Source organism: Leopardus geoffroyi, chromosome A1 (assembly GCF_018350155.1).
Source record: "Leopardus geoffroyi isolate Oge1 chromosome A1, O.geoffroyi_Oge1_pat1.0, whole genome shotgun sequence".
NCBI classification, from domain to species: domain Eukaryota; kingdom Metazoa; phylum Chordata; class Mammalia; order Carnivora; family Felidae; genus Leopardus; species Leopardus geoffroyi.
Genome location: NC_059326.1, coordinates 188,546,874 through 188,682,029, shown reverse-complemented (window position 1 = coordinate 188,682,029; position 135,156 = coordinate 188,546,874). Strand labels below are relative to the sequence as shown.

Sequence of the window (135,156 nt, the reverse complement as noted above, 5' to 3'; positions counted from 1 at the left end):
GACAGGAAGCTTTGATCTGACTCATCACCTATGTTCCCAAATTTATTGCCTGGGTTTTGAGATTCAAAAGCCAAAAGCCAATTACTTTGTTCTCTTCTCTTCTCTGAGTTATCCATTCCCTGAGGTAGTGAATGACTGACTGAGGAGTAGGACAGGGGGTGCAAAGAAATACACAGAAAAACATTGTTTAATAGTTCAAAACTATTAATCCACCACAAACAGCATGTTGCATCTGGAAGTTATGCAATAAATATCGATGTGTTCGAATCTGTTAAAAGACCAAACAACTTTAGGAGGGGCTTTCTTGATGTTTCCCAATCAGGCTGTTAGATGTCTTCCTGGGAAAACATGATTTATGACTGGCAATCTCTGGTAAGCAAAGTTTGCTTTGCGGAAGTTTGCTCTATACTCACTTTCCTTGGATGCATCCATGTCATAAAGCAAGGATTACTTAAGCCTAAAATTAGTCTTAGGTACATGAATATTCATAGCAGTATTCATAATAGCCAATAAGCAGAAACAACCCACATGTCCCTCAACTAATGAATGGATAAATAAAATGTGGCATATGGATGCAATGGAATATGGTTCAGCAATAAAAAGAATGAAATACTGATACTAGCTGTCACCTGTTTAAGCCTTGGAAGCATTGTGCTAAGAAGGAGGTCACAAAGGGCTGCATATTGTGTAATTCTAGGTATATAAAATGTAAAAAATAGGCAGACCCACAGAGGCAGAAAGTAGACAGTGCTTGCCTAGGGCTTTCGGGGAGGAGAGGGATGCTGGGATTGAAGCCTGATGGCTGAGGAGTGCTGGGTTTCCTTTTGGAATATTGAAAATATTCTAAAATAGATTGTGGTGATGAATGCACAGCTTTGTAAATATAATAAAAGCCATTGAATTATATGCTTTAAATGGTCAATTGCATAATATATGAATTATACTCATTATAACTATTAAAAAAAACTTGGCATTCAAATTCTAGTAGCTAATGATGGCTTCAGTCTATAGAGTTAAAAAGTGAATCCAAAAATGAAAGTTTGTTTGTATATATTCAAATAACTTTGTCATTATTCCAAAGTTAAATTCTTCCCTTTTTTGACTGTAGGGCCAAATGTAAAGCACAAATTGCTTATTTGTATATACATACTTGTCTTTTGAGATTCAGTACTCAATAGTTCTCTTACCCAGTTAAGTTTTAAAATTCACAGAATTGAAATTACTCAGATTTAATTTTCTAAATGTGTTTGTGTAAAGAAGAGACAAATAACAAAATCACAAATCATTGAAAACAGATGGTGAATTTTTCTGAAAAGTGACATGAAATTTACAGTTTTTATGTGATCATTCAGTTAAATCCATTTGTTTTTTTTCCTCTGCTCCTTCTTCTCTTACTATCCATTCTTCTTCTGGTAGAAAGAGCTGGCCACCTAAGTACAAAGGGCTGGGTTGAGAGTCAGTGACAATAAAAAACTCAGTCACTGGACCAGCTGAGTATGTTCTGAATTCTGGCCTCTTGAAAACAATAGCATTTTTGCATGACTAAGTATGCACAGTTTGTTCCAAAACATTACCCAGGAAATCAGGTTGTCTGTACCTGGACAGCCATCCTAAGCTTGGTCCTCCTGGTCGGTGAAGAAGGATCTGAATACTGAAGGTTTGTACAGACCAGGGTTTGGATCAGCTACAAATGGCCACTCGAGGCATGCACATACAAAAAAGTGGGGCCAGTCACGCCTTGTTTCCTATGACAACAGCACATCACATTTAGCAGGTCCTACATCTAAGGACCTAGGGCTTGTAGGCCTGAGCGCATCAATGCATTTGCAAACTCTATAATCACCATTAGAATGTCATTTCCTCCAAAGCTTACAGGAAGCTGCCTATCCCTCACAGAGCACCTACAGACAGGGGATGGACTTCAGTTTTAGAATTATGACTGATTAGAAAATATTTTCACTTTCTGGAATTTTTGAGCAGGGCAATCTCTCTACCCCTAGGCTGTTAAACAGTCCCCCTACCTCCACTGACAAGAATTGCATGAAAGTACCTTTTTACTTTTAAATACATTTTCAAAATATACAGAGAAGCTGAAAGAAGGATATTTTTTTAAAACCCTAAGATATACCCATTGTTAATACCTTGGTATATTAGTGCTTTCCAACAGGAAGAGAAAGTGAACCACAAATATGAACTATATATGTAATTTAGAAATTTCTAGTACCCACCCTAACACAAGTTAAAAGAAACAGGTGAAATGAATTTTAAGAGTATTTTAACTTGATGTACACAAAAGATCATTTCAACATATAATCAACATAAAAATTATATATATATATATATATATATTTAAAGCTATTTTTAAAAAAATGTTTTGAGAGAGAGAGAGCACAAGGGGGAGAGAGAGACAGAGGGAAAGAGAGAGAGAGAGAGAGAGAGAGAGAGAGAGAGAGAGAGAATCCCAGGCAGGCTCCATGCTCAGTATGGAGCCCCATGCAGGGCTTGATCCCATGACCCTGGGATCATGACCTGAGCCAAAATCAAGAGTTGGATGCTAAACCGACTGAGCCACATAAAAGGTGGCTCATAAAAGTTATTAATGGAGTATTTTACATTCCTTCATACTATCTTTGAAACCCAGTGTGTATTTTACATATATTATACATCTCACCGCATTTCAAGTGCTCAGTAGCCACATGTAGCTAGTGTGTGTGTGTGTGTGTGTTGTGAATCTTCACAAAAAATTTGGTTCTGATGCTGTAGGGAGCACCCAGGCTTTCTTATCAGCTTGCCCTAATGTGGGTATGGGTCAGGAGGTAAGAGGGAGGGGTGAGGCTTAAATCTGTCAGCTGTCAATCACCAAAAAAAAAAAAAAAAAAAGGAGTTGGACACTCTCTGTATATGTATCCTTATTATCTATCTATCATCTATCTATCTATCTATCTATCTATCTATTTATAATATATACAATACTCTTCCAGATGATGAAAGATACTTGAAACTACATGTTAAATTAAATGGGGGTGAGGAATTTGGAAGACACTAAAAGCAAGCTTAAGCCTTCATAAAAGCAAGGCTGTGTGCATATAGCAAAAGTAGACCAGTTCGGGGAAGAACACACAAATATATATATATATATATATATATATATATATATATATATATATTTCTGTGAATACAGAACTTGGCACTTGCTACTCCTTTTCCTGGAATGTTCTCTGCCCAGCGCCCCGCCCCCACCCCCTCTCTACCCCAGCTTCGGGGATTCTCTCTCACATCTTTCAGTTCTCTGTCACATTTGAACTCATCTACGTTCATCAACGGGATGAACTCATCCCGTTCATAATACCTAAATTAAATTCAAGTTTCCCTTGCCCCTTATTCTCTCTTCTCTTACGCTGCTTCATGTTTCTTTGAGGCAGCCACCACTTTGGGGATTTGTTACTTTGTTTGTGGTTTATCTCCCTCCATGAATCTGGAAGCTCGATAGGGCAGGGGTTCAGGTCGGTTTTGTTCACTTAGACAAGAGGCTGGCGCACAGTAGGGTCTCTGGAAGTGGTTGTGGAACGAGTGCCTGATGGATTAGGAGAAGGAAATGAGGAGGTAGCTGGAAAAGAGGAGCAAGAAGGCCCTACTGTTACTGCAATAGTGTTTTCATAAAAGACAAAGTCAGGATTTTTCTTTTTTAAGAAAAGCAATTTTGTTTTCAAGTGCCTAAAATAACGTTAGGCTAACTAAGGATTTCTGGAATGCTTTGGGATTGTTTTAATGAATAAATGGAAATTATATCTAATTAGCATTAATTTTTATATGTAAATGGGTACATCCAAATTGTATAAAAGCACTTCTCTTGAATAATTTAAACATCCTCTTTATCCCGCAAAGCATTTAGTGCATGCTTCCCTCAAAGATTCTATTAATGGGAACTAAAACCATGAGGTTTAAATGCAAAATAAGGAAGATTTTTTTTTCATTTATGTAGGCATATAAGTAAATACCTCAGAGCTGTGTAGACCCAAGAATCAGATCCAAGAAGGATCCTGGGAGAGTCAATACAATGACCTCTGATAACCTCAGATTTAGGGATGTTTTATTAAAAAGAATATAAGAAGGGAAAGCTTTCATTATAGTAGAATCCAAATTAATAGATGTAGAAAGAATGATGAAAATAGAAAATCGCCATCAGGCAAAGCTATTGTTGTGGCAAGTATCATCAGTGTATGCTAAAGTTAGTGGGTAAAAGTATGACGGGGATATTAACATACTCTGAGTATCTCTCCACCAGATACATTAATTCTAAAGGAAAAAAATAGAAGATATCCTGTGCGAAAACCTGGTAGACATCACCTAAGCCAAGTGATCAAGGTTGACATCACCAGTCCTGAGATACTTTGACTCCATGCACCTCCTGATGGGACTCACTGAGAACAGGAAGATGTCACTTGTGGGGTTCTTGACAAACATGCGGAACCCAAGTTTAATCATGAGGAAACATTAAACAAATCCAAATTGAGGGACATTTTACAAAATAACTGATCACTGCTTTTCAAAAATGTCAAGATAACAAATGACTAAGAAAGACCCAAGAAACTATCTTCGATTTGAGGTGATTACAGGGACATGAAATTTAATGCAATGTTCATCCTGGATTGGATCCTGGGCCAAAAAAGGACATTGGTGGGACAATTGGCAAAAATGAGGTCTGTGCATTAGCTAATAGTATTGTATCAACATTAATTTTCTGATTTAGATACTACTAAGATTATGGATGATATTCATATTAGGGGAAGCTCAGTAATAGTTATAAGAGAGCTCTTGTACTATGTTTGTAATTTTTTCTATGTCTGAAATGAATTCAAAATAAAAACTTAAAAACAAAGATAGATGTATTTACTTGGTAAACTACGCTGAACTGAGCATAGGAGTGATGATAGTAGTAATAATACTGTATATTATTATTATTATTACATATTACATAATATTGTATATACACTGTATATATTATTATATAATACTGTATATTAACCTACTGGTATAGGTTGGACTGTGTCCCTCCCCCAGTTCACACGTTGAAGTTCTAACACCCTCAGAGTATCACCTTACTTAGAAATAGGGTCATTGTAGATGTAATTAAGATGGGGTCATACTGAAGGAGGGTGGCCTCTTAATCCAGTGTCTTTACAAAAAGGGGAAGTTGGGACCCAGGCTGGCACCCAGGGAGAATGCTAGGGGAAGATTAAGGCAGAGATTGGGGTAGTGCAGCAGAAGCCAAGGATCACCAAAGGCAGCCAGCATACCACAAGGAGACAGGAGAGAGGCATAGATTCACCCTCACAGCTTGCATGCTGACAGCTTGATCTTGGACTTCCAGTCTCTAGAACTGTGAGACAATAAATATCTGTTGTTTAAGCCGCCTGGCTTGTGGTACATTGTTAATTGGCCCTAGCAAACAAATACACTAGTTAACATGTATTGAGAATACACAATTTTCCAGGCTCTATTTTGAGCTCTTCACATGCATTATCTCATTTCATCTTCACTCTGCCCTTTGCAGGAACTGCTATCATTGCTTCCAATTGGTAGCCTGGAGAACTGATGCATATAGTGGTAAGGAACTACAGCTAGTACATGGCTGAGTAGGTGAAAACCTCTCCAGTGTGACGTGGGCATATTCCTAATGACTGCACATACTTCTTTTTTTTTTTTTTTTTTTTTACGTTTTTATTTATTTATTTTGAGAGAGAGAGAGAGCACAAGCTAGGGAGGGGCAGAGGGAGGGAGAGGCAGGATCCCAAGCAGGCTCTGCGCCATCAGCACAGAGCCTGATGTGAGGCTTGCACTCACAAACTGTGAGATCATGACCTGAGCCGACTGCGCCACTCAGGCACCCTTTGACTGCCCATACTTCTTACTGCTCCTGGTTTTCAATCCCAAAGGTTTCTTATGGGATGCAAAATGGTTGCCTTTGATTAGTTTCTTTTTATACCTCATATATAAATTCCAGAGATGAAAAATAGTAAAGTACACATGTGGATACCACCCGTTTTTCTACAATCACCCCAGCATGGTTAAATCAAATGCTTATTTGGAAACCCTGAACATCCAACATCTTAGTCCTCCCAAGAAAGTTGCATTAGTCATCCAAGGAGAGATTCCATTTTGGAAGTGAGCAAATAATTTAAGTGAATACTGGAATTAAACTCAGCCATTCAAATCATGGGGGACTGCATCCTAGGGCAGTGGAACTACTTAGGAAAAGGGGAGAGTAAACGTGTCTTCCATTTGATGGCAAATAACCAGAGAGAATTGCCCACTGGGGTTCATTTGTTTGCCTTCTTGAGTCATTCCTTACTCAATTAACCTCTATTGAACACCACTGGGCTTCCTGGTACCAGCTCAGCCAGCATGACTTGTAGAAGACAGTCCCAGATTTTATTCAGGGTTGTTCCCAAGGCAAAAAGGTGGAAGTGAAAGCTTTTGAAGGCACATTCCCATTTCCCAATTCTTAACCCCTCTCCTCAAAGGCATTGTCTTCTGAATGACTGAAGGGAATTTTCTTGCATATGACAGTGATCCCCAGCTCTCTATCTCTAGCTCAAATTTCACACATGGGCTCTGAACCCATATATCCAAGGCTTATTGGATATTACCATTGGTTGTCCCATGTATATGTCCACCGATATAAGGGGAGCTCATCGTCTTTAGTCCCTCATCTTTGTTCCTTCCCACTCAACCCTGCTTCTCTCTCAGTGAATAAGGTGATCAAATCAGAAATCTCGAAGTTCTATGTAAGTAGGGCTATGTCTCTTTTTGCCTGTTTTTTAGGCAACATCCTGTGACTCCCTCAGTCCTTGGACCATGTACTGTGGAAGGTTCTAACAAAGGTGTATTGAATGAATGAATAAATGAATGGGCTTTATTCTTGATTCTTTTCTCTTACCACTCATGTCCAATGAATAGGTCCAGTCAATTCTCTCCTTCATTTCTTTCAAAGTAATCCTCTAATCTTCATCCTTACTAGCATTTTTCCTGTCCAATCTGTTATAATCTCTCACCTGGACCACTACTGTGACCTTTACCTTGCCTACTTGCCTTCTCTCCTTGTCTATTCTTCACATAGCAACTTGAACAATCCAGAAAAAATGAAAATCTGACTCCATCACTTTTCTGCTTTCAACCCTTCGATGACTTTCTGTTGCCATCACGGTGAAGCCCAAGCTTGACACTTGAGGACCCTCTTACTTTGGTTTACTTTAGTAGGATTTAGTTCCTACTTATTCCCTTATTCCCCATTCTTATTTCTTTTTTTTTTTTAACTTTTTTTTTTTTAACGTTTATTTATTTTTTTGAGATAGAGCATGAACGGGGGAGGGTCAGAGAGAGGGAGACACAGAATCTGAAACAGGCTCCAGGCTCTGAGCTGTCAGCACAGAGCCCGACGCGGGGCTCAAACTCACGGACCGTGAGATCATGACCTGAGCTGAAGTTGGCCGCTTAACCGACTGAGCCACCCAGGCGCCCCCCCCACCATTCTTATTTCTTATCTTTTTATCTTACTCCTTTCCTTTTGTTCCTCACACTATGCTTCAGTTCAAAGGAGCTTTCTGGTTTCCAACATGTCTTTCTTTCAGATTTGTGCTCATGTTATTCCCTTTACCTGGTAATTCTTCTTAATTCGTAAAGTCACAGCATGTGATACATTCTAATTTGGGAACTGTTTTAGTTTTGACTGCTGCTGCAACAAATTACCATATATTTAGCTGCCTACAGCAATACCCATTTATTATCTTGCAGACCTAAAGGTCAGAGGTCCAGGTGGGCCTGGATGCGTTCTCTGCTTAGTGCTTCACCAAGGTAGGGCTGTGTTCCCTTCTGGAAACTCTGGGGAACAATCTGTTTCCAAACTCGTTCAGGTTCTTGCAGAATTCAGCTCTTTGTGGCTATAGGAATGAGGTCCACATTTCTCTGAAATGTTGCTCCTTCGTATTCAAGCCAGCAACAGCTTGAAGGTCAAATCCTTCCCATGCTTCATACATCTGTGACTTCTCCCTCTACCGTATTTTACTTTTAAGGGCTCATGTGATTACACTCGTTCCACCTGGATCATCTGGGATGATCTCATCATATTCACAAGTTCTGAGGACTAGGCATGGACATCTTGGGGGAGGGGTGTATAATTTTGCCTACAAAATATACAGATGCCCGCCTTCAAAGCTAGGTTCTGGGTCATCCTTTGCAGTCCTGCAGCATGCACTGTTAGTTGCCTAAACAGTAACCATTTCCCACTCAGCTCCTCCCTTGCTGTCAGGGCCTGCCTCCCACTTTAGAGAGAGAAATTGTGAGGTTCTTGCTTTCCCATCCTCCTGGTAGGTAAGGCATGAGCATATCTGCCAAGGGCTCTGGAAAGACTGTCTTCTCTGATTAAAAACAAACTTTAGGGGCGCCTGGGTGGCTCAGTTGTTTAAACGTCCAACTTTGGCTCAGGGATTCGAGCCCTGCATCAGGCTCTGCTGACAGTTCAGAGCCTGCTTCAGATTCTATGTCTCCCTCTCTCTCTGCTCTTCTCCTGCTTGCACTCTGTCTCTCTCTCTCTCTCTCTCTCTCTCTCAAAAATAAATAAACATTAAAAAAATTTTTTTAAAAACCCTCTAAATTTTAGAAGAGAACTGCCTTTCCAGTCCTCAGGCATGGTGACATGAGGATATGATGGCTGCAGCAGCCATCTTGAAGGGCAAATACCAGGACAAAAGCTTGCACACTGAAGCTAGTGGAGAAGAAAGTTGAAAAGAGTCTGAGTTCTTGATGATGTCATCAAATTGCCCAATTACATCCTGCCACACCTTACCTCCAGACTTCTTGTAGGTGCCCTCACAGCTCCTTATTGCTCAAGTCACTTGTTAATGGGGTCTCCCTTACCTGCAGCCTGAAGCATCCGTGAAGGCAAATCCCCATAGATAACTCCACAGTTTTCCTTACCTGTGCTAACACTCAACCACACTGTACTCTTATTGTCTGTGCTGTTGTCTTCAGCCCTCTTGAGGCTGTAAGATCTTGGAGGCACTAGACCTGCCCACCTTGCTCATGTATTCTTCTCTGCACTTGTGGGCCTGGCACAGTAAACACCGAGTCATTATTTGCTGAATGAATGAATGAATGAATGAAAGCCTTCCCTCCCCTTCAACTTCCTTTATTCCAAGCACCTACCACTCTCACCATGACCATCGTTGCCATGTGTGTTTGGGCAGGTTGTGTCCTGCACAAGGGTGCCTGGTTGAGGGGTCAAGAGGGAGCAGAAATCTAGCCTGCTCCCCACTCAGTAAGTCATGTACCCTGGTATGGAGCTGTGCCTGCCCAGAAGAAGAGATACCTTTTTCTTATTCGCATCAAGGTGCTCTAGGGCTGGTAGCAGTGCTGTGGCAGCCCAAATTATGACTTCCTTTGTCTTATAGGGTGCGTGTCCTTGCCGGTTCTTTTCTACTCTCCCTGGAGTAAAGCAGAGGATGCTTTAAAGTTTCAGACACCACATTCCAAGGAGCTGGGCAACTATTTTAAGAAGCTAATTAGTATGCAAGTGTTTGTGGGAACCCCTAGGTTTTCAGGTGCTGCTGCTCACTGGGGATAGGCTGGTCAGTTTAATAGCAATCTTCTGGGAATTATTACTTAACATGTCAGGAACAGCCAAAACGGGAGTCAGGAGACTCAGGTTCAAGTTTGAGCCTTGGCAAGAATCAGGCTCTGGGTGTTTGGACAAGGCACCAAACTTCTCTGGCCTTCAATTTCCTCATCTTATAAAATAAGAGGTTTTCAAACTGGGCTCTGAAGAGTTTGGGGGTGTCGAGGTGGGGTCCCAGGGCTATAGGGGCAAGTAGAGAGGGTGGCTGTGCTGAGTGGGTGGGAGGCTTCAGGCAGAGTAGTTCTGCTTTTGTCTGCTTTGCATATAGGACTTTATAAAAAATTAATTTTTAATCATGCAGGAAATATAATGCGTTCTTCTTGTAAAGAATTAGAGCATTGCTGATAAAACTAAAGTCCCTTTGGCCACCATCCTCCCAGGTGCCTGTGTATGGTGGGACTTCATTTAGGAATTCCACTTGAGCAAAGGGATTCTGGCTCAAACAAGTTGGGAGACCATTGGTCTGGTTAGCCTCTAAGGCACCCAAAAGTGCAAACAGAGGGATTTCAGAGAAAGGGGTCAACCATGGCTAGAGAATGTTTCGTAAGGCAGAGCAGGGACCCATGCAGTAGTTGCTGGCATGGAGTACCGCTCTGTATGCTGTGATCCGGGGGAGATGTCACTGCTGTGTGCTGGCAGGAGAGGGCTGGTGGGTGGGAGGACACAGATTTCTGAGTCAGGACTGAAAGCTTATGTACACGTCCCAAACCGGCCCTCATCTATATGGGGAGGGAAGAAGAGGAGGAATTAGGACTGCTTCCCCTTTTGGGCTTGACTTTATGAAAACAGAAACTGCAACTGGCCTTGGAGGTATACTTGCTAGGTGCTGGGTGCCGTGGAACTGGTTTCCTTAAATTCTCACAACATCCCCAGGAGGTGACGGCACAGCCAGCGTACTTGTTTTAGAGGTGAGGAAACTGAGGCACAGAGAGATTAAGGAATTGCCCCAAGGCACAAAGCTGGTAAGTGGGCAGCAGGGATTTGAACCCAGGTCTTCTTGCTTCAGAGCCAGGTGCACACACACTCGGTGCCTCGGATCCTCCCAGGCACCGGGGCCCCCACTCCACCAGTGTTTGGTGTGCGTGTGTTGGATGATGGTGCGGGAAGGAAGAAGCCCACTGGACACTATGATTTGTCCCCTAACTTTCCCTCTCCTCCAAAGTGACCCCCCAGGGTCACTGACACAACACTCAGCTCTCTGGAACCCCCCATGCTGGGGTTAGCAATGGTCCTTTTGCAAAGAGCCAGGGAAGACCCCTGGTCAGCTGGGGCGATGGGCAGGGGAGAGGCGGTTTGTGTTCCTTTCGAAAGGAGGCAGGGGAGATTAGCGAGCATCTGCAGAGCCCTGAAGCGGGTCACACACCGGCCTGCACTAGGCGGAGGGGCTGCGCACGACCGCGGAGGCCGGCTGCCAGGACGCCCCGCGCCTCGGAACCTAGGCCTGCGTGAAGGTAAATGCAAATCCGCTCCGCCAAGCGCGCTTCCTGCAGGTGGAGGGTGTTGAGTATGCGCGCCTGGTTTCCTCTGCCCTCAGCTAGAATGCTGATTTTATTTTTGCATTTTATGAGCTTGAGAGAGGGAATTCATTTCCTTGGTTATAATATGGCCCTCTGGAGAAAGTCTTGTCCAAATACAGTCTGCTCGCAAATGCTGTGTTAGAAGAGGGGCCATACTGAAATGAAAAGGAAAGAGATGATTAAAATCGGATTTATGGGTAAGGTGAATTGGCAGGTTTATGCCAAATTATTGCATCCAGGAAGGTTAAAGGGAATGAAAAGGATCTTCCCCGGAGCTGAAAACCTTTGTAAAAAGAAATATTTAGGGTGCGCATACCCTTAACCCAGCCTGGCTATATTTTAATATATGTATTCCCCATGTTTGCCCCTTTCAGACTGTCCAATCCCTAGAGGCAGGAATTGGGTTCGGTGCATCTTGGTACCCCCCAGATGGGGATGTTCTTACAATTGTATTTATAAGAAAGGGTTTCTGCCCTGAGGAGCTTGACTGATCTCTTCATTGGCTCATTAATGCATCCTTCATCCTGACCCACTTCTAAGAAACATCACGACCTCCTAACAACAATCTCTCCATTTCCCTACGCCCACAAAGATATAGCGGCCCGAATTATTCTTTTTTTAGGGTATAGGTAATATAATAAGAATATTAACAATCAGCTTTTATTGAGTACTTATTATGGATCTGGTATTTTTATAAGCACTTTCTAAGTGTTATTCCATTAATCCTAACAACCACTCTGTGAAGTGGGTACTCTTATTATCCCATTCTACAGATGAGAAAAGTGAGGCTTGAAAAGGTGAAGTAACTTGCCCAAGATCACAGAGCTATTGGGTAGAAATAGCTACCATTTATTGAGTGCTTACTGTGGGCCAGGCACTGTGCTAACCCCATTAAACTGATCATCTCATTTTATAGAGCTCTTAACCCTCAAGAGGTGACCTTCGGTGCTTAGAATTTCAAGCATTTCATCCTTTGGAGACTGGAAACAGTGAGAGAGCAAGGTCTTGTTTAGCCTTGTATCCAGAAAGTTGACGATGGTGCCAGAGACAGAGCAGTAACTGTTGAGTGAATGAAGGAACAGCAGAGGTGTCTCTCCCATGGAAGCTGCTTGCCAACCTCTCCCCACCCCCCACCCCCAGTTCGTCCTGCTCAGGCTCCAGCTGCCCTTGGAACAAGCTTCCTGACCCTGGTTATCTCTCTTCAGGCAGACAGGGCATCACCAGGACCCCACTTGGCATCATTGGATGTGGCTCCAGGGTGTCCCTAGGGGCATGCCAGCTGTGAGGGGCAGACCTGGTGTTCTGACCCATTTCCTCCCAGTAGTTGATGCCAGTGAATTGGACACCCAAAGATGGTTATAATGGTACATTTTATCTTATGTGTATTTTACCACGGTTAAAAAATACAGACACATATGGGTCTATCTTTCTAATACAAGAAGTCTGGGGTAAGTGGTTAGAGGGGTTGGTTCAGCTTTTTGATTTTGCTCGAGTCCCAAAGTCTATGTAGCTTTACAATCCCATCATGGTGGCTTCCATTCTGGCTGCAGGGTTTTCTCTGAGACTTTTTAAAAAAAAATTTTTTTTTAAATGTTGATTTACATTTGAGAGAGAGAGAGTGATTTACACTCACACAGAGCGCAAGTGGCGGAGGGACAGAGAGACAAGACAGAATCTGAAGCAGGCTCCAGGCTCTCAGCTGTCAGCACAGAGCCCGACGTGGGCCTGAACTCATGAGCCATGAGATCATGATCCGAGCCAAAGTCAGATGCTCAACTAACTGAGCCACCCAGGTACCCCATTCTCTGAAACTTCTTAAATGTCATCTGCTCAAGAGAAGAAGGAGGGCAAGAGTGATTGGCTATGGTTGTCTTTTCTCAGGAGAACACAGGCAGAATTTTCTCATATCTCATGAGCTGGAACAAGGTCTCATGGCTTTGCTGGGCAGCCAGGGTGACTAGAAAAGTGATTACTTAGCTTCCCAATCTTAGAGCTCAGGAAGGTCACTGGGAGGGAAAGAAGTTGAGAGTGACTACTGATGGGACAAGCAGCAGGTTGTGTCCAGTGTTCTGCTGAAGGTCACATGGTCATGTAGCAGGGCTGACCAGGCCCAGGGCCCAGTCTCCTGGTTCCCGGTCCTGAGCTCTTTAGGTAGAACATTTGATATGTTTGTAGCAGCTAGATTCCCCATAAAAAAGGATTGTCCTGGAGAATGTCCTTCCAAGATAAAAACTCTTCATTGAAATTCAACTTAATTGGATGCTAAGAGGTCATGTCAGGAAAGCACTGGGCATGCTGGGAGAGGGAACATCTGAGCTCTGCCCCAGGCTGGCCGGAAGTTTTGGGAAAGGTCTCCTGGTGTCTGTACTTATAAGTATGATTAATTATTTTTTCTTGGTTAGTGTTGTTCATTAAATGCCCATTAAGTGTTTTGGTATCTCTAGATGAAAGACCCTGTAGGAGGACAAATAGTTATTAACCAACCACGTGCTATCCAGTATGGGCTCGTAATTCAAGATGATAGGTTTCAAATGTTGGATGAGAATGATAGAATCTTTCCACCATTCCTCCAGGTCAGAAGCAGAGTGGAATAAGGGCTCCAGGAGACACTTAAAATAAGGACACTTACAGCATCCCTATTATAATTACCTTGCCATTGCAAGGAAGCCCAGATATGTACATTTGGCTATTGAAGGTAGTAGAGACTGTACTCCTTCTCTCTGATCCCACCACTTGCTCTTTCCATGGGAGGCACCAAAGAGAAACTGGTAGGCTCTGCCCTTTCTTTGACTTCCCCTTCTCTATTGAGCCTTCCTGGGTGACTCTAGGTTACACTGATTCTTCTCCTTTGTTCTTACCCCAGGGCACCATATATACTGAACATTTTAGCATTTAGTGCTATTGAAGTTAACTTTTCATCGCTGCCTTCTAAGCTGTGCCAGGAATGGGCACTGTTTGGGGAAGGCAACCCAAGGTTGTCTGGATCTCCTCAACCCAAGGTTTTAGCACACATCCAGACATGTGACAAATCCTCTGCAAACACCAGGTCTGGACCTATGGGCTGGGATGCTCATGACTCTACCAGGTCGGTGCTTTATTTCATGACAGTTTGAGAGCAGGTAGAGTTGATTCCAGGATAGAAGGCGAAAGAAGCAAGAACATCCAACCCCTGAAGAGGGCATAATGCAGTTCAGTGCCCTTGCAGAGTTCCCCGTGGTCAGACCGCAGGGACATTCCCTGAGCTCAGCAAGACACTGACTTTGGGAGTCCTATAAAGGGAAAGGGCAACTCTGCAAAACTGGAAGTGAAATTGCTTCAAAGAAGGGCAATTCTTAAATGGCAGGGGAAAAGTAATGCAATCCTGGTAAATGCGGGAACAGGATACTTGAGTCAGCTGAGAAAGCCCAAAATATTATTGCAAAGAAGAATTATATTTTTATTAGTTCACTGTCAGAAATAAGTAAACAGAATACAAATGAAATCACTTTACAGAAAGCACATTCATTACTTAAAAGTAGCACCTTAGTGATTGGCACTGTCCGGTCATATCCACCAGTCAGGTTCACTCATGCTGATGAGTAAGCAATTCTTGATTGTTTTCTTTGCAACTCTGTGTTTTCTTGCATGGCTATTAAAAAGCGGCTGGCAATTTTGACAATTTTGTTTGCTTGGCCGTACTATACTTGTTCTCCCTCTTGGATCCTAAGACCTTTTTACTTTCCAGACACTTACAATGTCTCTGGGTCACTCTCCGATGTCTTACAGATAGATGGAGGTGGGGACTGCCAGGGTAGCTGAAGCTGAATTTCAATTTCAGTTATTTTTTTAGTCCTTTCTAAATTCAGGCATCCAACCGCCTCTCCCCCCAAAAAACCCACCACCAACAACAAAAATAAAACAACTGAACTTGCTTAGAAGTGCAGGTGGTCCTGAATTGCTTTAGCAACACCACCTCAAGGAAATCTTCACGGACACAGGAACTAACATCTCGGTCACCAGAACCTTTTCAAATGGATTCATGTCTCCGTGCTTCTGTTTAACTGTTTCTGTGTTCCCATCCATCACAAACATATTGGTGCTGGCATCAAAACACTGTGTTCTCACTGGTTGTCATAAAACTGATGCACTTGTAGTCTTGTTTGAAAAGTTGTCAGTATAAATAACACATAAATTCACATTTTGCACAATAGGGCCTATTCCTTACAGATCAGGTCCTGAGAGTATGAAACATACAATACATCTTGACACAGAAGTGTTCAATAACAATAAATTAATAAATACATAAATTACTTAAATATTTAAATAGCATTAAGGTCAGTGGCAACCTGCTAGCTAGAAAATCTATAAATAAAGTAGCTAATTGCTTCAGTGGGCATTTGGCATTTCAATGTAAAACTACTACAAAAACATTATAATGATCCTTTGCAAAAAGCAAATTAGGTAGAAAATAACTTTTGGGGCCTATTCCATTGTCTCTTTAAAAACTTCTGCATAATATCTTCCACTTTTCCTCCAAGGTTTCATCCTGGGATTGGAACCTGAAAAAGAATACCAACAGTCTATGTGAATTAGAAATGTGGCAGCAAACCCTTCTTATTTCGCACAACATATTGGGGGCAATGGGGTTTTAGGGATTCCATGTTAGAAGGGCCCAGCCTGCCCGTATGTGGTCTAGGATATGGCTGCTTTCAGTGTCCCCCCAGGGTGCCTAGGAGAAGGTTCTAAGTCCTGAAAAGAGCTTGCAAGCCCCCAGGGTGCCTAGGAGAAGGTTCTAAGTCCTGAAAACAGCTTGCAAGCCATTTTTGCTCTGACCCTTAGAGCAACAGGACCTATGTATGTTTTCTTTACTGCAGTATCTCTGTACCCAGCACAGTGTCTGGAATAATATGGGTATCAAATAAATATCTGTTAATGAACAAATGTATGTTTCTGACTCTAGTGACTATGTGTCGGGCACCCTGTCTCCCCTTTCTTCTCCTGCACTGCCCCCACCAAAGCCCTGCACCTGGGTCCACTGAGTGTTCAGGTATGGGCTGGGCTTTGTGGGCCTGCTCACCTAACTGCAGGACACGGATGCCCAGTTGCTCCAGGATGAGCTATAGTAGCGGTCTCTGGCTTGCACGCGGATCTTGGCATCCTTGTGACACACGACCTTGGCTGAGGTCTTGTCCACGGAGAGTCTGTCTTTCTGCAAAGGAGAGGGATGTCTTTGGCAATGCAGTCACAAGATGGGCTGGGCCTATTTTTGCAACGCTTGGTCTCTCAAAACAAGTACACCTGGGTTTAAGGGCTCCACAGTTGCAATACAGTGGAGTTGTATAGAACTTGCGCCACCTACTGATAGAAGCTCTAAACACATTTTCTACCTCAGCCCAGAGGGAGGAATGGTTCCGTCCAGCTCACATCTTTCTAGCACAGCTACCTTGCCTGAAGGCCCAATGCACATGCAGTCTGTACTGGGCGATGGTGGGACTAGGGCAGATTTGCTATAGCTTCCCCCTGGATATTCCTAAATACTATATCCTGATCCTTTTATCAGAAAACGTGCTGAAATCCAGGCATTGTTTACTTTTTTTGTGTAATCACAGGAAAATGCTTTAGGCTCTGTGTCTGAGTTCGTCATTTATAAAAGAGGGATAATAATCATTCCTACCTCAAGACGTGTAAAAGTTAAAGGTAATCATCATGTAAAACTCTTAGTGAAGTCTTTCATCAGGTAGAAAGTATTCAGTAGATATTATCTATTAACGATATAAATCTTATGTAGGGAAGATACATATGAAGTTTTTAAATAATATTTAGGTAAAATTCACCCAGAATAGCCCTTCCCTCCTACAAAACATAATGCTCAGGGAGTGACTAAATGACTGAATTCCTTCTAAATGCTAAATACTATCCTGAATAAGGCCTTTATCCAGTGATTTCTAAAACCAGGGTCGAAGCAGTGTTGGGCTTTATAAAAGTGCATCTTGGACCTGGGAATTATGATGCCAAGGCAAGAAGTTTGAAAGCCATTGTCATAGCCTGTGTGAACACTAACATTCTGTTCAATAAGATAATTTCACCATCTGTGGAACAGCTGGGAATTATCCATTTTGGGTGAGACATAGCATGAATGTTCTATCATTCATTACACTTGCTAAATTCAAGCAATAATTTTAGGCGCCTGGAGCCCAGATTTCCTATATGGGGATCAATTCTGAGTGCAAGAATTAACGACGAACCATACTGGAGGCAATAGTAGCGTGGTTCGGTGCAGGCCATTTGCGTCCCCTAGACTGAATTCCGTGGTTCTGATCCTTCCTCTTTCCTAGCTGAGTAACTTTGAGCAAGTCATTTAACCTCTCTGAGCTTCCATGACTCCACGAGTGAAGTGGTGATAATACTGCCTGGCTTTGCAGGGTTACCTTAAGGATTCAGTGAGATATGCATGTGAAACCCTCAGCGCAGTCTCAGGCACTTAGAAAGTGCTAGATAAATGTTAGTTACTGGTATCCTCATCCCCTGGATGTGCATAAAACTGAATACACGGAGCCTGGATCACATCTTACCTTTTCTCTGTTGTTCTTGCCCTGGACCTGTACGCCAAATGTTAAGGAGAAGTAGGAATGTGGGGTGCTCCAGGTGTCAGGGTATTCCCAGCTCACTTCCACATGCCGAGAATTTTTTAATGGCTTCAGTTGCAGGTTCTTGGGCGGGTCCGGTTTGACTGTGGAAGAATCCAAAGAAACACCCTTTATTTTCCTAATGGGGCTTTTTGGTGTATGGTGTATGGTGTTTGGCTTCTGAACCGACTTTCACCTTTGACCAGTTGTGAGTCCATAGGTAGTTACTTCACTTCTCTGGGCACCTGTTGGCAGACATGAGGCACCCCTGCTGCTGGTGCCTGTGGAAGGCGGCCACAGCCTCTGTGGCTGACCCCTAGAGAGGCTCAGAATCCTCACCACTGCACAATCAGATGAGCCATAGCAGTGGAACCACCTCTGCATAGTGCTCAGAAGAAATTTTGTAGAGACAAGACTTATATCTGGGCTACGTGGTGAAGGACCACCCTCTCTGTGGTCAATATGCCTCTTTGCACTGAACTTGGAGCTGAGTGGAGCCCCTTGCTGGGGATGAGATGAGAGAATTTCCACTTAGTGTTCTTTCTGTTGTCTTTTCATGGCAGCTGGCACTGACTCGTCTTGCAGCAGTTATCAAATTGTCTCTATGCTCATTCATTGATTCAACAAATGATGACTGAGCACCCATCACGTGCCAGTCACTAACTAGACTGTGCACAGAGGATATAGTAGCGAGTATCATGGAAGACTCTAGACCCTTGTCTAGACAAGGGCAGAGGAGACATTCTATGGGATGTCCAAATCCCAAAGACCATGGTTCCTGGTAGATGCTTTTCAAATATTCTTCTATTATTAAGATAACTGACATTTTTCTTTTTTCCTTTAGAACTCAGCTAAATGTCACCTCCGAGAGACCTTCCTTGACCATCCTCTGTAAATGCAAACCTTTCCCTACCCGCCAAGGGCAGTCTCTCCACAAATGCTAGAGCGAGTTCTGTGGTTTTATACATTTTACTTCATGATGAAAATTCAGTGGATAAATGGCAAAGGAAATGACAAATGGCAAAATCTCCATCTGCAAATTAAAAAAAATCGATGTCCATTTCGGAGGGTCTTATATTCCAATAAAGAAGACTCTTTTCCAATGCTGGAGAAAGATTGGTTGGGAATAACCACAATTAGTATGGAAGCCTGGTATGGTATGGTATGGTATGCTTGAGGGGCTCCTCCTAGGTTCCCTGTGGAAGCTTCCTGGACAGCAGAATAGCAGAATACAAGTATAGCCAAGAGTCTACTTATTCTTTCCTTTTTTTATGTATATTTATTTATTTTGTGTGTGTGTGTGTGTGTGTGTGTGAGAGAGAGAGAGAGAGAGAGAGAGAGGAGAGAGAAAGGAGAGAGAGAATCCCAAGCAGGCTCCACACTGTCAGCAGGGAGCCAGATGCAGGGCTCGAACTCATGAACTGTGAGATCATGACCTGAGCCGAAATCAATAGTCGGTTGCTTAACTGACTGAGCCACCCAGGTGCCCCAAGAGCCTACTGTTTTCTAGTGGGGAGGGACTGGGTCTGAATTGTTATCTGTGAGATCTGGGGCAACTTATTTAACCTGTGTAAGACTCAATTTTCTCTTCCTTAAAATGCAGACAATAGTATCTACATTGTACACTTTGGGGGGGTGGTTAGAATAAAAGAGATAATGCATGTAAATCCCTTACCTCAGTGCATGGGGCATTGTGCACATGTGACAAATGGCATTTATCCTTAGTAAGTACGTATAATCAAGCAAACTCACTGATGTCCCTGATGAAGAAGCTGCTGGTGTAGTTTTCGTACTTGAGCTTGTGAATAGCGTCCACCACGACTTCAATGGGTAGGCTCTCCTCGGCAGCCGGGCAGGCACTGCCCTCCTGACACTCCACTGTGTACTTCTTATAATCCCTGTTGTCCACTCTGACCTTCTCTGCTGAGAGTGTCGCTGCTCCACAAGTCACCCCTTGGGGGTCAGAGGAGCTGAAGTCAAAGACAGACATTACCCTGTGTCACACAATTGTGGGTGAGTTTCTAGGGGCTGGAGCCAGGCAGCTGTTTGAGGACACAATTTCTCCAATTGGTTTGATTTCTCCTAAGGGGGTAAGAATCTGCCCTCCCCATGAGAACAAGCTTTGCTTCAAGAGGTGGTACAAATATTTAGAGACAGCTCTGCATTTACATGCCTCTGGCCTAAATGAATCCAGAAATTTCTAGATCCAGAGCCCTGGGTTAAATCTCCTTATTAGAATTTTAAATTCGTTTTTCTCATTCTAATTACACAATCAACACATGCTAATGATAAAAAATTAAAAAGATAAAAATGTGTATAAATGAAACGTGTGTGCCTCTTTCAACCCTAATCTCACTCCCCAAATAGAAATACTATTCATAGCTTGTTGTGTCCCTCCAGACCTTAGTCTATGAATATTCAGACCAATCATATATCCACATGTATATATGCATTCACACATATTTTGTCTATATACACAGACAATGCTTTTATTTTCCATTAAATAGGATCCTACTATACATATATATATGGTTTGTAACCATCTCTTCCCCCTCGAAACATATGGAGAGCGCTCCATGACAGACCACACAGATTGGGTTATCCATTCTGATGAATGCACGTTAAGCTGGGGGATAATGTACCACGCTTTATTTAGCTTTTCCCCTGCTGATTACCAAAAACATTACAATGAACACTGGCTTCCATGCCTCTGTGCCCTTGTATAAGCATCCTTTTAGTATGGATTTTCATCTTAAAGACGGAAGAGGAAGACTCCAGAGGTTAATTTGCTCAGTTAATCACCTGGGGTTTGCTCTGTTACCCTGCCTTGTTCAGGAACCTAGATGGTGAGTGAGGGAAGTCACACAGACCGGCTAACATAGGTTCGGTATCCATGGAAACTGGTTTCTTAGGGGAAGTCCAAGTGTATTGGACAAACAACGAACTTCAGATTAGTGACGTCAGCAGAGGGAAAAGGAGTTGAAATGGCCCTGAGAAAATTTCTGGAGGCCTCAGAGTTTTGGAGTCGGCTTCAGGGCTTTCAAGATCTGTGTCCGAGAGCTTTTGTTTCTCTTTTCATCTCAGGGTGCAATTTTGGCAAGTCATTTTGTAGCTTCGATTTCCCCTTTTATGCCTCCCCATGGTGCCGTGAGCCTTAATGAAGCATTGCCAGGCAATCTGGATGAGTGGGTTCAAACACAGCAGAGGCTATTCTCAGGCCCCAATAATGTCCTGTTCTAACCTACACATTTGTTCAGGTGATTAGCTTAAATCTCCATGTACTTTTCCCAATTTAGGCAAGAGGGGGTGTTGAAAAAAATACAGGTTTGACGGTGTTTTCTCACTTATCATTAACTGATAGGTCATTGCTAGGTTGCCCTTATTTTCTTAATGAAATAGTTGTCACAAAATGCTAAGAGATCAGAGTGGTTTCACTTACCCTCTGCTGCTTTTGACAGTGAATTTCAAATCGGTACTGATTGCTGTCAGCCACCAGCAGGTGAAACGTCCAGAATAATTCTTTGCCTCACATTTTAGAAAGATCTTATTTTTGGATTCTGGATTTGAAAAGAACAAAAATTCAATATTAGAAGTTTTCTTTCAGGTAGATCTTAATTGTGATGAACCACAGGCCACCAAGTGGTACAAGAGTGAAGATCTTCCATTTATTTCCTTGGAAAATGATGCTGCTTCCCTGACAGCCAGTTCAGCGAGGACCGGGAATGTGTCAGTAGGATGCTGATTCTGCAGAGTATACTTTGCGCCTGATATATCAGAGGGAGGGATTAAATTTGGCAAGGCTGCCATCCCAGAGCTGAGTTATGAACTATACACATTGGTTAATTTCCATTAACCATTTAAAAAGAACTTCAGGGGGGCGCCTGGGTGGCGCAGTCGGTTAAGCGTCCGACTTCAGCCAGGTCACGATCTCGCGGTCCGTGAGTTCGAGCCCCGCGTCAGGCTCTGGGCTGATGGCTCAGAGCCTGGAGCCTGCTTCCGATTCTGTGTCTCCCTCTCTCTCTGCCCCTCCCCCGTTCATGCTCTGTCTCTCTCTGTCTCAAAAAAAAAAAAAAAAAAAGTTAAAAAAAAATAAAAAGAACTTCAGGAAAACCAACCAGATTCACCACAAAAATCTCTGAACATGAGATTTGGATGGTTGATTACTCAAAGTGTCTAAGAAAGCAAAGAAAAACAGGTGCTGGGTGGTTTCAGCAAGGGATTTACATTAAAATTTTTTTTTTAACTTTTTATGGGGCAAAAGAGAAAACACCATCTGAGGGAATGGGTTTACCTTTCTGTTCCCTTAAGATATCAGTGGACCAAATTCCATCTTCCTTTTTGTGTATCAGGAGGAACGAATGGCTCAGAACCTCGCCTCCTTTATGACAGGTATACTGGCCAGCATCTGCAAATTCTTTGACTTGGATGGTCAGAGTTTTACCAGAGCCTAGGACTTCACTGCTCTGGTCAGAGGTCCAGGTGATGTCATCTTCTTCAGGAGTATTGCAGGTGAGGACCACCATTTCTCCGGGGGCATCAGGGTGCCAGTCCAACTCTACAACATAAACTGGAGAGCACAGGGAGTGGAGAACAGGACTGTGAACAACGTGAACTTGGGACTGGGTTTTATGAACCACCTGTGCATTTGCACTGCAGAAAAGTACAGCCTTGCTTGTAACAGCAAATACTTGCTGAGATGATCTCAGGCCACTGGGCCCTACTTGGGCTCAAGGTCGTGAAGAGACAACAATGAGTAGTTTGTTTAATTTTTATTTATTTTGAGAGAGGGAGAGAGAGAGAGAGAGAATTAATGGGGGAGGGGCAGAGAGAGACAGAGAGAGACAGAGATTGAATCCCAAGCCTGCCACTGCAGAGCCCAACACGGGGCTTGAACTCACCAACTGTGAGATCATGACCTGAGTGAAATCAAGAGTCGGACCCTTAACCAACTGAGCCACCCAGGCGCCCTAAGACAAGCAAAGAGTTTTACAGCTGCCATCCACTCATTAACTGATGGGCTGTCTTCAATAATTAACTTCTGATTAGCTGGCAGATGGGGAAGGCCTTGATACACCAAAAATGCAAAGAGCACAAAACTCTTTACCAAAGACCTGGTGGAGATAAGAACTTTCCAGCACAACTTTCGTTTCATAGGGAATAAGGCAGGGCACAGAAATGTCAAGAAAGACTGACCAGCACTGAAATCCTGTCCCCACGAATTGGCTAAGGGATTTGGAACGAGGTACTTAATCACCATGAGCCTCAGTTTCCTCAACTGTGAAATGACAATAATAACATCTATGTCATAGGTTTGGCTATGAGGATTAAATAAAAAACAAACATATAAAGCGCTTAGCACTGTGCCTACCACAGTAAACTCAGTGTTGGTTATTGTTATTCAGAGACCAAAGGGTCAGATGACTGCACAGAGAAACTGTCCTACAATTTTCCAAGGGCATTTAAGGATTTAGTCCCTACTGTGCAAAACTCACCAACAGAGATTTTCATTCCACTTTTAAAAACAATTTTACACCCTTATGAAGCAGTTCAGTAGATCCTGGTCTTCCCATTTCATACCGAAACCAAGAGGCCAAGCAAGGTTACATCAAGTTAGAAACACAAGAGCTGTAGCTCAGGCCTTCTATCTCGTTGACTTTGCACTGGATCTCAAATACGAGTATCCAAACTCGCACCTGAGGAATGGCTTAGTAGAGTATTTCAATGAGTGTGCCACATCACAGCTTCATTCATTCATTCATGCATCACTTATTAATTAACTAGAATCATTCAATGCAGTGGTTCCCCAAACCTGATCATTCATCCACCATTATCAGCAGCAGCACCGAGGAAACTGATAGATATCCAAATTCAGAGTTACCAAACCAGCCACTTTGGGATGGGCCTGGTGGTCTGTTATTTTATGCTCTTCAGATGATTTTGATGCCCTCTCTAATTGGAGAGCCACACTGGTGAAGAGCCTGGATTTTGGAGTCACATAGGTCTGAGTTTAGATTCAGCTCTGTATCTTATACTTGCCTGTGGCCTCAGACGAGACATTTAATTACTCTAAGCTTGGGTGTCATCGTTTTTAAAATGAGCAAAATATTAGTGCTTGCTTCAGCAGGTTGAGACATGGATTATATAAGCCAATTCATACAACAGCTTAACGTAGTGCCCTTAAATGCTCTATAAATGGTGACTTTTATGGTTGGCGTCCAAATGTAAAGCATTGTGGGATATAAAGTTCTCACTTTAGATCCGAGGGATTTTTAACTACTGAATCGGTAACAAAACAAGAGGTAAAAAGTATTTGGGACCCAACTCTTTGGAAATGATTACCTATGCTGAAATAAAACCGTGTCTCACCTTCGGCTTTCTCTAGTTTTTCTTTGTTCTGCTGTAAATTGAACCACAGCAAGGCTATTTTTCTGTCACAGCTAAAACTCAGAAGGCCTAGAAGACCCTTACCCAAGAACAGGGGAAAACAACCACAAAGGGGAGCCTGATGAAGAGCATCTGGAACCTTGTGCCTGGCTTTATCATCTCATCTGGTCTCCAAAGTCCTATGCCCTCTGTTTCTCACATGGACTTCCTGGAATTTCTGTGGTTTACCAAATTAGAAGTAACTTAAGGGTTTACTATGCGAGGGCCAAGTTTCCTGAGCTCACTAACTATACGAGGATTGATAGGAATCTGACATAATCATCTAGCTCAGGCTTTTGCCTTTCCTCAAGGCAGGGTCTAAAACTCAAACCCTCCTCAGGCAGAGAGGAGATGACTGAATTCTTGTCTTCCCGAAAAGATTAAGAATAGAAGAATAGTCCCACATTCCTTTCGGGTACTCATTTTCCAGTGTGGTATTTTCCTGATTATCGAAAGATTATTTCTGGTCATCAGCGGAAATGTCTTCACTTGTAACTTACGCCTATTTCCTCCTGTTCTCCAAGCACATAGGAAACCATTGCTCTATGTCCTTCTTGTAAGACCTTCTTCAAATACTTAAATGCACAGGCTTTGAAGTGAGACAGAATTGGAATCAAGTCCCTGTACTATCCTTGCCAAGTATGTGAAATTGGGGAAGTTGCTTAATCTCTGTAGCCTCTATTTTCAACATCTCTAAAATGGGGTACAGACAGTCCCTATTTTATATGGATGTTGTGAGAATTAAACGAGAAACATTTGAGGTCTTTCAGGAACAACTAACAATCAGTTAATACATTACTTTGTGTGAGATAATAAAAGGATATAGTGAATTTCACTAACACCTATTCTATTATTCTAGTAATTTTTATTGGTCATCGGGATTATAAACAGGTTCTTTTGAATCATCAGTGCCATCACTTTAAACAACCAAAACAATAGCAGCTAACATTGACTGTCACTGGACATCTGTTGTGCTGTCCCCTGAATTCACTGACACATTTAATCATCTGCATAGTAGGCAACTCTTTGTGATCTCCAGGTCACAGTCGAGGAAACTCAGGCTTGGAGGTGACCCAGCTCAAGGTCACCTACCTGATAAGTGGCAGAGTCAGCCTTTGAGCCCAAGTCAATATGAGTCTAGTCAAGTGCATAGTCAGAGGTTAGTACTCTTGGTGCCAGCAGAGGGGGTGATATTGTGTGATGGAGCGGGGATGAGAGAACAGAGTTCTTATACTTTTCAAATCCTTCACTTTGGAATTTTAATTGAACGGTACAGCCAGTTTTTAGTAATACTGGCAAAATCCATATATCTTTTCCCATCAGAGTCCACATAAAGCTCCTACTGTGGCATTTAATGTGAAGGCCAAACAACACAGACACTCTCAAAGGTGAAGGAAGGACAGATGGCCCCACACTTTGCCAGGGATGGCACTCACTAGGAGGCCCCAAGGCTTGGTTGCCCCTTCTAGTCTGAGGTCCCCACACCGCCTGCCTGACAGTCCTGGCTTGGAATTCAGGGCCTCCCCAGAGAAGGAGAGGCTGGTTACCGTTTTTCTCCAGTTCCCATATGGCCATGAGGGGAGGTGCCAGCAAAACCAGGGAAAACCAGGCGATGACCAGCTGCTGAGGATGCATCTGCAGGAGGCGGAGAAACAGAGGAGAAGAAGGAGAAAGAGAGAGAAGAGGAGGGAAAAGAGAAGAGACAATGTCAGCAGTTACTCAGTCATTTTGGAAACCATATTCATTCAATGTACCTTGGTTTTAATCTTGATTTTTCTCGTCAGATTCATACCACGCGAATTGCAGGAACCCTGTGCCAGTCTCTGAGTAAGAACATCTCCAAAGAGAGAACCACAGACTATCTGGAGCTGAAGGAGAACTCAGGCCAGCCATCTGATAGAATACTCTTTTTTTTTTTTTTTTAATATTTATTATTTGAGAGAGAGAGAGAGAGAGAGAGAGAGAGAGAGAGAGAGGAAGCAGGGGAGGGGCAGAGAGAAGGGGAGACACAGAATTGGAGGCTCTGAGCTGCCAGCACAGAGCCCAACGCGGGGCTCGAATCCACAGACCACGAGATCGTGATCTGAGCTGAAGTTGGCTGCCCAACCAACTGAGCCACCCAGGTGTCCCAGAATCCTCTCATTTTTAAGCTGAGAAACCTAAGGTGCAGAGAAGGAACATGACTTGTCTGGATCAACATTCAACCATTATTTACTTACTATGTACTTACTATGTAAAGGGCATAGAGATAGAGTGGTTAGGAGAGAAAAAAAAAAAAAAAGGATTTTGGGCCTGGGTCCTGTCTTCTAGGAGCAAATACTTTCATTCAACAAATATTTATGATCCAAGTTATGGCAACCACCTGGCAGCCAGGTTTGGTTTCTCTCCTCGTTTAGATTGTAACTGCTCCAAACTCAAAGGTTACTTCCTCTCACATAATGAAACAAGTGATTCTCAAACTTGAGCACACATCAGAGTAACCTGGAAGCCTTGCTAAAACACAGATGGCTGAGTTCCACCTACAGAGTGTCTGATTCAGCAGGTAGGGGTGAAAGGGGATGGAAGGAGGAGAGGGACCTCAGAATCTGCATTTCTTAAAAGTTTCCTGGTGAAGCTGATGTTGCTGGTCCAGGGATCACACTTTGAGAACTACTGGGCTAACCCATGTTTAGCATCCACAGCTCTGAAAACCAAGATGTTCTTTGGAAGAAGGCCATGAAATATTGATATATCCACTCTGAAAAGTGAAATGTATAATTTTGTGCTAAATATCAGCTACCATCTTAGAGTAAAACTCAATCTAGATTGGGATCCAGGGTTTATGCAAATCTTCAGGACGTGAAGATTGTACCCTACTTCTGAATTAGGTAGAGATGGTGATTATTGAATTTCATTCTGAAACACCTCCATCCATCTCAGAGAGCACCAATGTTCTGCAGGAACATGTTTTCAGAAACCACTGAATAAATCATACAAATAATAAGACCCAAAATTTTTGGTCAGGGGGCACCTGGGTGGCTCAGTCGGTTAAGCGTCCGACTTTGGCTCAGGTCATGATCTCATGGTTCATGGGTTCCAGCCTTTTATCAGGCTCTGTGTTGACAGCTCAGAGCCTGGAGCCTGCTTCAGATTCTGTGTCTCCCTCTCTCTGCCCTTCCCCTGCTTGTGCTCTCTCTCTCTCTCAAAAATAAATAAAACATTAAAAAAATTTTCAGCCAGATACCTTAAAAATGAACATCTTTTGGCTGGGGTGACTGAATATTGACAAATCACGGCTTTGTTAGAATTGCTGCTAATCCTAGGAGAACCTTGCCATGTGCTTTATTCAATCAGATTACAAAGGTTGAGAGTGGCAGATATGGGACTAGAAGTCAGGCTTCCCTGTACTGTGAGCACTTTGTCACTGCAGCATGGAGCTTTCACAGACATGCCCATTAATCATGTCCAAGTTATACCTGTAACAATGTACTAGTTGCCACAGGGTATCAGTTAGTACATTCACAGGCTTGGAGTCCAGCAGACGGGCTTGAATTCTGCTTCCTCCACTTATAGTTGCGTGATGTTGCCCAAATTATCTCTGAGCCTCAGTCTCCTCGTCTATAAAATGGACATTATACCCATTTCAGAGGGTTGTTGACAGAATGCAATGAGATGACATATCATATTATAGAAGGCAACCAATAACATGTTAGCTTGTACTTAGGTGAAGAGATAAAGGAAAAATGCGATATGTCTGTTTTGTATACAACAGCGGACAAAACCTTCCTGCTGGTTGTAGGGAAATGCCCTAGAGGTATTGTAATTACATAGGCCTGTAAAGCCCAGATGCCAGCACTCTGGGCAGGGAAATAACAGAGATTCCTGGCATCTCCTGGTGATTCTTTTGCACTATCTTAATGCTGGGATTTTCCCTTTGGCTATATGCCTGGCACTTCCTCTTGGGGCCTTAGATGTGTTTGAGAATTTCAGGTGAACTGCACTTCACGATCAAGGGAGCCTTGGTGATGATTCTAAGAAACAGCTTGCATTTTAGTATCACCTACATTTTAAACCATGGAACACTGGCTGGATGGGGTTGGGGGGGGGGGGAAGTGGTGGTGGGTCACTCTCTTAATCCAACCCAGGGAAATCCCAAAAGGGGGCAGCATGTATTTGCCCTGTTGTTCTCCAGATCAGCTGATATCAGAGAGCTATATTCCACAGCCCACATTTCCTTGGCATGTTACATTTGAGAGTCTTGAGGATTAAACATTTTTTTCCATGTAATTTTGTAGGTTTCTAAATTCTTGAAATCTTTGTATAAGGAACACAGGGACCCCAGGTCCTGTGGTATGGTTATGCTCCCTAAAGCTGGTGCCAACATGGGCATGCCCAGGACACTTGGGTGGGCATCTCGTTTGCAAGCTTTGTTACTTTTTAATTTAGAAAGAATTATTATTGGGTGCCTGGGTGGCTCAGTCGGTTAAGCGTCTGACTTTGGCTTAGGTCATGATCTCACGGTTTGTGAGTTCGAGCCCACGTCAGGCTCTGTGCTGACAGCTCAGAGCCTGGAGCCTGCTTGGGACTCTGTGTGTCTCTCTCTCTGCCCCTCTGCTGCTAGCGTTCTGTCGTGCTCTCTCTCTCTCTCAAAAATAAACATTAAAGAAAATAAAAAATAAAAAGAATTAATATTTAAAAATAAAAAGGTAAAATCACACAAAGCATGGGTAGCACCCCCAATTCTAGAGCCAGGCAGACCTGCATTGGCATCCCAGCCCTGCCACTTATTAGTTGTGTGACTCTAGGAAAGTCACTTGACTTATTTAAGTCTCACATTCAACCTGTAAAATGGGCATCCTACTGTGGTGAGGAGTTAATGAAATAATTCATGAAGGTATCCAGCAGGGTGCCCCAAGGAAGTCAGGACTCCTGGCTGTTTGCTCTCCCTGAATCCCACTCATAAGCACTTTTTCCTGTGATTGCGGTAATACAGTTGTCGATGTTTGTCTTCTCTGCCACACTGAGCTCTCTGAGGGCAGGGATCATGTCTTTCTGACTCCACACTATACCTCCAGAGTCTAGCATAAACACTCTGGCCTCGAGGGATCTTATGAATTATTAGAGGAAAATGAATAAATGTACAGAAATCATCAGTTTTCAGATGCCAGTAAAAGGAACCCCAAGAGGTTGTCCAAATTCTTTCCAATATCTTGAAGTTCCTTATCTGACAGAAGTGGGCCATCAGCGGGGGTTTGGTAATCTCTTGGTTAAAATGATATTTTAACCTGATCGTTATTTTTTTTAACCTGAAAAACTGTTGTACACGATTTACCTGGGCAACCATAAGACACTAATAGAGTATAATCTTTTGTTTTCCTCCTCACAGATTTTAAAACCTTTTGGCAAATACTTTTAAACAATGTGGCTGCTTTTCATTTTTAAAGTAGCTTCGAGGGGCGCCTGGGTGGCGCAGTCGGTTAAGCGTCCGACTTCAGCCAGGTCACGATCTTGCGGTCTGTGAGTTCGAGCCCCGCGCCAGGCTCTGGGCTGATGGCTCAGAGCCTGGAGCCTGTTTCCGATTCTGTGTCTCCCTCTCTCTCTGCCCCTCCCCCGTTCATACTCTGTCTCTCTCTGTCCCAAAAATAAATAAACGTTGAAAAAAAAAAAAATTTTAAAGTAGCTTCGAAGTTAATCCAAAAAAATCTGGATAACCCGGACTCCAGTCTGCTTGACTGTTCCAACTATCTATTAAGCCCAACACAAAGTTTGCTCTGCAACTTTCAATTATGAGGTGTAAGTATGAATTCAATTGTTTATTGAATTCATTATGGCTTAATGAACGAACAGCTTTAAAAAAGTTTACAGTCCTAACAGAGGCACCACTCACTTGATACAATTTAACTGGTGGGCATTGAGGAACATTATTTTATGTACACACTACTCTCAGACAAGACAAAACAAGCCCTTCTATCAAATGTGCATTCATTTGCAGACTCTCGTGTACAATTATTATTAGTTGACTTTTAAAATTAAGACCTGATACATCAGTCCCCAAAATACTGACTTTCCACTAGTGTCCCGGCAGGTAAGTCACCAGGAATGCCTCCAGAAATCCACACACTCCTGGTAGCTTGCCAGGGGTAGGGGTACCACTCAAATGGTGCTACCCCAGACAGCCTGTGGGCCTGTGGAAAGCTAGAAGGGGCCAAGGAAGGGCTTACCTTGCTTCTGGGCAGGCTGCAGAGTTTTCTGGGTCTGAAACTTGTCTCTTCTTCTTCTGCTGCTGCTGCTGCTGTTGCTGCTGTTGTTGCTACTGGGGCTTATATACCCTACTCCTACCAAGCTTTCTGATGGAAACTTAAACTAGAAACTGACTTGTTCAAGTTGCAACACTGAAAACAACTCTCAAAACCTTCTGGGGGAATTTCAAGAAGTTCCTTTTTTTTTTTTTCCCCATGTGTATCAATATTGCTGAGGGAACACAAGCATCAAAATCCCAGGTAATGAACTAAGAGGAAGTGACTTTTGGGTGGGGAAAAAGGAAGGAGATGGGATGCTCACTTCTTTCTGTTGACATCAGGGTCAATGGGCTTAAAGCCTGCCTGCAGCAGGCAGCCTCCACAGACCGGAGAAGGAAGGCCAAGGAGAGTTCACACAGGAGGCCAGGTTCAGGTCAGAATCAAGCAATTGTAAGCCAGAGGGTCCAAAAGCAAACTCTATGGTTCTTCTGAAGTCAATGAGAATGAGATGAAGGGCAAAGGACTTAGTATATTTGAGGTTTCCCTCTTCCACATTATTCCTTCAACATCTGGATTTCAGAAACATCCCATTACTACCCATTGTGGCTTCATGCACCACACACGTGCCTGTACATTTATACAGGCACAGCCATGGGAAGATGGTAAAAATGTGTATCACTAGTAAGACTCAAATATGGAGGGATACAGTTCATGCTCATAGGTAATTGCTCACAGACAGGTGGGGACATAAAGTGAAATATCCACAGTCAGGGATATAGACAACCTATGCCACACTCAAGGCACACACCAGACTATAACCTCACATTCCTATGCACACAAAACCATAGAGCCCTAGGAGCTCTATACCGATGCACAGAATTAGCAGAATTAGCTAGAAATTCCTAGAGGAATTTAACATTGTTAAGAGGAGTGAAAGGTGAACACGGTGTTAGACACCCACAACCATTCTGCACAAGAGCAGCAACAGAAACACTAGCTGGAACACCAACACCAAGTACAAGCCCACAGATGCACGCCGATAGATACAGGCCGTACCCAGGGCCGCCGAGAGAGGGCGCTGCTGCGAGGCCGTGCCAGTCCCGCGCCGGCGACCCGAGAGTTCGCTCTCACCCGTGAGGTCTCCATTTCGGAGCACCGTCCCCAGTCCCCGCCGCCTGGGAAGTTCCTGGGCCCCGGCAGGGTTTCAGGTGGACGCAGCTTCCCATACTAACTTTCCTTGCAGTTTCTGCGCGGGGAAAACTGGAGACCGGGCGAGAGCAGCGGAGCTTCCCAACCGCACACTTCCTCCCTCCGTTTGACCCATCCGGGGAGGGCGGGGGCTGCTGAGCTGGCAGTCCCACTGTTTATCCGACCTGGTGCTCTGGCTTGGGCGGAGACAGTACCTTGAGCTCCGAGTGCCTTCTCCCACCTCCTCTGCCCTCTAGGCTTCAAGGGAAACAGAAGTTCTTCTCAAGTTAAACAACAAAGCGAAACGTCCTGTATCCAAGTCATATGTAGATATGAACAAAGTAAGTTGCATTGTGTTGGGTTGTATGATACCGTGTGTGTGTGTGTGTGTGTGCTCACGCGTGAGCTCTCCTGCTTGTTACCATGGGCATCTCTGAAGAATATAGCTGGACGGTGATACGGAAGGGAACTTTCCACAGTTTGATTTTTGTTGTTATATGAGGCACCTGTACACTCACACACACATACATACATTAAAATATGTACCAATGGGGGGGGGGGTTTCTTTCTGTAAAAATGTGTTTACTACTCCCAACAAGTCATCAAAGATTACTTCACAGAAAACTTAATATAAAGTTGGCAGAAATAGTTTCACCAGCTTGTTTACAGTGGCTGCATCACCACAGGGGAGCCCTTCTGTGGCCTTCCTTAAGTACATACTTACATAAAATAAGACAAGTAAGACAAAACCATTTTACCAATGTGTTCATAAAAGCAGCCTCAGAATTAAAAAAAAAAAAACTGATTTGAATATAAAATCTAAGTAAAAATAGCGTGCTAGTTTTGCAAAAGTAGGTTCAAGGTAAGCCTTGCTACCCCCCCACCCCTGCCCCGGCTCAGATTGCAGCCCCAGGACCAGTCCTGTGTGAAAGGTGTGTGGGACCACCTGCACCAAGGACAAGTAGACCTGAATTCCGGCACCTGCTGTGCACATTACTTAACTTCTCTAAGCCTCAGTTCTCACATCTGTAAAATGGGGTTAATAATAGTACCCGATCTTAAGTATGTTGTGAGGTTAAATGAGGTGAGATGCAATGCACTTAGCACAGCATCCTGGCTAAATGCTTAATAAGTGGCTGATCTATCTATCTATCTATCATCTGTCTATCTATCTATCTATCTATCTATCTATCTATCTATCTATCTATCCTGCCTGTCCCAGGAAGACTTTTGGTAGCTTGCTAGGGGACATTGAAGCTAGAAGATGAGTGACAGAATTAATGGGAGGAGCCTGAGATAGAGCTCCTAATAGCCCTCATGCCATGAAACCCTGTGGCTGCAGCTAGCCACTCATTTGGCCCTGAGCATCCAGATAACCAGGATGAGAAGGAAGAACCTGCACTTGCCCCATCTCTGCCACAGGCCCGACTATTTTGACAAGTCCAGTTTGCCTATGAAGAAAGTACTTCTCACACTTTATCTGCAGATAATAAAGAATTCAGGTTCTCAGGCGCTACCTTCAGAGATTGTTAATCAGTAGATCTGAGGTGGGGCTCAGGAACCTGCATTTTAATGAGCTTGCAGGTGACTCTGCTGTGGGGATCTTGGCCTGCACTTTGAGACACTCTGAATAACCCCAGTGCGGCAGTGTCCAGAGATAACATCTTTTGCCTTCCTTATTTCTGGACACTCGCAAGGCCGGACGGCACTCTGGTAATGTCAGCCAAATGCCCATCATCCTGATTTCATAGAAGATGTTTATCACCTTGCCCCACATCACAGTCCAGACTCTGTCCCAAGTAAACTGAACCACAGCCTGTGATCTCCCTCAGATTCTTCCTGTGGAAAAGTAAGGTCTGCGGGCAAACAGCAGGCAGGCTGAGCTGTAAGAAGGAGAGGATCCCCCTAGAAACTGAAAATAACTTGAAGAGTTTTCTGACCACAAAACTTTTTTTTAAATTTTTGTTTATGTCTATTTATTTTTGAGAGAGAGAGAGAGAGAGACAGATCATGAGCAGGGGAGGGGCAGAGAAAAAGGGAGACACAGAATCTGAAGCAGGCTCCAGGCTCTGAGCTGTCAGCACAGAGCCTGATGCGGGGCTCAAACCCATGAACCATGAGATCATGACCTGAACCGAAGTTGGAAGTTCAACTGACTGAGCCACCCAGGCGCCCCGAAACTTTTTTTTAAAAGATGAATGCTCTGAGCTTTCTAATACAAATTTCAAATTAAAGGGGAAGCCTTGCATACTCCTTAAAATTAAAATGCTAAAAAAATTACACAAGCAATACATGCAGGCATGCTACTGCAAAAACTTCAAACACTACAAATACATGCAGAATAAAAAGTTGAAGCCCTGATTCACATGGTGGTTAGAGGTCACCATTGCCAACATTTTCATGTATATTCCTCCAGAGTCTACTCCTGACTTTTTTCTATGCATTTATATCTATCTAGTTATATAAATAGGGTCATACTATACATATTCTTCTGTAAATTGCTGTTTTCTCACAATAGTCTGTTTTGTGTCTAGTGGTTACTTGTATCTTGCTGGAGGTCACCTAGAATATTCTGTCTGGATCAGTTAGGGCGCTTTGAGCTTTAATCTCCAGCTAGCTTCTCTCAGCCTCCCAAAATAGCTCTCTGGTTCTAGGCATTCATCCACACAGGACAGCATCTAGGATAATAAAGGACTGTTTTTTCCTTGTGTGTCTCTCTTAGGAGCAAAGAATTTGTCCTGGAAGTCCTCGTATTCTTCTCCTCATCTTCCTGGTCACCTATAAACTGATCATTGAGAAAGAGAATGGGCTCACAATGAAAGTCAGGTTTTACACTAGTCTGTTTTGCCCTGAGCTATGGAGAGGATCAAGATCCCAGAGGAATGGATACTCCAACTGGGTGGGAACCAGGTAGGTGACTGAGAGTCAAATATAAGTGGCTAGGGCTGTCAGTGAAGTAAAGAAATATGACAATTAATTTCACACAGGACCAAGTGTTATTCCCTCAAATGATTAGCTGCTTTGAGGGGACACTTCTAGTTTAGGGGCATGGGAAGTAGCTCCCACTTGCATGGGGGATGTGTGCCTTTTTTTCATCTTTATTATTATTTTTTTAATTTATTTTTAAAATGTACATCCAAGTTAGCATATAGTGCAACAATGACTTCAGGAGTAGATTCCTTAGTGCCCCTTACCCATTTAGCCCATCCCCCCTCCCACACCCCCTCCAGTAACGCTTTGTTTGTTCTCCATATTTAAGAGTCTCTTCTGTTTTGTCCCCCTCCCTGTTTTCATATTATTTTTGCTTCCCTTCCCTTATGTTCATCTGTTTTGTATCTTAAAGTCCTCATATGAATGAAGTCATATGATATTTGTCTGTCTCTGACTAATTTCACTTAGCATAATACCATCTAGTTCCATCCACGTAGTTGCAAATGGCAAGATTTCATTCTTTTTGATTGCCGAGTAATGTTCCATTGTATATATATACCACATCTTCTTTACCCATTCATCTGTCGATAGACATTTGGGCCCTTTCCATACTTTGGCTATTATTGATAGTGCTGCTATAAATATTGAGGTGCATGTGCCCGTTTGAAACAGCATACCTGTGGGATGTGTGCTTTTAAGGAAAAAGACTGGAGGTTCTATGGCCAAAAACTTAACAGTGAATAATCTGAGTGGTATGATTATAGATGATTTTTGTCTTCTTTTTGATTTCCTTAATTTTCCAAAATGCCTATAATGAACATGTATTACTTCTCTAGTCAGAAAAAATGTCATTGAAAAAAGACATGAATGAAGCACGCAAAAAAGGCAGAATACGTCGTGGTTAGGAATTTGCTTTCTAGAACCGGACAGTGCTAGGTTAGATATGGTCCATATTTATGTCATGTAATTGAATGTGCTCTTGGGATGAGAGTTGCTGTGTCACTGCTGAAGCGCTGGACTTTATGGGTGGCAGTGGAGACCCAGTGTCATGGGTGTGGTGTTTCCTGGAAGCAGAAGGCAGTCCAAAGTGATCTCATTCAAGTTTTCAAGTGTCATTCAGGTATGTTTTTTGTTTTAATGCTTTATAAGAGATCCCTAAAGTCAGCTTCTTTTTTAAAGGGGCTGAGGTGTCTTCACTTACCTCCTTCCTTTCAACAGTGAGTCTGGTCACATTTCTACAGTCACCCTTCCATCTGGGTCTGCTCTGAAGGCAGTGGGTGTCGGATGCCGTCACTGCAGAAGTCCGTTGCCCAAGTGGGCATCTCTGCCTGCTAGACTGGACGGACTGCACAGTAATACAAGTGTTCCACTTTGTCATTGATATCTTCATTTGCATATGGAAATCTTTTTCTCTTCCTTTCTAAGTGCAATTTTATGTTAATCCCAGTGAAAGGAATGGGTGTGCAGGCCGGAAGTGGGTGTGTCCTGGGCTGTAGGGTTGCAGAGGTATCTCAATGCTTATGTTAGAAAGCTGCGGGAACAGTTGGTCTGCTATTACTGTCACCTGAGACAGGTAGAACCAAGCAAGGTGGGACCAAGGTGGAGAGGGCAAACTTCTGGGGTGAAGTGCTACCGTCTACTGCGTCTTTCCACGTCAACTCAAACCAAAAGACAATTATTGCATATCAACTGGCCACCCCTGCATTTGTAGGGTAAATTGTTAAATCATCGTTCAATAAAGCATATCCCTACTGCTAGAATTTCTGGGAGCATAGAATTCTCTAGACACTACGTAGCTTGGACCAAAAATCAGGGCCTGAGTTTTGGAGCATCTTCCACTGTGACTGTTGGTCTAGGACTCATATTTGAGCCTACGTTAATTTCTCTCTTTATTAGGAGTTTATATTCATCTGGGCTTTTTTTTATTATATCTTGCTCTGGAAACCTGCCCTGGAAGGCAGCTATTGACCCTGGTCTCCTGCCCTGTCATTTTCTCTCCAATTTTTGGCTTTAAAAAATCCTTTCTACATATCGATCTATCTTTATTTATTTTTGATGATACTTTAAAAAATAACTCATGCCCCTGGTTAAAAAAAAAAAATCAAATAGTACAAAGGTTGTTAGATATGTCTGTCTTCTGTAGGTGCCTCCTGGATTCCCCAGTGTGAAAACTGTTTATACCACAGATCCAAGGCAGGCTGTTCAAACTTACCTGTCACATTTGGTAAAGACCTTCCAGTCATTTTATGTGAATATGTAACAACCTTTAGACCATGGGAGATAGAATGGTTTGATGTGGGCACTGCCGCCTACAGGATTTGCTCATGTTGGGGAGACCCGATGAGGCGTGAAAGTTAAATAACGCCAAGACAAATATGTGGCTTGGTACTGGGCGGTTAGTCACCAAACTGATTTATACCTAGGGCACTACCGTGTATGTGGCATAAGCACCAATGATGATGAAATGCCACTCTGGAGTATTTGAGAGGCCAGAGAAATTTAGCAAAAGGGAAAAGCAGCATCCTCACTTCTATCAAAAAGCAGCACAGCAAACAGACCTTGGAGTTGATCGGTGTTGAGTTTTGGTCTCTGCTCAGTTCTGCCACATGGATGACCTTGGACAAATCACTTCAACTTTCTGAGCCTCAGTGTCCTCATCTGAGTAAGATGGGACCTCTGATAGTGTACAGCTCTGAGAGTAGATACAAAAATCAAATTACAGTCTATGTACAAGGTGGATCAACGGGGGCATCTGGGTGGCTCAGTCGGTTAAGCGTCCGACAGTTAAGCGTCAGTCAGTTCGGGTCATGATCTCATCATTTGTGGGTTTGAGCCCTGCGTTAGGCTCTGTGCTGACATTTCAGAGCCTGGAGCCTGCTTCGGATTCTGTGTCTCTCTCTCTCCTTCTCTCTCTCTGCCCCTCCCCTGTTCACACTCTTGTCTCTCTCTGTCTCTCAAAAACTAATAAATGTTTAAAAAAATTAAAAAAAGAAAAAAAGATGGGTCAAAAGATGGTAACTCTTACTAAAATTAAATAATATAAAAAAGGAATGTGGTTCGTTGCCAGACAAGTTTCTGGTCTTATTATGGAGCAATTTATTAGGTCATGTAATAGCAAAATTTTAATAATGATTTTGTCTTTAGTAGTTTGTTTCTTTAATTACTTTTCATTGGACTACATGTTACTGAGCACTTACTTTATGCCAGATGCTATGGCAGTGTAGTAGAAATGCTGTCCCTGCAGTGATGCTCTCACACATCCTAGGGGGCAACCAAAGAGCCAAGAGGCAATGACACTGGGGTATGATACATCTTACGATGATGATCAGGGTAAGGTGCTTTACAAACATACTCGTCATTGGGGTGGTGGTCACAGAAGGCTTCCCAGGAGAGGTGATGTCTAAGCTGAGACTTGAAGAATGAGGAGTTGAGTTTGTATGAGAAACAATAAAAGCTAATATTTTTGAGTATGCTTCTGTCTGCCAGGTACCATGCTATGTTTCCTGTGTGTTTTCCCATCCAGGACTCAACAAAACTATGAGGCAGGTACTGTCTTGCCCACTTTGCAGACGAGAGAACTGAGGCTCATAGATGTGAAGTTAACTTGCCATAGAAAATGTAGCTAGTAAGTCAAGAGGCTGAAATTGAAACATCACGTGTTCAAGTCCATCATACCATCTGTCACGCAAGGCCACCCTATATTATGTTTGTGAAGTGAGGGCAACTCAGGTTAGCAGGAAAGGCATTATCCTCAGCCAAGCCATATATGGGAGGCCAAAGGAAGAATTGTTTTTCAGATACGTGGGCTATAGGAGGGGAGGAGAAGGATGTGATCCCCGTGGTTTTTGAAAATGATGCATCCAGATATGATTAGGTGAGGTGAGGAGAGACTGTGGGCAGAAGGCTCAGGAAAGAGAATGCAGCAGCAATCCGGTATGAATGGATGAAGATGGCACTCATGTGTCCTCCCCCTGCAAGGAGGGGAGCCACACGGCCGTGTGATTAGAAGCTCCCAGGTACCACTGGACAGAAGCCTAGAAGATGGTTAAAAGGAAGCAAGCAGAGGGGTGAGAGGATCAAGCAAATACACTCAGTGTTTGGAGCCCTAGGGCAGGCCACATCTAGACAAATTAGCTGTAATTCAGTGAACACTCTCCATTTCTGGCATCCAACTGGATAGTCAGAGTTCCATACAGATTATTTTTGGTTCCAATCATGAGTTGTGCAAGGGGAACCGATGGGTCTAGGTATTAACTGCCCATGTATCACTGTTTGCAGTGATCCATGTATTTTAAAATGAGCAAGAGTCATTTGGACCCATCAGTTTCTGAGGCAGGAACTTCCCCTAAGAATGATATGTGGGCATCAATGGGGAGTCCTTGAATGCTGTCCTCATAATGGCAGCTGACTTTTATTTAGAGCATTTGTTTCTTGCCAGGCACCAGTGACAGCACCAATGACAGGTTGTTAATTCTCATAACAACCCTGTTATAGGCAAAGACCCTGGAGGTAGAGACAGAATGAGTGTCAACCAGCAAGGAGGTGGCAGACCTGGGATTCATGATCTCAGATACCACCCTGGACCAGAGACCTGTGCCAGGGCTACTGATACAATTGGCCCATGTTTCTATGTGAAGGGCTGTTTTCCAGAAAAGCCTTTTGAATTCTTTGGGCTTGACAGGGCCAGAGTCAAAATGCGGGCATTGGTCTGCCTCACAGTTATTTATTGAATGACAATTATATCCTAGGCACTGTGCTAAGTTTTTCGGACACAGCAGTGAGCAAATAGAGACTCTTCCCCCATGGAGGTAAATACGTGTATGCAGAGGGACAAAATACCATGAAGGAAATGAAAGGTGGAAGAGATGGAATAACAGAGAGACCTGGCTGCAATAGGTCGGGGGAGGCCTTCCTGACGAGGTGGCATTTAAGATGAAAGTGAACAGGATAAAAGCAAGTAAGAAGACCCCATAATGAGAGAGCGCTGGATGTGTCTGAGGAGCGGAAAGAGGGCCAGTGTGAGTAGAGCAGAGGGCTGTGGGAAATGCCCCGCAAGGCTGGGCAGGCCCTGGGCTGCGTGCGCTAGTTAGGATGGCCTGTGTCGTGGGTACCTTTGGCACTGAAAGGTGGAAAAGTCACTGAGCTGAAGCAGCCACAATACCCAAACCAACACCTAAATATGCTTTGTAATCAGATCGGTACAAATGAGGTCCCTGGGAGCTGGAAAACATTACCGACCAGAGCAGAGGTTTCTAAACCTTCTCAGTTTACAGAATCCTGAGTGCCTCAGTGACTTTTTTCATGGCACCCTTAGGCCAAAAGAGATACCTAATGGTTTCATTTATTAAGTAGGTAGGTCCAGACAACTTGATAAGTCTTTATGTTCTGACAACTTTTTAGTAGTCATTTGAAAACAACAATACACATAGATTGAAAGAAGAAAATAATATTTTTATTGCTTCTTAAGTCACGCAGTTACTAATGGGCTGTGTGTGGAGTCAGATTGGACACTGCCACCTTCATTTCCTGTTCCACATGGATTTCCTTATGGTACAGTATGGTAACTGCTGAAAACATAGCTTTGCAAAGATATGCTGTCATTGAAAGGAATGTGGCATGCCCTAGTATTGACACACTGAGCAGTCCTGAGTCAGTGAAGTGCTCAATAGATGTTGCGTATCCCGTGTTTCCTTCGGGGATTTTCAAATACCTCACGGCACTTCTGTGAATTTACATGGTACCCTGGGGGGATTTGGTATACAGGTTGGGGACCACAGAACTAGATATTTCAGATTATAGAACCAATATCATCCTTTGCTGCTAAATCCAAAGCTGTATTTGAGTACATAGTAGTATTTTCTGTGAAAATTCCAGGAAGCAAACTTGCTACTCTTTCCGAAATCTGTATCCTATTTGTCCTTAAACCTGTAGCGATACCCCAGAGTGCTAACACAGTCTGACTACTTTTGATAGGGGAGAGGAGGGAAAGCAGGAGAAACACGTATGGATCTTCAGCAATAGCATGAAAGCATGTGCTGGTGAAGAAAGAGGAAATGAGTATGTGATACGCAATAGCGATTTTGGAGCCCTTGATGAAGAAATGAATGCTCAGATTCTGAAGGGTTGGTGGTTGTCAGAACCTGCAGTTAAGTTAGCTAAGCCTTGGGGCCTTGTGCTTTGCAATCAGGAACATCCTGCCAGAAGGCAGTTATAGAACATGCCAAGAAGAAATTTAACCCCCGGCTCCACCAGCACATTTCTTTGGTTGCTCTCATCTATTTCCTTAGCTGGATGCCATTCTTGGTGAGTGAGAGAAAGTGTGAAGATTAGTGAGCAGATGAGCAGACCTGTCTTTGGAATGCCCCAGAACCTTGCTGCAATATAAATACCATGTTGTCTCAAAGAATAGTAGTCAGTAGAACCAGTTGACTTTAAGGCAATTTAACTTTCTCTTTCTGCATGACACCACATATGTAAATTTTCCAGGTTGGTTGGGATAGTGATGAAACCAGTTCCCATGGGAACTGAGAGATATCCTTACATCATTTTTGTGATGTAAGGATAATCAGCCAGAGAACACACAGTATCACTCAGAGATAAGATGTGTTCTCATTGGTCAACACTTTAGGCATGAAAAAATACACTCTGAATGAAGAAGGGCTCCTAGGTTGACTTTAGGCTATCTTGTTCTATCTGGCAGTTGACCAGAGAGTCACTTCCTGGTGGGGAAATCCTAGCCTTGGAAATGTTGCATTTGTATCATCACCTTGAATGATCTGAGTTCTCTCTGCATGGTGTAGCCATGTGAGTTTCCTCCTGGATCCACTGACTTTTGTCATGGTATGCCACATGGAGAGTGGGGCCAGTGGTTAATTTATGCAGAAGAAGCATGACTTTATTGGGGGTTGAGATGGGAAGCAGTAATATATCCTTTTAAACTTGGATGACCTGAACTGGAGCCACCTTTTCTCTCCACATATTTCATTTAAAGTAAACTCATCCTACCTTTTGAGGTGGAGTATAAGACATAGTTAAATGTAACAGTCTCTAAGAGCCCAGATGCTTAAACACAGATTTATTTTCTATATGGCATTGGGAAAGGTACTCAATTTTTCTGTGCTGTACTTTTCTCATGTTAAAATGTGGATACCTTTCCTAGTGCTTACCACAAAGGGCTGTTGTGAAGATTGAGGTACATACTGTATATAGAGGACTCACAGGCTTTATGAACAGAACCTAGCTCACAGCAGGCACTCAGTACCTGGTAAGTTATTTTTATTATTTTAAGACTGTTATCCTCCAGGGCTATATACATAGATTATAAGGTTCTTCGTGTCAAGATGCCTCTTTCCCTTCTAAATCTTACAGTATTTAGAATACTATCAGGCAAAAATTGGTGCTGTTGATGAATAAATTATAAAAATATTTCCCAGTGGATACTCAGGCACTTCTGAAGGCAACAAGAACTCTCAGCGTCCTTGGTCATAAAACTAACACAGTCAAACGGTCCTTAATTACAGTTCCAGATGCTCATACCTCATTTTCTTCTATATCCACTCAGAATTATTGCATTTGAAATGAACATATCTTTATTCAGATTCTCTCATTGTTCTATTGGAAAGTTTTAGAGCCAAGGCTTGAAGTAAAGGCCCCTTATTATGCTACACTTGTGGGATGATAAACTCTGGGGCTTTTAGGAGCCAGGTACGAAAAGTAAACAAGGGAAGGGTACCACGTGTAGATGGCATTGGAGACATCAAAATACTAGGGTGGTCATGTACCATCTAAATGAGTTTAAATTCCATTTTTAAAGGTTAAGACCTGGGGCACCTGGGTGGCTCAGTCGGTTGAGTGTCTGACTTTGGCTCAGGTCTTGACCTCACAGCTCTTGAGTTCGAGCCCCACATCCAGCTTGCTGCTGTCAGCATGGAGCCTATTTCAGATCCCCTGCCCCCCCCCCATTTGCCCCTCCGTCCCTCACTTGCACTCTCTCAAAAATAAACATTAAAAAATATAAGGCCTTTATTTTTTAGAGCAGTTTAAGGTTCACAGCAATATGGACGGGAAGGTGCAAAGAATTCCCATATACCATCTGCCCTACCTTCACACGTACAGCCTCACCATTATCAACATCCCCACCAGAGTGGTAAGTTTGTTTCAGTTGATGAACTTACACTGACATGACATTATCACCCAAAGTCCATAGTTTACATTATGATTCACTTTTTGTGTTGTTGCATTCTGTGGGTTTGGACAAACGTATGATGACATACATCCATTATGATATATAGACTATTTTCAGTCTTAAAAATCCTCTGCACCCACCTATTCATCCTTCTTCTCTCCATTCCTGGTAACCTCTGATCTTTTGTGGTCTTCACAATTTTTCCTTTTCCAGAATGTCCTATGGTTGAAATTGTACAGTGTATAATCTTTTCAGATTGGCCTATTTCACTTAGTAATGTTCTTTTGTGCCTTCTCGTGACTTAATACTCATTTCTTTTCAGTGCTAAATAATATTCCACTGCCTGGATGTACTGTAGTTTATTTATTCATTCACCTACTGTAAGATATCTTTGTTTCTTCCAAGTTTTTCCAGTTACACATAAACCTGCTATAAACATCCATATGCAGACTTTTGTGTGCACATAAGTTTTAAATTCCTTTGGGTAAATACCAAGGGCAGTGATTGCTGGATTGGATGGTAAAAGTATGTTTAGTCTTCTAAAAGCTGTCAAGCTGTCTTTCAAAGTGACTATACCTCAAACTCAGTTCAAAAAACAATATTGTAATCACTACAACAAACATGTCTGTGGGTTGGATTTGACTGCACTGACTGATTGCAACTTCTGGAAAGGGTGCGTGTAAAACTTGCCAAGGTATAATAAAGCTCAGATTTCTGCACTAAGAATCAGAGCGAATATGACTTCTCTTGATATCTCTTTGGTCTAGGTGAAAAGTGATGAAATAACAGTTATCTTCTCTTCAAAGTGCTCAGGACAAAAGTGCTTTTAGTACAATGCAGGCACCAAACACATCTAGGAAGACAGAGCGTCTCCAAGGAAGCATTGAAACAAGTGCATTCAATCTTTCATGCTTTCATCCATTCACTCATCCATTGTACTTATTGAATGTGTAGTGTATCATTTAGTTGAGAGGGAATCCCTTTCCATGAGGAGTTTACAGTTTAGCAGGGGAAATAAGCCAAGTGCTCAGATGGCTGTTAAACAGGACAGGATGAGAGAAGTGCTCCAAGACCACTCGAAGTGCCAGGGGAACTTAAGAGGCAGAGAGAGCATGCCCACCCGGGAGGATGAAGGCAGATTACATGAAACAGGAGACAGTCACAATAGATTTGAAGGAAGGGGCTACGTTGTGATCAGGAGAAAAGGGATGGGGGAGGGGACAATGAGGTAAGAATATGCAGGGGCAAGTGTCCAAGAGATGCCAAATAGTTCCCTTGAGTTTAGTGTCCGCTGAAGAAAAAGTGGGCAAGGAAGCTGGAAATATGACAGCAGGCAGATACACAAATAATTGACAAGAGCGGTTGAGCACTGTGAGTAAAGCCCAGTTAATATCAGAGAGAAGAAAAATTCTGGCTCTTCACTGAACGGGGGCTGTTTACCCCAAACTCTCTGTGCTTTGGTTTCCTCTTCTGTAAAATGAGGATAATACTAATACATTAGTATTTACTTATTGTAAAGTTCTTAGAAGAAATACTACTACTTACCGAGCAAAAACCACGTGTCAGGTTCTGTGCCACATGCTGTATATGCATTAACTGATTTTATTCTTACAATAACCTTATGAAGAAGGTATTTTATAAACCCCTGTGATGTCTAAGGAAAATGAAGCACAGAGAGAAAAAGTAATTCAACTAATGTCATAGGGTTAGAAAATGGCAGGGCAGAGATAATGAGATCCTATGTAATGCATGATTTGCCTGAGGTCATGCTTGTGAGCTCTTAGCTTAGTGCCTGCCTATAGCAATCACTCAATAAATGCTAGATATTATTATTAATTCTATTACCATTGTCATTTGACTGGAGGAATAACCTTAGTTTCATGGAGGAGGAGATATTTGCAATCAGCCTTGAGGGTGGGTAGGCTTTGGACAGGTAGGGATGGGGCGGAAGGACTTTCTAGGCCAGGGGCACAGCAGTAGCTGCCCAGCTTTGCAATGGAGACGAGGAAGGAGACTCCAACACTGGATCCATGGCTCCAAGGGAAGCAGGGGAAAAGGATTCAGCTGACAAGGCAGTAAAATGGCCTGGCTGTCTGGCAGTAGACAGTGTGTCAGCATTGGAGGTTTTAAATATAGGAAGTGTGGAGTTCGGAACTGTGCTTAACTTTCTGTTTAGCGAGCTAAACTGTCTCTTCTTGGGGCCATGCTGTCTGTCCTCCAGGGCAGGTCTTCAAACTTGAGTCCAGGCTGGCAGGTGCCCAGTACTGATGGTGATGCTCCAGGCTGGGAAAGGAAACAATGTCTTGGAGATAGGAATCTCCATTCAGTAGTCTAGCTTTCATTTTAGACTCCTCTCTCAATCGGCTGTCTTTGGGGCTTGTGAGTGCTGAGAGGTGAGGGGAAAAAGAGAAACCCAGTAGCAGAAGCGCTCCTGAAAATCATGTGGCTTTCTGCACCATCTCTCCCATTTCTCTCTTCCCTGGTGATACTTCCTTTTAAGATCCAAAAGAGCAAAAGCTGACTTAAGCCATCTCTAGGGCCAAACATTCCTGGGTGAAAATGTGGGGCTTCTCAAGAGGAAATGAAAGGACACAGAGATGTGGTGGCTTTAAGATTTTCTGCTGTGATCCACTGGACATATTCATGTTGAAATAGAAAGATAGGTCTGAGAGTGTGATGTAAACTCAGGTGTTTGGAGTTTCTCCTGGAGACACACAGAGGGAAAGAACTCTCCAGAATCATCTTGGTGGAGTCTTTGGCTGGAAAGCAGACTGTTGGAGTAGAAAGGGCACAGAAATCGAAACCAGACCACCTGGGATCTTCTGGTTCAGTGTTTTCCAAAGGTCAAGTGCCCTGTGAGGTGATTCTAGACTGCAAGAGAACAACTCATTATATAGTTACAAATCCCAAATGAGCACTTTGTTCCCCCATTGCAAATTTAATTTTCCATCCCTTAGATGCCATCAATGAGGAAGATTCAGTTTTGGGCTAGTGTGTCTTTAAGACCTTTCCATCACTTGTTGATGTCTCTTTTGATCAAGGAGAAGGCCTCAGACACATAGGCACATAGGCAGGCAATACCATCCGTTCCAGAGGGTCTCATCCTTGGCTCACATTGCTATTTCCTGGGGAGAACTTTAGAAAACTACTTAGGGCCAGCATCCTTCATACCCTAAAGAGTTCTAGTTTAATAGGTCTGGGATAAAGCCTGGGCATTGGGACTTTTCAAAGCTCTTGAGGCAACAGTTTCTAATTAAAAACATTTTATATTGTATCTATTAGTCTATTCATGGCAAATTATATCGCTTTTATATTTAGGATAATGAAATAAAATTTCTTTTCAATATCAGTTGACTTAAGTAAAAATAGTAAGTGCTCGTTAAGAAAAAACAAAACAAAACAAAATGGAATGGAATAGTGCAGGTGGTATTTAGACGTGGCAAAAACAAAATATGCATTGAGTGAACTTTGTCAAACTCTCTTTGGATCTTTACTTAGCTCTACAAATTCTGACTTCCTGTGGGTCCAGTCTTCTCAACAATAAAATGGGAACAGTTATCCCATGGCACCTTTTACTCAGTGGGTTTACCTTGGGAATCAAATGATTGAACTTCAAGTTTAACTTGCTAGACAAATGTGATGAAGGAGATGAACCATGCTACAGGGAGGGGCTCATTGGCAGATTTATAGTGACCTGGGTCTGGGGCATCTTAGATGAGGATATTTGAAACTACCGACTTCCAGGTAACATCTTCTCTCTCTCTCCCTGCCAAGATGATCCACTGGTTCCCATGAAAGGTATCATAATTTCCATTGATGATTGATTTACTCCAGTGGTGGTAAACTAAAGAACAACTCAAAGTTCTACCAAGATCTCAAAGGGTTGCATATTTGAATGGAAGCCAGACGTTGAACGGAAGCAGAAAGAAGAAATAAAAAAGAGTTGAGTGGAAATAAATGAAATACAGACTAGAGAGACAATAGAAAAGATCAATGAATGGTTTTTTTTTTTACAAGATAAACAAAATAGACAAACCATTAGCTAGATTTACTAGGAAAAACAGCGAGAGGACTCAAATAAAATTAGAAATGAAAGAGGAGGCATTACAACTGATACCACAAGGAAAATATGATGAATGAACAATTATCTCCTCTTCAAAGTCTCACTTTATCTTCATTTCCTGAGACAATAATATGATATTTATTTTTATCCTTTTAATGTCATAATTAACAGGTATAGATTTCTAAATGTTAACTCAGTCTTAAATTCCTATAATATACTACTTGGTTATAATATATTGTCCTGTATATATTGCTGGCTTTAGTGCATCAGTGTTCATGTGTGATATTAGCCTGTAATTTTCCTTCCTCAGAATATTCTTGTCAATTTTTGATATCATGGTTATGGTGGCCCCCAAATCAGTTAGTGTTCTATTTTATTTATTGTAGAATCTGACATAATTTCTTCTTTAAATACTTGGTAAAACTCATCTGTAATGCTATCTGGGCCTGTGGTTTTCTTTGGGGAAATATTTTAAATTATGTATTCAATTTATTTAATGTTTACAGTATTGTTTCAATTTTCTATTTCTTCTTATGTCAGTTCTGGTAAGTTACATTGTTGTAGGAATTTGTCTATTTCCTCTAAAATTTGAAGTTTAGAAGTACAGTTTTTAATATTGTCCCTTGTGATATTTTCAGTGTTTAAAATATCTATAGTAATGCCCCTCTCCATTTCTGCTCTTATTGTTATTTGTTCCTTCCTTTTGAACTTGATTTGTCTCAGTAAGGATTAATTTTTTATTTAATTACTTTCTGCTGCTACTGTTTTCTTTCTTCCACTTTATTTAGGTTTAGTTTATTTCATGCCTAACTTCTTGAGATAGAAGCATAAATCATTGTTTTTTTCAGACTGTCCTCTTTTTTAATATATGAGTTTTAAGATTGTAGGTTTTTCTATACACATGATCTTAGCTTGAGATCCCAAATTAATTATCATTGGTTACCCATTGTTACATCACTAGCTCCTATCAGAGTGCTCAGTCTCTCCTATGCTCAAAGTGTTCTAAAGCCTTCTTATTTCATTTAGGATAAAGCCCAAATCCTTACATTGGTACACTTGTCCCTCCACGATCTGCCCCACCTCCCTCATTGGTTTCATCTGCTGCTGCTCACTCCCATATACAGCTTACTCCAGCCACATTTGCTCCCTTGCTGTTCCTTAGAAGCATCAGACAGACTCCTGTCTCTGGAAAGTTTATACTTCAGATAAACACATGACTTGCTCCCTCCCTTCATTCAGGTCTCTGTGAGATGTACCTTTCCATAAAGGCCTTCTATGACTACCCTACATAAAATAGCACTCTTAGCACACTCTATCCCCTTTGTCTTGATTTACTTTTCTTTATTATGTCTCTTTGCCAAGTGACACAAAATAAATTTAAATTTGTTGGTTCCTCCCTTCTTCCTTATCTCGAATGTAAACTCCATAAGAGCAAGATTTTTTAAATTAATTAATTAATTCTAGAACAGTGTCTGGCATATAGTAAATAATCTACAAATATTCACTGAATGAATGGACCCTGTGCTTGGAGTTAGGAGATCTAGAGTAAATATTCCTGAACCTATCATTGATCAGCTATGTGACCTTAGGCAATTTTAACTTTCTAATACCCAATTCCTTTATTTGTATAATAGGAATAAGAATTGTTGCCCATCAGATAATGAATAAAAAGTTCTTTATGAAGTATAAAAAATTATGAGACATTTTTCATATTATGGTAAGAAAATGTCTGACCATCTCATGTCCCAAATTTCTTTCTCTTTGGACTTCCGTGGTGTTAACACTCCTTTGGGATAAGATGCTTTGTTGTATTTGGCTCTAGTTAAAACATAGGTTTGTTTCCTGGAAAGAATAACATTTTCACACTTCTGTAGCCACTCGCAAGTCAGCATGAATTGATATAGAATTCGTTCACTGAAGGCATAGGATATAGGAGAGGTGTGTTTTGATGAAGAAAGCAGGAAGTAAAGATCTAGAGCACAGGGAAGAGGAAGTTCTGGAAGGGTAGTTTCAAGGGCACTGGGGAAAAAATTAAGAAATTCTTTATTACTCAGGTTAGGCTGTGTTATACTACAATAGAAAACTACCTCATATTTTCAGTAGCATAATCCAGGAAAGGTTAGTTTCTTACCCATTTAGAATCTGCTGTGGGTCCGTGCTACTCACCAGGGTCAGGGACGGGCGTAGTTGTGTTTTTATACATGTTTGTGTGTGGGATTTTGTAGGAAGTCTTAATTAAAAAATAGTAGCTTTAATAAAGTTTTATGGAAGTATTGCAGTCCTATGTGTTGACAGAAGATTTTACAGAGTTTATGTAGGAATATGCTTGAATATACTGTTGTGACTGTAGCCCTTTCCACATAGAATTTAGATATAATTGTTGCACTCTGCAACTGAAAGTTGTATCATGTGGTTTTATGAATACATGTGTTTATGGGGGAATTGGACATATTATTTGATTTAGAACTTTAACAAAATGCTACCATTTATTGAGTACTTCCTGTGTAACAGCTGCAAGGCTAAGGGCTTTAGACATCTTATTTAATCCTTGAAATAGCTCCCCAAAGTAGGTGCTACCCACTTTATAGTGAGGAAACTAATATTCATAGGTATGAAGAAATTTGACTTCAATCATGTAACTAGGTAGCAGAACTTAGACCAAATTCAGGTCTGCTCAACTCCAGAGTTCGTGGTCTTATCAATGCAATACTGCCCACCCTTCCCCACCTCCAAGTAATACATCCTAAATGCATAATTTCTGTAAGTCTGTCAACAGACCAGAACTGATGACGATGATGATGACAAATATAGTAATATAGTAGGGGTCACATTTGATTTCATAGCACTTGGACTCTGGTTTGGGCTGCCAGAGATGTCCTGCTGTACAGGTTTAACATTCCCAACCTTGCCATCACTTCTTTGGGCTAAGACCTTGCTGGTGGTAGACCCTAGTTAAAATGCAAATATGTTTCTTGGGAGCAGTAATAAATTAACACCAATCATTATGACCACATCAGCTGATTTCTATCATCAGGAAACAATCAAGGGGAGGAGACAAAATTTAAAATAGTTTTTTAGGAAGCAATTTAATGTAGTATATACTCAAATGAGGAATTAAATATAATTGAGTGGGAGGTATGTTTCACATAAACATAATGGGTAGCTTAGTGAGGGAAGGGTTTCATAATTGGCAACAATTATGAGTAAAGGCTTCCTGGAGTAGGTAGAACTTGATAAGAGTCTTGAAGTCTTGATTGATTTGAAGAACATTTATTTGCCTAATAATCCAGATTTCCTAAAATCGTCTATAGTAATTATCTAGTGTTTTTTTCTGCCATAACTGTTACCTTTCTCCATTTTCTCTTTTTCTGGGAAATGCTTCTTTCTCTACTACATGTGACTTGAGCGGGAGCTGCCATCTTTTTAAAGATGTCTCTCCCAGATTGTATTAATTGCCATGAAATAAGCACTTGATCTGATCTGAGCCAATGAAAATAGCCAAATTTATGGCCACGGTTGATGAGTTCAGTGATTGGTACCTGACCAAAGATTAGTTAATCAGTTCCATTTGTTGGATTTTTGAGTTTGGTACTAGAGAAAGCGAATCTTGGTTCCTCTGTGGGTTTGTGCTTTGTGAATTCTGAGATCCTGGAGCTATGGTGGTCATCTTCCTGGCTGGTCTTATTTTATTTTATTTTATTTTATTTTATTTTATTTTATTTATATTTATTTTTGAGAGAGAGAGCGCGCGCACATGTGCACACAAGTGGGCGAGGGGCAGAGAGAGAGACACAGAATGGGAAGCAGGCTCCAGGTTCTGACCTGTCAGCGCAGAGCCCGATGTGGGGCTTGAACTCAGGAACTATGAGATCATGACCTGTGCTGAAGTCAGACGCTTAACTGCCTGACCCACCCAGGCACCCCCTGGCTGGTCTATTTAAAAAAAGAATAAAGTAGACCTGTAAAATGAAACAGAAATGAGGGGTGCAAAGAGGGTCTTGGTGGCACTTAATTATCTGATTCCAGGGGTCTTTGAGATCCATCTTTATGCACTGCTTTGGTTATTCAATCTTCATATGAATAACTTCTAATAATCCCTGCTGCCACCACTAGCTATCTTTTGCCCTTAGCTAGTTTGAGTTGAATTTTTGTCAAATGCAGCAGAGTCCTGATGAATATTTCATTGTGACTTCATGTTGAAATAGATAGAATAGGGATTATCTTTATTTTACAGAGAACAAAATGAGGCTCAGAAAAAAAAAAATAATGTAACCAAGATTCTAAAAAAGATGAAGAGTTGACCTAAAATATACAGTCTTCTCTCCCTGGAGAAAACATTAGGTGGTTCAAAGAGATGTGGGCAGGAAAAGTCTGCTGTCTTGGGAGATTCATTATACTAACTATGAAGAGAATGGCTTTCTATTGCTGTGGTATTCTGAATGTTCTGACACCAAATTTTGGTATCATTTTAGCTTGGATTTTTTTCTTTCCTTTGTCAGCAAACCTTGGCTTTTGAGGAAACAAAGGAAGCCCAATTCCACCACAGCACCCACTTTCCATTTTACTTTAGGTCTGTGGGGTTACCCAGGTCTGAAATCAGTCATAACTATCTGTTTGTGTTGTAATGATGTAACACTGAAAAGAATGGCTTTTGACAAGGACTGATTCCAAAATGATATGAAATAATTGATTGTCTCACGCTTATCAAAGCACACTGAAATTCCTATTAACCTAGGGACTCAGAAAGATGCAGAAAGAACAAACCCTTGAGTTTAAGGACAAATTTTGCTTATGCTATCTTCAAAAAAAGGAAGACAAGAAGAGGAACTTAGTACATTTAAAAATTTATAACTTCCATTACTTAAAAAAAAAAGATTTAAGATGGCTTCAAAGGATATAAAAATATGGGAAGAGAGTAAGTTAAAAGTAGAAGAGATTAAAAATGACGATCAGGTAGAGCCATTATATAGAATTAGGAGTGAGGCCAGTAAAAAACAAATAGGACACAATCCTATATGTATTTGACAGCTGGTTCTCAAGTTGAGCTTTAAGCTTTCTTGCTGTCAGCGCAAGCCGGAAAACCCAATCAACTACACAGTTTGCAATTCCATGAGATAAAACAAACCAAATCCGTAGGATAAGTACAATTGCAGATCCTATGCAATCCTATGACCAGAAATAATGTGAGTTGGGTTCTTACAAAGAGAGCACTGTGTTGTATAATGTAAAGCCCTCAAGGGCCCCTGCCAAGAGACCCCAGGATGAGATTCACAGCCCTGGCTCTCATAGCTGAGAGTATTATTTCTCAAATTTTAATCATCTTTATGATTTCTACCATATCTACTTAATTACATTAAAAATTTATTAACCTAATATATTTTTGACGTAGTTTTTACTTGGACCCAATTTTAAACTTAATTTCATTTTAGCAAGGTAGATGGGCTAGTTCTATTTTTCTAATACCCTTTAAATTAAGTTTATAAGTATTGAAATTAAAAAGTCTATTATAGCCCAAAATTTTCTTATGTACCCCTAGTGATATGTGGGCTACACTTTGGGAAACAGTGGCTCAGGGAAAAAGAAGAACCCTGACATTTGAATAACCGTGACCTCATTGCATCTATCTCTCATGAAGTATTACCATCATCAGAGATGAGAAAACCAAGGTTAGGACTTGTGCAAGATCCCGCAAAAGCCAAGCTGGGATGAAACTCGAGTTTTCTGATGAAAGTCAAGGTCTAGCTTCTAGCTGAATATGTGGAGGGCCTTTTCCCAAACTGAAGTTCAAGCTCTTTATGACAGTTGGCCTTTTTGCTTCCTGCCAGAATGCCTCACCTACTGCTTGGTCTGTGGTGATGCCTACCTGTGGTTACTGGAACCCAGTCTGCTGGACCAAAGAAAGGAAGTCTGACAGGCAGATGTGGAATCCTAAAGAGGAACTTCATCCACTGCTATGGACAGCTCTACCTCTTCCTGCCCCCATGGATTTTTGGGGAAGTACTTTTGTGCCTTGCCAGTCTCTCATTAGGCAGGGCCACTTGTCCTGGATTGATCTAATCCACTGGTGGAAAGTACAGCTGGGAGATTTAGAATGGTTGCAGTTGACATTGATTCTTCGCAGCTCACTGTCACCGTGAGCTTTTTTGGTAAGATGTTGAACTAAAGTTTGTTGTTGAGGATCATAGGATTCCTCCTAATACTGGGGGACATTTGGAGTCATAACTGACAGTGGCTTTCTGATGACAACTTGTGCAAGCTCAGAGGAGAAGCCATCTCTCTCTCACAGGAATATGACTTTGGGTAAATCACCTTGAACACTGGACCCATAGGTGTGGTCTGTACTCCCACTGAGCCCTGATTTGTAGCATAAGCCTTTTTTCTCTTCCTCCTCCTCCTTCTACTACTTCTTTTATGAATAGAAGTAATGTTTCATGCTTCATCTTTCTCTTAAAGAGATTTTTAAAATCTCATAGTTAAAAAATATTATTTAAAACCTTTTTATTTTGAGGTAAGTATAGATTCACATGCATTTGGATAAAATGCTACGGTAAAATCCTGTGTACCTTTTACCCAGTTTTCCCTAATGGTAATTTTCTTAAAGAAATTTTAGAATTACTGAGATACAATTTGTCCATAATAAAACTCGTTCTTTTAAAGTATACAATTTGATGAGCTTTGACTAATATGTACAACTGAGTAACTCCCATCGCAATCAAAATACAGAACATCTCCATCATCCCCAAAAGTTCCTTCATGCCCCTTTGGAGTTAATCACTTCTCCCCATTCCTGGCCCCTAGAAACCGCTAATCTGTTCTCTGTCCCTATATTTTTGTCTTTCCTAGACTGTCTTTTAAATGGAATCATATGGTATGTAGTCTTTTGTGTCTTTTTTTTTTCACTTAGTGTAATGCTTTTGAGATTCATCCATGTTTCTGAATGTATCACTAGTTTGTCTTTTTTAAATTACTGAGTAGTTTTCTTTATATACCACAATTCATTTATACACTCACCAAGTGATGGAAATTTGCACCATTTACAGTTTTTGGCTACTAGGAATAAATATACTATAAACTTTCTTATATAAATCTTTGGGAGGACATTTCTCTTGTGTAAATTCTTAGAGTAGGATTTCTAGGTTTTATGGTAAAAGTATGTTTAACTTTATACGAAACTACCAAATTATTTTCCAAAGTGATTGTACAATTTTGCATTTCCAATAGCAATATATAAAAATTTCAGTTCCTGCATATCCTGCTCCACACTTGGTATTGTCAGTTATTTTGAAAATTTTAGCCATTCTAGTGGTATCTTACTTATGTACTTTTTTTCCTTTTTCTTCTTTCTTTCTTTCTTTCTTTCTTTCTTTCTTTCTTTCTTTCTTTCTTTCTTTCTTCTTTCTTTCTCTTTCTTTCTTTCTTTCTTTCTTTCTTTCTTTCTTTCTTTCTTTCTGCTTTTTCTTTCTTTCTTTCTCTTTCTTTCTCTCTTTCTGTTTTTTCTTTCTCTTTCTTTCTTTCTTTCTTTCTGCCATTTGAATATCTCCTTTGGTAGATGTCTGTTTGAATATTTTGCCTATTTTTTGATTGAGTCATTTGTCCTCAAATTAATGAATTGAAAGCAGTTTTCATATTTTCTAGATATAAGTCTTACACTAGATATGTGATTTAAAAATATTTTCTCCCAGAGCACCTGGGTGGCTCAGTTGCTTAAGCCTCTGACTTCAGTTTAGGTCATGATTTCACAGTTTGAGTTTGAGGTCTGCTTCAGGTAAGCCCCGCTTCTCTCTCTCTCTTCCTCTCTCTCTCTGCCCTTCACTCACTTGTGCCCTCTCTCTCTCTCTCTCAAAAAAAAAAAAGTTTTCTCCCAGTCTGTAATCTGTCTTTTCATTAAAAAAAAAAAAAACAACAGTGTATTTCAAAGACAATATATTTTTCATTTTATGAAGTCCAATTTTTCAATTTTTAAATTTCGTGGTTTGTGTTTTTATGTCTTAACACATTTTTTGCTTAATGCAGTCACAAAGATTTTCCTCATGTTTTCTTTTAGAAGTTTTTTAAAAAAATTATTAAATGTTTATTTTTGAGAGACAGAGAGTGCTAGCAGGGGAGGGGCAGAGAGAGAGGGAGACACAGAATCTGAAACAGGCTCCAGGGTCTGAGTTGTCAGCACAGAGCCTGACGGGGGACTCAAACTCACGGACTGTAAGATCATGACCTGAGCTGACGTCAGACGCTTAACCAACTGAACTACCCAGGTACCCCTAGAAGTTTTAATTTTAGTTATTATTTTTAGTTATTATTTTATTTATTTATTTATTTATTTAGTTAGTTAGTTAGTTTTAATTTTAGTTATTATTTTTATATCTGGAATCCATTTTGAATTAATTTTTGTATATGGTGTGAGATAAGAACTGTGGTTTGTAATTTGAGTACCCAATTATAATACTGCCATTTGGTGAAGAGATTATTTCTTCCCATTAAATTATTTTGGCACTTTTGTCTAAAATCAATTGATACAACATACATATGGATCTGTTTTTGAACTCTATTGTGATATGGTTTTTTTATCTTCCAATTTTGTTCAAATTCAAGTTAATTAACATAAAGTGTAGTACTGGTTTCAGGACTAGAATTTAGTGATACATCACTTACATATAACATCCAGTGGTCATCACAAGTGCCCTCCTTAATGCCCATCACCCATGTAGCCCATTGCCTCCCCTCTATCAGCCCCTCAGTTTGTTCTGTATAGTTAAGACTCTCTTATGGTTTGTCTCTCTCTGTTTTTATCTCATTTTATTTTTCCTTCCCTTCCCCTATTATTCGTTTGTTTTGTTTCTTAAATTCCACTCATATGATATTTGTCTTTCTCTGACTGACTTATTTCGCTTAGCATAATACACCCTAGTTCCACTGTGTGTGTGTGTGTGTGTGTGTGTGCGCGCACGCGCGCGCACGCACATGCGTGCATGTGGTTTGGGTTGGTGTATCTATATATCTCTATCTCTATCTCTCTCATCTTCTTTATCCATTCATCAGTGGATGGATATTTGGCCTCTTTCCTTAATTTGACTATTGTTAATAGTACTGCTATAAACATTGGGGTGCATGTGCCCCTTCAAATCAGTATTTTTGTATCCTTTGGGTGAATACCTAGTAGTGCAATTGCTGGGTCATAGGGTAGTTCTATTTTTAACTTTTGAGGAACCTCCATACTGTTTTCCAGAGTGGCTGCACCAGTTTGCATTTCTACAAGCAGTGTAAGAAGGTTCACTTTCTCCACATCCTTGCCAACATCTGTTATTTCTTGAGATGTCAATTTTAGTAATTCTGACAGATGTGAGGTGATATCTCATTGTGGTTTTGATTGTATTTCCCTGATGATGAGTGATGTCGAGCATCTTTTCACGTCTGTTTTTCTACATGTCTCTGTCCAGTTTTCCCAACACCATTTGTTGAAGAGACTTTTTTTCCATTGGATATTCTTCCCTACTTTGTAGAAGATTAGTTGACCATATAGTGATGGGTCCATTTTTGGGTTCTCCATTCTGTTCCATTGCTCCATGTGTCAGTTTTTATGCCACTACCATACTGTCTTGATGATTACAGCTTTGTAGTATAGCTTAAAATATGAAATTGTAATGCCTCCCACTTTGCTTTTCTTTTTCAACATTACTTTGGCTATTTGGGGTCTTTTTCTGGTTCCAGACAAATTTTAGGATTATTTGTTCTAGCTCTGTGAAGAATGCTGGTGTTATTTTGATACAGATTGCATTGAATGTGTAGATTGCTTTGGGTAGGATAGACATTTTAACAATATTTGTTCTTCCTATCCAGGAGCATGGAATCTTTTTCCATTTCTTTGTTTCTTCTTCAATTTCTTTCATAAGTGTTCTATAATTTTCAGAGTACAGATCTTTTGCCTCTTTGGTTAGCTTATTCCTAGGTATCTCATGGTTTTGGTGCAGTTGTAAATGGGATCGATCCCTTGGTATCTCGTTGTGTTGTTTCATTATTGGTGTATAGAAATGCAACAGATTTCTGAATATTGATTTTATATCAGCAGCTTTGCTGAATTCATGTATCAGTTCTAGCAATTTTTTGGTGGAGTCTTTTGGGTTTTCCACGTAGAGTGTCATGTCATCTGTGAAGAGTGAAAGGTTGACTCTTCCTTGACAATTTGGATACCTTTCATTTCTTTTTGGTGTCTGATTGCTGATTCTAGGACTTCCTCTACTATGCACTGTGTTGGACAGCAGTGGTGAGAGTTGACATTTCTGTCATGTTCCTGACCTTATGAAAAAAGCTCTCAGTTTTTCCCCACTGAGGATAATATTAGCTGTGGGTCTTTCATATATGGTCTTTATGATGTTGAGGTATGTTCCTACGATCCCTACTTTCTTGAGGGTTTTTATCAAGAAAGGATGCTGTATTTTGTCAAATGTTTTTTCTGTATCCATGATCTGAGAGGGTCATATAGTTCTTATCCTTTCTTTTATTAATGTGATGTATCACATTGATTGATCTATGGATATTGAAACACCCCTGCAGCCCAGGAATAAATCCCACTTGATCATGGTGCATAATTCTTTTAATGTACTGGTGGATTCAGTTTGCTAGTATCTTGTTCAGAATTTTTGCATCCATGTTCATCAAGGAAATTGGTCTGTAATTCTCCTTTTTAGTGAGGTCTTTATCTGGCTTTAGAATCAAGGTGATGCTTGTGTCATGGAATGAGTTTGGAAGTTTTCCTTCCATTTTTATTTTTTTGAAATATTTTCAGAAGAATAAGTATTAGTTCTTCTTTAAATGTTTGGTAGATTTCCCCAGGGAAGCCATCTGGCCTTGGACTCTTGTTTGTTGGGAGATTTTTGATTACTAATTCAATTTCTTTTCTGGTTATGGGTCTGTTCAAATTTTCTCTTTCTCCTCTTTCAGTTTTGGTAGTTTATATGTTTCTAGGAATTTATCCATTCTTCCATATTGCCCAATTTGTTGGTATATAATTCCTCATAATGTTCTCTTATAATTGTTTGTAGTTCTGTGTTTCGGGTTGTGATCTCTCTTCTTTCATTCATGATTTTATTTATTTGGATCATTTCTCTTTTCTTTTTGATAAGTCTGGCTAGGGGGTTATAAATTTTATTAATTCTTTCAAAGAACCAGCTCCTAGTTTTGATGATCTGTACTACTTTTTAAAAAATTTTCTATATCATTTATTTCTGTTCTAATCTTTATTATTTTCCTTCTTCTGCTGTTTTTGAGCTTTATTTGCTGCTCCTTTTCTAGTTCCCTTAGGTGTAAGGTTAGGTTGTATATTTGTATTTTCTTGCTTCTTGAGTAAGGCCTGGATTGCTATATATTTCTCTCTTATGACCACCTTTGCTGCATCCTAAAGGGTTTGGACTATTATGATTCATTTTAATTTGCTTTTAAATTTCTTCTTTAACTTCCTAATTAACCCATTCATTCTTTAGTAGGATGTTCTTTAACCTCCATGTATTTGTGGTCTTTACAGATTTTTTCTTGTGGTTGACTTCAAGTTTCATAGCGTTGTGGTCTGAAAATATGCGTGGTGTGATCTCAATCTTTTTGTGCTGGTTGAAGGCTGATTTGTGACCCAGTGTGTGATCTATTCTGGAGAATGTTCCATGTGCATGCGAAAAGAATGTGTATTCTTCTGTTTTAGGATAAAATGCTCTGAATATATCTGTTAAGTCTATCTGGTCCAGTGTGTCATTCAAAGCCATTGTTTCTTTGTTGATCTTCTGCTTAGATGATCTGTCTGTTCCTGTAAGTGGAGTGTTAAAGTCCCCTACTATTATTGTGTTATTATCAATGTGTTTCTTTAAGTTTGTTATTAATTGATTTATATATTTGGCTTTCTACAAGTTGGGGGCATAAATACTTAACAATTGTTAGATCTTGTTGGCTAGACCCCTTTATTATGATATAGTGCCCTTCTTCGCCTCTTATTACAGTATTTGCTTCAAAATCTAGTTTATCAGATATAAGTATAGCTGCTCCAGCTTTATTTTTATGTTCATTAACATGATATATGGTTCTCCACCCCCTCACTTTCAATTTGGAGGTGTTTTGGGGTCAAAAATGAGTCTCTTGTAAGCAGCATATCAATGGGTCTTGTTTTTTAACCCATTCTGATACCCTATGTCTTTTGTTTGGAACATTTAGTCCATTTACATTCAGAGTAATTACTGATAGATATGAATTTAGTGCCATTGTATTACCTGTAAAGTCGCTGTTCCTATAGATTGTCTCTGTTCCTTTCTAGTCTTTGTTGCTTCTGGTCTCTCTTTCCTGTTCAGAAGGCCCCCCTTAATAATGCTTGCAGAGTTGGTTTCGTGTTCATGAACTCCTTTAGTTTTTGTTTGTCTTGGAAACTCTTAATTAATCTCTCCTTCTATTCTGAATGACAGCCTTGCTGGGTAAAGTATTCTTGGCTGAATATTTTCCCCAGTTAGCACATTGAATATATCATGCCACTCCGTTCTGCCCTGCCAAGTTTCTGTGGACAGGTCTGCTTCTAACCTTATTTGTCTACTCTTGTAGGTTAAGGACCTCTTGTCCCCAGCTGCTTTCAGGTTTCTCTCTTTATCTTTATATTTTGCAAGTTTCACTATGCTATATCTTGGTGTTGACCTGTTTTGGTTGATTTTGAAGGGAGTTCTCTGTGCCTTTTGGATTTGAATGCCTGTTTCCTTCCCCAGATTAGGACATTTTCAGCTATAATTTTTTCAAATAAACCTTCTGCCCCTTTTTCCTGCTCTTCTTCTTGGACTCCTAGGATATGGATATTATTGTGCTTTGTGGAATTGCTAAGTTCTCTAAGTCTGTATTTGTGATCTAATAATTTTCTTCCCCTCTTTTCAGCTTCATTATTTTCCATAATTTTATCTTCTATATCATCTATTCATTCCTCTGCTTCTTGTATCCTCATTGTTATTACATCAGTTGTTTTTGCATCTCAGTTATATCATTTTTTTATTTTGACCTAATTTTTAGGTCTTTTATCTCTGCGGCAAAGGTTTCTCTGGGGATCTTCTAAGCTTTTTCCAAGCTCAGCTAGTATTGTTATAACTGTTGTTCTAAATTCTTGTTCAGATATATCGCTTATATTTGTTTTGAGCAAATCCCTGTCTGTGGCTTCTTTTTTTTTTTTTTTAAAGTTTATTTATTTATTTTGAGAGACAGAGTGAGTGGGGGAGGGGCAGAAAGAGAGGGAGAGAGATTCAGAATCCAAGCAGCCTTTGAGCATGAGCATGAAGCATGAAGTCCAATGTGGGGCTCAAACTCATGAACCATGAGATCATGACCTGAACCAAAATCAAGAGTCGAATGCTCAACCGACTGAGCCACCCAGGCACCCCCTGGCTGTGGTTTCTTGTTGATATTTCTTTTGGGGAGGGTTCCTCCATCTTGTCATTTTGTCTAGGTTTCTGTCTTTTGCATGTTATGAAAGCTTGTTATGTTTCCTGCTCCTGAGAATAGTGCCATATTAAGAAGGGGTCAGACACTGTCCAGAGCCTGGCACGGCAGGAAGTGTTTCTAGGTGTATGCTGTGTGCACTCTGCTGTTGTCATTTCACTGCTCTTTCCCCCAGGTCAGTCCTCTGCAGAGTTTCTTCTTGCTTGCAGTGGAGAGTGTTTCAACCTTTAACTAGGTGTGCTTTGATTTGTTTATTAAAGTAAGCCTGATTAGGAGCACCTGGGTGGCTCAGTCAGTTAAGCATCTCTTGATTTCGGCTCAGGTCATGGTCTCATGGTTTGTGGGATCAAACCTCGTGTTGGGCTCTGTGCTGACAGTGCAAGGCCTGCTTGGGATTCTCTCTCTTTTCCCTCTCCCTCTCTGCCCATCCCCTGCTCATGCTGTCTCTGCCTCTCTCTAAATAAATAAATAAACTTAAACAAACAAACAAAGCCTGATTAAAAAAACAAAAGTGGGAATGCAAGCTGGTGCAGCCACTCTGGAAAACAGTATGGAGGTTCCTCAAAAAACTAAAAATAGAACTACCCTACAACCCAGCAATTGCACTACTAGACATTTATCCATGAGATACAGGTGTGCTGTTTCGAAGGGACACATGCACCCCCATGTTTATAGCAGCACTCTCAACAATAACCAAAGTATGGAAAGAGCCCAAATGTCCATCAATGGATGAAGGGATAAAGAAGATGTGGTATATATATACAATGGAGTATTACTCGGCAATCAAAAAGAATGAAATCTTGCCATTTGCAACTACGTGGATGGAACTGGAGGGTATTATGCTAAGTGAAATTAGTCAGTCAGACAAACATAATATGACTTCACTCATATGAAGACTTTAAGAGACAAAACAGATGAACATAAGGGAAGGGAAACAGAAATAATATAAAAACAGGGAGGGGGACAAAACAGACGAGACTCATAAATAATGGAGAACAAACTGAGGGTTACTGGAGGGTTTGTGGGAGGGGGGATGGGCTAAATGGAATCTACTCCTGAAATCATTGTTGCACTATATGCTAACTAATTTGGATGTAAATTTTAAAAGATAAAAAAAAGAACAACAACAACAACAAAACCAACTCCACCCCTGCGTCCTGGCGTCCAGAAAAAGAGAAAAGGAAACAAAAAAACAAATGAACAAAAACCTCTAATCCTGATTCCAAAGGGAAAAAAAAAAAAAAAAAAAGAAAAGAAACCCTGGTCCTATTTCTATCAGAACCGAAGCTGATGCTTTGGAGCGCTCTATGATCAGTTGACTTGGTGCACGCGGCAGAGGCCTGTGTTAGTCCTCTGGGAGAGAGGCCAGCTCTGGTGCCTGACAGTCACATCCACCTAGTAAAGATGCCCCTGTAGGGCATGAAGGGGTAGGCTTTGATGTAAGTGGCTCCAGCCTCAACTGGGGGTGCTGTGTTGCTCACTGAAGTCCCACCATGCTGGTGGGTGTGGTGGGGGGGGGAGATGGTGTCACTGGTTACCCTGCTCTCTCATCCCCAAGGAGGGGAGCTCTCTCCTGCTCTTCAGGAAACTCTCAGAGCCGAAAGAATAATCTTCTCTCCTGTGGCACAGGCTTCTGTCAGATCCCTGCCCTCAACCCTTCTGTGCCCAAGGCCATCAGCTCTCCTGGTGCCACAGCTGTCTCATGTTTTATCTTTGGGGCGTGGCTGGGATTCAAGACTCCAAATCTTAAAGGATCCAGCAGGGGACGGAATGCTCCCTTCCTCTTAAAGAGAACCTCCCAGTACTGCACCTGGTACCATCCTGTCCCAGAAAAGCAGTTGCATGGCTGTGCAGATGCCTGGAGTTTATGGTGAAACACTGTGGAAAGCTGTGACCAGGTTATCTGCCCTCTGTGAGTGCCTCTGTCCCATGCTGTGGAATGGCCACTCACAGGTACCAGCTGGGTGTTTTGTCCTCGGAGAGGCAATTTACCCTCTTCCAAATGCACTCCAGGAAGGGGTATGTTCTTTCCCAGTGTGACTCAGGAGATCCCCACATCACGCTGTCCACTGCCTGCCTGCTCCTGGAACCTCTGCCCTCCTTTTCTACAGGAGCACCGCTGCCCCCCGCCCCAGTTTGTGCACCAGCCAATGGTGCACACTTCCAATACCTCAGAATTTGAGCCCCAATGTTTGCAAAAATTTTCAATAGTCAGTGCCTCCTGATTCCCCAGTCAGTGGTTTTGAGGGAGTGTGTTTTTTGTGTGAACCAGAGGCATTGCTCTTTCTCTCCCCTTCTCTCCTCCTTTCTGTGAAAAGGGCTCCCTCCCCTCTGATACTGTGCCTTTTGTCTCCCCCAGTTCACATCTCTGCACCTCATACCTGCCACATTTTCTCCCTCAAGTTATACAGATTGTTCTTTTAATCCCCCAATAAGTTTCCTAGGTGTTCAAGATGATTTGATGTTGATCTATCTGTGTTGGAGGAAGGAGGCAAGCCCGAGGTCCCCTTACTAGTCTGCCATCTTAACTCCTCCCTCTCTGTTTTGATATGTTGAACTATATGTCTATCCATCAGTACCACACTATCTTGATACCTGCAACTTTATAGTAAGTTTTAAAATCATTTATAAGTTCTCTTTGATATTTATATGAAATAATTATTTTAGCTATTTAAATTCCTTTGTACTTAATATAAAATTTAAAGATGTTATATCAATTTATACAAAAAATAAGCCCACTGGGATTTTGATTCAGGTTGTATTAGACCTATATGTTAATGTGGAATTTGGGGAGAATTGACTTCTTAATAACATCGAATCTTCTGATCCATGAATATGGTTTGTCTCTCTATTTAGCTAAGTTTCTAAGCAGTATTTTGTAGTTTTCTGTATAAAAATCTTGCACATATTTTGTAATATTTATTAATTTGTATCTTGGTCCTGTACCTTGCAATCATGCTAAGCTTATTTAGAAGTTCTGACAGTCTTTGTTTTAGGTGTTATGTATGTATGTATGTATGTATGTATTTATTTATGTATGTAGATTCCTTAGGCTTTTGTTTGTAGACCATCATATCATCAGCAAATAATAGCAGTTCTTCCTTTGAATGTTGGTGTCTTTGTTTGTTTTATTTCTCTTAATACAGGAAATACTGGCTAAGACCTGTAATACAGTAGAGAATAGAAGTGGTGAAAGCAGATACCATTGCCTCGTTACCAACTTTAGGAGAAAAGTGTTTAATCTTTTATCATTGAGTATGATGTTAGCTGTAGGACTTTTGTAGATACCCTTTATCAGATTGGGGAAGTTCTTTTGTCAACTGTATCCTTTAATCAGCTGTGATTTTTTATCATGAATGGATGTTGACTTTGGTCAAATCTTTTTTCTGCATCTATTTTGACTTTCTTATGGCTTTTGTTTTTCAGTCTGTTGACATGATGAATTACACTGATCTATTTTCCAATGTTGAGCCAACATTGCATTCCTAGCATAAACCCTACTTGGGCGTAATGTAGTTTCTATTTTTCTGGACTCATTTTATTAATATTTTGTCAAGGATTTTTGAGTTTAGTTTCATGAGACATTTTGGTGTGGAGTATTTTTATCTTGCATTTCTTTTTTAATTTGGTCTTAATGTTAGGGTAATGTTGATATCATAAAATTAGTTGGGAAGTGTTTTTTCCTCTTTTATGTTCTGGAAGAGTTCATGTAGAATTGATATTATACTGTTGGGGGGGGGCAAGAATTCCTCTCTTCTTCAAGATCCTTCTATGACTCACATTGACATGAGACACATTAACAGGAGAAAGTCAAATTTAATAATGTATGTATGAGGAGTCCATATAGACATGGAAATTTCAAAGACAATTAAGCAAAATGAGACACATATGTCATCCTTAACCAAGGAAATGGGGTTAGGGGTCTGTGATTTCAAAAGAAAGGAATACAATTCACAGGGTAATAAGGAGAAGAACAACTGTTTGGTAATTAGATGTTTGTCCTGCCATATAGATTGGTTACTCAGATAAACATGTATCTCTGGTAATAACCCTTATTCTGGCAAGACCCTCCAATTAAGATTCTTCTTCTTTTTTAAAATTTATTTTATTTTATTATTTTATTTTTTTTAAGTTTATTTATTTATTTTGAGAGAGAGGGAGAAAGGGAGAGAATAGAAGCAAGGGAGGGCCAGAAAGAGAGAGAGGGAGAGAGAATTCCAAGCAGGCTCCGTACTGACAACGTGGAGCCTGATGTGGGGCTCAAAATCACAAACCATGAGATCGTGACCTGAGCTGAAACCAAGAGTCAGACTCTTAACTGACTGGGTCACCCAGGCACCTCTTCTTCTTCTTCTTCTTCTTCTTCTTCTTCTTCTTCTTCTTCTTCTTCTTCTTCTCCCTCTCCTTCTCCTTCTCCTTCTCCTCCTCCTACTCCTTCTCCTCCTCCTACTCCTTCTCCTCCTCCTCCTCCTCCTCCTCCTCCTCCTCCTCCTTCTCCTTCTTCAATACTTTATTTTTAAGTAATCCCTACACTGATGTGGGGCTGGAACTCATGATGCTGAGATCAACAGTCTCACTCTCCACTGACTGAGCCAGCCAGGCACCCCTTAATTGGGATTATTATATGTAGTTAAGGTGGCGGGGGGTGAGGGGGAGAGGTAAAAGTTTGTCTTGAGCCTTCAGGGTCTTCAGTGCCTTCAGCTCAAAATAATCCACATACCAAAGCAGTAGCATATTCTGGGGGTCCTGTTCTGAACCCCTTCAATATCTTCTTTAAATGTTTGGTATAATTCCCTAGGAAAGTCATTTGGACCTATAGTTTCTTTGTGGGAAGGATTTTAACTATGAATATAATTTCTCTAATAGATTAAAAAATTTTAATGTTTATTTTTATTTTTTAAATTTACATTTATTTATTTTTGAGAGACAGAGAGAGATAGAGTACAAGCGGGGGAGGGGCAGAGAAAGAAGGAGACACAGAATCCAAAACAGGCTGCAGGCTCGGAGCTGTCAGCACAGAGCCCGACGTGGGGCTCAAATTCACAAGATGTGAGATCATGACCTGAGCCAAAGTTGGATGCTCAACAGACTGAGCCACCCAGGCACCGTTTATTTATTTTTGAGAGACAGAGAGAGACAGCACAAGCAGAAGACGGGCAGAGAGAGAGGGAAACACAGAATCGGAAGCAGGCTCCAGGCTCTGAGCTGTCAGCACAGAGCCTAACGTGGGGCTCAAACTCACGAGCCATGAGATCATGATCTGAGCTGAAGTCAGATGCTTAACCGACTGAGCCACCCAGGCTCCCCGTTTTAATAGATTTAAGACCATCCAAGTTTTCCCTTTCCTGAGTGAGTGTTAGCAAGGAATTTGTCTATTTCATCTAAGTTGTCAAATATATTGTCAGAAAGTTGTTCTTAATATTACATTATTCCTTTTAATGGCTGATAGATCTGCAGTGATAATCCCTCTTTCATTCATAACGTTGGTAATTTGGGTCTTCATCGTTTTTCTTGGTTAGTATGCCTAACCAATTTCATTGGTCTTTCCAAAGCACCAGCTTTTGGTCTTGTTGATTTTGCTTAGTATATTTGTTTTCCCTTTTAATTTTTTTTTTGCCTTTATCTTTATTATTTCCTTCCTTTTATTTACTTTGGGTTTCATTTGCATTTAATTTTCTAATATTATGAAGTGGAAACTTAAATATTCGATTTTAGACCTTTCTTTTCTAATATTGGTATTTAATACTGTCAGTTTCCCTTTAAGTGCTTAAAGATCCCTTTAACTGGATCCTACAAATTTCTAAAGTTTCTTATCACTTTAATTTAGTTTAAAATATTTTCTAATTCCCCTTGTTATTTCTTCTTTGACCTGTGGGTTATTTACAAATGTGCTGTTTATTACCCAAATATTTGAGGATTTTCTTGGTGTCATTGTATTGCTATTGTCATTCATATTTCTTGCTTCCTGGACCTTTTATTTGAGGCATCTGTGTGCTGCGTATGATGCATTGGTGCCCTGGGAGAATTCACTTGCTGTTGCCCCAAGCCCTCAGGATGCTATGCTACATTTATTCATTAATTCAGAAAATACTTATTGAGGGCCCTCTATTGCCAAGTTCTATTCCAGGCACTGGAGAATTATCAACTGTGAACACAGTAGAGAAGGGCCTTTCATTATAGTGCACAAGCCTGACAGCAATCATGAAAACAAATACAGGAGCCAAACATTCCCAAATGCTTACTACAGGTGAAGAAAAAGAAAATGGTGATGTGGTAGAGAATGAATAGATGGGTACTTAAGATTGGGTGTACAAGAAAGGCCACTCTGAGAGGGTGTCATTTGACCTGAGGTTTGAATGACAAAAAAAAGTATCTTCTCATTGAAAAATCTGGGGGAAGATTGTTTCAAGCTAAGGGAACAGAGAGCGCAAAGGCACTGAAGCAGGTGTGAGTTTGGCTTAACCGGGAACCAAGCAAAAGATCAGAGTGGGTGGAGTACAGAGAATAAGGGAATAAGAGAAGGAATGTGGTCACTGGAGTTAGAGATGACACCCCATAGACTTGGAAAACCAAGGCAAAGATTTTGGTTATAGTTTAAGTCCTACCTAGATGGGGGGTTTGAATAGGGGAGTGACAAGACCTGATTTATGTTTTAAATGGATCACTTTTGCTGCGGCGTGGAGCATGGACTGGAGGGAAACAGGAGGGAAAGCAGAAAGGCCATCAGCCCCACTGTGGACTACTGTGGAATAGGTAGGGGAGGCAGGGAGAATGGCTCTCTCCCCAACTCTCTATTCACTCATTCATTCAGTAGCTCTTTCCTGAGTATCTGTTGGGTGTCAGCAATATGTTAGGCACTGGGTCTACACTGATATATTGTCTTGAGCTGTGCTGCTGCTAAACTTTTAGTCAAATGTCCCTTTCGGTTTCCTGGGTCCTCAAGCAGCACTGGCTGTGCACGTTGTCTTTCGTGAACATTAATCCTATAGGGGCTCACCTGAACCCCACGCAGTTTCGTGTGGGCTCACCACTGGGACAAGAAACCATGTAGGATATCTCCTCCCGAGGCACCTTCCTTGGAGCTTCTTACCTCCCTCAGCAAAACACAAGGAATACAAACATGGGGTGCAAAATGGATACAAGGGGAGAAGGAGGCCTTTGACTTTACCTGCCACTAGCCTGGAACCTCACTGAAGGCTGTACCTATATTTGTGAGTAACGGGTTCCAGAGGCCTTTCCCACCAGGGGATCACTGAAGGAATTAAAGGTTATAAAGATGACCTTTGTTCCTGGTCTGTTTTCAATAAGGTCAGGCTTTTTATTTTTTAAGATAAACATTTTTTAAGGTAGTGAAACAACCTCGTTTAGTATAGACAACACTTTTTCAGATTCAATTTGCAACCACAGGGTCTTGTGTGAAATTCTGGGTGTAACCACATTTCTCAAATGGTACAGAATGTGGGCAGTCAGCTTTCTTCAAATGAAACCAAGCACCTAATATACTGTCCTTCACTATCTAACAGTCAGAAGCCTGAGAACAAACTTCCAGTACAGACCTGACTGGCTGGTCAAACTCCTCTAAATCTTCATTGCAGAATACAAAATATCAGGTACGCTTTTTAGTGGAGAGAAAGAGGCTTCAAGTTGTAGGGAAGCAACAGGCAATAGAACAACAATCTAGTAGGTTCTATGTGTCAGGGACCTACTCATTTGGAGTGAACAAAAATAGGAGAATTCTGGCAAAAGTACAGGTGAAAAGTCACTTAAAACCAGTTCCAGAAAATTTTTTTCATGGGCATGAGATCCTTATTTCAGAATGTTATTCAGAGACCCAATATACAAAAGAGAGAAAATGGAATCTGTTTTGAAAAGGAGGAGGATAAGTAAGCTTGCCCTGTGCCTTCCCATCCCTGGCAAGTCTTGGAGACAGTCCTTCAAGAAACCCAGTTTAAAGCCTGTTGATTTAAACTTGATAGAGAACAAAGATTATGTTAATACCTTCCCCCTCACCAAGTTAAACCTTATTTATGGTATATCATATGCTAGACACTTTGCAAACAAAATAATTTACGCACACAGCATTATGCTTGATCCCATGAAATGAGTATTGGTTCATCTGTTGTCAAGATGAGGAAACTGAGGTTCAGAGTGGCTAGATCATGTGTCCAAAGTCATTTAGTTGCTAAGTGGCAAATTCTTGGCTTCAAACTCAGAGCTGACACCAAAGCTTCTGCTTTTAACCAGTAAACTCTACTGTTTCTCCCTTCTCCCTTCTTCACTTCTCATCAAGAGCAGAAGCATTTCAAGGAATGGTTACAGAAAGGAGATCGGAAAGAGGAAAGGAGGAAGAAAGTAATGTGGAGGAGGCAGAGGGAAGAGTTGAGACTTAGGCTAGCGATAAAGAGGAAATTAGTGTAAAATGATAAAAACCCAAGGAACCAGCTGCTAAGAAAGGAAACTCCATGGAAAATCCAAAGAAAGATAATATCATGAGGAGAGAGTGAAAGAAGAGAGGGGCTCAGATGTAAGGTCACTGGTTACTAGTGGCAGAAATGCCAAGATTTCAGTCAGGACCAGACCCTTGGTTTCTCTTGCAATTTGATTACTTAGTCATTTAAAACTGGGTTAATGTTAAGCATGGTAGATCAGCACAGGAGCCTGGCCCCACACACAGGAGTCTTGCAGGCGGACTAGCCAACGGAGCTGGGCAGTCTTTTTGGGCACATAGCTCATGAGGCTGTATGGTGACCAGCCCCTGGATGGTGGCTTTCCATGACTTCAAACAATCAGTTTGCCTCCATTGACTGATGTTTTAGCTCGGTTGCCGAGATGGTTAGCTGGGTTAGAGTCCTTGGGCCGACTGTGAACTAACCCACGGGACAACCCAGAAGCCAAGAATCTGGCTGTGGGATGTATTGTTCTCCAAAAGAATAAAGCAGGGAAAGAAACCAGTGAGGAAGCTCTTGGCTTGCTTGAGGTGACTGGTCTCTGCCGTTGTTTGACCCACTTGTGTGGAGTCCGTTGCCAATACCAGCAGGATCAACACCATGCAGTACCCAGCTCCTTTGTAGAGTTGGTGACATAGCTCCCACTGCTGATGTTGACTGGACAAGTGGGTGACAGCTGTAGTGGAAGCACCTGTCCCAAGTGCAAGGTTTGGGGACAGAGAACTTCCTAATTCTGTGCCTCAATTTACCTCTCTGAAAGTCCCTAATTATAGTTGACTTCTTCCATACTTCTTCAGGTAAGGGATGTGGAGTCACAAGGCACGAGTGTTGAGAAGCATCTTAAATCTCTGAATAGGAAAGGAAAGAAATCCCCATTGAAGATCTTCTGTATCTCAGGCAATTCATTTGCCTTCTCAGATCAGATTTCCCCCAAACAGTACAATAGGCAGTATTAGCTCCAATATAGGAGATACTTAGAGGTTTCTGAGATTCAGAGAGATTGTTCTGTCCAATTTTTTTCTTTTTTTTTTTTTTTTTTTTTTTTTTTTAAATTTTTTTTTCAACGTTTATTTATTTTTGGGACAGAGAGAGACAGAGCATGAACGGGGGAGGGGCAGAGAGAGAGGGAGACACAGAATCGGAAACAGGCTCCAGGCTCTGAGCCATCAGCCCAGAGCCCGACGCGGGGCTCGAACTCACGGACCGCGAGATCGTGACCTGGCTGAAGTCGGACGCTTAACCGACTGCGCCACCCAGGCGCCCCATGTCCAATTTTTTTCTAATCCTTTTTGTATCCCTTTCTCCTTGAGGTGCCCTGCATCTCTTGTGGGCATCTAGTGTTGTAATCCTTTTAGATGCTTAGCCCCAACCAAAGGGCACTAGGATAGGTGTCGAAAGGCAGGACCCTGGCCTTGGCTGGGCCCACTTCATGGGCCAAGAAGATAACATGGCTATGGAAGGCAGGTAGGAAAAGAATAACAGGTAGAAGTGGGTAATTCAATGAAAAGTGCATATGAAGACCTTCAGCTGCAAGAAAAACACACCACAACAATAAAAAAGGATAAATAAAGCCAGAGCTTTTGGATTTGCAGCCTCCTGACTAGATCATCTCTTAGGTCCTTTTGAGCTCCAATATTTAAATGTTTTGCCTCCCATCAAAACTAGCACACCCTTCATCTATTCTCTTCAGGTTCTGCTTTCTGTTGGTTGGAGTGGGTGGTGGCAATGAGCTAATCAGATAAGCTAACCTCTGCTAATGGGTACATTAGCTAATGGGCAACTCCTCCCATGACTTAATGCCATCGTTGGGTTAAATTATATCCCTTCTGATCTTGCCCTGGGGGATTGACAAATAGTGGGAATTCACGTTTCCATGCCCAGTGTCCCTGCAACTACACCCTAGGGGCAGCACCAGCATGAGGCTGGACAGGAATGGGCACATGACCCAGGCTCCAACAACAGTATCAGTAAGATGTCCAGAGCCTAATGACCAGACTAAAACCTCTGGGTTTTGTATTATGTGGTGGCCCCACAGTGGGTGGGAGGTCGCGAGGCATGGGGACAGGGAGGAGAACCATGACAATCTTAAAGCCGTTTAAATATTTTTGTTGATCACATTTTAAACTCCTAATAAACATATAAATATTTTTTAAGTTAAAAAAGTACATTTGTGGTAAAAAAAAAAAAACCTAGAAAGGTATAAAGAGTGAAAGTTTCTGCCCCTCAAACTTAGTCCTTCTCCCTAAAGGAATTAACTACTGTTATTTTCCTTTTTAAAAAACTATTTGTTTCATTTATTTATTTATTTTGAGAGAGAGAGAGAGAGAGAGAGAGAGAGAACAAGTAGATGGGGGCAGAGAGAAGGAAAGACAGAATCTTAAGCAGGTTCTGTGTCATTAGCCCAGGGCCTGATATGGGGCTTGAACTCATGAACTGTGAGATCATGATCGGAGCCAAGATCAAGGGTCAGATGCTTAACTGACTGAGCCACCCAGGCACCCCTGTTAATTTCTTATAAATATCTAAACCTATAAGCTTGACTATTCTATCGTCAGAGAACCAGCCAATCAAGCAACCAACCTCATCTTCTTTGGCTTTTGCCACCCCCTGGGCTACAAATGGCAAAAGTGTGGTCTTGTTCGTATATATTTTGTCTTCCATACTCTTTACTTTTTCTCTCCACTCCTGTAAAACCCCTACCTTATTTTCACTTTTTCCATTTCAGAAAAGCCTTTTATCCGTGGCTTACATTTAAGTGTAGAAAAGATTGTAACAAATATAAAATGTGGGATCTAAACAGCATTTTTCATAATTGTGGAAGCTAAGGCCCCAGAAAAAAATGAATGCATGCACTGTCTTGGGTTTGTATAATGTTTTACTGTTTATAAGGGTTTCTTATTCATTGTTGTATTTGACCATCTCACCAGCTCCCCTAGGGAAATAGGCAGTGTTTTTTCCACTGTGCCAATGAAGAAATCGAGGCTTCCAGAGTTTGGTATTGGGATACCAACAGCCAGTGCAGCCACTGTCCTCGGGGCATGGGTGTGGTGAGCCATACATCTCACTGGCATCACCAGCCCTGTGGCAGGGTCCCGCGTGTGGTAAGGAGAGGGTGGAGATGTAATTCTTCAACTTGCAATACTTGGGAGTCTGGCTGTCTTGCATAAGTCGACAGCCAGCTCTGGCTCGGGTGCTCTGCTGACTTCACTTTCCATGTTTAATTTGGCTCCTGGCCCTGGGTTTCCCAGGCGTGGATATGGCAACACCACTGTGCAAAGCAGAGGAGCAGCGGAGCTCCTGGCACTCAGCCAGCATTGCCCTCCCAGACGCGGGCAGGTTGGATGCTGGGCTGATCCCTACCAGTGCTGGCGCCTCACATGCTGGGGCCAGCTCTGTGCTGTCACCAGGACCGCAGGGTCTTTCTTTTTTTCTGCTCCACCTTTTTTTCTTAGGATTGCTTGGTCAGAAAGTGGCTATTGGAGAGCCAGACTTCATATCTCAGGCAGGAAGATGGAGAGAGGGGAAAATACAAGTGGGTGCATGTTGACTGAGTATATACTCTTTGAATCACTTTCCTGGAAGCTTGTCACTAAGGTATTGACTTATGCTTCATTACCCATCCTATCTGCAAAGGTGACTAGGAGGTGTTGTTTGTTTAGTTGTTTCTTTTCTTAAAAGGGCCCAGTGCTACCTCCACCAATATAGTCTTAGTTATTATGAAAGAGGGGGAGAAGGGGTATTGGGTAGATTACTAACAGCCTCAGCTAAGCTGGGCAATTTTAGCACATGGTCATGCATTCTACTGAATGTGTGGATTAGCTAAATAATTAAACCACTCTGTGCCTTGATTTTTCTCACCTTGCAAATGGACTTAATAATAACACCTCCCTTGCAGTGACTCAATTTTATGGGACTGTTATGAATATTCAATGAGAAAATGTATGTGAAGGCTCAGCTGTAGGAGGCACGCTGTTGGCACCTGTACATGTTAGTCGAGATGGTGAGCACAACAGATAGTGAGGATCCAGATCCTGAAGTCAGACTGCCTGGGTTTGTATCCTGCCTCCAGCACTTTCTGCTCAGTCATGGGCCTGTGTATTTCAGTGGTAAAATAGGATGATAGAATCTCTTTCTTTGACTTGCTATCAGATTGAAAGGATCCACGTAGAATGCTTAATAGAGTGTGTGGTGTATCAGAAATGCTCAAAGAATGTTATTCATTATGATTACGGAAGCACAGAGAAGGGGCATGTAACACAGACTCAGTCAGGGAGGGCTTCCGCGGTGGGTGGTATCTGGGTTGTATTGTAGCAGGTGTAAAGGAGAAAGCCCAGTGAAGAAGGTGGGGAGCATGGCACAAGCAGAGTGGGCAGCGAGGCGGTGTGAAAGGTCCTGTGTGCCTGGGCTCCAAGGTCAGGTGGGAAGTGGGATGAGTTGAGATGGAGAGGAAGGCTGTGTTTAGGACGTGGAAAGCTTGAATGCTGTCATGAGGAACTGAGAGGCCTGGGGGGGATCCTGGCCTCCTGCCCCATGTCCTGGAGGTGGTTTCTGAATGTGGACAAGATCATATTCACAGATGAGGAATTAGCTGATTTGAACTGCGCGTGGTTTATTGGCATCTGTAAACTGCTACCTGTTAACCAAAGGCTCAAGCCCTGGCCAGGCTCCTCTGGGAAGGGGCCACTAATCACCTAATGATTTCCACTTTGGCAGAGAAGGAAATGCTAATAGCTGGAGGCTGATCTTATGACTGGAAGAGAGCAAGGCTGCTGTAAGTTCTCACAGGCATATAAAAACAAGTTGACTGTAGGTTCCAACAGAGCTTGATTACCCATTAGCTGATGAGAACAGATTTGTTTGTCAGATTCCCCAAGAAATTAAGTTGTGGGCCAGAGAGGTAGATTCTGAAGTGGGAGGAGAAGGAGGAGTTGCCGGGGATACAGGGGCGCATTGTAGTTCAGGGACCATCGGGACAGTAAAGGGGCGGCTGGCTCCTTCGTTGTGAGGTTGAGTAGAAAGAGCCCTTGGCAGGAGTCCACAGACATGGGGGGCGGTCTCATCTCTGTCCCTGGGTTTCCAGAAACAATGCATAGTATTCTCTACAACACGGATAATAACACTTCCTGGACTGGCTTTACTAGGCTGTCTGAGGATCATATGAGAAAATGTATGCCTGCGAAGACACTGTGTAAGGTGCACCTAGAATAAACCACAGTCTCTGCCCCAATCTTCGGGGCCTTCTGACGGATTATAGAATACACCGGTTTCTTTCCCACCTTTGTCTATTGACATGTGCTCCTTTTCTGCTTAGAACATTCTACCAGGTTTTCTAGGGCTTGTTCTGCCTCACCTCAGCTTATAAACGGCTTCTTCAGAAACGCAAGAGCATTGAAAGCCTGCACTCCGCTCTGGGCCTTTACTGTCCAAGACAGCAAGTGGTTAAACCGAGGCTTCCAAGCAGGACTCTTGGGTTCAAATTCAACTCTGAAATATACCAGTTGTTTGACCTTGGGCAGTCACCTAACCTGTCTGTGCCTCACTTCCCACATCTATAAGATGAAATATTAATACGGGTATCCCCCACTTTCGAAAGTTGAAGTTCACTTCACTTTTACAAAAGACCTATATTAGTACCTGTTTTCACCAACTAAAAGGAATCTCAAGAGGATTTTCACTTTTATAAAAAAAAGCCATTAACGAACTAACAAAGGTCTTTTGTGAAAGCAAAGTGGTGTAATGCAAACTTTCAGAAAGGGGCGGATGCCCTTGACTTCATGCCATTTCATAGGAATGTTCGACTTTCAGATAGTGTGGGAAACCTGTAATATCTATTTCACCAAGTGATGTGGACAAAGGATGACTTTAATAGATGTCAGCTATTATTTTACTGTTCATCAGAGAGCTCTATTTCCTTTCTAGAATTAACCATATCTATGATTAATTTATTGTAAGTATGTTTATTATCTGACCGTAATGGGATCTTTGTAAGAGCAGCGACCCAGTCTTTCTCATCTATTCTTTTTTTTTTTTTTAAGGTTATTTATATTTTGAGAGAAAGAGAGAGAGCATGAGGGAGGCAGAGAGAAAGGGAGAGACAGAATCCCAAGTAGGCTCCCTGCTTTCAGCGCAGAGCCTGACATGGGGCTCAAACTCAGGAACCATGAGATTGTGACCTGGGCCAAAATCAGGAGTTAGATGCTTAACCAGCTGAGCTACCTAGGGCCTCTCTCATCCATTCTTATGTACCATGTGCATAGCACGGTGCCTGGCACCTAGCACATGCTCAAGAAATAGTTGTTGGACAAGGAGTGTACTGAAGGAATACTTCCCAGAACTGAGCCCAGCGGGTGACTGAGACAGTCCTGGGACCGGCCACAGAGCTTGTCAGATGGCCCTGCTCTGTATTTCATTCTCCTTGTGCAGGGCTTTCGCTTATGTAATGAAACAGCAGTGAAACCCCACGACACCTGAGGGCTTCCCCTCCTGCTAGCCCAGTATCTGACCACAAAAAGGGGGAAGAAAAAATAAGAGGAAAAGAGCAGCTCCAAACCACATGCTTCTTGGGACAGAAGAGTGAGCTGTCTTTTTCCCAGAGTCACGTGAGTTTATTGCAGCAGACTGGGGGTATGTTTCGTCGTGCCCGAGAACAACCAACAGATGAAGCATCAGATGCTCTGGCCTTGGTGTCAGCAGTCGAGACTTTTTCCAACTCTGCCCCCGAGTTGCTGTGCAACCTCCATCAGGTCACTTTACCTCTCTGGATCTCTTCAGTCCTCATCTACAAATGGAAGGGATTGGAATAGATGATTAAAGGAGAGGGGCCATACAGTACTGGCTTGGCCTATAGATCTGGTATAATTATTAGTGATAACTTCTTTCGTTCTCTAAGTGACCTAGACCACCTGATAAATTATAAGATCAGTTTGATTTGTCTCTTCCAGTTATAATATTTGCCTTCAAAAAAATTTGTTTTATTGCCTGCCCCTGCCTCTGCCCCACCCCCAGATTCATGCTCTGCCTCACTTCGTGACCCAAGACGCTGATCTCCAAGGACATTGTCACTTGGATGCCTCTGCTCCCTGGATTCCAGTGAAGATTGGCGATGGGAGGTATCAGCAGATGGGCGTGTGGGAAAAGAGACATAGGGGCATGAATCCTCTGCTGCCCCCTTCACTGCAACCTTGGAAGTGGCTGCTGCCTACACCCACATCTTTCCTGGGCCTGATCTCTGTGAACCTCACCCTTGCCTGGCTCCTTCAGGCCTAGGGATGAGGGGTGGTAAGGGCTTCCCTGGGTGTGTTGCCTTTCCCAGCTGCTTCCTTAACTCTGCCCACACCTCGGTAGATAGTCCCTCATTGAATTCCTTCCAGCCAACTGTTTTGAGTGTGCTGCCTATTTCCTGCCTCACTTGAACAAATACAGATTCTTTAACACTCAGATCCAGTCTCCATCTGGGGCACGGAGCTCTTTAACACAGGGAAACCTAAATGCAAACGTGGGCAGCTACACTGATGGACCTTATTTTCTAGGATGCTAGGAGAGCTGTGGACTGACTGTGAATGAATGAAGGGGAGGGGACATGATGATGGCCGTTGAGCCAAATGCCATTTAGTGCCACTTTAGCAGCATAAAAATAAAATGAAACTTACAACGCATGCCTGACACATAATAGGCATTCGAGAAATGTGCATTGAATAAGATTTCCAGCCCCCAATTTTATTAAGAACATTTTCAACAACACAGAAGATTGCACAACTTGCACAGTGAACACCTACATACTCAACGTCTAGATGTTAGTATATTTGCTTTATCACACATCCATCCAACCATCTAATCCTCCGTCCATCTATCAATCCATTCTATCTTTTTTATATTTCAAAGTGAATTGTAAACACAGTATACTTTTCTCCTAAACAGTTCAGCAAAATAGTCATTTTTTTTTCATTGTAAAGGCAATTGAAGCTAATTGTAAAACTTTTTGACAATATAGGAGGTATGAAGTGAGAAGAAAATCTCTCTCTCTTCTATCTCCAGTCTTGTTCTCCAGGCATGACTGCTCATAAGTATAATTCCAAATATATAATTGGAACTATATATATATATATATACATATATCTATATTTGATATTTTACCAAACAAGAATTATAGCATACTTATTGTTTTGCAGCTTGCTTGAAAAAATCAATCACACCTTGAAGTCATTCTCTCCCATCAGTAATTTCACTTTCTCTTAACTCTTTTCAATGGCTGTAGAATTTTCCATATTTTTTTACTTAACCATTTCATACTGATGGACATTCACACCGTTTCTACTTTTTTGATATGGTAAACAATGGTGCAGTGAAAGATTCTTATGCATTTCTTTATTCAATATAGTATTTATTAAGCACCAAGTACATGTTAGGCATTGTTCTATGCTCTGGGGATAGTGGGGGTAATGAGACAGATAAGATCTCTGTGTGGAAATTACATTCTCGTGAGGGAGATAGATTATAAACTGGAAAACAACAATGAAATTTTAACTAGTTATGGAGAAAAACAGAACAATATGGTAGATGGGGATAGCAGGTACTACTCCACAAAGGGTGGTCTGGGAAGGCTTCTTTGAGAAAGTCACATTTAAAAATTAAAAAAAAATTTTTTTTAATGTTTATTTATGTTTTGAGAGAGAGAGAGACAGAGCGTGAGCAGGAGAGGGGCAGAGAGAGAAAGTGGGAGGCACAGAATCCAAAACAGGCTCCAGCTTCAAGCTGTCAGCACGGAGCCTGACATGGGGCCCAAACTCTTGAACTGCGAGATCATGACCTGAGCCCGCGTCAGACGCTCAACCGACTCAGCATCCCAGGCACTCCAAGGAAGTCACATCTGAGCTGAGACCTGAGTGATGAGGAGGTGCCCGTTATGCAAGTCCCAGGGTAAAGGCACAGCAAATGCAAAGTCCCTGAGGTGGGAACAAGCTTCCAGCTTGGTGTGTTTGAAGAATAGAAACAGCCAGGATGACTGAAGTATAGCAAATGGTTGGAAATGCAGTTAGTACGGTAGGTAGGGGCCAGATCTTCTAGGGTCAAGAAGTTTGAGTTTAATCCTTAGTGCAGCACATCTGATTACATTTTAGTCACTGGGAAGTCATAAAATAAAACTAGCTTCGTCTGACCTGTGTAGAATGGAATGTGAGCAAACACGTTTCGTGTATTCGGTTAGCTGCAGCATCGAAAGCCAGAGTTTCGCCCAGGCTGTGTGTGAAGCATCCTGGAAATAGAATGAATGTCAGGGTCCGACAGATGTGTGTTCAAACTCCGGATCCACTGGTACATATCCGAAGGTGAAAGTAGGGTCCCAAAGATATGTGTACACCCATGTTTATAGCACTACTATTCACAATAGTCAAAAAAAGGAAGCAAACCAAGTGTTTATCAAGAAGAGTGGGTGGGCAAAGTGTGGTATATGCACACGATGGAGTATTATCCAGCCTTAAAAATAAAGGAGATTCGGACGCACACATGCTACACTATGGGTGAGCCTTGAGGATAGTCTGGTAAGTGCAGTAAGCCAGGTACAAAAAAATACTGTACGGTTCCACCTTACATGGAGTATCTAGAATAGTGAAATTCATAGAAACAGAAAGTAGAGTGGCGGTTGCCAGGGCTGGGGAGAGGGAGGCATGGGGAATTGTTTAATGGGTATGGAGTTTCACTTTTGCAAGATGAAAAGAATTCTGGAGATGAGTTGCACAATAATGTGAATGTACTTAATACTACTGAACAGTGCGTATGCTTTAAAATGGTAACTTTTATGCAATGTGTATTTTACGATTAAAATTTTAACAAAAATTCCAGCTCCATCACTTAGGAGCATTGTGACTTGGCCAATTAGTCCCTCTGAGCCTCAGTTTTTGCATCGGTAAAAGGGAGGCAGTAATACCTCCTAGCTCTTGTGGAGACAGGCTCCAATGCTGTCTCATTCCAGTCTCCCTTTGCAGAATTTAGAAGGCTTCCTAGCCCCTCCCCAGGCAGCTGAAAGACCCCTTCAGTGAATTTCAACTGAGTTGCCCTTGTACTAATACTTGTGGATGCTCAGTGGATACTTGTTGACAGACTTGCTGACTGAATCCACTTGTGTAGACATGATCCGGAAGGAGACATATGTGTCAGAAGCTGTGTCTGGTCCATAGTTGGCATCCCATAAATATTTATGGAACAGGTGAATGAACACAGTGGATGATATGCTTGGCCGTGACTGTAAAACAATCTGCCTGTTCCAAAACATAAACAAGATTTTTTTTTTCTCATCTGTAACATCATCATTGCTTCAGAAAATAAAGTGACTGAGGGGCGCCTGGGTGACTCAGTCGGTTAGGCGTCTGTCTTCGGCTCAGGTCATGATCTCATAGTTCGTGAGTTCGAGCTGCGTGTTGGGCTCTGTGCTGACAGCTCAGGGCCTGGAGCCTGCTTTGGATTCTGTGTCTCCTCTGTCTCTGCTCCTTCCCCGCTCATGCTCTGTCTCTCTCTGTCTCTTAAAAATGAATAAAAACGTTAAGAAATTTTTAAGAAAATAAACTGACTGAAAGCCCTGTTGACTGAGTCTCATCTTAGCATCTTATTAGTTTTCTATTGCTAGAAAATAACACATTTCCACCAATACGAGTGGTTTAAACAACACACATCTATTACCTTACAGTTCTATGGGTCAGGTTCCCAACATGGGTCTCGTTGGGCTAAAGTCAAGGTGTCAGTGGGGCTGTATTCATTACTGGAGGTTCTAGGAATGGATCGGCTTCCTTGGACATTTGAGTTTGCAAAATCCAGTTCCTTGCGTCTGTAGGACTGAGATCCTGTTTCCTTTCTGGCTGTCACTGAGGGCAATTTCTAGCTTCTAGCAGCCACCCACATTCCTTGACTTGCGCCCACTTCTTCTGTCTTCAAAGTCCTCAACTCTTCTCCCCTCTTATCTCTCTGACCTGGCAGAGAAAGGTTCTCCAACCTTTAAGGACCCAAGTACTTACTTAGATTGGGTTTACCTGGATAATCCAGGATATCCTCCCCATCTCAGTGTCCTTAACCTTAATCCCACTTGCACATTCTCCTTTAAAGATGGAAAGATCCTGGAGATTAGGGCATGAATGTCTTTGGAAGGCTATTATTTTGCCTACCACTACATCTGTTATCACTTCAGAATGAATCGGTTTCTCAGGGCAGGTAGTTTGTCTCCCAGCAAAGAGCTCTGGGAAATGAGGCCAATAAAAGGGAAATTTGGATTAAGGGAAGAGAGGTGAGGCACTGGCAGTAAATATGCTGGCAGGCCTGTGAGTGATGCTACAGAGAGAGGTTCCTGGCTTTACCGTTTCTAGGTCGCTAAAACAAGAGAGAAATACTCACAAATGCCAAGAAAGTTAAACTTTGTGTGGCTTACAATTTCCCTTCAAATCAGTTCTGCCAAGGATAAAGCAACCTTCCCCGGCCATGAATAGTCATAATAGGTTTCCCCAAGATTTTCGTGAGTTGATTGATGGGTTATTATGGGCTCATTGCTGCCAATAATTGAAGGGTGTTGTCTTTGCTGGCTCGGTGAAGCTTCCAGATGTTAACAGAGTAGGCATTACTTGATGCTCACCCCACACCTGGCATTGGCTCCTGTAGTGGGTCCAGCCACTAATCGGGGACGTGGTGGTGTCCAAGGCAGACCTTTAGGTTACTTCCAGAGCTTTCTCTTTAGAGAGTGTACATTACATGGCTCAGATGCCATCTGTTTTGAATCTTTTTCTTTCCCTCTTTGCCATTTTCTTTCCTCCTTTCTCTCTCTTTCCTGCCCTCTCTTCTCTCCTCTCTAGTTTTCTGGTGTTTTAGGATCAAAATAATGAAAAAGAATAGACACAATTTCAGCTCAGGAAATAACCCAAAGGTATAAGGAAGTCTGTACAAAGTTCACTGCTTGACTCTTCCCCATGCTGATACAACAAGTTTACAGCAAAGGAATCTTGTCTGGGGAAATGAGGCAATGAGAGGTTGAAGTAGCACTGTGGGGTGAGGTGTGGCAGTCTGCTGCTCCTAGATGTCACGGAACCAAAGAGAGAGGGAGAGAATGGCCTCTTCTGAGGCCTCGGAGATTACAGGTTTCAGGTCAACCACAGTCGTAATTCTCCCATACATTGTCCCTATAAGAGGGATGGCAGGGAGACTCTGGGCCATGGTTTGTCCTTAGAAAAGGAGTGTGTTGGGCTTGGGCTTTCTAGATGCCACCACAGTGGGATGGGAAGCCAGAGTCTCAGCCTGTGCTAATAGAGGTCACAGCTCTTGGGAACAGGGCTTGCAACACAGAGGAAACTCCCCCTCCCTGCCCGTGACCACACCCTTGCTTCTCTCACATTTGGGCTTCCCAGTCAGACAGCTCTGGGGACGACACTGGCGTGGGATCATCGAGAAGACTGCTTGGGAAACCCAACAGGAAAAAGAGGTAGTTTGAGCCAAGAAAAGCCACCAGACTTTTCTTTTGGCTTGAGGCATTGTGTATACATTTGAATAATAAGAGCCAAATTAATGTTACAATTCTGATGTGACTGTTGAGCCACAGTGGTGTGCTAATCACAGTTTTCCAGGGATTATCTTCAGTCCTTATGCTAACTCTGCAAGGTAGGCTTAATCTACATTCTATAGGTGTTGAAATTGAGAATGAGAGAGGTTGCGAGAGTTGCCAAAGGCCACAGAGTGTGTGTGGTAAGGCTGAGCTTCAAGGTCAGGTTCAGTTGATTTTAAAGCCTGTTTTCTCTTTCCCTCCCTCCTTCTCTTCCTTCCTTCCTCGTTCCTTCCTTCCTCTTCTATTTTCTTTCTGCCCTGTTTGCTTTGTGTCTTTTTAAAAAGAAATACATTGTCGCATATGCAGCAGGAGTCCCTTTGTGTCCCTCCCCTGTCTCATTCTCCTCCCTTCCTCTCTGGAGGCAACCAGTCTCTCAGTTGAGGTTATCCAGTGGGAATATCCTCCCCACCCTTCATTACCTGTTCACAGCCATAAGCCATCTATAGCCTGGTGTGTTTTAAATGTTTACATATATGAAAAAGGGCTAAAAGTATTCATTTACAGAGGAAAAAAATACAAATGGCTCTTAACAAAAAAAATTCACGGTCTCATTCACTAAAAGAGCAGCACAGATTAAGATCACCTTGAGATACTGTTTTTTAACCTCGTCAGATTGGCCAGTACTGACAATTTGGTAACTCACTGTGTAGAAGAGGCCACAGGAAAGAGGTAGTCCAATTTTGATTGTGAGTGAGTGAAGTGATGTCTTCTCGCTAGAGGGCGATTCGGCAGTCTGCATCAAAAATGCAAATGCCCCAGGGAGCCTGGGTGGCTCAGTTGGTTAAGTGTCGACTCTTGATTTGGGCTCAGGCCATGATCTCGTGGATCGGGGTTAAAGCCCAGTATTGGGCTCTGTGCTGGCAGTGCGGAGCCTGCTTGGGATTCCCTCTCACCCTCTCTCTCTCTGCTTCTCCCCCTCTTTTTGTCTCTCTCTCTCTCAAAATAAATTTTGAAAAAATGTAAAATGCACAAAATTACAAGAGAAATTTCATTTCCAGAAATCTGTTTATAGGTATATGTGTACATCTTCAAAAGCACATGTGTTCAAGGTGATTCTTTAAAGTGCTGCTTGTAATAAAAAGACTGGGAATAATCCACACACCCATCAATAAGAGACTGGTTGAATAAATTGTGGTACATCCCAACTAGAAAAAAGAATGAAGGTATTCTCTATGCCAAAGTGGAAATTTCTCCCACACATACTAACAAAAAAGCAAAAGTGCAGAACACTATGTATAGTATGCTACCTTTGTGCAGCAAAGAGGAAAATTAAGCTTATCTGTCCAGGAAGTTTACATATGAAAACTAGTAACAGTGTTGTATGTGGGAAGAAAGGAGGAGGATGAAAGAAGAAAGGAAGACTTTTAAATGTATTTTAAAATATATTTTTTTTGAGCAACATGGATGGACTGTGTTACCTATCCCCAAAATTAAATTAAAAAACTAGAATGGCATTATACAGTATAAGTCATTCTGCATAACATTTTCCAGTCTGGTTTATGTTATTGAGGCCTATCCATGTGGTCATGACCTTGATCTTTCCATTAATTATGCTGCCTTGAACTGTAGAGTCTTACAGCTGGACTGTAAGTCTTACTGTTGGAGGTCACCCAGCTCCCTACTTTCATGTTACTGGAAAGACACACGAAGGTGCAGGAATGGCAAATGACTCCCCCAGGCCAGCCCAGCAGGTTGGTGCCAGAATTGGGGTTGGCCTCAGATCTTGCAACCCTGGCTGGGAGTCTGGGGCTGCCTTTCTTCCTCCACCCCCCAATGCCAAAACCACCTCCTGATTCTTACTAGGTGTTGGTAATATTATGTGTTATCCTTTCCTAGGGATGTTTGCCTTTTAAAAACAAAACAAAGATAAACAACCACATCAAACACAAAACAGTGATCACAGTTTTATGCAATAGAGGTTATTTGGGGTGAGGGAAATGGAAGGGGGCACACGAATAGCCGTGGTGTTGTTAGCCAGGGTTGGAATAAATTTTATAGTATCTCTTTTCCCATTTCTTCTCTGTAAATAAATAAGCAAATAAATAAAAGAAAAAGAGAAAGGCGAACAAAACAAAACAACTAGGTCATCACTCTTTCAGTTGTATGGTTGGTTCTGCCTTGAGCTCAGGAAGGAACTAATTTGTGGCTTGAACTGGCAATAACATTGTGGCAAATATTGTTAATGTAACAAAATGCTATTAGTCTTTTTGTTGCCATAGAAACAGTCAAGGCACTCATAAATCCCCTACAGTGAATGAGACCTCTGCAGGTCAAGTCCCCTGGTCCTGCCATCATGCAGGACCCCATTAACCATCCTGACAGGGGCGGACCTTTCAGGATTTACCTTGATAAATAACCCCATTCCTTAGTAAAGCACTAGGTCACGAGTGGTAAGGATACAAAAATTCAGGTGGTTTCACTTCAAATCTAATAGCATAGATGGGTTTTTCCCAGAATTTTATACTAAAACATTTTAGCAGTGAGGGAGTCGGAACAATGTGAAGAGGTCCTACCTAAGCTTGGAATTTGGGTCACATTCGGGCTTTTCAGTCACAATTTCATGCAAATGCTAGATTCCATTTTGTAAGATAAATGTGTTTGCTTTAAGGTACACATTTATATTTCATTAACCATTTTCCCCCCTCCCCATTCTTCAAATTGATGCTGCAAGAAGATACACTGTGGTGATCTGTGGCTTTGGATATCTTCTGTCTGGATCTTGGCAGGGATCTTTGTACACAGAGATCAAGTTTGAGAAGCATGGATTGGCCAGAAGTTGGAAACTGATTTTGTAAAGAGCCAGACAATACATTTTTAGGCTTTGTGGGCCACGCTGTTTCTGTTAACAACTATTCAACCCTGACATTGTAGTCTTTTAGTAAAAGCAGCCATAAACAATATGTAAATGAACTGGCATGCCGTGTCCCAACAAAACTTTATAAAAACAGACGGATTTGGCCCATGGCCTAAATCTGGCTTGCAGGTTATAGTTTATTAACGCCTTAGATGAGACAGTACGTGCCCAGGGGTTTATAAAAAGGAAATATTTTCAGCTAGAACAAATAAGAAAGAAGAATGGGAGTAGAAATTCCATTGACCATTGAAGGCCACCTGTTATTTCAAAGACCAGAGAGGAAATGATAGCATTATAGGCAGGAGACCAGTGTAATCAAAGGCAAAATTTTTAGGTTTATGTGTAGGTGGGGGACAGTGAAGACAGTAATTAGATCAGTTTGGCTGCAGGAAGGAATTCATGTCCAAGAGAAGCATGCTAAACCATTAGGCCTGGAAGGGACCTTTCTGATCATTTTCTTCTCATTTTACAGATGGGGAAATTGAGGTCAAGAGAGATCTCAGATCTGGAACAAGGCTGGAGAGTGGAGTGCCTTGAATACTAAGCTAAGGGATCTCAGCTTTGCAATGCGGACCAGTGATGTTTCAACATTTCCTCATTTGAATGCTTATTCATTGACCCACTTCCTACATGCCATGTGACCAGATGTCCCAAGAAGAGTTCCTTTGGGATGAAGTTAATTCTCATCCTTTGTATACCATTGTGAAATAGCACTGCTGAGATGGTGACAAGACACATCTGAAGCAATCACCTAGACGAGTGCCAAGGATCCAAAAGCTTTAGCTTCTCATCCTGCTGTTAACTTGTTCTGCTAGCCCAGACGGAATCCTGAGCTCTCCTATAGTTAAACAAGAAGCATTCATCCTCAGAACCAGTGGCTCTGGCCCCTTCTCCCACCATGAACTCGACGTAATAAATAACCAGAGGATACTGGAGTAGGAGGTGCCACAACCTTGTGTGACCCAGATACTCGTTCATTGATTTTTCCCTACTAATTATTGAGCACTTCAGATGCCCTGGGTGTTGAGGATAAGCAATAAAGAGGTAAGCAGGCAGGCTTCTGCCCTCATGGGGCTCACATTCTAATGGTGTGAGGAGGGGAACATAACACACAAGTAAACAAAAAAGCAAACAAAAGAATTTCAGTTGTAGATAAGTGCTTCCAGCAAAATTGAACAGGGTGTCATGTTAATGGCTGGAGGGACTATTTTTTTGAGGAGAGACCTGAAGGTTGAGAGGAGAGCAAGCACAGGGCACTCCAGGCAGGGGGCAGAGTAGGAGGAAAGACTCAGAGTGTGCTGTTGGAGGAACAGAAAGAAGGCCTGAGTGTCTCCAGCGTGGTGGGTGGGGAAAGAGGGATAGGAGACAAGGAAAAAGAGACAATGTAAAGAAATGGATGAATTTTAATCTGGTTGATTATGTGACTCAACTTGGTCTCTCTCTCTCTCTCTTTTTTAATGAATTCTCTTAAACCCATTGAGAGAAATGTGTGAAACAATATCTGCCCTTGTTTTTAAGAGGTGATTTCTGAGTATATCGTTCTTGGCTGTCGCCTGACTTCCACCAGCTGCCGTTGCCATCTCAGCTCTAATTGTCAGTCTTTTGTAGGTGACCTCTGTTTTCTCTGCTGCTCTTATAATATCAGGTCTTTGTTTTAGTACTCCTTAGTTTATCTATAAATGTGCTCAGGTGTGGATTTAATCTTATTCATTCTATTTGGGGTTTGGTGGGGAATCCTCAGTCTGAAGCTTAGTTTCTTTCACCAATTTTGGAAAATGCAAACCTATTAACTCATTGAAAATTTCCTCCCTTCCACTCTTTCTATTCATTTCTCCAGTACTTTAACAAGATGCATGTTAGTCCTTCTAAGCCTGTCATCCATTATTCTTGACATACCTTTCCTATTTTACCTCTTTTAGTCTAGTTACTCTGTGCTCAAGTTAGAATAATTTCGGATATATAGTCACATTTATCAATTCTCTTCAGCTGCACTTAACATTCTGGTTTCTATTTTTAAAAGAGCATCCAGGCTGTTACTTGGAGAATGATTTGGAGGGATTATGAGTAGAAGTAAAATAATTGACAAGCCTAGTCCAGGTGGGAAATAATGGTGGCCTCTATCAGACAGTAGCAGTGGTGACTGAGAGCAGTGACTAGATTCAGGATGTATTTTGAAAGCAGAAGAAACAGGACCCGTTGAGTGATTGGATGTGGGGGTTTGGATGGTGCTGCTGGTGGTATTGGTGAAGTGAAAAGCAGAAATCAAGGATAGCTCATCGGGTTGGCACTTGAACAACTAGTAAATGGTGGTGGTTTTTTGTTGTTGTTAAGATTGGAACAGTGGGGATGAACGGTTTGAGTGGGGAGTGTGGTCAGTCCATAGGTCCATCCTGGGTGTGCTGGAGTGGAAGATGCATTTGAGGCCTCCAGGAAGGGATATGCAGTTGGCAACTGGAGGTACACTAGTTCTGCATCTCCAGTTAAAGGGTTGGCATTCTCTCTAACACCCAAATAATTGTTTATGACAATTTGCATGACCACACATTTTATATCTCCTCCCCGGAATTTCTGGGGCTCCTTAAAGAAGATCTGTTAATTCCCTGGACCCATCCTGGTTTCTGCCTTTCACCTCCACTAGGCATTCTGTTCCCATCTCTGCTCAACCCTGTGACACCATACGACTTCTCTGCCCGAGACTGGACATGTTTAAGGGAACTGATACATGTTGTCAAATAGCTCTTCCCAGAGATTGTGCCACTTATATTCCCATCAACAGAGAAGGCGTGTCCATTTCCCCACATTCTCACTAGTGTATATATATATATGTTTTAAAGTTTATTCATTTTATTTTGAGAGAGAGAGAGAGAGAGAGAGAGCAAGCACATGAGTGGGGAGGGGCAGAGAGAGAGGGAGAGAGAGAATCCCAAGCAGAGTCCATGCTCTCAGCACGGAACCAGACACGGGGCTCGATCCCACACACTGTGAGATCATGACCTGAGCTGAAATCAAGAGATGGATGCTAAACTGAGTGAGTCACCCAGGCACCCCACACTTTCCAACTTAATAGATGATAGAGGGTGACACATTTCAATTTGTATTGCAAACATATGCTTTAAACAATAATGTACGTCTATAGATTTCAACACTCCAAATCATTCAAGCACTCATAATCACACATAATCATGCAGGAATTTTAGGGTGCAGATAACAGTGCTAGCTGAGAAGTGCCACTCCACACCAGGCTCTGCAGTTGTGGTACCTCTTTTATCCCCCATGGCATCCTGATGCAGTGTTATTATTATTTTTTTAAATTTTTTAATGTTTATTCATTTTTGAGACAGAGAGAGAGTGAGCATGAACGGGGGAGGGATTGAAGGAGGGAGACACAGAATCCAAAGCAGGCTCCAGGCTCTGAGCTGTCAGCACAGAGCCTGATACGGGGCTCGAACCCACAAACCATCAGATCATGGCCTGAGCCAAAGTTGGACGCTTAACCGACTGAGCCACCAGGCACCCCATGGTGTGTGTTATTATTATCCCTCGTTTTCTACATGAGGAAACTGAGGCCAAGGGAATAAGTAACTTGTCCTAATGGTAGGGCTGGGATTGACATCTTAGGTCAGCGGGAATGCACAGCCCGAGCTCCTAAGCCTTGCCCTCCTCTCTTCTCCTGCCCTAGGAGGGATGCTGGCCCAGAACTCCTCCTTGCCCAGGACAACAGCATTAATCAAATTCCTTCTGGAAATTATTTTCATCTCTTAACTACCCCCTCTCACCTTCCTGCTTTTTTCTCCCAGGTTTCTAGATCCTTTTGGGGTTGACATATGGGCAGTATAATCTTCTGTGATCCTACCTCAGTGAAAACATTCCAGTCATCTGTGGGCAGGGGTAACAAAGGCCATGAAACTTCTGCAGGTTTAGGGGTGGAGAGGGGCCTCCCTGCTGGGGGCCCATCTCCTCTGCCACCTCTTTCCTGTCATACAGCAGTGAGGTAAATTTTATTTTTTCCTGATAATAATAATGAGATAATATATATTTAGGGCCTACTATATGCTTGTGTCCTGTTGTAAGCACCATCATTCCCTGCAACTACCCAATGGCATACTTACCATTGTAAATGTTGTATGTGCTTATTACATAAACTTTGAATAATAGAGCACCTAAGGACTGCCATGGCTAAGATCATGGTGTGTTCCTTTCTCATATTCTTTCTTGGCTTAAGTAGTTTTTATATATTTTAATGGGCATCACATCACATGTGCAGTAAAGTTATACATGTTCAACTATACACTTTTGAGAGAGAAGAGGGAAGGAAACCAAAGAATTTTGGTGGATGCGCTGGAGTGAGCATGAGATGGGAACAGAGGGGGATTCTGCTGTTCCCTCCTTAGACCTCAGCTCCTGGGCCTCTTGTCGTGTGAGTGTCTCACCACATAGGCTGTGGGTCTAGGTTTATTAAAGAGATGTGTTGGGGTTTAACATGGCACCTCATTGGGACCATCTGCTTCTGCTGATGGTCACACTAGGAGTCAAAGATCCATTGAGCATTTAGGGAAGCACTGGCTGATGAAACGTACTGAGAAATGTGCATCTCCCATATGGTATCATGCTAAGGGGTTTCAAGGGTATATCAACTTTTGATATTTCTATGCAGAGAACTAACCTGACAGGCTAACAACCCCTGTACAAGATGCCACTTTTTGGAGCTGAGTCACCCTGTACTTTGAGGTTTAAATCAAAGTGACTTAAGCTCTTTATCCTATTTTCTTTAAATCTTATCCTACTTGCTGGGATGTCTAATGTCCTCCCCCAGATTTCTGTCATCTCTGAAGTTGACATTGTTTTGGTTCGTGCTGGTTCCGGGTTTCTGCCTATGAGGAGCTCTGGGTTCACTTCTCCCATGAAGGCACCACACACTACCCTGCCCGCTGCATGGAGCCTGGCATGGAATTTGACTTCTACTTTTGGTTTTCACCCGGCCCTTCTCCTGAGGAGTGTGTGCTTAGTAGACTTAAATCAAGGTGTGCAGATTTGGGAAGGATTTTTATAATTCCTAATAACACCAATAGATTAAAATTATTTTTTCTTGGGGCGCCTGGGTGGCGCAGTCGGTTAAGCGTCCGACTTCAGCCAGGTCACGATCTCGCGGTCCGTGAGTTCGAGCCCCGCGTCGGGCTCTGGGCTGATGGCTCAGAGCCTGGAGCCTGTTTCCGATTCTGTGTCTGTCTCTCTCTCTGCCCCTCCCCCGTTCATGCTCTGTCTCTCTCTGTCCCAAAAATAAATAAACGTTGAAAAAAAAAATTATTTTTTCTTTCACAGTTTCTGAGCCATGAACCAGCAGAGTACCTGATGCTGTTGAGACCTGGAGAAGGAGGCAGGAGATTGGGGCCTGTAGCCTCTCAGGTGTGACAGGATGCGTCTGTTCCCCCCCGGGTTGACAGAACACCCTGGGAAGCAGGACTACACTTGCCATTATCCCTAAGTGGGTTCTGAGCGGATGAGATGATCATAGTAAAAGGGGAGTGAGGGGTGGACTGTCTCTGATTGGGGAGAGAAAGGAGGGAAGCAGCTAGAGCCCAAGCTGGTGCTACATACCAACACCTATGTAGGGGGATGGCCCACACATGTAGGGGTGACCTCACAACACTCCACAACGAAACCAATGTGTGTTCCCCATGAGACGAAGCCTCACAGGGAGAGCCAAAGGCCAGTCCATGTCATTCAAGGAAACAACAACCCATGTGATGAAGAGGACCAGTCCCTCACCAGGGGCAGCTAAGTAAGGGGACACTTCAGCCCTTCCATCCTTCTGTCCTGCTTCAACACCAGAGGACATGTGTGGAGGATACAGGGTGGTGACAACAGACCCTACTCCCCTCCCTGCCAAGCTCCTTAGAGACACAGGTCCAGTGTTTGTGTATGTGTTTGGGGTTGGGGGCAAACACTGTCAGGGGACGGTGGGAAGAAGAGAGTCATTGCTTGAAAATAAGCTCAAAATGTGAAGGAGTAACCCCTAATAACTGGAAATAAGTGGTATTGGACTAAGATGATGGTAAGCATTGCTAAAGAGAGTTTGAGAGCACACGGTGGCACTTTTGTGTTTGAAACTCTGTTCCTTAATAAACTGGATTCCATCGTAGTTATTGGGCAATGGCCTTTTAAAGATTCAATTTTCATAGCCAGTATGCCTTTCCTCAGCTGCTTGTATCTGCCCACTTCATGTGACGACTTTTTTCAGGCCTGGAGGGTGCCATCTCAATACATTGGCCATTGAAGGTGATGATCCAGGGGAGAGAAAGGAGGATGTCCCCAGAAAACCTTGCAGGCTCAGTAATTTGTATGGGAGTGAGCAAGAGGGTGTGATTGTCCCCTCTTACCTCTGGGGGTAGGAAAATGTTATGTTCAGATCGGGTGTGTAAGAATATCAGGCCTTTTTAACCCACATTTACTGCCAAATCCTTCCCTTCTGAGTCTGAGTCACCGTTCCAGCCACCTGCTCCTTGTGGCCATCTGGGAGTCCTAAAATCATGGAGTCTAGGATGTCATCCTCACTCCCATCACTTAAGGCACAGTTGTGTCTGGAGAGCAGAATGAAATAGAGAGAGAAAGTAATATTGAGGGCTGAGAGGGAGGAGGGACTCAGAAAGATGGGCTATTTGGAAATGAAAACTGCCTTGGATTCCATCATAGCCTCTGTTCTGAGAACAAGAAGAGGAAGAGAGGCTGACAGGGGAGGTTAGTTTTTAGCAACTGTTTTAAAATTGACAACAGAGGAAGAGAGACCAGAACCACAGACAAAGTTAACATTTTGCACTTCAGCATCGTTTGATCTTTCAAAAAGTCCCCAATGTTCAGAGGGGTTGTCCCTGGATAAGAGATTCTGTTCTGAACTGGAGGAAGATCTCGGTGAAACAGGGATGGAGTTTATGGTCCCTTCCCCAAATCACTCCCTATCAGCATCCCATAATACTGGAAATCCCCAGGGTTAACTTTGCTTTCCTTCTGGCCACACTTACGAAGCTCATTTAATGCATTCCATAGTGGTGTCTCAATTTATAGATGAGCTAATTGAGGCTTGGATAAATTAAACAGTGGAAACTCATACAGCTGGTAAACCACACATCTCAAGATTGAAGCTCAGGCTTGTTTGATTCCAGACTCTATCACACTAGTGGCCCCACTATATGTTCACTCTTATAGGATCGGGACCTGCTCTGTCAACTCTGTTACGTGGTTTACTGGCCAAGGTAACCAGGAGATCAGCCTGTGGAGTTTGGGGGTCAGGAGGGCTTGAGTTTGAGTCTTGACTCCATCATTAATCAGTTGTGTGACTTTGGAAACTCAGTCTCTTCAGTTCACTCAAAAGGAGGCTGGGCTACGAGAAGTCCAACAAAGCACATGGTAAGCATTTTACTAGATTACTGTTAATTTTTTAAAGCTATATATTCTTTGGCCATGAACAAGCAATGAAAGAGAACAAACAATGATCAGAATGATAGCTAACATTTATTGAGTGCCTAGGATGGATTAGGCACTGTTGAAAGATTTCTCCATGTACTAAATTAATTCTCTTCACCATCAATGAGGTCTGTACAATTAACGTCAGTGTACAAAGAAGAAGCACATCTAGCCACAGGTAGAGGAGTCAGGATTTGAACCAAGGTGGCTGAACTTGAGCGCTTGCACTCACCAGCAGGAGGTAAGCTTTGTGTGGGCCTTCTTGGGAAATTGGAAGCAGAGGGTGATGCTTAGGGAGGGTGAATAGGAGGCTTTGGTCCTGGGGGCAGCATGTGGGCTTTGGGCTTTGGGAAGAGGGCAAGACAGGATGACCATGGACATGGAGTTGGGTGTTTGAGACAGCTGTCACCTCTGGGATCTTGAAGACTGAATTCTAAAGGTGAATCACACTGTCAGAGCTTCTGTTTCCTTAGAGATGGTCTAGACTCATCTCCTGCTCTTTTAAACTGTGCCCTGTGGACCCTTAGAGTCCTCCAAGGAGTGGGTAGATGGGGTCCTAGGTGGGGGCTCAGCACATGGGTCTTTAAGACCCTCTTCCTTGCTTCAACTAGAGCGATTTCACTTTGCTTTTCACTTTTTTTTTTTTTTTTTTTTTTTAGGTACAACTTACATACAGCAAAGTGCACAAATCTCATGAGAAAGCTTGATGAGTTTTTATATATGTATACATCCAGGTAGCCATTACCCAGATCAAGGTAAAGAACATTCTCCGCTCCCCGGGGCAAGTTCTCTGCTGTCCCCTCCTAGTCAGTGCCCTCACCAAAGATAACCACCTTCTGATCTTTCCTGTTTTTGAACTTCATATAAATAGAATTATAAAGTTCATGCTCTTTTTGTGTCTGGCTTCTTTCACTCAAAATTAAATTTTTTTTTTTCAACGTTTATTTATTTTTGGGACAGAGAGAGACAGAGCATGAATGGGGGAGGGGCAGAGAGAGAGGGAGACACAGAATCAGAAACAGGCTCCAGGCTCTGAACCATCAGCCCAGAGCCTGACGCGGGGCTCGAACTCCCGGACCGCGAGATCGTGACCTGGCTGAAGTCGGACGCTTAACCGACTGCGCCACCCAGGCGCCCCCTTTCACTCAAAATTATATGGAGACATTCATCCACGTTTTGGAGTGTAGCAATGCTCTTCCTTTTTTCATTGCCATGTAGTATTACATTGCACGACAATATTACAGTTTATTCATCTTTTGTACTATTGATGCACAGTTGGGTTGTTTCTGGGTTTTGGTATTATAAACATAGCTGTTATGAACATTCTTGCACAAGCCTTGTGATGGACAAATGAGTGCATTTCTGTTGAGTGTATACCCAGGGATGGTTTATAGAGCTCTGGTGGGTAGAACAGCTGTTTTTGGATACACATTTCATAAAGCGGGGGTCCTCATAAGATTTCACTTGGGACGTGTGGCTGCTTAATATTTCTTTTTAAAGGAAAAAGTTTAACTTCCACGAGTGCAATCCTCTGCATTTGCAGATGATCAGACGGGGATTCAGAGAAGACGGTGATTTGCTCAGACTTAAGCCACAGCAAAGCCATGCCTGGAACTCAATTACTAGATAGAAGTTTCTTATGAACTTCTAAGCTGTCTGAAATGGGTGCTATATATCACTCAACCTGGCTGCTGGTCAGATGTGGAAAGGACAATCTGAGTCAGAAGCCCTGGGTTCAAACCCCACAACTGTTACCAGTGTGTGATGCATGGCAAGGTACTTGCTGCTGTGAACTAACTGGAAAGTGGATACCCCTGCTTCCCAGCATTGCTGGATTAAAGGAGATCACGATGCAGAGACACTCCATTGGTTGAGAAGCACTTAACATCATTATTATCATTACCATCAAAATATATTCTAAGGGGATGCTTTGGTAAGCATACTGTTTCCTTGTAATATTAATGCTTATAATAATTCACTACTTCACATTTTATTTTTTCAGCCTGACTTAATAGTTTTTAATGAGAGCTTTCCCCCCTTCATTAAAAAGCTAGTGTGACAGATAGTATTTCCCAAAGATGGCCACACCAAAGTATACCCCATCCTATGTGCTGCTGTCTGATGGAACATTTTTATGTGACACATCTCCATTGAAGTTAACAGGGTCAGCGTTCTCTCCCCTCAAACCTGAGCGGACCTTTGTAACTACCTCAACTAATGGAACTTGGCAGAAATGAGGATACATGAGGACAAATCCAGAGTTAGAAAGGAGAGGTCTACATTTTGGGGTGTTTCCTAGAGAGAACAGAAACAACCCCAGGAGAAGACACTGCGTTGGGTTTTGCTTTTCTGATTTCACACTGTGGTCCTTTTCATTTCTCATGTCTTCATTTAAACTTTCCATAGCAAACACCCCCTTGAGTTGAACCTGAGATAAGAACTGAATTCTGAGTAGCTTCCTACTCAGATGGAATTGCAGTCGTTTGCAAGGAGCCTAGTGACTCTGGGAGAAAGGACTGGAGGCCACATCCTCCTCTTGCGGATTGGCAGGGGTGAGGGGGAATGGGGGGGTAGGGACAAGATTGTGGGCGAGAGCTCTTCTGGGAGGACGATAGCTCCCCTTAGCCTGAGAGGCAGATGGGCTTCTGGCACCCAAGCCCTAAAGGCAGAATGACACCTATGAGTACGGGTGGCTGGGAGTCACACAGAGAGAGCTTGCTTGTCGACTTGCCCCCCGAGAGGTCCAGATTTCTGTGAAAAAGGTCCTTCTGTCAAGACGGTTTGTATTACAAATGTAAAAATAGTATATTCTTCACATATGTAAATTGCTTCCCACATTGGAAAGCAGGTTCACATGCATTTCTTATTTGATGTTTCCAAAGGCCATGTAAAGAAGCTAGAGAATGTATCATCACCATCATCACCATCCTTCCTCCTCCTTCCTCTTCTCCTCTTCCTCCCCCTTCTTCTTCTTCCTCTCCTCCTTCTCCTCCTCCTGCTTCTCCTCCTTCCCCTCTTTCTCCTCCTTCTTCTCCTTCTGCCTCCTCCTCCTCTTCTTCTCTTTCTCCTCCTCCCCCTCCTCCTCCTTCTCCTCCCCCTTCTTCTTCTTCTTCTTCTTCTTCTTCTTCTTCTTCTTCTTCCTCTTAATTTTATATTTAAGAGAACTGAAAGGGTAAGGGCTTTGCCCAAGATCACACAGCTAGCAAGCAGAAATGCCAGTGAAAGAATTGGGTCTTCTGGCTTCTGAGAAAATTTCCTTTACTGCATGGTAGACTTGATCCATGCGGGAGCAGGAGTTTTGGGCACCATAGCAGATCAATGGCAGAGCTAACTTGAGGTGGGGGTACTCTTCACCCTTTTGATTGCCCCAAAGCTCTTTTCTATATGCATAATACTGACTCTATGTGGGATAAAATGCCCCTGTGTCCCCTGATGACTTTCCTGCCTCTGTCAGAAAAGAACCACCCTATCAGTCATTTACATTTTAGTGAGAATATAAGGACTTATGTTTCCTCTAACAGAGATATTTGTGTTTTACATCTTATCTCGCTGTGATGATTGACCCTTGGAAAAGGCATTCCCAGCATCAGTAAGAAGGTAGAAGAGTCATTTTCTCAGGGGCAAGGGGGGGAAGCTAGTGGGAGAGATTTTATAGACTCCCCCCAACCCCATAGCATCATGTCAGCAGATGCTAATTACTTCAGTCACAAAACTTCAGTTATCAAATATCTGAGTGGTGGGTGCTGGGGATACAATAATGAGTAGAGTGTGGTCCATTGAAAAAGTCACAGTCTGGTGGGGGAGACAGGTAAGGATGCAAGTAACTGTAATATATTGTAAGTGCTATCACAGATGTAAGTGTTTAGGGTGCTATCAAAGCATGAAGGAACCAGGGTAAGAAGCAGGACATATCAGAGCTTGTTGGGAAAGGTAACATCAGTTGGGCTGAGTCTGGTAACATCAGTTGGGCTGAGTCTGGGCAGGCAAATAAAACTGCCGTCTCTTGAATATCTTAGTCCGAGTTCTGTAGAAGAGCAAATCTGAGGGATTATATGCTGATACTAGGGAAGAATGTAACCCTAGGGAAAGCAGGCATGAAGGAAAGGGTAGTGAGTGTGCAGAGTGGAGAGTAATATGATGGAGTGCATTATTGCACTGGCCGCAGCTCTGTAGCAAGCCTGGATGATTGCTGCCTCTCACTAGACAGCCTCAGAGAGACTGCATGGAAGGTGGTCGATGCAGTGTCCTGTCGGGGGTCAGGGGATGGAGAGGAAGTGTATTTTCTGGTTCTCTCCCATTTCTGATCCCCCAGTGGCTCAAGCTCACCCCAGGGAGAGTTAACTCTCATGCATTTCCAGTTCAAGTCGCATGCCCTGTGGCTGGCAATTTATCTGAGTCCAAGTCTGGGAGTGTTGAGAGGTGCAAGAGGTCACTGGTGGCAGCTGTAGGGGCAAACGCTGTGGCCCGGGTGCTGACAGAGGAGATCTGAGGTAGCCTAGAGGGGGGAGCACGGGGGAGCTAGCAGGGCGTTAACACACACTGGATTGTCTAATCCTCACGATAACCCTGTGTGATGGGTTGCATTGTGTGCCCCCAAAAGACGTGTTGAAATCCTAATCCCTGTTACCTGTGAATGTGACCCTATTGGGAAATAAGGTCTTTGCAGATGTCATCAAGATGTAAATGAAGAGGAGGTCAAAATGGAAAAGGGTGGCCCTTAACCCAATATGACTGTCGTCCTTAGAAGAAAAGAAGAGGCGTAGAGACAGCCACATACCGAGAGAAGGATGGTAGGTGCCGACCTAGACAAGCAGGGAGATGCCGTGTGACGAGGCAGGGAGGCGTCCAGGAGCCAAAGAGCACCAGGAGTGCTGACAACAGCAGAGGCAGAGAAAAAGGCACAGAACAGATTCTCCCCTCCAGGCTCTAGAGAGAGCACAGTCCTGGGGTGCCTCAGTGGCTCAGTCAGTGATCATCCGACTTCTGCTTAGGTCATGATCTCATGGTTTGTGAGTTTAAGCCCCACGTCAGGCTCTGTGCTCACAGCTCAGAGCCTAGAGCCTGTTTCGGATTCTGTGTTTCCCTCTCTCTCTGCCCTTCCCCACTCACATTCTGTCTGTCTGTCTCTCAAAATTAATAAACATTAAGAGACAGAGAGAGAGCACAGTCCTGAAGACTGCTTGATCTTGGACTTGCAGCCTCCAGAAGAATGATGCAAGTGCATACAGTTCTGTTGCTTTAAGCCACCTGTTCATGGTGCTTTTTGCAGGAGCCTGAGATGTAAGGTTGAGCTGAACAGAGGCATGATGCACAGATAACTGTGGCTCAAACCTGAAGAGTGAAGCAGGGTGAGGCCCACGGTGTGGAGGCTGGCCAGAGCGGACAGTTACTGAGAACATTCTATGCGGTGAGCGCTGCTCTGAGTGCTCTTCCTCTATCCTCCCATTTAATCCTCACAAAACCCTGTGAGGAACAACCTGTATATGCCTATTTTCCAAAGAAGGACTTGAGGCACAGAGCACTTAAGCAACTCGCTTAATGTCACAGTCAATGGCATTGAAACCCTGGCACCCCCAAGCATATGGTCTTTTCGTTCACCCTGCATTCATTCACCCAAGGCTGACACAGTGCCCCCTCTGTGCTAGGGGGCGGGGTGCAGAGCTGAACACTTTGGTTCCCCCAACCCCACAGCCCTCACCGTCTTTCTAATCCAATCCAGTTGGCACTCTCCCACACTTAACTCAAGAACTTCTCTGAAATGTGGCTGGTCTGAGCTCATGTGCTGTATGTGTAGAATACACACCAGGTTTAGAAGACCTAATACAAAAAGAATGCAAAATATACCATTAATAATTTTTAATATTGACTGCATCTTGAAGTGACTGTGTTTTGGATATAAACTATATCATTAAGGTTTATTGTACCTTTAAGAAAAAAAAGTGGCCACCAGAAAACTAAAGTCATGTGGGCGTTCACATGCTATTTCTGTTGGATGGCGTTGCTCTAGAATGTGAAGTCCTTGAAGGCAGGGGCCGTCTCTGTATTGTTCACTGTGGGTCCCAGGAGACAGAACAGGGCCAGTACACAATAGTCCCTCAATAGAGTTGTTGGATAATTGAATAAATGACCAAATCCCACGCACCTTTGCCTGCTCATCTGTTCCCTGTGAACACAAGGTCAGACCTCACTTGTACCTTGCTTTGTCTCTCCGGGAAATCCCTCAGTTATTCTGAGGCTTAAACAGAAAACGGAGGCTGCTTCATGCCAAGAAATGGAGAGGCTGGATATGTGGTGGAATTTGGAAAATAAAAAGGGTCAGAGTATTTCCAGCCACAATGGCAGCTATCACTGACTGGATGCAAATTCTGTGCCTGGCATCATTCTCAACACTTTGTACGAGTGAGCCATTTAATTCTAACGACCCTATGACATCCATCTCGCCATCAGCTCCATTTGATAGATGGGGGAAATTAAAGCTCAGATAGACTAAGTCACACCCCTGGGATTACAGGGCTGGATTTGTAACCAGGTCTGTTTGATAATGACACTTGGGTTCTCAACCACTCCCACAGAGCATAGGGAAAATGGGACTGGGATTCCCCCTCCCCCACAGAATGACCCTTCACCAGGTCCCCTTTGTGCTGAGGCCCCAGAGCAGCCCTAGACAGCAGATGTCCTGGCTCTCCTGGGTTCTGGGGAACCTATCATCTGTGTGGTGTATTACCACATTTTCTGGGCATCTAGGCTCATTCTGCCAGTACATCCAGCCATATCTTGTCATGTATCTTCTTCACCAGATGGCTGGGCTGTTTGTGGGCTGGCTCCCCCACCTTCTGTACCTGTGACATGGCCATGAGCCAGCAGGTGAGTGAGCATCTGGGGCAGGGAATAGCCCCCACCAGTGCCTTCTGAGAACCCATCCCTTCTTGTCCTTTGGGACCTTGGCTTCTACCGATTCCTGGAGAGCAGAAACTCGCATAGAGGCCCCAAACCACTTGTTCCAGTGCTGCTGAGGAATGTGTGCTGATCTTCCATGTGTTTGTGTTAGTCCATTGTCCCTTCAGGTCAGGTGGTGGGCCTGCAGGTCATGAACCCAGGTGCTGGGATCAGGCACCGTGCGCTTCAGTTCAGAACATCACCTCTCTCTAGCCGTATTGTTGGAGAGCTCATTCTTTCTCTCTAAGGCTCAGCCTCCTCTTCAGTGAAATGAGGTCAGTAAGAAACCACTTACGTTGCTATTGTTTCCTGTCAAGGCGTAGCTCAAAGTCTTGACCCCCTGTCCTCTAAACTCATACCGCAGTCCTGACTCCTGCATGGATTAACACCCATTCATTTGTCATGTCACCTGGTGGTGTGCATGCATCTGGCAGGTATGGTTCCCATGGTCTTCAAAGAGAAAATGCTTAGCACATGAGCTAGCACTACTGCCCAGTTCAGGTCCTGAGCCTGCTCCTTCTTACTCCCTATATGGCCTTGGTGAGGTTACTCTACCTCTCTGAACCTCGGTTTCCTTATCTCTAAGTGGCGATAGTAATACCCCTCTTGAAAGGTTGTGGTGGGACCACGTGGAACAGTCCTGGAAAACGCATGTAAAATGCGGTCATGACTTCAAGAGGGGCGTGTTCATGTCCCTGTCCATCCACACCCTACCTGGCACCTGCTCTTCCCATGATGACCAGCCCATCTCCGTGAATGCAACTCAGCTTTCCCTTTGCTGAAGCCAAAAAAACTTGGCATCATCGTTGACTCCGTTCTCTCTCAAACAGCCGTGAAATACTGTTGGCGGGTTGTCCCGCCTTCACCTGCTCCACCCCTCTGCTGACCCTGGTCAAAGTCGCCAGCATCTCCTACCTGCATCTCAACTCCTCCCTGGTCTCCCTGTTTCCATCCTTGACTCCACAGCATGATCCTTTGGTGGGATTAGCTTGTTTGTAGATCGTTTTTATTTTTTTAAGCAAATACTTAAATGGTGCTCCCTAGGTGCCAGGCACAAGTCTGAGTGCTTTACAGATTTCAACTCACCTGGATTCTTACAACAGCCCCAGGAAGACAGTACTTAACTGAAGTCACCCATCTAGTCAGTGGCAGGGCTGGGGTGGCCATCTGGCTCCTGATTGGTGCTGCCAACAGTGATCCTCTTAAAACACATCAGATTGTGTCCCTGCTCTGCTCAGACCCTCCAGTGGCTTCTCGTGGGCTCGGAGTAAAAGCCAAATCCTCACCATTCTGCTCTAGCTACGTTGGCCTTAAACACCGCAAGCACACTCCTGCCTCAGGGTCTCTATGCTTGCTGGTTTGCTTTCATGTCCTCAGCCCAACCAGCCCTGATTTTCTCAGGGCCATGAGCTCTGTTAATGTCCATGAGTTTGGACATTATCTGAAGGGAATGAGGAATCCACTAAGGAGCATGGAAAAAAAGTCACGTAATGTGATGTGCCGGAGCTTGTACCTGCTCACCAGGGCCAGTTGTTGAATTTTTAGGAGATTCGCAAGCTGAGTATTAAATCATGGTAGCTTGAAATTCAAAAACAGGTGAGAGAGAGCATTTACACCATGGAAGTTGGCAAGCACTACAAATCATGGCTCCCCTCCCACCCTGCCTCCCCAGAGAGCTGTCGTCAAGTATTTACCAGCACGCCAGTGGCTTTGACAAAGGTTTGTATGAAGTGCAAGTAAGGTGTTAACTTACTAAGTGAGGACAGTCTTCCCAGAAGACCTGGCATTTAAACTGGGTCTTGAGACATCAGTAGGCACTTGCCAAAGGTGAGAAGGCATCCCAGACTGAGCAAACCAAGTGAGGAAAAGCACAAAGGTATGAAATTTCCCTTTGGGGTTATTAAGTACTGCAGGGTGGCAATGGTGTGTGGAGGGGAGGAGGAGGGGGAAGGCATGTTGTGTGGAAAGAGAACAGCAGGGATAGGCTGGAGGCAGATTGCGTGAGAACCTCAAGACCAGGTAAGGGGCTTGGACTCTCTCCTGGGGTCCTCGGGAGCCATGGCAGGTTGTGGAGCAAGGGTAGGTCAAGGCATTGCTGAACACTGCATGTTAGCAAGCCTATTCTGGTTGTCGTGTGGAGAATGCATCGGAGATGGGAGGTCAGGCACTGTTTGGAACCAGTTCACTTTGCATGCTTATGGTGAGGGTTAGGAGTAGATGATACAGACAGTGCCTGCCTATGGATATTCCCATACAGCTCTGTGGGAAGACTTGTTCCATGGAGGTCCCATGAGCCTCTTTTTGGGGGGTTAGTTCACTGCCAATTGCAAAGCTTTCTGGGAAACAAGAAAATTGCAGTGAGTCCTCCTTGTAAGGGAGCGTGTAAGGGGGTTGTCGTCCATCTGACCTTGGGACCTCCCTCCCTTGGGACCCAGGCTCCATGCACAGTCAGTCCCGGGAAGGCCATAGGAAGTGGGTGGAAATAATAGCAAGTGTGGGCACTTTCTAATTGTAGACTGCTCAAGGCTCTTTACGTGTGTTAACGCCTTTGGTTCCCCAGCGTGCCATTGGGGGAGGAACAGTTGTCATCCCCATCTTACAAGTGAAACAGAGATTAGGCAACTTGTGCGAGGGCCAGCCAGTGCACAGAAGAGCTGGACTCCAACCCTAGAGACCATCCTCTTTACTGCCATCCTATGCTGCCTCTCTGTTTTCAGATACAATGGTTCTTATTTTTGCAATGGCCACAGCTCCTACTTTTATTTTCCATTTTGTACGTAGAGAAGCTGAGGTTCAAGGAGATTTCACGGTTGTCCCGGGCCAGTGAGCAGCAGAGCTGGCCCTCAAACCCTGCAGCCTGAGTCCCGCCTTCCAGGAAGGAGGGAGACAAGATGAGAGAAGGTAAAGATGGGCCCCAGAGGGCAAGAGTGCCCCAGCCTGTGAGGTTTGGGTCCGGTGCTTTCAAAAGGATGAGAATTTTTGTCTTCATAGTTTGGAAATCCCATAGGAGGACACAAACATCACCCACAATGGCTCTTTTCCCGCCACACCCACCTCCTCTCTTGGCCAAGACTTTGGTTCTTCCAGGATGTGACAACAAAATCTTGCCTCAGAGTTGGAGGATGCAAATGTCAGGGCTTCCCTCTGGGTCTTAGAGGATAGGTGTTTCGGGGAGTGGTTTCACTGGGAGTGAAGAAAACTGCTGTCCAAACCCCATGTCACTTTGCATTTTGAAACTCTGCCCGTAGGCCTTGGTGTACATCCCTGATAGTTAACACACACCAAGTGGTGGAGCCTGGAGAGGTGCCCGGTGCCCATCACAGCCTGGGGAAGCCCCAAGAAGCTGGCACATGATGAATTAGGAGTTACCCGGTTTACTGAGCAGCATCAGCATCAACTTTGGGGGCCAACTTCGAAGAAATCCAAGGAGCCTATAACAAGAACTCCCATTTATTGAGCACTCAGTATGAACCAGGAACCAGGCTAAGCATCTCACTGACTACTCAAACAATGCTATACCTAAGCCTTGGTTGAAAGATGGGAAACTGAGTTTAAGTGTCCTGCCCCAGGACATTTGAATCCAGGTCAGACTCCATGTGTGCAAATTAAACACCTGCACCCTGACTGCTGTGGGGGAGCGAAGGCAGAAGCAGCAGGACCAGTGAGGAGGTAGACACAATAATCCAGGTGGGAAAAAATGATAGCTCAGACTAAGGTGGTGTTGGAGAAGTGGTACGGGATGCTTGGATTCAAGGTGTATATTGAAGCCGTGTTGATGGTAGGATGTGAAACGTGAGAAAGATATTAATCAAAAGACAAAACCTAGATTTTTGATCTGAGCAACAAAGCGCAAGGAAGTGTCATTTGCTAAGATGGGGACCTCAAGGGAAGGGCAGGGTTTGGGGGTGAAGATCGAAAACTAACCTGGAGGGTCAATTCAACAACTGAATGGAAACACCATCAGGGGAGAGGTAGAGAGAAGAGGTGTACATTTGGTTGTCATCAGTGGGTAGATGCAGTTTAAAGTCCTGGGCTCGATGAGATTGTCAAGTAAAGGACTATAAATAAGAAAATGGCCAAGGGTGGAGCTTTAGAGAGTCTAGCAATTAAAGGGTGAGCTGTGTGTGTGTGGGGGGGGGGGGGGTAGCTAGCAGAGGAGACTGAGCAGGAAAAAGCAGTGGGTAGGAGGACAACCAGGTGAGGGTTAAAGAAAAACATGTTTTGGGGTGCTTGGGTGTTTCAGTTGGTTAAGTGTACAACTCTTGATTTCGGCTTAGGTCATGGTCTCCCAGTTGGTCCTGAGATTCAGCTGGATTCTGTGATGGGTGTGGAGCCTGCTTGGGATTCTCTCTCTCTCCCTTGTCCTCTGTCCTTACCCTGTGCACACACACGTGTGCATACTCTCTCTTTCTCTCTGTCTCAAAAAATTAAAACTGAAAAAAGAAGAACATGTTTCAAGAAGGAGAGGTGATCATCAGGTCATTGCTGCTGAAGGTCAAATAAGGTAAGGAGAGATTTGGCCATTGGCTTTAGCAAAGCGTAGCCCTTTATTGACCCTGATACCCTAGTGATGACAAACTCTTTAGACCTATCATGGTGGCTGCCCTTGAATTTCTGGGTAAGGATCCCAAGATTATGGAGCGTAGAGATGACAGAGCCACCATTTATTTAGACAGTCTTCTAAGTTTGGACTCTGGATCTGCCAGTAGCTGTGTGACCTTGGGTAAGTTGCTAACCCCCTCTGAACTTCACTTTCTTCATCTGTAGATGGGCAAAGATAATGCCTGTCTTATAAATTATGGTGAAGCATGGATTACATGAAATCATATATACAAAACATCAAATGCCTAGTAGGTACTTATTATTATAATTATTATAATTATTATAATTATTGGTTTTATTAATATTGTCAGCTTCAGAGTGGTACCTATATTTCTGAGAAAATCAATGTCCTAATTTTGAATGGGGCTTCATTAATGCTAAAGAAGGTGATGGAAAGTTCTTTGCAGTTTCAGACATTCTTCTCCCTGTGCCACCCCAAATGCTCAGCACAGAATTAGACCTAATCTGATTATATCAATCTCTGCTTTGAGCAGTTTGTTGTGCTCTCTGGGAAGAGACCAAGACTGCTTCCTGGACCCACAAGGCCTGAGTAGTCCAGGCCCCCCACCTTGTCTCACACCAGGTCACTTCTCCAACTCCTCATAGTTTCCTGAGAGTGCTGTTCTCTCTCCAGCAACAGGGCATTGCTCATGCTGTTCCCTCTTCCACAAATTCCTTCTCTTCCCTCTTCCCTGTGTTAAATTCTCATCTTTCTCCTCCCGGGCCAATGGTCACTCCCTTGGGAAGCCCTCCCTGAGCTCCTGGGCCGAGTCAATTTCTTTGCTAGAAGTTGCCAGAGCTCCTGTGCCTCCTTCATGGCCCTTACCCTATTTCTGACCCTCCATTCTTGGCATGAACCTTGGTGTAATACCTGACTTCACTAGACTCAAAGTGCATGAGGGCAAGGCCAGGCCTGCTCTGCTCACCAGTGCTTATCTTGTGTCAAGCCCAGGGTCCGGCACACAGGGAAAATAAAATACAGAATTGTTGACTGAGTGAATGAGTAGTTGTTTAACACAGTGAATACGTGAACAGATGGCTTTCCTTTTGCAGAGCAATGCAGGTGTCTCTGAAAGGTTGTTTGAAAGGCAAATATAAAACCAAATTTTATTCCATTTACTTTAATTACAATACTAAGGAGTGGGAATAAATCTTGCCCTTGAAATATAATAAAGCCATACATTAAAACCTGGACTGTCATTTCCACTTGTTTCCTTTCTACAATGATAATCTCCTGATAAGACATAAATAATGGCACTTAAAATAGGTTCCCGACTTGGCTCGGCCACTAACTAGCTGCTGATCATCGACAAGTCACTTAAGCTCTGCGAGTCACCATTTACCTCATAGGGTTCGTGTGAGGCTCTGGGTTGGTGGTGTGAAAGCTCTTTGCAAGCAAGGTCTTATTTATTATCCATTATTCTCAAGAATATGAATAACAAGCAGGACAGGCTGCGTGCCAGAGATGGTTGAGTAGGTTTGTGGGGCTGGGGGATGGCGGCCACAGAGAAATATGGAAAGGAATGAGCTTGGTTAGGAAATTTAAGATGGGGATAGAGGGGTGGGGGATCAGAGATCATGAAGGCTGGGGGGTTATGTCTATCAGGCTAAGCAAAAAAAGGGGGGGTGTTGGTGTCTAAAGCTGGGGAAGGTGACCTGAATAAAATCACCCTCGTGGCTGAATTCTTGGAAGCCACATGAAGGAAGGAAAGAATAACCCTCACCCTTAGGCTTGCCATGTGGTTGCACAGGAGAGATGCCGGGTGTCCCCCAGGTGACCTTGGCCTCTTAGGGCCGTGACTCTGCGGACAGGTCTGGGAGGCTGTCCAGGCGAATTCTGCTGCCCAGTGCAGCCTGAGTTCAGTCCCCAGGAGCTGGCATGGAAGCCCCCAAGCCCTGCAGTGGGAGCTAAGCCAGCAGGGCAGGGAGACGAGGGGTGAGCAATCCAAAGCCTCCAGGGCTGGGCAGGAAAGCAGTAAATGTGAGGAGTAGGCAGCCCCTGGAAACTCGCGGAGACCGGTGTCATTCGTTCATTCATTCATTCACTCACTCATTCAACAAATAATATTAATTAAACATCTCTCTAGGTGTCACGCACTGCTTGGTGCTGAAGATAGAGCATTTACATTCCAGTGGGGGAGGCCGACTACGAGAAGTAAACAAACACAGAGTAAAGTGTCAGCTTGCGATGGGTGCTATGAATAAAGATAATGCAGGGAGAAGAGAGAGTGATGGAGGCAGTTATTTTAAGTTGGAGGACCAGGAGAGGCCTCTCTATCCTCCCTCCTCCCACACTCTCAGTGATTTAACCAGATTTCATAGGGTTTTCTGGCCTCGTTCATAGGTGCTAATGAGCAGCTAGGCGTTGGCGTGGCTACAGTGATAAAAAAGGGTTTCCCTGCACCCTCTGTATCCCCGGCCTCTGAAGTAGGCTCAGCCCCAGCCAAGGGGAGCAGGTGCAAGGCTCAAATCCTGATTAAGAGTAAGTATTCCCATGTGTCTGTACAGCTGGAAACAGCTGGCCCTCTGAGTCAGCCGAGAAGGAGGCTGCAGGCTGCAGGCCAGTGGGTGGAGGGGGCGCAGGAGGGAAGCTCCAGGCTACAGTCGTCTGTCTCCTGCTCCGACAGCCTTACTCAGAGGGGAATAGACAGACACATGGAATGCAGTAAATCAGGGTAGGTCTCACTGCCCCAAATATGCACCTGCCTCACACCCAGTCTCTGACTGAAATCTTACCATGAGATAGTCACTTTTGTGGAAGGTGCAAGGGCATCTCAAAATCTCTTTTTTTTTCTAAGACAGATAATGGCAAGGCATGTGATGACTTTCCATCTCAAAGAGAAAGCTCTTACTATGACCCATAAGGAACTACATGATATGCCATGCCTGTTTTTGGGGGCTGGCTTTATAATTTGGGGGGGGCCCAGTACAAAAGGGCAAATTGGCCCTGCTACATTATTGTGAGCTCCCTGAGGGTAGAGATTCTTATCTTTTTGTTTTGGTTTGATGGCCATTCTGTTGCCAACGCCTGGCACCCGACAGAAGCTCATTATGTATTATTGTTGAGCGAAGGTGTTTGAGTCATGATGTGGATGTGTTGGGAGGGCTTCTTTTAACTTTTAGGAAGTATTACTGCGCATTAAGCACTGGTTTACGGCAGCGGTTGTCAACCCTGGCTGCACGTGAGTATCACCGCAGGAATTCTCGAAAATCCCAATGCCAGACTCCCCGGGACCAGTTCTGTCAGAATCTAGTGGGGTGGGAATCAGAATTTTCAAAGATTCTAATGTCTGGCCAAGCTTGAGGGCCAGGGGGCTGCTGTGTCCCCCTTGCTGTCAAAGGCTGTTGGACATCCAAATCACCTGGCCACCTTGGTTACTGATTAGATACCTGGGACCGTTTTCAGAGATTTTGGACGAGTAAGTTTGAGAAGGGGCTGTCCTGTTAACAAGATCCCCAGGGGATTTTGCTTACACCGAAGTCCGAGAACCTGAATTATCTTGGATTCTCTGATTGTGCCCATTTTATAGACAAGAAAGAATAGACTGAGAGAGGCTGTGTAGTTTGTCCATGGTAACTGGCAGAACAGGGATTCGAACCCAGGGCTTCTGAAACCATGATCTGAGCTTACCCACTAGCTCCCCTGCCTTTCCTCCGTCACAAAAACTAGGTGTGCTCCAAGAGTAGTGGGACGATCTGGTTGTGAAAAACAAAGGTAAGATTAAATAAAGATAGGATGCATCTAATATTGTCTATTTTGAAGATGGACAAGTTGGTTACCAGCTCTGTGGTGATGAAACAAGTCTGGCGGGGAACTGACCTCCATCCCAAGGATCACTTGGGTTGGAAGAGCTAGGATTCCAACCCAGTTCTCGAGGCCTAGGATCTAGGCCATTTTCCCTAGACCCTCCCTCAAGTTCCACATAGTAAGCAAATTGTTAAGCTCTTAGGGCATCCCAGAATCCTCGCTGCTTGTGCTTGGCACACAGTAGGCTCTCAAGCAATGATGGCCAGAGGTATGGCTGACTGGATGGATGCATAGATAGGGGAGGCTGTGAAAGGGTCTGAGTGGCACACATCTCTTTGGTGGGTTTACACTCTATTTTCAAGTAGAGTTGCGACCACTAGAGGGCGATATCGGACAAGAGAAACAAAAGAAATGCTTCACCGTTGTTTCTAGGACTGGGGAAAATAATACATTTGTGGCTGTGGGTTTAAATCAAAAGGAGGCTCTAATTCACAGAGCAATTAAAGTGAGCATTGCTTTACCCTGAGTTTATAGGCTGATGGGAACCTTTCTCAAGCCACAGTAACACATGGGGCCATCCCTGACCTTTCTAGATTGAAAATCAACAGATTAAGAGGGGAGGAGGGGAAATCTTGGCCATCTTGGCCATCAAGGATGTTTATAGATAATAGCAGGTTAAAAAAAAAAAAAGACATTTTGTAGCTTCCCAGACTTTTACAACATTGATGGGAGTTAATGTTTCGAGAAATGGTATTATGATGAAGTTGTATGCTGAATTAATTTTCCATAAATAAAACCATACATTTTCACAGATTGTTTTTTCTGCCCTATCGTGGAGGTGTGTGCTGTCCGTGGATAAAAGTTCTCTCCCTTCTTTCTTCTGACCTCTCTCCTCTCCATGAGCCTCGGGGTAAGATAGACCTGGGTTTGTATCTGAGCTGTGTTGCCACTGGTTGTGTGACCTTGGGTTCATCACTTTACTGCTTTGAGGTCAGAGTTGTCAACTAGAAAATAGCGGGGGGTGGGGGGGACACTGAAGGTTTGTCATGAGGCCCAAAGAGAGAACTTGTGGAAAAGTGTCGCATGCGGAGCCCTCAACGCATGGTGGCCACCTTCCATATTATGCCCCCTTTTACTTGGAAGATGCTCCTTCCAGCTTCTTCTCCCTGCCCCTTCTCTTCTCTCCTTTTGCCTCAGGCACCAAAAGTTCTGTTGTCAAAAGAATAGCTAAGTCTTTAGGGAGAGTTCAGAGCCAATTGTTCCTCCCTGGGGCCACCACTACTGACCCAAGATCACAGTTGAGAAGAAACTGAACTGGAGAGAGACGCAGAGGAATGAATTCCAAATGGCAGCCTTTCAGACTCACGTCTACTTAGTGCTAACAATCGTTACAATTATAGTAACATTTCCTGGCATATATGATGTGATATGCTCTGTGCCCCATGTTTTGTACGCATTATCCCCTTTAATTCTTACCACAAACTTATAAGCTAGGTGTTTCAGCATGTTCTTTTTACGGGTGAGGAAACTGAGGATCTGTTGAGAAGGATGCCAGGAATAAAACGTGTCCTTCATTCATGTGATTCCAAGGCGACTTCATAGAAGGGTGTATGTAAGCGTGTCAGCAAGGTTGAAAGGAAGGCGAGGGCACCTGACAGAGAGACCTGGGAAAACATTATGGTGGAGGAGTCAATTGAACATGGCCTTCTGGATTAGTTCGGGTCTCAACAGGCAGAGATGAGAAGGGAAGAAAGCATTAGAGGCTGGAAGGAACCACCCGGAGCCACGGCAGAGAGGCATGGGGTTTGTTTTGGGGACACGGACGTGTCGGTAATGCATCACCGTATGAGGTAGGTGCTACCTATCATTATTTGCATTTTACAGAGGAGGAAAATGAGGTACAGAGAGGGTGATTAATTTGGCTGAGGTCACACAGCTAAGCGGTAGAGCTGGGATTTGAACTGCCATCTGTCTGACTCCAGAGCCTTTTCAGGGTGGAGATCACATATGGGTCTCAAATCAGTCAGCAACTAAGGGAAGGCTTTAGTATTTGCAGCTTCTGGGAAGATTCTAGGCCCAGCAGCCACCCATGTCCAAAGCAGCATACCAGTGCTCCTCCCCCCACCCCCAAAATTTGTGGGGGCCAGGAGGGAGAGAATAGTGGGAACAGGACAATTTTCAGATTCTCAGATAACTGCAGTGAAGCTGTACATTTGCAGAGCACCTACATTTTTCCTCCCTCCTTCCTGGGATCAGGTTACTCTCTTGCATTCTTTTACATTTCATAATAATGGCTTGTTAACCCCATGCTGGATCCTGAGATGACAATGAGGTCTGGAGTTGGTTTGGAAGCCTGCTGGAGGTCACGTAGCATCGAGTGGTGGATGGGGGTTTCAATCCCAGCCTGAGCCATTCACCATGGCTTTGTTGCACCCCCCCCCCACACACCCCCTTGCTATGCTTCTTTTGCTTCTCACAATGGCCCAAGACAGGTCTTTGGGCTCAGTAAATCTGACCTGCTTGCCATGACTTGAGGTTGAGGTTGGTCAGCTAGCCCAGAGGCCAGATCCTGACTCCTGGTCCAGTGCCCTCTCTGCTGCCCCCATCTCCCAAGTCTGTCCTGAGGCAGCGGGTGCTGATGGACCCCAAGTGTCCACTGTACCTCCACAGTCAAGGTCTTGGCCTCACATTTTTGTCCCCTGGGAGCTCTGCCCAGAGAGGGCAGGAAACCCAGGTTACTGGTGGATCTGTTCATGTGGGTTTTAGGATCAATGGAATCCTGGCTCATTTCATATCTGTGAACAGAACCCACCTTGGCCCTGGAGGGATATTTGTAGAACTGGGGCAATATTCACAGATGGACCAGGGAATGATTTTAATGCACATATTAAAATCTCATTTAGAGGAAGGTAAGGTATGAGAGGCACCAGAGGGGATTCCCCCTGCGAATTTAGGGGGATTTCCAAGGTGGCAGTGAGAGTGGGGGGAGGACAGAAGGGAGTGTGTACATTCATTCCCTCATTCAGTTTTTCATCTCTTAGCTCAGCACACACACCCTGAGCAAGCTGTGTTCTATTCTGTGCCAGGCTGTGTTCAAGGCATGAGAGGAACAGCAGGGAAGAAAACAGACAAAATGCTCGCCCTCACAGTGCCCTTATTCTATTGCTGATAGCGGTGCGGTGGGGTAGGGTGAGCAAATACAATGAATACATAGTAAATTAGGTGATGGTGACAGTGACTTAACAAATCAGGGAAGGGAGGAGGGGAGGGCTGGTGGAGTTGAATCTGTCTGCATACGGACCTTCATTCTAGTTCCAGGTGGAGCTAGAATCAGGTTGTTTTTGTTTTTGTTTTTGTTTTTCTAAACAAGCAGGTCATTATTCAGAAAACCCAGATTCACCCTATATGGGTAAAATGCAGGTAAGTCCAACACCTGGAAGGGGACTCTCAGAGCCAAGGAGGGACTTAAGGGTGAAATTATTCTCTGCTCCATACAGGGCCAGTTCACGCAGAGCCGGGGACCCCAGGCTCACCCTTGACTGGTGGGTTGGGAACAGCACTGACCCGGGTGGTCAAGACCAGTATGGATGTGTGTTCTGCTGCCACAGGCTGCCCTTAAGAGACAGAGGGCATGTATGTATTTATTAATAGGGAGAAAGAGAGGGCAGGAGAGGAGCAGAAAGACAGAGAGAGAATACTAAGCAGGCTCTGTGCTGTCAGTGCAGAGCCTGATGCAGGGCTCGATCTCACAAACCACGAGATCATGACCTGAGCCCAAACCAAGAGTCAGACATTTAACCGACCAAGCCACCCAGGTGCTCCATCTTGCTGGCCGTTATGGAGATGGCCGGGAATTCTGGGACGGGCTTTCCCCGTCATGAGGCCATAAACCTGAAGTGAGATATAAGCTCATCATGTTACATGTTAAACGTGGGTTCAGGAGCTGAACCAAATCTTCATCAGCACCTTCAGTTTAAGGTCCACAGACACCCCCTTCTTTTACAGACCATCTGGAGGCCCAAGAATCAGATTTATGAGACAATGGCTCTCTTTTGCTTGGAAACTTAGGTAGTCCAAAAGGAGTTGTGTTGGGATCTGTACTAGGATATTTATGAACTTTTTTTTTTGAATGCTAAAAGTAGTTTTGTGTTTTTAAATTATTTTGAATTATTTGTGACTTTTCATCCACTCATGAAGTGCCAGTCATTGAAAAGGATTTATAGAGCACCTTCTAGGGATCAGATGCTGTCCTAGATGTCGTGGTCCCTGTGCCCATGCTGCTAACAGTCTAGTGACACACACAGATAAATAAATCGGTGGTTGTAATATGGGGCTATGAGGGAGGAACTTGAGGGTTGTTTTGGGAGATACTTAAACATGGAGGTCAGGGATGGCTTCCTGGAGGAAATAATGCCAGAACTGGAAGGAGGTGACTGGATAAAGAGGCTTGGGAAGACCATTAGATCCTTAAGAAAGAGCAGGGCCAAGCCCGGAGCGGAGAGCAGGAATGTGTACAGCTGCAGCTGTATGGGGTGGGGGGGGTGGTGAGGTAGAGGTGAGCGATGGTGCATTAGACAGCTAGGGTGACAAAGGACCAAACTGGGAGGCATACACTGGGAGGCATCTTTTTTTTTTTTTTTTTTTAAGTTTTCATTTATTGAGAGAGAGAATGGAGGAGGGGCAGAGAGAGAGGAGAAAAAGAATTCCAAGCAGGCTCCACACTTTCAGTGCAGAGCGTGATGTGAGGCCCGAACTCACTAACTGTGAGGTCATGACCTACGGCGAAACCAAGAGTTGGACACTCAACTGACTGAGCCACCCAGGAGCCCTGGGAGGCAACTTATAAGGACACTAGTCACGTTGGATTCGAGTCTACTATAATGATGCCATTTTGACTTAATCACCTCTTTAAAGGCTCTGTCTCCAAATACAGTCCCATTCTAAGGTACTGGAGGTTGGGGCTTCAACATGTGAATTTGGGGGACACGATTCAGATCATAACACCTGGGCAGTGCCTAGATCACACAAGGCCTGGGAACCGTGTTAAGGACTTTATCTGAAGACGAGGAGGAGTCACAGCAGAGGCTAAGGCAGGGTGACAGTGCCCGTGTTTGCATTTTACAGATTCTTACAGCAGCAAGGGGAAAGAGTTGGAGAAGAATGGAGATGGGTTTGCAAGTGGTTGGGTTACCCTCTAAGAGAATCTGGCAGAAGGAGAGACTCAGGAGGTAGAAACAATAGGATTTGTGATGGACCACCTGTGGGGGAAGGGCAGGGGAGTGTCAGGGTGAGCTGGATTTCTGGTTTGGGCCCCTGGGCGGGCCATGGAAATCGTCACCGAGCATCCTGGAGGAGAGCCTGGTCCAGGTGAGGGGAAGGAGACAAGTCCAAGGTGGGGGGCAGGCTGGTTTGAGGGGCCTGTGGGACATCTGAGTGGAGGCGGGTATCCAGCTCTGGAAAGACGTCTGAAAGTCTGGTTTGGAGATGTGAATTTGGGACTCATTAGCTCTGGATGGTAATTGAAGCCATGGGAACAGATGAGGGAGGGGTGCTGAGCCATGAGGTTGAATATGCAGAAGAGAGGTGAAACTCCTCTTATTAAAGCTGGAGAGGTGTGTGTGTAGAATGACTAACCTCCCTGCTGATATGGAGACCCAGATCATCATCCCGCCCCTCTTCTCCTGAGAGCTACCGGGAGCCTGGGGTGAGGAGAGAATCTAGGGTCTCCTGGGTGTTAGCTCCCTTCCTGAGGCCTGAGGACATTTAATCAGCTTTTGACACTTAATGAGTCACTGGACACCCTCCCAGCTGAGTCAGCCCAGGTACCCCTCCCGGAAAGGACACGCTAGGAACTCTTACAGGCTGCACCACCTGCCTTGTTGATCAGAGGGGAGGGAGGGAGGGGGTGGAGTGTCTTTCCCGGCCAGCACACTGCAGTGTCCTGTCTACACAGGGATAGACAAGAATAATGACGCCAATGAACTAAATATGTTTGCCGGGCTTGAGGATGTGTGACACATGTTTTTGCTAATAGCAATAGATTTGTCCTTTTAAGATGTCTTTCCTGAGCCACTTTTAAAATAATAACAGCTGACATTTATAGAGTCCTCACTAGATTCCAGACAACGTGTGGGGCCTTTGACCTGTGTCGTCTCGATTCGTCCTCACAGGTGGGCACTGTGGTTATTCCCGTTTTGCTGGTGAAGACAGCGAAGCTTGGAGAGGTGAAGAAGCTAAGTTGTGCAGTCTGTGAGCGGAGGGGCCTGGAAGGGAGCCCTAGCAGGCTGATGTCAAGCCCTCCCACAGCTAGTCATTGTGCCACATGGCCGGCACCAAGTGTGTTCCTTCGTGGAAGCGGGACATTCATGAACCTCATGTGTTTCCCTGGCCTCATAGTCAAAACACCTGGGGCTCATCCCCAGCTCCTCCACAGGCTGGTGTGTGACTGGGGTAAGTTGCTCACCTTTCTGTATCTCGGTCTTCTATCTCCCGTAAGACGAAATAATAGTGCCTGCTAGAACAATATTTGGGGGTGGGTATAATGGCAATACATAATGGTTATGAAGCACTTATCTCCATGCTGAGAACATAGCAAGTGCCTGTGGTACATGTATTGCCCAAAGCTGTCCATCTGAATATCGACACCATCCCATAGGCTCTTCTACCCGTGTGATGGTGACACTGCTTCACTGACACTGCTTCACTGTTAGGTTTAGAGTCCCTCCTTTTGGGCCAGGATGCGTCGCGGTAAATGCCTTGGCCAACAGAGTACAATGGAAGTAATACTATGTGACTTCTGAGACTAGATCATGAAAGTGTCCGCCTGCCTCTTTCACTCACTCAATCTTGAGACATGTGCCCCGGGGAGCCTTGTGTCAACAGGTAAGTGGGCTGGTTAACCGGTCGCCATTGTGTTGGAGAGGGCATGTAGTAGGGAGACCCTCACAGAGACAGAGTGACACCCAGGAGCCCCAGCTCTTCCAGCTTCCCGCTGTGTGAGTCTCCTCTCCCTGGGCACCAGCCAGGGTGAGTGAGGTGAAGGGCCCCACCTCTGAGTCCAGTGCAGCTGATGCCGAGTAGAGCAGAGACGAACTGTCCCAACCAAGCCCTGCCCCGGTGCAGATTTGTGAACAAAATAAATGTTTTTCTTTTAAGCCCCTATGTTTGGGGGTGGTTTCTTATGCAGGTTAGATAATGAGAACAATGCCCAATAAATGGCTTTTGATGTTATTACTTCTGCCTGAATTAGTGCACTGTCACTATACATCAGAAAGATAATGTCCTGAGGTGGGGTAAATTTTGCTCCAAAGTGTGTCAACTCCTATTGGCTGTTTGGGAGTTAATAAGTGGCTATAAAAGCTGATCGAATTGGAGTGCCTGGGTGGCTCGGTCGGTTGAGTGTCTGACTCTTGATGTCGGCTCAGGTCATGATCCCAAAGTTGTGGGATCGAGCTCCACATCGGACCCTACGCTGAGCATTGTGGAACCTGCTTGAGGTTCTCTCTCTCTCTCTTTCTCTCTCTCCCTGCCCCTCTCTCTCCCTTTGCTTCTCCCGCCCCACTTGCTCTCTCTCTCTCTTTCAAAAAAAAAAAAAAAAAAAAGCTGATTGGATCATCTGAGATCCAACGGTTTATACTATGCAAATGAAAGACAGCCAGGATGAAATCCCTGTATGTGGCAGTGCAGGGAGAGGGTTCTTCTCTGTAAGCCTCCATAAGCTAAGGCAATACATCCTTTGGCATATCATATTAACCATTCTCTAATATTTTCCTGTCAGCAATATCACTTCAGCCACAACATATACTTCCTAGTTGGTGTAGGACAGGGGTTCTTCACCCCACATTCCAGTTGGGCAAACTGAGACATAGTGAAGAGAGGTGACAAGACTCAAGGACATACGGCCAGTTAGGGGCAGAGCAAAGAAAGTATACTCTCCTTGCCATTAGAGTCTAGCTCTTCAACCTGTTAGCTGTGTGACCTTAGGCAAGCTAATTAGCCTCTGTGTGCCTAAATTTTCTCATCTGTCAAATAAGGATAAAAATGATACTCCTTCAGAGGGTTGTGGTGAGGATTAAATAAGATATGTCATGTGAAGTGTTTAGGATGCTCCTGGCGTATAAGAAATGGCTAGGAAGTGGCTGAATTGGGGTTTTAGATTAGGTGGTCTACTTCCAGACTCCAGACTGGTGAGCCCACATCCCGGTAATTCTCATCAATCCCCCCCCCAAAAGCTAGACAGCAATATCCCAGGTATCCCACTGTTCCCCACAGAGCATGATTTGAGTTCTCCCTGGGCACTCTTCTGTGTGCACTGTGCCTTGAATACATGATGCCCTAAATTGAAGGAAGCGCCATTCCCTCCTCTTTTATTAATGCAGCCCAAGATTACACTGCTATGTTGGCAGTCACATCATACTGTTGACTCATCCTGAGCCGACAGTCAAAATCCTAAGTGTTCCTTCCACCTGTGCCAGCATCAAGCTGCATTCCTTCCCAGCTACGATCGGTGCAGTTGGAGAATTTAAAAATCTGTCTGAGAAAGGACCCAAGTGAGCTCCTCCTCCCTGGGGTCCTGGACACACCCCATACGCCTTGAATATACCCTCCCTTTTGTTCTTTAGTTAGCTTGAGTGCCTTGCTGTTACTTGCAGCGGGAAAAGCAAGTCATGGACTGGCTTCTGACTGGTCCCTGTGTAGGAAGACAGGAGGCATGGCCTGGGAGCTCGTGCCATGTGCTAGGTCCAAGGCCCAACTCTGATGAGTTGCCACCTGAATAGGACAGAGCTGAAGACAGAGGCTGTGTTCTGGGAGGACACTCACTGGCATAATGAGTCAGGCTTCTAGCATATTGGTTGTTCAGATGGCTCCCAACCGCCCTCAATGTGCTGTCATCTAACCCACGTTTTTCCAGTGCCCACAAGGATGAAATGATATTTTCGTCATGTCTCATTTCTGGCTGAACTACAAACTGGTCTAGTTTGGGCCAGGTGTCTGCCTGCCTGTGCTCTGATCGGCTGTTGCAAAGGGCAGACTCTTCAGTTCAAACCTGTCCTCAGAGAAGTGGCTGTGGAAGTTGGGCAGGCACCCCCAAATGCTCGTGTGTAGGGGGTTAATCACATTCATGTTAGGATATTTCTTTGGTAAATCCCCCAATTTAATTTACAGTTAATTTATTTTATTTATTTATTTATTTTTTCCAACGTTTTTATTTTTGGGACAGAGAGAGACAGAGCATGAACGGGGGAGGGGCAGAGAGAGAGGGAGACACAGAATCGGAAACAGCCTCCAGGCTCTGAGCCATCAGCCCAGAGCCCGATGCGGGGCTCGAACTCACGGACCGCGAGATCGTGACCTGGCTGAAGTCGGACGCTTAACCGACTGCGCCACCCAGGCGCCCCAATTTACAGTTAATTTAATTTGTACCGTTTGAAATTCTGAATCAGTGAAGCTAAGGCTAGAATTACTTTAGCAGGACCAAGCTGGTAGTTCCTTTTGGGAGTAATGCTCTGCTGGGCATCTCGTGCATTATTGTCTGACATTCTTGCTTAAGATGGTCTAGATCAGCCTCAGCGTCCCTTCTTGGGAAACTTTACTTGACCTCCCTATAGGAAACAGTGTTACCTTCACTCCAAGCTAACGGAGGGGACTTTTCCGAAGGTGTGGGCAGAATTAAAGGAATCCAGCCAAGGAAGGTGATGCCTTCCTGGAGCTATCGAGAGCTGCAAGGCTTACCCCTGCTGGACTGGAATAGGCAGGGGAGGGCGCAGTCCTTGAGGCCAGAAGGAAGTGGTCATAGTTGCAGGGATTGTAGGAAAGGTCACCTGGCAGGATCTGCCTTACGTAGAGGGAGGCAGCCCACTGGTAGTCACCCAGCAGGGAGGAGCTGAGAAAATAAATACCTCAACCTCATTTTCTCCTCTCCCTCAATCTCCTGCCAGTGTCTCAATTGGCTGAATCTAACTGGGAGCCAGAGGGCAAGAGATCCTGTGGAAACAGTCCTTACATGCTAGCCTACTGCGGGCACCAAGAAGGATGGAAATACGTGGAAAGTGGATCTGGTGGCAGGGTGGGGCGCGGGGGTGGGGTGGAATGGAAAATATGCAGCTCATCCTAAACGAGGTCCCTGCTCTTTGTTCCCCAGATCACCGCTGTTTCTAATTCACTGCAGTTACCAGGAGATTAGCTATGTGGTGAAGACTGCATCTGAGTTGTTCATTGCTCTATTCCCAGTGCTCGACACTGGGCCTGGTTTGCTGTGGTGTGCAATAGAGCTTGGAAAATGACTGGGGGGATATACGTCTGGGGTCACCACATGGGCCATACATGACTGGGAGCAATGAATCACCCAGAACCCTGCTTGCACATGAAAGGGACTGTTCGGGGGGTTGGGGGGATAAACAGGTGCACAACTGAGTGAACAGATGAATTATATGAGTGGAACACCTTCAAAATCCCATGCTGCCAAGTCTGTGTCACAATTTGACCCCAAATTCATTAAATTCAGCAAGACTTGTTCCTTCCTTAGAGGCACGGCAGCATATGCATCTGTCATTGTCTCTCGCCCTGTGTCCACCCCATCCCGTTCTGATAGCTTCTCCTCCATTTCTTCTGAAGCAGACCAGGGATGGTCACCTTAGGTCACCTGTTCAACCCTGGTCTAGGGGTGAGCTGTGATGAGGCTGAGATGATCAGACTGTCCGTGGGAATTGGCTGCAAATCCCCCAATGTTGAATAATATGTTGCTTCTTATGTTTCCACTTTTTTTTTTTTTTTTTTTTTTTTGCTTAAGTGTCTCAGAGATAATTGTTGTTTATAGTCAAAGAACTGATGCACTCAGACACCCAGAGGAGAATTCCAGACTGACCAGGCTGTACCGTGATGTGGCCATAAACCATCTTGGGCTTTACAGCTGCACTTTTGGGGTTTGAATCCCAGGGCTGTCACTTCTTAGCTGTGTGACCTTAGGCAAGTTACTTATCTTCTCTGTGTTTCAGTTTCTTAATCCTCGAAATGGGAGGGTTAAAAGAGTTAAAGCACGCAAACACTTAACTCCAGCGCCTGCTACATGATGAACACTCATTAAATATCACCAGGATCCTGACCATCCAAGCAATTTGAGAAGGAAAAGAAAAATTGATGGAATTGTACTTTCTTAAATGATGGAAAAAAGAAATTCACACTCATGGAATAAATTGGAATGAATTAGCTGTTTCTCAAGGGCCACTCATCTCTTCCTTTCCACTCTGATGTGGGGTGGGGATAGAGAAAAAAGGATCTGAAGCTGCGTCCAAAGGGGCCGTTCAAAAATGAACTGGTGCCTTTATATTTTTCAAGAAAATCTAAAGACCAATGACTGTATCTGGTATTCTCTCTTCCTTTCTGAGAAAGTTCATGAGCTCTTCGCCCTGAATAAGCTTGGTTCTCTACGTCTTCCCACAAGGAAATTAAATTTTCAGGTCCTGCACAAAAGTTTAGTTATCACTAATATAATCATTGGTGCTGTCACTGTGGGGCTGTAGGAGCGGGAAGGGGGTGGAGGATGGATGTGACAGTGATGAGGAAATATTCCTGGCTCCTTTTCTCAGACATGCAGACACGGGGTTGTGCGCATGCACACACATGTAATACACAATGTGAAACACTCCCTCAAGTAGGTACCAGCACAACCATATGCATCTGTTCACAAAAAGATGCACTTTCTCATGAGCAGTTATTATCCTGAGTGTTTTTCAACAAACTCAACCCAACCCACATTTTGGTGGGGGTGTTTACTCAGCCGGAGCTAAGCATTGAGGGAGGCAGGGAGAAGGGCTTGCTACCGGCATGATTATGTCCTGGTCCTGCCTTCCAGGAGATTTCAAAGCAATGTACTGGGAGACAGAGACACTTCCCAGCAGCCGATAAAAGGTACACTGCGATAAGGGCTACACGAGAAACTAAGAAATTGCTAAAGATTGCTTCCTTTCTTTACCTGGTTTTTTAATGGGATTCTGGAGTTTCATACATTCTCAGTGCAGTTTTGGAGTCAACCAGCCTCGTTCTGCATTGGTCTGGATTTGAATGTTACATTTACTACTTCAAAGCAGTGACACTTTTGAACCTGGTTTCTTAGTCTGTCTACAGGATATTAACATTACCTGTGTGTGTTAAGATAGTGTTCTGCTGCAAATAACAGAGATCGAATGGTAGTGGCTTAACCAAGGAAGAGTGTGTTTTTCTCACGTTAACAAGCAGTTCAGGGGTGGGTAATCCTGTATTGGTGCCATTGTTCATGGGACTCATCAGGGACCCAGGCTTCCTCTGTCTTGCTACCCAAGCACCCAGGGCCACAAGGTGGCTAAGTCATGAGCATGTTGCATTTGTCTCCCTTTGAAGAGCTTTCTGGAGAGTCCCACTAAGTGACTCCATCTTACACTTCATTGGCCACAACTATGCCAGGATGACCAACGACACCTGCAAAGGAAGCTGGGATTCTGAGTATTTTAACTGAACACAGTGTTGCCTGGAACAAAACCGAGGTTCTGTGAAGAAGGAAGAAGGGAAGGGGCGCCTGGGTGGCACAGTCGGTTAAGCGTCCGACTTCAGCCAGGTCACGATCTCGCGGTCCATGAGTTCGAGCCCCGCGTCAGGCTCTGGGCTGATGGCTCAGAGCCTGGAGCCTGTTTCCGATTCTGTGTCTCCCTCTCTCTCTGCCCCTCCCCCGTTCATGCTCTGTCTCTCTCTGTCCCAAAAATAAATAAACATTGAAAAAAAAATTAAAAAAAAATAAAAATAAGTAAAAATAAAAAAAAAAAAGAAGGAAGAAGGGGAGACCCCAGCAGTTTCTAACACACTGTCTCAGAGTTGTTAAGAAGATTCCCTGAGCTTATTCATGTCAAGCTCAGTCCAATGCCTGACATGTGGTAACTGTTGTTATCAGTCGACGCTCTCCCCAATGTCTTCTCTGAGGATCCCCTGGTGAGGTGGCCAATGGACACTCAGTCTCCTCACTGTCCTAGTGCTCCCCCGACCATAACTCATGCCTCATGACTCATGCAATCTCAGCTTCTCCAGAAAGTCTTCCCTCACCTCTTCTGATCACCTCTCAGATATCATCTGCTCTTTTGCAAACCTGTAGCACAAAATGATTATATCACTCAGTTGTAATTTAACATAAATTTCCTGGTGTAACTAAGTCTGCATTTGTGTGTTTACTTTTTCCTCCCAACTTATAAGGCAGAAATTATATTTTATTCCTACATCACTGCCTCAAAGCTCTCATTACTGTTCTTACACATCGTAGGTGCCCACACTGAATAGATTATAGGGCGTTCTGAAGTAGCCAGCTTTGGTTCCAGTTGCTAGGAGGGCTGGGATGTGGTAGGCCAGGGATTTATTCACATGTGTGCAATAATAAATCAAGCCCTTTTGGGCATTTGCTGTTCTGTCTATGTAGCTAAGATAGCCAGGTTGTGGTCTAGTAAATGTGCACTGTGGTCACTCCCTGAACAAGACGGGGGTGGGGAGGGGAAGGTGAGGCTTTGAATGCTATCTGAAATCAAGAAGTCATTCATTCCATCAATTGAACCCCTGCTGTGTGCGCTAGGAATAGTGCTGAATAGGGGCTGCTTGGTCCCATGTCATTTCCCCTAAGGTCTTTCTTTCTACCTTGAGGTAGGATGAGCTCCTTGTTCAGCAATACTCACTTTCTTCAGGTTTTGAATCAAGGGGATTTCCTGGAGCCTATCAATTTCTTTTCTTTTTTTTTTTTTTTTTCAACGTTTTTATTTATTTTTGGGACAGAGAGAGACAGAGCATGAACGGGGGAGGGGCAGAGAGAGAGGGAGACACAGAATTGGAAACAGGCTCCAGGCTCTGAGCCATCAGCCCAGAGCCTGACGCGGGGCTCGAACTCACGGACCGCGAGATCGTGACCTGGAGCCTATCAATTTCAAAACCATTTCCTAAAGTAGACCTGTCCTCTTGCTTGCAGAGGGACTCTTGACAAATAATTAAGGAAGAAGTACATGAAGGACTATCATGGGTTGGAAAGCCCCAGAAGTACTGCCCCTAACCAGCTCATGTCCTGGTTCCTGTGGGGTTCCCACATGAGCTCCCAATCCAGTGGAAAGGATAGGATTTGTCCTCAAGCCAGTTGCATTTCTTCCCTTAAAGTGAGTGAATTCAGCAAATACTTTCTGAGCCCTTGTTGTGTATAAGGTACTTTGTTGGCATGGATAACAAGAACACAGATATTAAATCAATTAAGTGACTGATTAAACAGTTGATTAGGCTGTGCTAGCTAATGGGGATAGCTTTATCTTTTTAAGACTGATAGAGCATTTTCTGGGTCTATGCGCTTACTGCCTTACGTATGTTTTTTCCTTGGATCCTCTGAGGGTTTATATCCACACTCTGAGACAGGTGGAAAGTAGAATAATTATTCTTTACTTCCCCCACCTCCTGCTTTGTGTTGAATCCACGAAGGAGGAGGGCAGGTTGGAGATCTAAAAACAGGATCCGATATTCTGGGACGAGACCACCTTTTGGTTGAGGTGCCCCACGCCAATATGGGGTGGCTTCAATAGAGCAGGAGTGGCTGGCTGCATTTTTAGGTGGAGAGGGTCTTGTGCTGTCTTCCCCGCGCCCTGCCTCTGAGTCTCCCTCAGGTCTAGCCGATGTGGATGAGATCTCAAAATGCCCCTACACCCTATTTGATTGGGGAGAGAAATGCAGTTAAGAAGTCAGAATCTAGTGCCTGCTATGGGGTCACTGGGATGTGGCTTGAGGGGACATCCTGGCAGAGTCGTTAGTAACGGGCCAAAGGTGGGGCTCAGAGAGGACAGTTCTCAGGATCCACAGATCCAAGAAGACACTCAGCCATTGGGAAAACAACTTGTATTTACTGTACCACTGTTACATCTGGGGTGGACACTTTGGAAGCGGGTGGGACAAGGGGAGAAGCCCACACCCAGGCCTAGAAGGATGGCATATACCTCAGTGAAGGCCAGCCTGGACATTGGGTGGTACCTAAACCTACCAGGACGACAGACATATCTGGAACAGGGGACCCTCCCGTCAGGCTAGAAGGCTAAGAAAAAGCCTTCTGGGGGGCGCCTGGGTGACTCAGTAGGTTGAGTGTGCAACTTCGGCTCAGGTCATGATCTCACAGTTTGTGGGTTCGAGCCCCGCATCAGGCTCTGTGCTGACCGCTTGCTCGGAGCCTGGAGCCTGCTTCAGATTCTGTGTCTCCTACGCTTTCTGCCCCTCCCCCATTCACGCTTTGTCTCACTCTGTTTCTCAAAAATAAATAAATGTAAAAAAAGAAAAAAAAAAAAAGAAAAAGCCTTCTGGGAATTTAGCTTCCCCCTGGAGGAGACAAGATGAAGGGGAAGAGAAAGAAGTTTCAATTCAATTGAATAAATTACCCCCAAAGAGATGAGCTTTCACCAGAGAAGTGATGCCATTATCTTGCTGTGGAAAGAGCTAAGAGTTTTTTCGCCCCTTGCAGAAACAGTGGTACCAGAATTGTGACTGTGAACTTTATACCCACAAGAGGGGTTTAGGTAAAAACATCCTCCAATATTTTCTTTTCTAGTCTTCTCTTGGCTTCCCCCTCAGAGAGCCTTCTCATAATCTGAAGTGCTTGCCAGGACCAAGGTAGATATTAAACCCATGAATAATGGCTGAGGCTTCATCAGTAGACTTCACGGTTTCCCTGAGGGAATGCATATTCATTTTCCTCTTTTAATCAATGGAGAAACCAGAAGATGACTCACCCCTCAGAGCTGAGGGGGAAGTCATGATGCCCTTGACTAGAGTCCCTCCAGCTTCTGTTTTTTTTCTAGGTTGAGGTCAAGGCAACCCTGTGAGGAAGGCAAGAGGGAAGAGAGGCAGGAAGTGCTGGGAAGAGAGGTGGTGGCTGTTTGGGACAAGGGGCTCTTCCTGTCAGAGGCTCTGTCTCTACCCAGACCCAGACTTCAGTTCTGAAGTGCCATTCCCGCCTCAAACACCCACTCTCAGATCCACACACTCACATGCGGAACTGTCCCTCACCACCATGGTGACAAGTGACCCTGCCCCGAGGCTGTTTCTTCTTCCACAGGCAGGATGAGGAAGGAATTATGGAAAAATAAGAACAAAAACAAAAATAAAACTGCTCTGTAGAGAGAAGGGACTGGGAGCAGCTTCGTGTCTCCCTTCCTTGGAGTATAAGCAACTCTACCTAATTTCTTTCTCACCAAATGAGGTTGCCAAGGGAGTCGACGTGGAGTGACCCCCACAGTGTGGGTTCAACTTACAGAAACTCAATATACTACCTCATAAACCAGATCAATTAAAAGGTGATTATTCACTTTACAGGCAACGGCTTTGCCTCTGCACAGGATTCCTTTAAGGAGTAGTTCCCTAGGGCATTTAAGAATTAGCTTGTAGATCATGAGTTTTTGATGGAAGGCGCAGGGAGGCAGAAAAACAGGAGCTGTAGTCTGCTGGACATCCAGGAGGAATGAAGGAAAAAGATGAAGGATCTCTGACATTATGTAAATCAACGGGAAAACAGGATGGATTTCCCAAATTAAATTTACATGCAACTTTGCATAACATTATAAAATATTAGCTTTTTGCAAAAACCTAACATTTACTACTGTGTGCTGAACCAGTTTATTTACATGAATCCTCACGATAGCCGTAAAAATAGATGTTTTTATCCTTACCTGTAGATGAGTAGACTGAGGCCCAGGATGGGAATACACTTGTCAAAGGTCACAGATGTTTCAAGTTCACATTACTCTGTAAGTCAATAGTCATAAATTCAGCTGTGTGTGTGTGTGTGTGTGTGTGTGTGGTGGTTTTGGGTTTGTTTGTTTTTTTTTTTTTTTGTACGAAGCACAAGGGGTTAATCAATGTTCATTCCTCTATTTGAAAATGTTCTTTTTTTTTTTTTTTTTTTAAAGGAAACTATTTTGGGATAGAGTAAATTAAGGAGTAAACATGAGTCTCGCTGTTCGTTTATTTTCACTGAGTGCACACACTCCTCCAACGATAATTCATCCAGGATGTGAGCTGGAACTCATTAGAAGTCACTGGGCCTGGGGGAGAAGATAAAGCCACAGTTAAAGACATCTGAGCCTTTTAGGACAATTTGTTATCTTGGATTTCATTTTTAATAGGACACACTAATTCACACAAGGAGTCCCCAGGGCAAGCAAATGGTGCCCTGTAGTTGTTGTGGGTCCCTGGGGTGTCCAGGCATGAGCAGGCTCCTGCCACGCCTGGGGACCCTTGGATCCTTGATCAGCTTGGTGTGGTTGGGGGACGATCTCTCACTGCTCCATGAAACAACATGGCTCCAAGTTGTCCCGTATGAGCTGCTATTTTTTTTTTTTTTTTAAGATTTCTCCATTGATCCCAATGGATGGGTGAAGACTGGGCCCATGAGATCAGGTTCAAAGCAGTAGGGTAGGCAGACAAGAGTGACTATTCTGAGTACCGGATTCTCCCTGATAGCTAAGTGGGTGATGATGATCCACAGTGGGCCTCAGGTCCCTGGTCTGTAGAATGATGAGGTGATGACACAGTCTCTCAGATCCTTTTCAAACCTGTGATAGAGTGAGAAGGGCGGAGTAGGAGAAAGACATCTGGAGCTCAGCTCCCTGCTCAGTCCCTTCCCAGGCTGGGATGCTGGAGTTACACTAACAGTGGCAGCACAAGAGTGTCGATTATTTACTACGCAATGACATGATGTGAAATACTCTAAATTCTGGGGCAATCCTGAGAAACAGGTCTGTGGTTATCTCTATGTCACAGCTGAGGGGCCTGGAGCACAGAGGGAACATATCCCAAGTCACACAGACCCAGGCTGACTAACTGCAGGAACTGTATTCCCAACTACTCTGGTCTTCATCTGTAAAATGGGAACAATGACAAGGCTTCTTCATAGGGTTATAGTGAGGATGAAGTGCTATGCTGAATTAAAGTGGCCCGTGGTAATGGCTAGTAAAATAAACTGTGTTTGTTTAGCTTACAGAAGCTAATGGGAATAAGAGACTTAATTATTGTCTTCAAATGTGGGAAGGACTTTTTAGGGTTCACTTATGTTTCATGAATATTGAGCCCCTATAGAGTCAGACTAAATGCTTTGTATTATTCTTAAGTCTGTGTCATCCAGGAAGAGAATTTAATTTAAACAGGAGAAATTTAATTAGACATTAAAATGACTTGACCTTCATAGTGGTTATAAAATCCCAGAATAAATGACTGCAATTAGCTATGAAGGTTGTATTTGTGGTATTTAAATAAAGAATTACTCTTTGAAGAGCTTCCAGGTACAATTGTGTAGGTTGTGTACTGCACAAAACGAGGGGCTGACATTTACACCATAATCTATGTGAATAGCACTCTTTGGAGTCATGGCCGTTTGTGGCAGTCCTGCCTATTTGTTCTGAAGTGTTTAGGTGGAAGCTGGTCCTGTTCCAGCTGTAGGAATCCATGGTTTTGAAAAAACGTTGAGAGTTGAGGTGATTATCTAAGAAGGGTAAACATGTAGCTTGCACAATAAGAGTCACCAGTCAGGGTTCCATGGCAGTCATAGATAACACACCATGGCTTCAGAATCCCTCTCAACACAACACTCTGGGGAATTGCTATCAATACATCAGATCTGTCACTTCAACTAAAACACAAAAGCTGTTTAGCACAGTAGCTTTCTTTGGAGTCAGCATGCCTGGGTTCAAGTCTGAGCTCTGCCACATATTATACTGGTGACCTTGGTCAGTCAGAAAAGAAGCTTTTGGCTGCAAATAACACAAACCAAACTAAAAGTGTTTTTTAACAATTTTTTTAAAGTAGGCTCCACACCCAATGGGGGGCTTGGACTCATGATCAAGCGTGGCATGGTCTACTGACTGAGCCAACCAGGTGCCCCCAAACTAAAAGTGTTTTAATAGTACGAGAAAGTTACTATTCTTCTTCTTTTTCTAATTTTTATTTAATTTTTAATTTTTTAAATGTTTGTTTATTTTTGAGAGAGACAGAGACAGAGTGTGGGCTGGAGAGGGGCAGTTAGAGAGGGAGACGAGACACGGAATTTGAAGCAGGCTCCAGGCTCTGAGCTCTAGCACAGAGCCCGATGTGGGGCTCGAACTTATGAACTGCGAGATCATGACCTGAGCTAGAGTCGGACCTTAACCCACCGAGCCACTCAGGTGCCCCAATTCTTCTTTTTTTTTAAACCTAAGATGTGTGTGCATGTACATGTGCACACACACACATTATATATTTTTAACGTCTCTCATATTGGGTAGGTCATGCAGTTGTTGGTGCTAAGCATTGCCTGTCCTTATGCAGCAGCCCTGCAGAATGCTGATGGCTTCCTGGGAACACAGCCCAGAGATGACAGAAGGGCACCCTTTTGAGAAACACTACATCATCAAAGTTCTTGGTGGTACAGAGGACAATCATGTATGGAAAAACTTGAGCACTGAGGACTCTGGATGGAAAAGTGTGCAGATTCTCAACGTAAAGCAGATTTAGGGGGGCACCTGGGTGGCTCATTCGGTTAAGCAACTGACTTCAGCTCTGGTCATGATCTTGCGGTTCGTGAGTTCGAGTCCCACATCAAGCTCTGCACTGACAGTGTATCTCCCTCTCTCTGTGCCCCTCACCCACTCATGTTCTTTCTCTCTCCCCCCACCCTCTCAAAAGTAAATAAGCATTTTTTTTTTTAAAGCAGATTTCGGAATACTTTGACCAATTTACTTCCCTTAATATTTTTATGAATGTACAAAAATGATATGTGGTATAAAAAAACTGGGCATGATCTTTTGAACAAAAACTGAGGTTTTGCTAGCCAGGGAAAAACAAAGTCACGACTGTTGGTCAGTCAACCAGAAGTATCTGCCATGATCAGCAAGTTGCTTAGATTTTCTTTGCCTCAGCGTCCCCGTGTGTAAAATGGCGATAATAAGAAACACCTCAAAGTCTGGCTTTGAAGATTAAATAATACATATAAATACTTCGAATAATGGCTGATATATGGTAAGGGCTCAGAAAGTGTTGGCATTTATTGATACTATTCTTATTCTTTGTTGTTATGATGATATTACAGTTATTGTTATGACTATAATTATAATGCCACCTTGAATCTAGACAGACACTGAGGAGTTATGATCTGGTTGTAGAGGCAAGACTTACACTTGGAAAACAAGAAGAGAGTCCCTTGCTTCCTAGCCTTTGCACATATTTTTCCTTCAGTCTGAAACACAATTTATTATCACCTCTCCCAACCTCAGCCTGGAAAATTCCTATTCATTACACTATATCGGCTTAGTTGCTTCCCTGTCCCCATTCTTTATTTAATTATTTTTTTTATGTTTGTTTATTTTTGAGAAGAGAGAGCGAGCATGCAGGGCAGGGGCAGAGAGAGAGGGAGACAAAGGATCTGAAGCAGGCTCTGCACTGACAGCAGAGAGCTTGACACGGGACTCAAACTCGTGAACTCTGAGATCATGGCCTGAGCTGAAGTTGGACACTTAACCACTGAGCCACAGGTCACCCTGCCTGTCCCCATTGTTTAGATCACCTGTCTATGCTGAACACTTCCATAATCTTCATCATGATAGCAATATTATGTTGCAATTTCTAATGCATAACAAAAAGTAGGTGTGCAGTGGGAACTTGCTGAATAAAGAAGTGAAGGAATGTGTTTCACTTAGAACTCTTTCCGTTATAAGCGACAGAACACTCCAATCTAACCAGGTTTAATCCAAAAAAGAAACTTACAGACCTCGTAACTGAAAAGCCCAGAAGTTGGTTTGACTTCAGGTGTGGCTTGATCCAGGGGCTTAAATGATGGCTGTAATATTCAGTTTCTTTTCATCTCTCAGCTCTGCCTTCTTAAAAGTTGGCTCTGTTTTCAGGCATCCATTTCATTTTCAGGCTTTCTATGGCATTCCCGGGTACCTCCAGATTCTCATTTTTCCTATTATGTTAGTGGCAAAGAACATGTTCTTCTTTCCCACTAGTTGCACTAATCATTTCGCTGATTCTTACTGGGTCACATGTTTCTGAAAGAATTTGACAATAAATTTCATATAAAAAATAAAATAAAATAAAATAGTAAAAAAAAAACCATGAGGGTTGATGGGGGGTGGGAAGGAGGGAAGAGTGGGTGATAGGCATTGAGGAGGGCATCTGTTGGGATGAGCACCGGGTGTTGTATGGAAACCAATTTGACAATAAATTTCATATTAAAAATAAAATAAAATAAAATAGTCAAAAGAACGACTCTGGCCAGGGGTGGAGTTGGGTAGAGGTTTCCTGTCCTGGAGCTGGTGGACCAACAGTGACAGGCAGTGATTCCCAAGGGAAAATTTGGGATACTGTATTAGAAGTGGGGCAATGGATACTGGACCACAAAACAGTACATGTTCACTATAAAATGAATGGAGTGGGTGAATAAAATGAATAAATTATACAGAGCCAAGTAATAAAATCAGGTATAGAGAAAAAAATGCCATGGAATTTGTGGTGGAGCAAGATAATCCCCCCCCCCCACCCGCCCTGAATGTCCACATTATAATTCCTGGAACCTATGAATATGTTACTTTACGTAGCAAATAAGAATTTAGGTTGTGGATGGAATTGAGTTTGCTAATCATCTGACCTCAGAATAAGGAGATTATCCTGGATTATTTGGGAATGCCTAATGTAATCATGAGGTTTCTTGAAAGGGGAAGACAGAAGAGGCAGAAGAGGAAGTCAGAGTGATGACATGTGAGAACAGCTCAGCTCACTGTTGCTGGCTTGAAGACAGAGGAAGGGGCTTTGCACTGTGGAACGTAGACATCTTCTAGAAGCTGGAAATGGTAAGGAAGTAGATTCTCCTCTACAGCCACCAGAAAGGAACACAGCCATCCCAACACCTTGACTTTAGCCCACTGGCACTCATTTTGAACTTCTGACCTACGGAACTAAGATAAATATGTGTTATTTTAAGTCACTGAGTTTGTGGTAATTAGTCATGGCAGCAATAGAAAACTAATGGAGTTGAAACAGAATAACAGGTACTCTCTACAGAACACATGAATGAATGATACAGAACCATGTAATGAAATCAGAGAGAGAAAAGTGCTTAGAATTCAAAGGAGGGAGACATCTTTGCAGATGTAGTCGAGAAAGGGTTCTTGGGGAAGGAGGATTGTGGTTGTAGTATTTTGCAAGCCTAACAAAAGGAGATTTCTGGCTGAGAAAAGTAGAATGTTCAAAGGCAGGAATGAATTGACATGTTGCAGTCACTGAAATTGCAAGGGTACAGTTGGAGGAGAGTATGAGTTGGGGTTAGGTAGGTGAGAAAGGGCAGCTGATGGAGATTCTACAAATCTGGGATAAGATGTTTTTATTTGTTCCAGTTAGTCAAGAGAAGGCAGTGTAAGTTTTTGAGCAGAAACCTTTTCATGATGAAACAGTGGTGCCTGAGATGGGTTAGGGACAACAGAAGCCAGAGGTGGGCCAGCCTGTCTGCAGGAGCAGTGGCTGTGATTCAGAAATTGCGGAGACATGAGGGAGGAAGCAGAGACCCCTGGAAGGCGGGGACCGTAGATGCAAAATTTGCGGTGTTTGTGAGTTTTCCTGGGGAGAAGGTTCACGTCATTTATCAGATTCTCAAAGGGCTCTGTGACTCCAGAGAGACAATATAACTGATGTCAATTTTTAATATGCTTTATTGAAGAGTAAGTAATAAACATACATAGAATATATACATAAAGAAAAGTGTTCTTATTATAAATGTACAGCTTTCTGGATTTGCACAAACTGAGTATCCCTAAGTTATCAGCGCCCAGATCAAAACCCAGAATCCTGCCAGGACTCCAGAAGCTGTCTCTCAAGCCCATCCCACCATGTTGCCTGTGCCTCCTGGCCACAGTGTTCACTACTTTGATTTCTGACTGCTGTGATAGGAAGGTGGGCTGCCTCACATGGGCACATGGGAATTGAACCACAGTTTCCAGAAACAAGTACAGGGTAGAAAACCACACATTGGAGTTTTCCTCCAGGGGTATTTGGAGAGAATTGGACAAGAGAGACACTTTAGAGCTCTCCAAACACCCCCATGTAGCTTTAGCTCAGGGCACGACCCCTCCAAGCAGACCTCCTTCCCGGGTTCCTGACCATCGCACTTGTGGCCAAGCCCGAGCTGTGCCCCAGGGCCTGAAATCTCCGTGCTTCCCTCCATCTGCGGCAGCTGTCACTGTAATCCTGGGGGCTGGGCCTTGGGAAGAACAAAATCTAATTTGTGCATTTCATTTTATGAGTTGATCCTTATTTGGTTTCTTTCCGGGTTTGCAATCAAGGGCCAAGAACACAGGCTCTTAAGTACACAGTTACCACGCCGTGTTCTCGAGCTGCAGCTAGTGGCTAGACCGAGTCCTGGGGTAAGAGGATTAGACTCAGAGCGGCAGCTGGTAAAATACTAATAGGAAGCCATCCTGTCGGGGTGACGGAGCACATTCCAGCAGACCCGAGGCTGGAGGGGACATCGATGGCACATAATAGGGTTCGGAGCCTATCTGTTTGCCTTTTAAAACAATAGCCACGTGAATAACGGTAACTAGATTTCAGTCGCCCTCTGCCAAAGCCCATAAAAGCAGGGAACCCGATCAAAAGAAAATGAGGTGAAGGTTGTTTTTTTTTTTTTTTTTTTAATTTATTTTGGGGACAGAGAGAGACAGAGCATGAACGGGGGAGGGGCAGAGAGAGAGGGAGACACAGAATCGGAAACAGGCTCCAGGCTCTGAGCCATCAGCCCAGAGCCCGACGCGGGGCTCGAACTCACCGACCGCGAGATCGTGACCTGGCTGAAGTCGACGCTTAACCGACTGCGCCACCCAGGCGCCCCAAGGTGAAGGTTTTCATGGCCTCACCAAGAAGAATGGATGCTGTCAGAGAAGAGAACCCAAAAAAAGAAAATTAGATTTCCTCAGAGAAACACAGAGTGTGGGAGGGTCCCGGGCCCCCCTCCTTCCCTCAGCCACACAGCCACACCAGCAGGTGGAAGCCCATCACAGCCCACTTCCAGGGGCTGCCCTGATTCCTGAGTTCTGTTGAGATTTTGTGGTATTGATTTCTATTGGGTTCGATGTCATCTGGGCTTCCGAACTCATTTTATGTAGGAGAGAGTTTGACTGCGATGCTGTTTGTTCTGCTGGGTAGGGCCCGATCTAGGAAGGGCTGTGGGGGTGAAGCACCTGTTTGGGTCCCTCCTCACACTCTTTCTCCTCTCCAAGCCCCTCTTTCCTTTGCAGTTTCCTGCTGTGGCTGCTCCCACTCTTGCTCTTCCTTTCCTCTTTCTCCAACTTGAGTGGGCCCCACAGACCAGAAAACTTGAGCCCTTTCAGGGGCCTGGGCTGAGCTTTTTTGAAAAAAAGTTGTTATGGGCTGAGATGGTGCTTTCAGTGAACCCTCTGCTTGATTGCTTGTTTTTAGGGGAGGTTTGTTGTTTGTTTTTGTTTTTGAGAAAAAACATGGTCATAGCTAATAAGATTTCAGAAAAGCTCTTTAAAATGTTAATATTTTCCTAATTATAACACGGAATAAAAATATATTTATTTGGACATAAAACAAATAACACAAAAGCTGCTGAAACATAAAAATAAAGATGCCCTGAGAACAACCATTTAAATGTGACAGAGTGGAGGCGCCTGGGGGGCTCAATCCCTTGAGTGTCTGACTTTGGCTCAGGTCATGTAAGTTCAAGCCCCGCCTCAGGCTCTGTGCTGACAGCTCAGAGCCTGGGGCCTGCTGCAGATTCTGTGTCTGCCTCTCTCTCTGCCCCTCCCCCGCCTCTTGAAAATAAATAAAAATTTTTAAAAAAGCAGAGTGAATAGGTCTGTTAATCTGGATTTCTGCCCCAAAGTCAGCTAAAATGATACTAATTAAATGATGATGATAAAATCCATAAAAACAAACAAAGGGAAAATGAGAGAAGTGAAGAGAATGGAAGATGAGAGGTAGGAGTGATAATAGGGGCCTTTTTCAAGAGTGAGGGCAGTTGCAACCCACGAGCCTGTAAGCGGAAGAGCAAGTTGACTTAGCCCACGCAGCCCCCGGGGCTCAGGGATTGGAGCAGCCGGCTGTCTGGCAAGCCAGGGTGCAGGTGGGCCCAACACAGGGTACGTTTTAAGTCTAATTAAGGAGCAATTAGACCCTCAGGGCTCCTTCCCCAGGCTGAACATCTGGGCCATTCTGCCTTCCACATCCCAGCTGAGGATAGAATGTGTCTTCTCTGGAGAGGTTGAACCTGAGAGGTTCCAGGTTTGAGACACAGATGAGCACGGGGGTGGTGAGCCAGGGATTAAGAAAAAGGTTCTATGTCAAATGTGCGGGGCCCCTGCTTCTTTCCACCGCTCAGTTCCCAGAATGCAGCAGTCGGCCTCACACTTCTATACAGGTAGATTGGATGGTTGTTCTCACGGGAACTGGATCAACACAAGAGAAAATCCTGTAAGTACTGTGCTTTGGAAATCCCCAGAGGAGTGGGTGAGTCAGTCTTGGTGAGTGCTTCCCTTGTAAGTGGGGGAATAGCCAAACCTATATCTTAGTCTGTCCTGGTGGGTATAACAAAATATCATAGACTAGGTGACTTATAAACAACAAATTTATTTTTATTATTTAATTAATTAATTGATGGATAGATTGATTTTATTTTATTTATTTATTTATTTATTTATTTATTTATTTATTTATTTTTTGAGACAGAGAGAGACAGAGCATGAGCAGGGGAAGGGCAGAGAGAGAGGGAGACACAGAATCCAAAGCAGGCTCCAGGCTCTGAGCGGTCAGCACAGAGCCCGACATGGGGCTCAAACTTACTGCCAGATCATGACCTGAGCTGAAGTCGGACGCTTAACCGACTGAGACACCCGGGAGCCCCTGATTGATTGATTTTAATGTTTATTTTTGAGACAGAGAGAGAGAGAGAGAGACAGACAGACAGAGTACAAGCAGGGGAGGGGCAGGGAGAGAGAAGGAGACAGAATCAGAAGCAGACTTCGGGCTCCGAGCAGTCAGCACAGAACCTGATTTGGGGCTTGAACCCACGAACCGTGAGATCATGACCTGAGCTGAAGTTGGACCCCTAACTGACTGTGCCACCCAGGCACCCCTATTTTATTTTATTTTTAAATGTTTATTTATTCTTTTAAAAAAAAATTTTTTTTTAACGTTTATTTATTTTTGAGACAGAGAGAGACAGAGCATGAACGGGGGAGGGTCAGAGAGAGGGAGACACAGAATCTGAAACAGGCTCCAGGCTCTGAGCTGTCAGCACAGAGCCCGACGCAGGGCTCGAACTCACAGATCGCGAGATCATGACCTGAGCCGAAGTCGGCCACTTAACCGACTGAGCCGCCCAGGCGCCCCAAATGTTTATTTATTCTTGAGAGAGAGAGAGAGACTGGGGGAGGGCCAGAGAGAGAGAGGATCCAAAGCAGGCTCTGGCTGATAGCAGACAGCCAGATGTGGGGCTTGAACTCACAAACCTCGAGGTCATGCCCTGAGCTGAAGCCAGATGCTCAACCAACTGAGCCCCCCAGGTGCTCCTAACAAATTTATTTTTGAAGTTCTGGAGGCTGGGAATTCCAAGATCAAGGTTTTAGCATGGTTGGGTGAAGGCTGTCTTCTGGGTTCATTGCAGTGCCTTTTCTTTGTGTCCTCATATGGTGGAAGGAGCCAGGGAGTTCTGTGGGTCTCTTTCAGAAGAGCATTAACCTTATGCATGAGGGCTCCACCTTCATGATCACCCTCCAAAGCCCCATCTCCTAATACTATCACACCAGGCATTAGAGTTTCAACATATGAATTCTAAAGGGGATGCAAACATGCCATAAGAGCCTCCCCTCAGTATAGCTAAACACTGAAGATAGCTTCTAACTTGAAATACAGATACCAAAGTAAATTAGCAAGGGAAACAAAAATGGAGGAAACAAAGACAGTGCAGTGGTAAAAGGAAGGTTTAAAAAATAGATTAGTATTAGCTCCAGAGAACTAAGACGTTATATCTAAGAGATAAGAACAGAACATTGTAAAAAAGCACTCATGGTTTTGATAGTTACAAATAGGGTAACAGGAATAAAAGTTTCAGTAAAAGACTCTGTTAAAATAGAGGAAATCTCCTTGCCAGTGGGTAGAAAGAAGAGAGAAAAGAGAGAAAGTAGAGAGAAAAATAGAAGATTTATCCAGGAGGTCCAACCTTAAGTTAATAGGAGTTCAGAAAAAGGGAATAAACTAAAGAAGAAGAGAATATCAAGGTAATAATACTTCCTGTAATTGAAGGACCCGAGTGTCTAGATGCAAAGTGACTACCCAAGTGCTCACAACAATGACATTAAAAGGACCCTCACAAAGCACATCATTGTTAAATTCCAGAATGCCAGAGACAAATCTGAAAGCTTCCAGGGAGGACAGGTCATATACAAAGAAGGGAAATCAGGGGCACCTGGATGGCTCAGTCCATTAAGGGCCTGACTCTTGATTTTGGCTCAGGTCATGATCCCAGGGTCATGGAATCAAGACCCAAGTCAGGCTCCACGCTGAGCCTACTTAAATTTTTCTCTCTCTTCCTCTGCCCTTCTCCCCCATTTGCTTTCTCTCTCTCTCTCTCTCTCCCTCAAATTAAAAAAGAAAAGAAAAGAAAAGAAAACAAAGAAGGGAAATCAGAATGGCAGGGGGTTCCTTAACAGCTACACTGGAAACCGGAAGTCAGTAAAGAAGTGCCTTTATGTTGCTGAAGGAAAATGAAATCCATTCTACATTTGGCTTCACAGACAAACTATGAACCAAGTGTGAGAATTTAAAAATGGCACTTTCAGATATATAAGATCTTGAGAATGTTATATCCCATAGTAATCATTTTTAGTTTGTGTTCTGCCATATTGAAAGAGTAAAACAAGAAAGAAAATTCATAAGATATAAGAAATAGAGGATCCAACACAGGAGAGGACTGAAGGGAATTCCCAGGCAGATGGTGGAAGACATTTGCAAATGACAGCTGCTCAGCAGGTCTCAAGAGTATACAGTACAGGTTGGCACAAAGGGATGGAAGTCTCCGTGATGGATGTCCCTAAACAAAAATGTCGCTGAGAGATGGCTAATGGATGTGGGTATACTGAGAGAAATTCTTAGAGTTCCATGGGGATAAATTAGTGACAGGCACATAGAAAACTAAGACAATAATGTTAGTCACAACCATGATAAAAACAAGACAAGACAACTCCGGGAAGACCAAAGAGTTGTACAGGAAAGAAAATGATATGGTGTG

At 43.5% G+C, this 135,156-nt stretch overlaps 1 protein-coding gene and 1 long non-coding RNA gene across 10 annotated transcripts; one reads left to right on the top strand and one right to left on the bottom strand.

Annotated features, from left to right (window-relative positions):
• Nucleotides 1-14,605: 14,605 nt before the first annotated feature.
• On the bottom strand, nt 14,606-31,713 carry IL12B (interleukin 12B). Of its 5 annotated transcripts, XM_045503280.1 has the most exons (9): nt 31,493-31,604; nt 30,419-30,924; nt 25,766-25,853; nt 22,087-22,362; nt 21,235-21,352; nt 19,548-19,765; nt 17,742-17,899; nt 16,247-16,378; nt 14,606-15,728 (listed from the first exon to the last, which is right to left on the bottom strand). In XM_045503280.1, the coding sequence occupies exons 3-8, from the start codon at nt 25,851-25,853 to the stop codon at nt 16,247-16,249; spliced, it is 990 nt and encodes a 329-aa protein (XP_045359236.1). In that variant the 5' UTR covers nt 30,419-30,924; nt 31,493-31,604; the 3' UTR covers nt 14,606-15,728. The 5 variants fall into 5 exon arrangements, with proteins under 5 accessions (XP_045359236.1, XP_045359207.1, XP_045359245.1 ...); XM_045503251.1 differs by lacking the exon at nt 30,419-30,924 and having other exon boundaries at nt 31,493-31,713; XM_045503289.1 differs by lacking the exon at nt 31,493-31,604 and having other exon boundaries at nt 30,759-31,479.
• A 13-nt stretch (nt 31,714-31,726) lies between these two features.
• Nucleotides 31,727-129,430, top strand: LOC123611405. Of its 5 annotated transcripts, XR_006718649.1 has the most exons (13): nt 31,727-31,965; nt 34,347-34,534; nt 84,591-85,162; nt 87,916-88,109; nt 91,319-91,817; nt 92,236-92,331; nt 93,120-93,509; nt 96,846-101,413; nt 106,238-106,296; nt 107,675-107,772; nt 113,033-113,312; nt 113,518-113,744; nt 117,857-118,073. It is a non-coding gene; the product is annotated as an uncharacterized LOC123611405 (long non-coding RNA). The 5 variants fall into 5 exon arrangements; XR_006718654.1 differs by lacking the exon at nt 117,857-118,073 and adding an exon at nt 128,573-129,430 and having other exon boundaries at nt 96,846-106,296; XR_006718646.1 differs by having other exon boundaries at nt 96,846-106,296.
• The last annotated feature ends 5,726 nt before the right edge of the window (nt 129,431-135,156 follow it).

Excerpts from the sequence above, each read along its gene's own strand:
- IL12B (XM_045503251.1), bottom strand. The coding sequence starts at position 31,582 with ATGGAGACCTCACGGGTGAGAGCGAACTCTCGGGTCGCCGGCGCGGGA. Across the intron at positions 25,854-31,492 it reads CCCTCTCTCGGCGGCCCTGG|ATGCATCCTCAGCAGCTGGT; the intron begins GTACGGCCTGTA and ends CGCCTCCTGCAG. Across the intron at positions 22,363-25,765 it reads ATGGGAACTGGAGAAAAACG|TTTATGTTGTAGAGTTGGAC; the intron begins GTAACCAGCCTC and ends TGTGCTCTCCAG.